Genomic DNA, 138400 nt, shown 5'->3' with positions numbered 1-138400 from the left:
AAAAAAAAACTCTCCACAAGAGTAGAAGAGAAAGAAAATAGTGTTATTACTGAATAAGCATTATGCCCGAATAGGATGTGCATCACAGGCAAGCCATAAAGAAATTGCAAAGATAGGGATGCCTGGGTGGCTCAGTCGTTAAGATTCTGCCTTTGGCTCAGGTCATGATCCCAGGTTCTTGGAATCGAGCCCTGTGTGGGGCTCCTTGCTCGGCGGGGAGCCTGCTTCTCCCTCTCCCACTCCCCCGCTTGTGTTCCCTCTCTCGCTGTCTCTCTCTCTCTGTCAAATAAATAAATAAAATCTTTAAAAAAAAAAAAGAAATTGCAAAGACAGAAATCTCACTTTTTTATATAGCCTGGCAGACACAACCCATTACATGCATGTTCACAACATAATGAGAACTTGCCCTCAAGCAAGACTTGCCAGCACCATCAGTCATACACAGTTCTTAAGTTCACCTGGCAATTGAGGTGGCCATTGTGTTGCTGATTGCCTTTATCCAAAGAAATAATAAGGCTTCTAATATCTCTGTGATGGGTAATTAGTCACAGTCTGGATCCAGATGCCCATGGAGAAGAGGAGATTGAGGTACTATCTTCCTTGATGTTCTCATCTTTGATGTTCAAAGAGATGAGTCCCAGGCCTTAGAGAAAGACGTGACTGCTTATAAAGCTGACAAAAAGCTCATTTAGTTTTATTTTATTTATTTTTTTAAAGATTTTATTTATTTGACAGAGAGAGACACAGCGAGAGAGGGAACACAAGCAGGGGGAGTGGGAGAGGGAGAAGCAGGCTTCCCGCCGAGCAGGGAGCCCGATGCGGGGCTCCATCCCAGGACCCTGGGATCATGACCTGAGCCGAAGGCAGACGCTTAACGACTGAACCACCCAGGCACCCCAAAGCTCATTTAGTTTTAAAAAGATTTCTATATTGTCTGAAAAGGGCAAAGAAAGAATTGGCAGTGATAAGTTTTCTAAAGTAAATGCTCTGAGGAAGAGGAACAGGGAGGGCAAGTCTCCCTTTTTGTACCAAGAAAAATTTAATTTTTCTTTCTTTTTTTTTAAAGATTTTATTTATTTGACAGAGAGAGACAGAACACAAGCAGGGGGCAGTGGGAGGGGGAGAAGCAGGCTCCCCACTGAGCAGGGAGCCCGATGCAGGGCTCGATCCCAGGACCCCGGGGATCATGACCCAAGCCGAAGGAAGGCGCTTAATGACTGAGCCACCCAGGCGCCCTTAATTTTTCTTTCTTAGATTCGTTCTTATCCTCACACTTTAGGGCTATGATCCATGTGGCAAGTGGCTACCAGTTGGATAGCACAAATTTAGACTGTTCCTATCACTGTGGAAAGGTTTTTTGGGCAGCATAACTCTAGAAATTATAGTATGTATCTTTAATTTATCATAGTCTACCTTCAACTATTCTACCACTTCATAGACAATGTACATAAGCTTTGAACTTTCACTTTGTGAATCTTGCTATGTCACTAGATCTCTGACCTTCAACTGTTGCCTCCTGTCCCCCACACCTTCCTCCATACCCCTGTGCATTATTGGTACGAATATTCTGAAACCCATATCAAGTCCATTAGTGAATGGAAATGGACTCATTATTCCACAGATTACAGAACTTCCACCAACCCATGAGCCCAGTAGAGACAATGAGATGAGGAAGGTGTGCCTCTGTTAAAAATCCAGATACACCCCTGGCTGGACATTTTCCATTCCCTCTTTACGTCCACTCTCTACCCTTCTTTTTCACCTTGCTCTGAGACCCAGGAGCTTGTCCTTTCTGGATGCTTCAACAGGCATCCTTGCCCTCTGCCTATGAATTGGGTGTGGTCAGTGGGAAGCATTGGCTGGAGAACGGCCAGAAAGAGAAGCACCTGTCAGGCATCTCTCTCTGTACAGAAACTCCTTTTCTGGGTTCCTGGACCCACTCCCTTCCTTGCTGCTTGAGGCCTGTTGGTGGTGATAGCTCCCTCCTCAATTGTATCAGACTCAGGGTCCTGGACTATGCCTTGAGGTCTTCCCCTCCTGCCTCACTGTGTGTATGTGATCCACTAAACTCCCCACACGTCTGTCTGCTTCCCCCTGAGACAATCAGTGACACAGCAAAATCCCATTGTATTGTCTGCCTGGGCTACCATAACGAAGTCCCACAGCCTGGGGGACTTAAACTACAGACATTTATTTTCTCACAGTTCTGGAGGCTAGGAGTCCAAAATGAAGGTGTCGGCAGGGTCTGTTTTTTCCAAGGCCTCATTCCTTGGCTTGTTGACTGTGGTCTTCTCCCTGTGTTTTCCATATCTATGTCCAAACTTCCCCTTCTTATCCGGACGACAGTCATACTGAATTAGGACGATCCTGATGACCTCTTTTTAACTTCATAACCTCTATAAACACCTTATCTCCAAATATAACCACATCCTGAGTGATTAGTGGTTAGGATTTCAACGTATGAATTTTGAGGGAACACAAGTCAGCCGGTAAGACCTGGTGAACAAACAGGCTTCACTTGAAAAGCTGTACTGTTTTTTCCCACAAAAGGCATGAATTTCTTCATCCCACTCTTTGGTTAATTATTAATAAAAATTGCTTGTCACAGTAATAAAGTTGAAACCTGGGTTGAAAGTAGCCTAAATGAGGAGACTGCAGAGTATCTATTGAGCCTTCAGAGAAATTTCAAAGGTAATCAAAGCAAAAACACATCCGGTTGTCCTAAGCCATGGACCTAAGTATTGTTGACAGCAGCTAACATCCCCAGCTTGGTGGCCCTGGCCACGTGCTTTGCATTGCTTTTCTTTTTTTTTTTAAAGGTTTTTTTTTTTTTAGTTAATTTATTTTTTTAAGATTCTATTCATTTGACAGAGAAAGACACAGTGAGAGAGGGAACACAAGCAGGGGGAGTGGGAGAGGGAGAAGCAGGCTTCCCGCAGAGCAGGGAGCCCGATGCAGGGCTCGATCCCAGGACCCGGGGACCATAACCAGAGCCGAAGGCAGATGCTTAACGACTGAGCCACCCAGGCGCCCCTGCATTGCTTTTCAATTTCCTCAGATATTTGCAGTACATGCCCCACCAATGACTTCAAATGAGCTAAGGGAAGCATAATGATCCTTTCCCTTGGAACTCATTCCCTTGGAACTTGCTTCTGAGTCTTCTATACATAGCACAGTGGCCTTTCCTGGTTTTCTTTTATATTCTAAATTTAAGTAGGTACAAATTATTCTTTTTCTGTCTTTCCTCCTAGTTAAAAAAAATGTGGATACAAAGACCTTAAAATAAAATATATTGATCTGCTTCTTCATTATGATTTCTGTTATCATGTCCATGAGGTAATTCATGGGCAAAATACTTCAGTATCAGGTATGCGATAAACCTGTGTACAAATTAATTCTAATTTATTCCCACTTCACACAAGTGGCATTTGAAGAATCTTAATCAGAAATTGAAATTCTAGGGGTAGTTACTTAGCCCTTCAAATATCATTATTAAAATCTGCCATCAGAGGGTTTGTTAATTAATATAAAGAATAGAAGTGCTTTTTCATTGGTGACATGAGTGGTTTTGCAACTGGGGATTGTTGAGGAATCGGGCACAACCCCCACTGTTCTTCCATGAACGAGGCATGAGAACATGGCAGAGCCGAGTCTAACAGCTTCTGTGAAGCACTTGTGGTCTGGAGCCGCTCATCAGTCCGGTGTCCTTCCCCCTCCTGGAGAATGCTGCCGTCTGACCAAACAACAATGCTGGTCCCTCCTGTCATCTGAACACAACTCCATCCACCTCAAAAGGGACCTTTCATCAACTGCTGGTCAGAAGGGACCAGGGCAGAGAGTGGATGTGCCCTGAGCTACAATATCTGTCTAAATGACTGTGTTTGTGCCTCTCTGCTCATAAATATTTATACATTTTGTGGAATTGGTTTAGCATTTGCTTGCTTTATAATAAACCACTAGTACAGCCCCTATCTATCCCTAACTAGCAGAAATTATCAATATTTTAATTTTTTTAAATTGTCATCGGCTCAACGATCAAAGGGCTTAGGAAAATCAGCAATGAGGCTATTAATTATTTTCCTTGGAAGATGTATTGCCTGGGATCAACCCTTTATTTTGGTCCAATTTTTCCTTTTAAAGTGATAGTTTACCAAAATATTTTGTTGAATTACATGTACTTTTTTGGAAAAAAGCAAAATACAGATGAAAGAAGAAAAAGCAACTGATTTTCTCTAATTGCTTCATGTATCTTATTCTTGCTTCAAATCCCCCTGCCCCCCTAGAAACTGAGATCACTGAAGACAGGAATGGACCCTTTTGATCTTTGTCTCCTCGTGATACACCTAAACAGGACAATTGTGAATTTTGAAAATCCAATGAAGTTTTCAAAATGGATTTCCTAAGCCTGTGTGTGGCGGATGATGTCAGCGTCCCACCTGTCCGTCCTTCATTTAATTTGCAACCTCTAATTGGCTGGATCTCAAACCCAAGTTTTGTTCTCCTTGTAAAGTCTTTTTTTTTTTTAAGATTTTATTTATTTGACACAGAGAGACATAGCGAGAGAGGGAACACAAGCAGAGGGAGCGGGAGAGGGGGGAGCGGGAGAGGGGGGAGCGGGAGAGGGAGAAGCAGGCTTCCCGCGGAGCAGGGAGCCCGATGCGGGGCAGCGAGCCCGATGCGGGGCTCGATCCCAGGACGCCGGAATCATGACCTGAGCCGAAGGCAGACGCTTAACGACTGAGCCACCCAGGCGCACCCTCCTTGTAAAATCTTAATCGGTGGACTCTGAGAAGGGTTTGAGGGGTTTTGGTGTGAAGAGAACTATGAGATTTTAGTGCGTAGCGGGAATTATTTGCAATGGCTCAAAGACTCTTACGTTTCTTCCAGAGTTTCTTTCTACGTGCTGATTGTTGGACTGCCAGAAATTTTACTCCATGTATTGTTTTATTATTCTGCCCTTTTACCCAGGGCCGACGTTAGGATGGAATCCACACATCCCGCCTCCTCTCATGGGCAGCTTCCTCTAGCAGAAAGTTTAGTCTTAACAACCTTCTCGAGCTGAACCCTGCTGGAGATTTGCCACTCCCTACCCCTCCAAGAACAACTGGTGCCGTGGCCCCAGTTTACAGGGCTCTCTCGCAAAGAACAAAAACCGGGTTGAGGAGGGGAAAACAGCCCTTGGGGAAAAACTATGAAGGAACCGAGGAAGTGCACAAAATACGAACTTCAGAGTTCTTCTAAATATACTCCTGCTAGATAAAGTCCATGTTGAGTTGGCTTAGCCCCAAACTATGTATACATTCGCCTAGTAATAATTCACATGGTTTCTCCACCTGGAGGCCCTCTGGATTACAGAAGCAGATGGAATAACAGAAGTACAATTATCCAAGCCTGTGCCCATCCAAAAGCCATTGCCTCACTCACTTTTGGAGTAAATGAGTGTTATATGCTCCGTGACCACGAGATGGCACTATGCACGTAGCAAAGGAAGCAAAGTCAATCCGTGTCAAACCTTAGAAGAAAAAGAATTAAGCAATTTAATAAGTTGTTAAGCAATGCAAACTCACAAAGGCCAATACCTGTCTTTGCTAACTGTGCTCCTCCCAGATTAAATGTATGTTTCAGGATTGCCTGGGAAACTAGGCCCAGGCTTACGGAACCCATAATAGAACCCATATGGCTCCTTTGGTGGTAAAATACAAAATGTCTCCCTGAAGGTCAGTCATGAGCCTTTGATTCTATCAGAAAGGCTGCACTTTCGGCATGCCTGGGTGGGGTGACTAAGTCAGTGGAGCGTCGGACTCTTGGTTTCAGTGCAGGTCATGATCTCAGAATCATGAGATGGAGCCCCTCCTACGGGCTGCTCGCTCAGCAGGGAGTCAGGTATTCTCTCTCCCTCTCCATCTGCCCCTCCACACCCACTCACACATATGGTTGCGTGCTCTCGCTCTCAAATAAATAAGTAAATAAGTCTTTAAAAAAATAATAATAAAGAAAGAAAGGCTGCACTTTGGAGGAAATGATGCTGGCCAATGCATTTACAAATAATACAGTCAGCCTGGTGTGGGTTAATTTTAAGAATAAATGTTGAGATTTGATTAAACAATACTTGTTTTGAGTACTGTTTAGTGGCTTTAAGTTCATCCAAAGATGAGTAAGGCCCAGCCCTTGCCCTCCAAGGGCCCACACAGTAGTGAAGGTGGTAGTTACAAACACCTTCTTCTGCAAATCAAGTCAACCTGCAATAAACAAGCCATCAGAGATAGAGAGAAAATTCCAGAGATTAATTGCTCTGTGAGGTTGGGGTGGGAATATCTAAGAGGCCTCCTTAGAGAGATGGACTTTTCATGAAAAATGAAGATACATAAGCAGGGATCAGCTGGATCAGAGGCTCACCTCACACTAGTGAGGGTGGTTAGTGTCTGGAAAATGACATGTAGTGGGCCCTGCAGAAGATACAGATGAAAAGGCAGGTACAGACCACAGGCAAAGGCTGTAAGACGACCTTAGGCAGTAGAGAGCCACAGAAAATTTCTGAGCAGGACGAATGATCAAAGAGCCCCCAGGCTATAGAGGAAGATAGGCTGCAGATGGGCGAGATCAAAGGAAGAGGGTGGGGAAGTTGATAATTCCGATCCACGTGAATGTTAAATATTAACTTCTTTTTTTTTTCCTGACTTCCATTGAATTTTCTAGGTATTCTCAGTGCCTCTTTCCTTGCATGTTTTCCTTCAAAGATTTATTTATTTATTTGAGAGCAGTGGGGCATAGGAGGGAAGGGGAGGGCAGGAGGAGGGGGAGAGCATTTCAAGCACACTCCCCGCTGAACACAGAGCTGGAGGTGGGGCTGGATGGATCCCATGACCCCGAGGTCATGACCTGATCCGAAACCCAGAGTCCAATGCTTCAACCGACTGAGCCACCCAGGCGCGCCATAAATTTTAAATGTTATGTCAACAAGGTCACAGAACCAACAGAGAAGGAGGATACAGTTACAGCAAAAAAAAAAAAAAAGTTGTACTAAACAAAATTAGAATCTGGCATTTGACAAGAGACTTTTTTTTCTCTCTGATTTGTGATTTTACTTACATAAAAAGTCTTGCAATGTTAAGCAATCAAAGTAACATTGGCCATTTACTTAATGAATCCCTTAACATTTAAAAATAATAAATTTGAAAAAACAAATAAATAAAAATAAAAATAATATATTTGAAATTAGACTGTTCCAGAAAATGGTTGACATATGGTTTTTTCCATGATAGTTTGATTTCACTTTGTCCCCCCTATGAAATTGTAAGCTTTCTGAGCCAAGAACTTAGTCTGTATTTACTCTTATATCCTCAGTATATAATATAACATATATTAAAATATGGCAGATGCTCAGTTATAATTTGCTGTTGAATTGCCCTTAAATTAAACTAAGTAGTATTAAAATTAATTGGATGCTATATTTTGCATTGTTATGTATTTTTCCCAAAATACTATTAAGAAACTTCACACTCACAGCAAACTTGGAAGAATTTTGATGAATACTCATATTCCATCACCTATATTGCACCATTAAACATTTTACTGTTCTTGCTTTATCACATATCTATCCACCTACCTATTTCTCTATCCATCCATCAATCCATCTTATTTTTTATGAATTTCAAATTACATAATGCCATAATTACACTTTGCTCTAAACATGTCATGTCCATATCTTTAACTAGAGCTCAAGATTATGTTAGGGGCCTTTGGAAGGTGATTAGCTTAGGAGGGTGAAGCAGCAGCCCAAATGGACTAAGACAACACACACATACACACACACTCACAAACTGATTAGAGAGAGGGATGCTTGACCCAAGAGTAGTCATTTATAGGGTGCCTAGAAGCCCAAGAGATAGACAAGTTCAAAGATCTGCCCACAACAGAATGATGGTGAATACCTGGTCCAGTTAATTCCTTTCTCCGAGAATTGAAATGGAGACACTAGAAAGGGGCTTTTAGTTAGAGGTGAATGCAGAAGGAAAAAGACACACAAACAAAGAATTCTCTCTTCAGATTTCTTTGAGAGCCCCTAAATTTGTGGTTAAAGAGATACATGGGGATTCTTGCTTTTCCAAGGGATGAGCTTGTCCATCCAGGAGCTTCCCTTGCAAGTGAAGAGAAATAAAATTCCCACACAACCTGGACCATCCTCAGGAAGGGTAGTGTAATCCACTATGTTGTTATTAGTGCAGGATTTAGTCTTAAAAATTAGAAAGATGGCTTAGCAACCTATCTACCCAGTTCACAGTCAAAAGCAAGGATGAAATAGAAATGAAGTTAGGTAATGATTAAAAAGAATATTCTCCCTCTCTTTCTCCAATAATATTTGGCTATAAGTAAAAATCAGAAAGTTAAAATTAGTGTTCTTTCTGAACATGGAGGCAAACAAATTCTCTAGCTTTTTCCCCAACTCTCACATGGCCCTGGTAATGGGAGACGAGGAACATCTGCTACCAGATGCATCCTCTAATAATTCTAACAACCCATCAAAAGGTAATCAGATTCTGCAGCTCGGCTTCTACAATTTTACCTCAAGAGATGATCTTCCAATTATGACAAGATGTATGTATAAGGATGTTCAACACAGTGCTGTTTATCGCATAAAAATTGTAATTTAAAGCGACAGGAGAGAGACGCTCCTAATTTACTTTCAGTAATGCAAGGATACAAGGGAGCCTGGGACAGGTCTTTACCACTCTGCAGCCCTTCCTCACCGCATCTGTCAGCTACAGGAGGCTTAATGGCCCACTTTCCAGACAAGCAACCGAAGGTGGAGCTCCTGGGAGTGCAGCTACTACGGGGCTCACCCGGAAGGTAAAGCTTTCAGATCCACCAGGCCTTTCATTACTCAGTAGTCCTCACTTCGGTCAAAAATGGTAACTGCAGGCAGTCTTTAAGAGGGGAAAATAAATGTGCATTTCACTTTGGACTAATACTACTCCGGAGCCCCACAGAGACACTGACATGTGATAACAGTGGTGGTAATAAGGGGCGCCTGGGTGGCTCAGTCGGTTAAGCGACTGCCTTCGGCTCAGGTCATGATCCCGGGGTCCTGGGATCGAGCCCCACATCGGGCTCCCTGCTCGGCGGGAGGCCTGCTTCCCCCTCTCCCGCTCCCACTGCTTGTGTTCCTGCTCTCGCTGTATGTGTGTCTCTCTCTGTGTCAATTAAATAAATAAAATCTTAAAAAAAAAAAAAAAACAGTGGTGGTAATAAGAATATTAAGCGTTATGTACGGGGCACTTTCAATTGGCGGGCACTAGACTAGCTGAGCATTTCTCCTACTATTGTCTGATTTTTCTCCTCACAGCAATCTTAGAGATACATCATATTATTTTCTCCCATTTTATGGCGGTGGTAAGCTAAGGGTGAGAGTAGGTATGTAATATGGCCCGCTGGATGATCTATCTCGTGCCTTCTCCATCATCAGACATGGAGCTAAAGAAATGATAACAGGCAGGAGAAAAGCCAAGAGCGAGGGGTGCTCAGGGACGCAGAAAACCATATATTGCTTCTTCCGGTCTTTGAGTCTGTTGGGACAGACTCTTTAAAAACAATTCAAAAGCCAAAGACGTAGAAGAGGGTTTTTCCCTTCAAATACCCTAAACTATTTTTCATCACTGCAAACAAAAGCCCAGGGCAGAAATTTCCATTCACCTATGATCTATGATCGCTAATCTCCTTTAGCTAATCACTTAGCAACGGGCAACAAATGGAGGTTGGCAAAGCCAGGCTGATTAGCATTCTTTTTTAGTCAAAAGATCAGAGTTTTTACAAGGTACAGCCAACTGCCCTCAGGCTTACAGGGGTTTTAAAGGTCGGGCAAAGTTGTTATTGCTTTGGTTTGGTATTTTCCTTCAGCGCCAAACAAGTTTTCTTTGTTTGGTTTCTAAAACTCATGTAGATCTTTGAAAGAGACCAGATTCTGGACTGTTGCATGGGGGGGGAGGGGTCTCAGCTCACTCAGTCTCTGAACCCCTGCAGATATCCACACCAGCCCAGCATCCTGAAGATCAGCTGCGAAATGTTCTGAAGACTACAAAAATATTGCCAAGGCTAGCTTTCACGAGTGGAGAAAACAGCAATGATTAGCAATAAGTGAGAAAAACTACTCAAAAAAAAAAAAAAACAGTCTCAGGGCTGAATCAAGCTTGGAAGGTCAGCTAGCTCTATCCTCCCATTCAGGGGTACCTACCGACCTTTGAAAAGAGGGGAGCCACAATAATTCTTTGTTATTCCCATTCACAGCTTCTGTGTCAGAAAGTTCTTCCTTGAGTCTCACTGGAATACCGCATGCTACTGTTCCAAGCTACTCTCTTCTTGTACCCTTCATAACAGAAGCATCTATCTTTCTTCAGATTTCTCTTAATCTTTCATTAACTTCACATGCATCAGGAATTCATGTGAACCCTTCTCTTCTCCAGGTTCAGCTTTTAAATCGCTCACTAGAATGTTTACTGGGCCTGACACTAGACAGACTAAGTCCTGGGCATACAAAGATCATTATGACACATTCCTTGCTGGCAAGGAACTCACAGTCTCGTTGGGTGAAGCAGATATTTAAAGAAATAATGGCAGCAGAGTATGATGTGTGAAGTTCAGGACTTCTCTGTTTTTGAAACTTGGTGTTTTGATGATTGTCCATTCAAAACTACCTTAATTTTCCCATTTCAAAGTGTTAGCTCTATCTTTATCACTAAGTGGCAGGAGGTAGGGGGAAGCAAGAGCAGAATGGACACGCCATCTAGTGGCAAAATGAGGTAAAAAGCAAGAACACTGAACGTTGGCCCTTTGGAGTGGAAGCAAATAATGGATTTCCTGGATTTAAGGTACCATAAATTATAAGATGCACCATTGCTTCGATAAGAGAAAAAAAGGCCAAAAAGTAGGAGATATATATATATCTCCTCTGGATTCTAGAAATCCAAGAGGAAGTGCAGGGCATCTTGAGGAAATACAGTGATGCGTTTTTAACTATTTCACTTTCTAGCAACTGACAGCTAATGACGAGTAACAAATGTGCTTAATGCCAGATTACTGTGCACCATGCACCTGCTGTATACTGAATATTTCACAATCATCCTGCAGAATGGTTATCACTGTCCCCATTTAGCCCCTGAGGAAAGCAAAGCTCAAAGAAAGGATCAATCTTGCACCCTTAGATATGCAGGTTTAAACTCAGGAGGTTGGCTAACAAAATCCATGATTATTTTATTCTCCTGGGCTTCCTTCTGCTTTTCCCCAAATCCTAGGGCTTCCGGGCTGCTCTCCTTGAACCTGCTCCCAAGCACACTCAACAAGGTCAGATTGTACTAAGGAAGGTGACTTCCCCTGAACTCCATTTCTGCCCTGTCATGCTCCCGCTCCCGGGGAACACCCCTGAGCCTGGCAGTTCCTGGCACTGTTCCACCTCGGAAACCTCGACCTCAATTCCCTGCTTTCCCAGGGCACGTCTCCATTCCCACAACATCTTCTCTTCAACCTTCTGGAGACTTCTAGGAACCTTTTCCTCCCTGCTTGTGGCTTCCCCTAACCTTGTATAAGCCTCCAAAATGGTTCTGACCTGGCACCCTGCCTTGCGTGCAGCCTTGCGATGGAATTTAGGAACCCAGGAGTGCCCCAGTGGAGGGATGTGGAGATGCTGGGAGGACAGGTGAGCCGGTGGAGATGTGGGGTCAGGAGATGAGGCCAGAGCGGAAGGCCACCTGGTCAGTGGAGGCAAATGTCAGGGGCCTTGGACTTCAGCAGCAGGTCCCAGCACACTGGCCCGAAGGACCATGTGGAAGTCCCCACATCTCAAGAGAGAGCCGTGCAGGGCATCCGGGGATCACCCAGCCACACCACAGTGGAGCCAGGGGAGTGCGGTCCCACGAGGGGCATGGGCACGTTTCCCCTTACACCCAGGAACACTGCCCCTAGAAAGAAGAGGAGGGAGGGAAATGCCAAACAGTGTAAGTTAACCCAGAAATGATTGCTTTGAACTACAAGAGGCAGAATTTCCTTACTTTGGCAGGTGTAGATCACATCCTACTGCATCTTATCACTGGTAGACATAGGGGTTTTAAACATGGGTTAGAGAAAATAACTGAAGGCTAGCTTTATGTATGTATGAGGAGCCATATCTCTCAGTCAGGTTGTGCTCAGGAGAGGAGAGCTCTCGTGAGTACCATGGGATGAGATTTAGTGTGGGCTTAGACCTGACACAATGCCGGGAGGAGTCTGGAAAGGCAAAATCTGGAAGGGGAAGTGAGAGAATCAGAGAATACTCCTGGTCTAGTCCTCTTGAAGCACTAGCCACGTGAACTAGTCAGAGCTAGCTGCGAAACAGGAAAGCCCGGTGCTGTTCCCTCCCTGAGGCCGATGACAATAGGGTCGCTTTTTGGTGAGGGAGGGGAGGAAGGGAGGGGGCATTAGCCACTGCAGAGCCACAACCATGAGGCTGGCAGCGGGCGGTGGAACTGTGTGTCTGCTGCACCAACAATCAGAAGGAAGAGAGGGAAAGGGGCGCCTGGGTGGCTCAGTCACTTAAGCGGTCGACTCTTGATTTCAGCTCAGGTCATGATCTCAGGGTCCTGAGATCGAGCCCCATGTCGGGCTCTGTGCTCAGCAGGGAGTCTGCTTGAGATTCTCTTCCTCTCCCTTTCCTCTGCCCACCCTCCCTCCTCACGCTCTTACTCCCTGGAAGGAAAGAAGGAAGGAAGGAAGGAAGGAATGGAGGGAAAGAAGAGCCGGACAGTGGAGGAGCCACAAGGACCAGCTGGAATCTGCTGGGCACCACCCATCCTGCTACCACCATATCAGCCTGCAAAGAGCTTCAGAGAAAAATGGCCACCACTCCCTCTGCCTCTCAAATCTCATGCCAGTGTCTCTGTTGGCCACCTCTAAATCTGAACCACAGAGGGATCAGGGGGTACTGGAACACAGAGTTCTTCAAGTAACCAAGCCGGATATAGAACAATCCAGCACATTGCATATAAATTGTGATCCTGCTACAGGATTATTATTAGACACGTGCATACATAGCAGTGCCAAATAAAGTCAGCTGAATTCAGAGAAAGCCATGGGAAAAGTTGAATCTGAGAGTGGGATCTGATCTTAAAATTCACTCCATAGCTTGTATATTTGTCATACGGTAGCTGGCATGTGACAGATTCTTTGATGAGCCATACAGTTTATGACCTACACATTCCATTACTGATACCAACATTTCCCCCCAAACCTTCCTTCTTCCTTAGCGCGGAGTTCTCAATCACAACCTGCCATCTGCAGTTACGTCACCAACAGTAACAGGATATGGGCAATGACAGGCTAGGAAACACCAGCTTCCTGTTTGTCTCACATTTAGCGTTTTCAGGAGTAGTTCTGGTGCGTCCATAACTGTTCTTTCCACCAGGACAAAGACCAATCCAAAAGGGGGGCTGAGATGTGAAACAGCAATGAGGTTGAAGTTTATATTTTCTGAATAAGACCTTAAAGATCCCAGGACATTAAAACGTGAAAAATACCAGACACTGGCTTTATATTCCCCTCCCTTGTAGCCAGGACCAGGGTTTGTGGCCCAATCCTGGCTAACAGGTTCAGAGGGAAAAGTTGAGCAAAGATTTTTCTCCCTGAGAAGCAGAGATGCCCTTGGGCCTCAGGCTGCTTCTGTAGAAAGACATGATGGGGACAGGTATTATGGCTTCCTTGAAAGCCTATGGGGAAAGCCAAGAGAATCACAGAGAAGCTGGACCCACAACTGTGACACCCCTCAAGCACCTGTTGCTCAAGCCACTCTTGCCTAGGTGTTCTGTTACACGCTGACTTACACTTAAGCTCGGTACGATATTCACATTCCCAGTTTTGCAAGGAATTCGCTGCCCCTTCACAGCCCCCTTATCTGAGCAAGCCTACCCAACGGCCACACACAAGAAGCTGGATGGTCTGCACGCGACCTCCTGGATTTCCTCAGGCCCCCTCTCATTCTCCCTGTCAGAGTCCGCCTGCTCCGGGTTGGCTGCTTGACCTTGCCGAAGAGTTGGCTTGTGCTAGCCACCTAGATTTTACATCGATCATCAGGCCTTGGATGTATTAACACAACTTTGACCTTTGTTCTCCTTCAGAATATGACTTCCATCTCCTGTTCAGCTCAGCCTGCACCCTAGATAAGCTCATGCCCGAGGCCTGATACTGCCAGGCTGGGCCCATCCCATGCTGTCCAAACCTGGCCCACTCACTCCTCCTCTGGGCAGAAAACAGATAAATGGGCACACATGGGGTTTTGTCCAGATTATATGTCGTACAGCCTCATGGGAACTGTTCTTGATTTATGGCATACTGTCCCCTATGTGATTCCTTAGAGCTGAATGTCTATACACCATAAAAGGGGGAACTCTGAAAATCAGATACAGTACTAAGAAGAAATCAAGGCCCAGAGAAGGAATAATACCAAACTCTTCAGAGTCCTAGACATTCTTCTATCAATTGTAGTTTTGTATGTGTTTGCATGGAGGTCTTTTGCAGTAATCATTACAGCAGTACTTACACCTGTCAATGGATAATGCAGCCAACAAAATTATTTTTATCCCACTATGTGCTAGAGACTGCCATTATCAACATGGAGAATATAATTGAATTTCCACTGTGGGCACAGGTCAGAATTTTACCGCCATCTTTTTCAAAGATAAACACTAATTCAGTCATTATTTTTAAAAATATTTCTGAGTTATAATTAAGGTATCCAAATGGCCTTGAGTTATGCATAAATATACTTCACCATAAGAAGTAAGCAGGACCTTGGTGCATGAATTGTGTAAATCATCTTTCTTGGTTGGGGATTTCAGTCTTGGCTTCAGCCTGGCATCAAATACATTGCACACCAATCATCCTGACAGCCTCACCTAGGCTCCTGAACTTGGCCTTCATGCATGGTGGCAGCCTGGACGGGTAGGTCTGCCAAGGTGTACAGTTTCACCTCTCTGACCCAGGTATCCACATCCAGCCGCTGTAAGTGTGACCCCATCCCGCAGGCCCACCCCCACACCTTCCAGAGAGCCCTCAGACCCACCCACCACCCCATCTCTGATTGGGTCATTTCCAAGTATGACAAGCCACCCAGGCTTCTCAATGTAGACACATATATGAGTGTATTTTTACACACAGCTTATTCAAATATGTGTGCAGGGCTCTTTCACCAAAGACACTAGAAAAAAATGTCTGCCTCCTTTTATTTCTGCTTTTTTTCAATTCCTTCCCTTATTTCGAATATTAACAACTAAAGAAAGGGGTATTTTGATTTGATCGCCCAAGGAAATCATTTCCAAAAGGCCACAGGAATATATTTTTATTTTCATTTAAAGTTGACTAGATTATTGGAAAGATTGTCAAATCATAATAAAATGAGAAGCCTAACGAAACAAAGTCTGAAACCCAACATATTGCCCTCACCAGCATGGCTGTCCAGGGCAGTTCTTCCGAGCAGGGTTCTTTCTTACGGAGGTGAAGAGAAGTTAAATCTTTGGTGAGAAGAGAAATGTCTCCGTAAAAATAGGAGCAAGTAGAACCCAGGAAGCATGCAAGTCTCAGCTCTTCAGTAAAAGAAAGGGACGACTGAGCCCCCAGGGTGATTGGGAAACGTGACGGTTTCCACAGCCCCATTGCCAAAATAGCAACAAAACATTAAAATTCGGGAATTTATTCCACCTGGTCTACATGTGGAGTATGTCCCTCTACCTACCTACCTCCGGCCACACCCCCCACACTTACACACACACACATACACACACACACACACACACACAAAGTTGCCTCACATTCTTCATTTGCTCCCCATTGTGCTCTGGAGAGCATCAGCTGTTGAGAAATTGTTCTTTCCTGAGCCAACTTTAGGAGAAGGAACAATGAGATTCAAAGTTACTAAGAATCTTGCCTATGCCCAAAGCACCCTGAATGGCCAGCAATGTGTCAGAATCTTCCATGTGAGATTTTTTTTGGGTTAAGACTCCATGGCTGCTGACTGTTTCTGAGTCTAAGTTCCCCTAAATCTAATCAAGCCCGAGGGTCCAAGGGGACATTGTGTGAACCTCGGTCCTGAGAGGTTCCCAAGACCCAGAGTTCTGCCAGTTATATGATACAGATTGTTCCTCTTTCAATAAAGGGGCATGTGCTCAGAGAAATGAGGAATCCTTGTGTGTGAGGAGGGAAGCAAACCAGATTGAAATAAATAAATGTAATTGGAGAAGTTGAGATTATTCTTAAAGCTAGGCTAGTCATTCTAGCTGCCAAATCGAAAACCGTTTCTATTATACAAAAATCTGCAACAACTCGGAAGCAACCAAGATGTCCTTCAGTAGGTGAATGGATAAACAAACTGTAACACATCCAGACAATGGAATATCATTTAGCCATAAATGGAAATGAGCTATCAAGTCACAAAAAGACATGGAGGAACTTGAAATGCCTATTGCTAAGGGAAAGAATGCAATCTGAAAAGGCTACATATAGTATCATTCTGACTGTATGCCATTCTAGAAAAGGCAAAACTATGGAAACAGTAAAGGATCAATGTAGCTAGGGTTGCAGGAGAGAGATGGATGAATAGGAGGAGCATGGAGGATTTTTAGGGCAGTAAATTCTTTCTGTGTGACACTACAATGGTGGATACATGTCATTATACCTTCATCAAAACCACAAAATATACAACACAAAGAACAAACCCTAATGTAAACTATGAGTTTTAGTTAATAATAATGTATCAGTGTTAGCTCATCAATTGTAATAAATGTACCCACTCATGAGTTGTGGGGTGGGGTATTTGAGGGAGTATATGGAAATTCTCTATACTCTCCACTCATTTTTCTATTAACTTGAAACTGCTCTAAAAAAAATAGAGTCTAGGGGTGCCTGGGTAGCTCGGTCGGTTAAGTGGCTGCCTTCGGCTCAGGTCATGATCCCAGAGTCCTGGGATCAAGCCCCGCATCGGGCTCCCTGCTCAGCAGGGAGCCTGCTTCTCCCTTTCCCTCTGCCTGCCGTTCTGCCTACTTGTGCTCTCTATCTCTCTGTCAATTACAAAAAAAAAAAAAAAAAAAAATCTTTAATAAAAAAAATAGAGTCTATCCATTTAAAAAAATTTTTTTTAATTTCTAGATTTTTCTCTGTGGTTGATCCTCTCATAGATTTAATTAGGGACCTTTCCTGAACTCAGAGAACACATAAAAACCTTGATGTAGACCGTCCCATTCAGGTGTTGGAAAGGCATCCTTGAGTAGAAGAAGGTGGAGCCCAGGGAATCTGTTTCATTCACAGCTCTGGTTTCCTCACTGAAGGTTTGTGTGGCCTTGACTGGTAGAGGGCAGGTTAATTGCCCAAATCTTTCTCCACTTGTCATCTGTAAAATGTAGATTAGAAAACAAGACTATTGTAAGGATAAAAGGCACAATGCCTAGCACCCAGCAAGCCTTCCACTGATGCTCCCTGGGTACTACCCTGTGCAAGCTGCTGCACTCTCTGGACCTCAGTTTTTGAATCTGTAAAGTGGGAAGTTGTAAGGGAGATTATTGAGGTACCTTCCAGGCCAGCCATTCTAGGTTTCCATAATGGAGCAGCTAAAGAACAAGGCCTGGCTGAATGAAGGCAACACACTGAAACTAGGTATTATGAGCAACCATTCAAGTGGGGCGGGGGGGAGGAAGGGATAGATATTTACTGAGAGCTGGTTCTTTGTTAAACTGGTACTTTCCACATCTTGCTTCCTCCAATCCTTACCAATCCCCTATTAACTCTCTTTCCCTGAGGAAGAACTGGAAACTTCTGCACTCACCAGAGAAGGTCGTAAGGGCAGGGTTTGAACACAGGGCTGTCTGACCCAAAGCTCATGTTCTTTCCTCTACACCATGCTACCCTTATCTACTTCAGGGAGACCCCAGCTTGTCTTCCACTTGCGGCAAGAAGAGGCATGGAGGTCCTGGGAACGACTTCACAATAACATGTGACTGCCTACCAAGATGTTCTCTGCAAGAACAGAGCATAATGAATCCTGCTCGCGAATAAGAGCAATCCCTAAGGTAAATAGAGATACAAATAACGAGAGTTCACAGCCACAGTGATGCCCCAGCAAGACAGCACTGAATGAGCGTCTGCTCTGTCTTTTCTGAGGAGTGTTTTCTGAGCACCTCTCACTCCCCATTCTCTGCTGATCCAGCGGTTCCAGCCCTAGAGGCAGGAGGAAGCTGGGAGGAGAAGATCAACCTTCCTGAACTCGAATGGTAAGACATGCCTCCTTTTGTACATACATCATTTTCCTCGTAGCCCCCGACCCCGCACTTTCACTCATCTAGTTGGCCCCCTGTGGACTTGAAATTGCAACCCTTACACATTCACATCCAGATTATCCTTCTCAAAGGAAATCAACCATTGTCAAAATCCCCAGATAAACCATTTTTTTATACTGCTTTCGCTGAAAGTTCAAGCTCTAAATTGAAAGAACAAGCAAAGTAAAGTTGATGGCTTTGAATATCAAATCTCAGCCAAGAATCCAACCAAACGTTGTACCAGGGCTCCAAGGATGTCCCCTGCTTCCCAGCTCCCAGCTGCTCCCAACCGCCAAGCCCATTCCTCTTCAGAAAGTCATGGGCCTGTGCAGAAAGCCCCAGAAGGAGCAAGGAAGCCACTTTCGAGCAGGAGCCGCCCCCTCCCGTGAGCCCAGCTCAGAGCAGACTGGCCGCCTCTGAGGTTTGGGTCTTAATCTCTGACCTGGTTCTAAAAGCTGCACCCGGGGGAGGGCGGGGGGAGCATCTAGCACAACTGTGGGGCAAAATCAGGAAATAAGCAGCAAGAGAAAGCCAGAGCGCGTTCAGAGCAACTGTGCCTGAGGGTCCTAAATCCTGCACAGTGAGCCTGGGGACTTTAGACCCCTTCTTCCTAGGATCCCATCTTTTTTTTTTTTTAAGATTTTATTTATTTAGAGAGAAAGAATGAGACAGAGAGCAGGAGAGGGAAGAGGGTCAGAGGGAGAAGCAGACTCCCTGCTGAGCAGGGAGCCCGATGTGGGACTCGATCCCGGGACTCCAGGATCATGACCTGAGCCGAAGGCAGTCGCTTAACCAACTGAGCCACCCAAGCGCCCCTAGAATCCCATCTTGATCGGCCTCCCAGCTAAGGGTGGGGGGCATATTGGGGCTGACTCAGTATAGCCTTTTGTAGAAGAGTGACCCTCCTCATTTTCCGCCAGAATACTAGCAAGCCACAGAACGAGAGACACCAAACTAGCAGGATGGATGAAATGGGGGCATAAGGGAAGAGGGGAGAGCCAGGAGGGAAACGTTGAGAAGGTGAAGATGGGGTCTAGAGAGGCAAGGATTCATGGAAAATCCCCTCTCAGTCCTCGGTCTTTTCTGGATCTTCAGATCTTCTCTTTTACTCCAGCCCCCCACCAAAAAGCTTTCCTCCACAGAGTCTTCTTCAAACCCACAACCCAACATGGGCACCTCTCCTTTTCCCAAACATATTGGGCAATTTTACTGTGAACTCCCAGCCGAGTTCTTTACACCTGCTTCCGGTTTCTAGTGTGTGGACCTGGTTCCTAACACACTTTGCCGGCGAGAGGTTTTAGATGCTTCAGAGCAAGGTTATGTTTGAAACTTCGTCTGCAGCTTCACCACAAGATCTGCATCGTTCACTGAACTCCCTCCACCCGCACTCTGCCCTAGACGGAGGGGGGCGGGCATTAGCAGAAGATACCTCAAGACTTCCCCCCTTAAGACCACCCACTGTGGGCCTCATAGATCGGGCAAAGGACCTGCCAATCCTTGGCACAAACTACTAAAGGTGATTGAAGTTGTTATGTCATCTAGAAATGGGTTACCGTTTGTCACAAAAACACATGCACATTTGATTTATAAAATACAAAGTCTTTTCGAGGCAATGCTGCCTTTTTACTAACCTTTTGTCATAGATTTTTTTTTTTTCTAAATAGAGGTCCAGGTGCAAGAAATTTTTTTACCTCAAAAAAAAAAATTTCTATGTCATATTAGAAAAGTTATGATCACTGAACCACAAGCCAAATGCTGCATTTCTCCCCATTCAGTCGGGCAACATTCTCCTAACTAGAGCCCAGAGTCCAGATTCCCCATTTCTGAGCTCAACCTGCTGCAGAGTCAGTTCCTTTGAATGGATATTTTTGAGTTGCCAAACAGAAGCTTCTGAAATCACAGAAGCTCAAAGCCCAGGACAAAGTTTAAATGCTCTGATGGAACTGTCACCCTTGACCCATTTGCTGGGAGCAGTGTGATCTTAAGCAATACAATTTAACAGCTCTATTTTAGCTTACAATAAACAGCAAGGTGCAGTTCCAATCACTGTCCCTCCACAATGCTGATTATTCAGAGGCCCCTCCTTGCATGGCTGGCAGGAAACCATCAAGCTTCATCGTATTTCCCGCCATTAACAGAAACAGTAGGGCTCCTCTCCTTCCTTGATTCACTCTCTTTATTTCCACAGACCATGGGGAATGATAGCCATTTTTAGTATATGTGCTGCCGAAGTGAGCACAGGGGAATGATAGCCATGCAGCATAGTGAGCCCCACTGAAATAAACAGACACCACTTGAATGCCCTGATACCTACTTACACTTCTACATGTGTCATAACCCAAGAGGCAACTACCAAGATAACTAATATTCCAAGTTCTGATAGGACTTCCATATTTGATGATGACAGGGATGGCATTCGGGACAAAAGTGAAATGGGTCTTAAACTGAGTTGCAATAGAGTGATTCCTACCCAAAAAGCTGGGACCTGGACCTGGAAACAGCCACGGGTTTGCAACTTCCTCTTAGAGTATTCACAACAAACCGAGCCAAAGATTGAATTGCTTAAACAAAAGATAAGGCAAACATGTCAGTCTGCCCATCCACCTCTACCAACTAGGCCAACATTGTGAATTACTGTGTGCCCATAACTCTGCTGCCTCTCAAGAGAAATACTTCTTTGCTTAGCAGCCCTCACAGCCACGGGGGATCTGGACAGAGTTGAGGATGACCCTAGCATAGAGAAGTGGGGAGATACCTGGACGGCTTAAAAAAAGTGGTAGCACCAAAAATTCAAGCTGTCTCCTTTGTACAAGAGCCCCTGCTAAGTTTTTTCATCAATATCCCCTCAGCTGGCATGGCCAACAAAAAGGTTTCAAAAATCAACCAGGAGCAGGCATGTCTCACTTCTTCATATTTGTAACCGTCTTGAAAAATGGGCAGTGAGTTCACAGATGCCATGTGGACAGGCCTTGAGGTCTCCAGGTGGAAGCTAAGTGAGTGAGGGACTCTGGGGGATGGGCATGATGCCAGATGGGGTGGCTTACCTGTCTCAGGAGCCGGTTTCAGCCCCACAGCACCTGCAGAAATGGGGATAAGAGATTGCAGATGCTGGGGGCCGGCTGCAACTGTGTTGTTGGGAAAACTGCTAATCCAACACCACCAGCCACAGCCGACTTATCTTCGTCAGGACTTCGGAGCGGGTCTCAGAACTAAACAGTGGGAAGAAGGCCAACTGCAGTTATACCTGACTCCAATAAAGCTATGGATATATTCATTTTGTTTTTCTATGCAGACATTTGTCCCAACTGAAGAATTATAGTGTTGGCATGAATATGCATTAAAAGAATAGAAGCTGAGCTGTGTTCCAAGGGAATTGTATTGACTATACAGGCAGCTAATGACATGGTTTACTTCTCTAGAAGAATCAGCACTCATTTTCAGAGTGACCTTGTAGTTTAAACTCTTTAAATTGAGAACACAATGAACAAGCTCCTCTGCTGAATTCACAAGTAACTAAAACACAACAGCAAAGCAGCACTAAGCCACTATCTGGGTAATTCTTCTGCCTGCTGAAATGTGGGTTGATCATTGTTCATGCATCAGTCTCCCTAAGCTGCTAATATCTGCAAATAATTCTTTCTATACCGGTGTTAAGACACCCTGACTCAGTAGAACGCATATGTCATAGATTATTTGCTTAACCTCTATCAACACAAAACTTTGGCAAAGAGGTTCTCATTTGCCTCATCGACACCTGGCTAAATGGATTTGTTTCTGAACAAGGTTGGAGGTCATCAAAGACAGCAGGTCACCACCCAGCCTAGCCCTTTTAATGTACCTAGCCAGCCCTGAAGCTTTCCCCTGTTAACTGACACTGTGAGAATTTGTGGTGTTGTCTTTGTGGTGTTCAAAGAGCCATAGAGTACTATGACTCCAATGTGTGATCAACTGACTCAAAAATTTTATCTTATAAATAAAAAAACCCTGAAGTCTGGAAAGATTAAGGGACTTGGCCAAGGTTACCCACCTAGGGGGTGGCAGATCTGTTAAAGAAAGCGGACTCTGGACTCCAAGGCCCAACCTCACTCCTGAACATGAAACTTCAGAATACAGCATAACCACCTGGAGATCTTGTTAGAACAGATGGTTGGGCCCCACCCCCAGAGTTTCCGATTCAGTATGTTTGGGGTGACTCTCTAAAATTTACATTTTAACAAGTTCCCAGGGAATGCTGACACTTTTGGTCTGAGGCCCAACACTTCAGGAAACACTGATCCAGGACGTGTGGTAGGGAAGAAGTTTCTCCTCTGACCCCAAAGACACAAAAGATTTCTCTAACAACTCAGAATAAAGCAGTTTGCTCCCATTTCCAAATCTGTTCTGAGGTAAGTAAAAAGTGAGGTGAAACTGTCTTCTAGAGTGCGTGTTCTAGAAGCAATCCAATCTCAAGGGAGCAGCCTGTCCTGCTGAACCATAGTAAAGAAGTTTTGGATTTGAGTCCATCATCAAAGATGAAGAAATGAATCCTCAGGCAAATACAGAAGCTAGTTAGAGGTCCATGGATGACCTCTGGGTGAAGATGGGCCCAGGCAAGCAGGCAGGGAAACAAAGGTACAGGTCAGGGGATGCAACCAGGAGCACGGGAGCTCAAACTCAGCCTGGCTCCGTCTGGCACGTGCAGCCAAGAACATAGGGAAATGGCAGTTAGATTGTTTGGCCAAGATCAGAAATGGCAAAAGTCAGTTATAGAAGGCAATGCAAGTGTTGATTCACTGAGAGAGAAAGCAAAACCTAGCTGCAGCTGGAAGTGACCTCGTCCGTTTATGGAATCATTTGAGAAGCATTTATTAGGCATTTCCCATGTGCACGTCCCGCACGAGGGACTGCGGATGCAAAGAGTAAGAAGGCATTGCCTCTTCTTTCAAGGCACTGTTGTTTCTGGACAGAGAAACTGAGTACCAAGTCTGACAAATGTCATAAATGTTCAAGAGAGGTAGAAAGCACTTCCCAGGACAGAAGTAAACTTCTGCCTGGGAAAAACCTCTCTTTCAGGCTTTTCTTCCTTTTATCATTGACTGAATGTTAGTTGACCCCAGAGTTCCATTCTCGAACCTCTCATTGTTAATGGCTATCAGTGACCTCCAAATGCTGAAATCCAACCCAAATGCTCATGACTCTGAATCTCCAGCACCAGCCTGATTCCCACCCTCACCAAGCCCCATCTCCCAGGCTATTCCCAACCACCATCTGGACATGGACATCTGGCTCTCAACCCCTAAAACTCAATATGCCCCAAACTAGATTCACTTTCTTTCATATTTCTAGCTGTAATAGTGAAGAATTTGATCATCTAAATAGCCTCCCAAGCTAAAGTACTCCAGTCATCCTTGACTCTTCCTTCCCATTCATTTTTCCATTCTTAATGGCACCAGAATCTCTTATTTCTACCTTCATAACTGTCTTTCATCTGGCTTTTTCTCTCTATGACCATGGCCTTCCCCAGCACTTTGCTAGGTTCCCAAAGCTCCCTCTTCTCTGAAAACTTCTGCCTCAAGCCTCACCCTCCATATAGGGTTGTCTTTCACACACTAAAAAGCCTCTGGGAGCTTTGTTTGCCCCCTCAGGCAGTTAGCAGTCTGCAGGAGAATGGACAAGGAGGGGGTAGAAGGGCACAGGGTGACAGGTCACAGGAACTATCCGGTGCTCAGCTGGTGTTTGAAGAACCACAGCAATAAGTGAAAATGGAGAAGAGCTAAGACTTCGCCATCTCTGAAGGCCACGCAAAGGACACTGGACTTTACTTGGCTGGCCACGGGGAGTGGGAGAAAGCTTTTGAAGAGATTGATGTAATCAGAGGTATGCATTAAGAAGATTAGTTTGGCAGGAGCTTATAGAAAAGCTTCCATGGAAAATGGATGAGCAGTGATGTTGCTGCAGAGCCATCTTAGTAGGGCTCAACTTGAACGGTCTCTTTGCTCTCTGTCTTTAGATATGCAAATGCTCTTGTTCCCTAAGTAAGACCTTCGGTTTACTACACTGTTATTTTTATTCACTGCCCTATGTCTTTTCTGTCAGAGAGACACTCTCTTATCTTCTTGGGTTCTAAAATGGAAAATCATACCCCTCCATCTTCCTCAACACCCTGTCCCTCTGGTATCTTCCTGCTTAACTCTGTCTGTTGAACAGACAGAAGGTCCCTTCCTTCTGAACCAGTGACACCACACCAGCCTGATTACTACTGTAGCATTGTAGGAGGTCAGTTCTCCACTTGAAGCCCAGCTGGCCTTCTCCCTCAAGGGCATTACCTGGGTGGATTTGCCAGTTCATGCGGGCCAACCAACGTCCAAAGTCAACTGTGTAAGCTCGGAAACACTGTTTCATCTAAAATCTCAGAGGTGGGACTTTTGGTGACCAAGTTCACAAATGCTGAACTATAAATAAACATTTCAGTGTAGTGATATTCCATAACAAACACAATGGTCACACAGGTCAGGATGACTAACATGTCTTCTATCTTCATGGGGAGCCTCCAGAGCACTATTCTTTACCCCAGGGTAAGTCCTGTCCATAAAACTACAAATATTCCATCCAAACAGCCAACATTACAATTTCCTTCCACAACTAACCAGTCCGAGGGATGACTGCCATTCTCTTTCTCCACGTATGCCAGTGGACTCCATTAGATTACAGCCAAGCGGTGCTGGACTGGGACTCATTCTGTCTCTTTGCTTGGGTTCTTGACCTCGTTGTGCATAAAATTACATATAGAGGAAGTCAATAACATCGAAATGATACTCGTGACCAATGACCAGTGAGTTTCCACATGGACCTCCTAGTGGCAATGAGCCCCCTGACTTCATGGGGCAGAGTGCTCCAAGCTCACTATAATCGAACATCTTCTGAAGGTGAGCCAACGGGTCCCATCACAGAGGGAGGTATCTAAATCAAATACCTTAAAGTTGCTTATAATTTAGTTACTAAAAAAATATATGTGGGGCGCCCGGGTGGCTCAGTCTGTTAAGTGTCTGCCTTCGGCTCAGGTCATGATCCCAGGGTCCTGGGATCGAGCCCCACATCAGGCTCCCTGCTCCACAGGGAGCCTGCTTCTCCCTCTCCTCCCCACCTGTGCTCTCTCATGCTATCTCTGTCACTATCTCTGTCTCTCTCAAATAAATAAATAAATAATCTTAAAATATATATATATATTTACCCATTTGATGGGAAGCAGCATCATTATAAAGATTTTCAAAAATTATCAGGAAGGTTTACGTTCTTGCTTGTAAGTAAAACTCAAACTTCTCAGGAAAGCACTGAAGAGCTTGCACAATCTAACTCCGAACTGTGTTTTTGGCTCATCTGCTTAGGCTTCTACAATCCATCATCCATACATTAGACACTGCTCTACTCTTCGTTCTCAGTCCATACCTGATACTCTTCCACTTCTGCACTTTGGCTCACTCTGGTTTCCATGGAGCTTAGTCCTAACAGCTCAGTGCTCAGACCAGCTCCCTTTTCCTTCACAAAGTAGGCTCCAGGGGCCCAATAGAATCGATAATAGCAACAACAAATATAACCACACACTTATAACTAGGTTTCAATATGTCATGGCTGAAATTCCCAATCCATGTGTAACAAATGGAGTATACAGAATGCATAGGGATGGTCCCCTCTGCCCTTCGAGTTGCCAGGTAGGGCCTGGGGAGCTGGATTCACTAGGATCATCACCTCCAAATGGAGCAGACTTTTCCATTTACCCTAAGTGCTGTTACAGATCTTATCATTCTTACAGGAGTGGAAAATTGGCAGAAGCACAGCATCAGAATCCTCTCCAGTCCCGACTCCATCAGACTTCAGGCTCTGGAATTCTTCTACCCCTCGTGACCTGCTTGCTCTGTTGTCTCCTTTGCTATTCCATTGTCTCTTTCCTGGTCTTAACCTTTCTGTCTAGCCCTTTAAAACTGATGCTTCCCTCAAATTCTATGCCCAGTCCCTAATCCTGGATTTCAAATTTTCCTCTATTCCATGTACCACAGTATGTATGCCACTAACTTCTCCTTCTGCCCCATCCAGCATCTGCCCCTCAAATGCTTCCTTACTTGTATGGGAAAGAAATCACACACACTGCTCCTTTTCTCTTACCTAGATTATATTTATCTTTGATGGTAAGCTTAAATCTCACTTCTTTTTTTTTTATTTTTTATTGTTATGTTAATCACCATATATTACATAATTTGTTTTGGTGTTTAAATCTCACTTCTTACAGAAGCTTTCCATGAGCCTAAAAGTGACTTCCTCCTTCTCTGAATAAGTACCTACCTCATCAACTGTTTTCCATTGAATGGGAAATATATTTTCTTAATAATTAAATTATAAGCAACTTTGAGGGGGTGCTTGGGTGGTTCAGTCAGTTAAGCATCTGGCTTGAGCTCAAGTGGTGATCTTAGGGTCCTGGGATGGAGTCTCATGTCACATCCAGTTCCTCACTCAGTGGGGAGTCTGTCTCTCTGCCCCTCTCCCCCCAGTACTGTCTCTCTCTCTCTCTCTCCCAAATAAATAACATCTTTAAAAAATTAAAAAATAAAAATAAATTATAAGCAACTTTGAAACATATGAACAAATCTTGATATTTCTCATGGTGATGACTAGCACATGGCACACATTCAGAAGATGCCCAATAGTTGCTTGTTTTTTAATCAGTTGATGAACATAAAATATCCCTATATTACTCATATTTCCAAAATTGAAAGATACATAAAAGTCACCAAAATATGGATCCTGAGCCATGGATCCTGGATGATGGCTCAAAGCTGATTCTAAAGGTGATATGGGTAAAGAGATAAAATCAGTTGAATAAATCTTTATTAATTCTAGCTGGTACAATGGACCCAAACCGCAGGGCAGTCTCTTGGTGAACTGAGCTAAGCTATCAGGAAATCACAAAGACATGTTTGGAGAACAAAGTAGTCTCTTCCATACTATCTTTCCAGCAAGCCAAACCCTGATTCTTGCTTCTCTTTCACAGGATATGGCCACATAGGCCCATCCACGGGGCATGCAACCTCACACCTGTTTTGCTACACCAGCTGCATGAGAGCTGCAGAGAAAAAACAGAGAAACACCAAGAGAACTGCCAGACAGATCAGAGCCTGGAATCTCTCCTGTCTATACCTCTCTCCATCATAAGTAGGGTTGGGTGAACTTTGAGTGGCTCTAGAAACCAAAACTCTAACTTCATCTAATAACTGCCTATGGGTAAAATCCTTAACAAATGTGTGATTGCTGAGGCAGATATGAACTTGGACCCAGGCATGGGTGTCTTGACTTCTAATCATCAGAGCTACTGACATAAGGTAAATTAAAGTCCCCCAGAGAGAGACGGGGTCAGTTCTCGAACTTGGTGTGGGGCTGCGGGTGCTGCTTTCGATGATACAGTCCTGAAATACGGCAGCATGCAGGATAAGAGCTGTATAAGATTCTTATACTGGGGAGTTCCCAACTGTTTTTCCCAACTAGGTTAGGCACTGAGATTCAACCATGAAACTAAAATTACAATTAATAAAAAGTAAAATGTGGTCTAATTCATGTAACCTAGCTAATGTTTGCTTTGACCTGCATGACTGTCCACATGGACAATGAAAGAAGGGAAGATGAAAAGGCTTTTTAGTGGAAAGACATGGCAGGTAAGGTAGACACAAGCAGTTTGAGCACCAGAAAACTATACTCTATGGTGAAGTAAGGAAACTTTTCTAGGCTCGTCAGTAGTTTGGATAAAATGTTTTCAAAAAAATTAGTCAAATTCCTTTGCTGTAATTCCTTGCTTACTCAGCAACCATCTGACTATTAATTAAATTGGTATTATGGTTTTAAAATGAGTCTTTTATGGTTTGTTTACCTTTAATCAAACCCACAGGGCTTATTCACCTTGAAAGGAGCTAACAGAATTGAATTCTCTACCCCGGCAAAGATCCAGGGCGCCGCCCCACGCCCACTCCTTCCCCTGAGACCCAGTCCAAGTACTTGGCCGGCCAACTCTCCACTCTGGCTAATCAGCTTACTTGCAATAATATTAATAAGTATTTCAGGGTCAACAGATTCCTGGCTAGCAGTTCACAGGCACCCTTAGAAACTCAATGAAGAAAAAAAGAGTTAATCTATTGTACTTTAAAAATATTAATAAATAAGTTTGTTCATTATAAGGGAGAGAGCAGAAGAACCTTAAATTAAGAGCAGGCCTGAGTTGTCTATTAACCACTGCGTATTCTATAGTAGGAGGAGGGCTGTTGTCATCAAATTAGTCTATTTTACCTCAATTAAACATCTACGCCACAGTCCCACGGTCAGAATGTGAGGAAAAACCGTATATGGCTAAGAAAAGACACAAATGAAGAATAAATGTCTCAATAATGCACCTTTTGTTTTCTGGCAATGGATCCTTATTGCTGCTAATATTCGCCCTAGAGCACAGTTTCTGCAGCAACCACTTAGCACTCCAGGAATGTGGTGACCTTCGACCTTAACTCATCCCTTTTGGTGGATCTCCTGTAACCACCTTTCTAAAAGAGCTTTCACAAACTCAAACTAACACGGGAAAGGCAAGCCCTCTTATCGTAGGGCGCCTGTGTTTATCCATGTGACCCTCAGTCATCCTCACAGATTGCCTCTCAGGCAGGAAACACTGGATTTTTCTTGTATTTGTCATTGCCACTTGTTCCGACAAGCGCTCCTTTGACTGAAAATGCATTTCCACTCTTCTTCTCTGTTTTCCTTCCTCCTTGCTCTTCTCTCACCTAAGAGGCACTGTAAGCTCCTTCTCCTGAACTCTCTTACGTTTCCTTTAGACCATCTTCCTTTGATGTGTAGGTCTCTGCCAACATTTTTCTTTTTATGTTAAAAATAACCTCCATCTCTGTAAGTTTACCGATGGTTCAACAATCAAATGCAGGCTGCTCCTTGTACTCTGCATGACTCCACTTTCCCTCCACCTCCTTGTCTTGTTCAAATTCGAATTTTATTCATGATTTCCAGATCAATGACAGTTCAGAAGGCAAGCAAGTCCATGTGGCCAAGGACAAGATTGGAGGGCACACTAATGCAGTGAATGACAGAATCGACTATTAAATGGTGTCAATAGGATGGAGTGGAAGATAGAACAGGATGAGATGGTAAGACATAAATATAGGTTCCCATATTTAGGTTAAAAGTTATAAATGATAACCACAATTGGATAGCGCCTCATACCTGCTAGAATGACGGTCATCAAAAAGAAACATAGTGTGAGCCACAATGTGGAGAGAAGAGAACTCTTGTACACTGTTAGTGGGAATGTAAATTGGTTCGGCTACTAGAGGAAATAGTACGGAGGTTTCGCAAAAATTTAAAAATAGAATTACCATATGATCCAGCAATTCCATTTTTGGATACATATCTGAAGGAAATGAAAATCTGATCTCAAAGAGATATCTGCATTTCCATGTTCACTGCCGCATTATTCACAATAGCCAACATATAGACACAACACAGGTGCCAGATGACAAATGAATGGATAAATAAGATTGGTATGTAAATACACGGGATTGTTATTCTGCCAGGAGAAAGAAGGAAATCCTGCCTTTTGTAACAGCATGGATGGACCTTGAGGGCATTATGCTAAGCGAAATAAGCCAGACAGAGAAAGACAAACACTACATTGTATTTCTTATATGTGGAATCTAAATTAAAAAGAAAAGAAAAAAAAAGTCGAACTCAGAAACAGAATGTAGAAAAGTGGTTGCCAGGGCTGGGAGGTGGGGGAAATAAGAGGTTGATAAAGTACAAATTGCAGCTATGAGATGAATAAAGTCTAAGGACCTAATGTAAAACATGGGAACTTGAGTTGATAACAGTGTGCTAAGACAGTAGAACTTAAATGTTCTCACCCCTAAAAAAGATAAAGGGCGCCCGGGTGGCTCAGTCTGTTAGGCATCTGACTTTGGCGCAGGTCATGATCTCGGGGTCCTGGGGTGGAGCCCCTCGTCAAGCCCCGCGTTCAGCTCCACGCTCAGCGGGGAGTCTGCTTCTCCCTCTGCCCCTGCCCCCACTTATGTGCTCACTCTCTCTCTCTCTCTCTCAAATAAATAAATAAAATCTTTTTTAAAAAATGTAAATATGTGAGGGATGGATGTAATAATTAACTAGATGGTGGGAAATCCTTCCACAATGTGTGCATGTATCAAATCACCACAGCGTACACTTTAAATACCTTACAACTTGTCAAGTATATCTCCATAAAGCTGAAAACCAAACAAAATAAAATTTATACATGATAAAAGCATAAGGCAATGGATAATATATGGTGATTTTAGATCATTGTGACGAACAGGTCACAATGGGTAGCGTTATGATGAGGGGGGCAGTCATAGCTACTACGGTACAAATGCTCTCAGGGTTCCCCTTTGGCAGTGGAGCACCTTTGCCAAGGCAAATAAGGGTCTCAATGACCCATGTGTTGGCCTGATCCCATCCGGGTCATGTGTCCCCATCAGAGCATCCCATTTGAAGAGAAACAGTGGCCAGTGGGAGTATGTCAGAGGGGGAAGTTCTGGGTGATACAGGTTCCAGAAACTGTGTCTGAAGAGGAATCATTCAAAGAAGTGAGAATATCTGTTTGGCAAAACAAAAGACAAAAACAAAAACAAAAAAACGAGCTGTGATTCACTATCTAAATGGCTGTTGGAAGACCAGCAATGGCTAACCCAAGTTGCCAAGAGGCCAGGTGGGAACACAGATGAGACAAACAAGGGCATGTGTAAGGAGAGAACTAAGCTTGAGCCCGATAGTGCCACAGGAAGTGTCACCTAGCCTCGGAGCTGGAGGGAGGCCGAGGGAGCGGTGATGTCTGAGAGGGAGAGCCCACTGTCATGTGTGAATGGGCGCCTAAAGCTGCCATCTTTTCTGATTTTTCAAAAGAAGCTAGAAACACAAATTTTTATGCAACACGTCTCAACTTTTAATTTTAGCAACTATTTCAAAATATTTAAAACAACATTGCACAGCCCATCCATACCATGTCTTATGGGCGGCTGACGGCCCAGGATGGCCAGTTCACAGTGTCTGCAGGAGACAGTTCTAGGTTTCAACAGAACGTAGTGCTGAGATACAAGATGGACTTGGGATACGAGAGAATTTTCAAACATGTTCATAGTCAGGAAACAGGCCCTCCATCTAAGTTCTGAGCAACAGGAACAAGTGAAGAGAAAATTGGATGACAATATATAAGAGATGTTAGAGAAAGGGACTTCTCCTTAGCAGAAATGTTGAACCAAATTGTTATAACTATCCTTGACCCCAGAGCAGTGGTTTACAGTTTACAAAGAGCTTTTATATCATCTCATATTAAAAATTACTAGAAAGGTCTTTTGAAGTAAAATATTAGATATTTCCATTTTACAAATGCATAAGCTGAGTATCTGAAGTATTAAATAACTCAGAGAAGGTCATCCTGGAAATGGGGTTGTAGAAGTAGGAATTGGATGATTCAGGTTATCTTTCTCCAAACTCAAAACTCTTTCCAGCACCACTTCGGAGTCAGACTCTAAGGCTCGAAAGATTCCATTTCTAAAAAAAAAAAAAAAAAAAAAAGATTCCATTTCTAGCTGGGCTCAGAAACAGATTTGCTCATCGTTGCTTTCCTGTGATCACCCCACCCTCCCCAGGTCTTTTGCGCATTTCCATATTCCTGAAATGCCTCCCTGTCCTTCCACTATTCCCTGAAAGCCATTGTCCTTCATGATCACTTGTCACCTTCCTTTCAGCTTGAATTCTGTCAGCTATGGGAATGCTCTCCCAGCCCCCGCTGCTCCAAACTGGACCTATCCTTGACATGTATTTGTCCAAAATTGTCTATCTTCTCCATGTCTCTGTAAGGACAAACCCATCCTAATGAATCAATGAACAAAGCCACAAACACATATATGTGCATTCATATACCCGAGTTGATACTTGATCAATGAATCATCGAAGAGTGATAATTTCTGGGTGTGTAAATTGGGAGGAGGAAGAGATTATGCTATCGACCACAACTTCTAGTTCTTACAGTCTTCTCTACTCCCTTCAAGAAATTTGATTGTGATTCTTTTTTTTAAATAAGCTCTAAGCCCAACATAGGGCCCAAACTCACAACCAAAAGATCAAGAGTTGCATGCTTCACCGAGTCAGTCAGGTGCCCTGGATTATGATTCTTGAGATTTAAAAGCCAGCTGGGTAGCCTTGTTTCTACACATCAGTGCAGGAGAAGCAGTAAAAATATCTGGTTCTCTGGGTGCCTGGGTGATGCAGTCGGTGAAGCAACTGACTCTTGGTTTCAGCTCAGGTCATGATCTGAAGGTCGTGAGATCGAGCCCAGTGTAGGGCTCCCTGCTCAGTGGAGAGTCTACTTGAGATTCTCTCTCTCTCTCTCTCTCTCTCCCTTTGCCCCTTCCACTTATGCTGTTCTCGCTCTCTAAAATAAATAAATAGATAAATAAATAAATAAATATTTAAAAAAAAGAATATCTTGTTCTCTGTATTTCAGGCTTTTTAATGCTAGTTTGAAATATATCATTATTTCTTGGGTTGAGATGAACCTAGTCTGGGAAGAACACAAAAACCAGTGGAGAAATTGCTGAGTAAGCAAAGCTTCCAGATGACTTAGTTTGGCTAAAATGTAGGCTTTTTATTTTTATTTTTTTAAAGATTATTTATTTATTTATTTGACAGAGGGAGACAGCGAGAGAGGGAACACAAGCAGGAGGAGTGGGAGAGGGAGAAGCAGGCTTCCTGCCGAGCAGGGAGCCCGATGCGGGCCTCGATCCCAGGACCCCGGGATCATGACCTGAGGCAAAGGCAGACGCCTAACGGCTGAGCCACCCAGGCACCCCTAAAACGTAGGCTTTTTAAAATATAAGCACTGCAAAGGGTTTTTCCTCTTGACTCCTGGACATATAACAAGGGCACTGATGTTTTCTAATGCACTGTATTTAACCCCCTGAGGCCGAACATCATTCCGTGTGAAATAAATTATTACAACTTGCATCTAGCATCTAAAACGAAAGACAAAATGTATAGAAAGTGAAAAAAAAAAAAAACCATGCAGAGAAATCTGTAAGGGAGAGAAAAAAAAAAAATTCCAAGAATGTTGCTGCCTCCCGCCAAGCAGGGAGAAGAATATATGTTTGGTTTTGTGTGTTTTGTTTTGGTGATTTAGCTGGTCAGTGACCTGCTAAGCATAAGAATATTTCATAGAGCTAATGTTCCTATACTCTAATCTCTCTAGGCAAGGTTCATATTTGTGTGAGTTACTTATTCTCTCTTTGTTGACTAAGTCAATAATCAGAATCAGCAGGTTTGGAGTCAGTTGGCAGGGATCAGCAGCATGGCTTGGGAGAAGTGAGTATAAAAGCCCCAAGAGGAGGGCGGCCCCCACACAGGCCCTTGCGTTCTCGGCAGGATGGCTTCTCATCATCTGCTCCTGCTTTGCCTCTCCGGACTGGTACTTGTGTCTGAGGCCGGCCCTGCGGTGAGTGTTTGATTCTGTCAAGTCCTTTTATGCAGACCCTTAGGTCCACTAGATGAAGTAGAAGTGACTTCTTTCAGCTCTGCCCGCCGCCTTTTGTTCCTAGGACAAGGGCACCCCGCATCGACTTTTAAATGTCATTGATTCAAACTTCAAAATGAGTCAAGTTCAGCAGAGCTCACGGAACCGGAGCTGGGACCCTGGGTGCGCCCCGCTATTGCTTTGGTGCACTGGGGGTTACAGGGCCTGGTTCCTCCGCTCAATTTCCTCAGATAGATGGTAGAAATAAAGACGTGATATTCGCGAAGCGACCAATATCACATTTTCAGAAATGCGTCCTTTTAGAAGGTTTATTTCCCTTCTACTAATCAAAATGTCTTTATTGATTAATTTTTGAAAGGCTTGGCAGACAACATTCTAGTCAAATACCAAATTCTTAAGTCCTCTGGAAGAATTGACTAATGCTATTAAATGGGTCATGATATAGTCTGACGTGATTTTACGACTAGTAAGAGGGAATGACTACAGCAACAGCGGACTCAAGTGCTCTCGGAGAGAAACTAACTCTTTGGGCCTGTGGCACATTACGTCTTTTCAGTAATTCCACTCCAGTAGCGAGGCTTCACAAAGCAACTGTTCCCAGAGGGCTTATTTTCTCCCTTAAAACTCATTAGCCCCGTCCCGGTCGATCGCAGCACGTCCGGAGGCAGAAGCCAGCCTGGCTTTGGGAGCAATCGAGTCCGGGCCACACTGAGAAGGGGAGCTCATTCCCTCTCAACGCTTATATTGCTGGAAATGGAATTGGCGTGTACGTCTTGCCTTGTTCCAGATTTCAAACACCATCAAGGATAGATCCTTTCAGGGGCGCCTGGGGGGCTCAGTCGGTAAAGCGTCTGCCTTTGGCTCAGGTCATGATCCCAGGGCCCTGGGATCGAGCCCCACATTGGGCTCCTGGCTCAGGAGGGAACCTGCTTCTCCCTCTCCCTGCTGCTCCCTGTGCTTGTGCTCTCTCTCTCTCAAATAAAGAAAATCTTAAAATAAGAAAAAGAATAGATTCTTTCACTCTTACCAGTTTTGTTGACCTCTCACTGGCCTTCTCTATGCCCAGGGCACTGGCGGATCCAAGTGCCCTCTGATGGTCAAGGTCCTAGACGCCGTCCGAGGCAGCCCTGCTGTCAACGTGGCCGTGAAAGTGTTCAAAAAGGCTGCTGACGAGAGCTGGGAGCCCTTCGCCTCCGGGTAAGCTGCCCAACAAGCCCAGTCCCGGGACCTCAGTCTGGCTGCTCATTCTCCCGCCACTTGTTAGAGAGATTGCCTCATACCATTCACGGAAGAATCTTCGAGTAGATTGAGAATGCAGGTAGGGGTCAAGTAGGCCGTGGGGAGGACGCCCTCCTCTTGCTTTGCTTCACCGGGAGTGCCCAGAAGGGACAGACCATACAGGGAAAAGAAGGAGCAGTGATCCACTGCCTTCTCAGGTCACAGACCACTTTAAGAAGGTAAGGAAAACTATGTTCTCCATGCCCAGATCTCTCTCTCTCACACACACACACACACACACACACACACACACACACACACACACACGTATATACAATTTCAAGAGTATCACAGATTCCCCGGTGCCCTTGCAAAACACTCAGGCTGAGTGTCCTTGGCTTGGAATTTTAGGCAAGATGTACAATTTGTGTTACTTTATTAATGAAAAGAAAGGAATTGAGGGACAGCCCTGACAAGGCACGCGTCTAGTTTATCCAGATCCTCCAGAACCCAGTACTTGTGCCTAACCACTCATGGAACACCCAGTCCGTGCCAGGCTGGAGCCTGGGGCACTCAGTAACAAAAGGACACAGACAAGAAAGATACATAAGCAGAGCACAGCCATGGACCAATCACCCAACACCAGGTGCAGCAGTGATTCTCACCTTCCTCGGGCACTGTACAATTTTCATAGTGTTTACCCACCTCCCTTAGCAAGAATTTCAAAGAAAATGCGCATTAGTAAACCTAAACCAACTCACGGAATGAATGAGCAGCCAAGAAACCCTCAGCACCAAACGATACTGCTAAGTGCTTCTGTCTTCAGGAAAGAAAATTTCTGTGGGTTTTAACTGAATCCCAAGAACCACACTGGGATTCGTCACCCATCGCTGGGAAGACCATTTTCGTTGGTGTGGTTTCAATTGAGTTTTTATTTGTGAATTCATTTATGTTTATCTAAAATGCCAAGCACGATGTGGAAAGTACTTAAGAGAATATTCTCAGCAAGAGATAGAATGAACACCAAACATATTCAGATGTTCATGTGAATCTTTTTTTTTTTAAAGATTTTATTTATTTATTTGAGAGAGAGAGAATGAGAGACAGAGAGCACAAGAGGAAAGAGGGTCAGAGGGAGAAGCAGACTCCCCGCTGAGCAGGAAGCCCGATATGGGACTCGATCCCGGGACTCCAGGATCATGACCTGAGCCGAAAGCAGTCGCTCGACCAACTGAGCCACCCAGGCGCCCGTGAATCTTTTTTTCTTCTGACAAGATAAATTTAAAAAAATGAAATATTTTCTTCCTAGAAAAGAAGAAAGGTGGAAAGGCAATGATCAGAGTTAGTAAAGACAATTTCCATTTTTATCTGTCAGTTTTTGAGGTCTAATGGAAGGCAATTTCTAACACCAGCAATGGAGCTGGTACCTCTATAGAAACAGAAGTTACCTAGTTATTTTTTTTTAAAAGGAGTTGCCTTGTATTTGTTGTTACCAAAGGGTTATGAAAGACATTAAATATATAAATAATTTCAGGTACAGGCTCCTTATTATACTTTGGGATTCCCCCTGTGTGTTCAAGTGATACGGCCTCTGAAAGACACCCTCACACTAGGAGGGAAAGGGGTAAGACCCTGGTGTCATGGGAACCACAGAGTCCAAGAGGCCTTGGCCACTTCCAAGGGGTAGTTACGAACCTTCACCCAAACACCAACCCTGAATTGAAACGACCGTTTTTGAGTTGAAACATACCTATACCTTCTGTTCTCCTAAGAAAAATCTAGAATAAGCTTTTTGAAATCTTTCTGACAAATTTCCTGTCAATTTCAGTTACTAGAATTTCACCTTCCCTTCCTTCTCCTTTTCCTGAATATGTATACTTATATAAATGTATTTCCCCCCACATACACACTGCACATGTGTAGTGTGTGTGTGTGTGTGTGTGTGTGTGTGTGTGGTATCACCTTGCCATGGTATTCATTCCCCTAATGTCTAACTTAACCTGTAACTTTTACTTTCTAGGAAAACCAGTGAATTTGGAGAGCTCCATGGGCTCACAACTGCTGAGAAGTTTGTAGAAGGGGTATACAAGGTAGAATTAGACACCAAGTCGTACTGGAAGTCACTCGGCATTTCCCCGTTCCACGAATATGCAGAGGTGAGAACGTAGAGACACTCGAGTTGCTTTTTAGTATTTTGTTTTGTTGTTGTCGTTGATCCCAGGCAATGCCCAGTCTGCAGTCACACGCCATGGAAATGTCATAAGGAAAGCACCGAACTAGCACAGATTCCCTTTCCTATTTCTACAGCCAGAAAGCTATAGAACTCTGAAAAGCAAAGTTTATTTCTAAGTTTGGTGGAAACTCATTTAGTAACATGACCTGAATTGACATGAGGCTCCTTATTATCTTCTTCAGTTCCCCCTGACTAGGAATGGTTGCTTGCCAAAGAACTGTTAATATGTTGGATGACTAGCAGCCCTCCAGACCCTACCTAGGGTGCCCTGTAATGAAACAGAGATGCACCATTTTACTTCTCTAAAATCTGAAAAAAAAAAAAAAAAACTTCATTCCAAAACACATGGCTCCCAGAGGTCTGGAGAAGTGTTTGGGGCTAATGCATATATAGACAGCGAATTCAAGATAATAATGGCAACATAATAGATAACACCGGTCGGGCATACACCACATGCCAGACTGCTGTCTTTTCTATATTTAACCGATTCAGTCCTCCTCCACAGCCCATTGGAGTTGTTATTATTATCCTCATTTTACAGAGGAAGAACTTGAGGCACCGGGCAGTGAAATAACTCGCCCAATGTCTAGTAAAGGGATGAAGAGAAATAATGACCAACAGGGCCCAGACTGGTCTTAGCCTCAGGGGTGCCTCAGCTTTCTTCCTGTAAGAAGTCAGGCTAAAAACAATAATAATAAAGCCACCTTTGTAACCCTTGGTTCACACTCTAAGTTTTGCTTATGAGGCAGTAGGAACCTCCAAGTGATCCACGGGCCCAATCTCGGTGCCTCCTCCTTCTCCATAAATCCTTAAGTCATTTAAAACAGATGGTTGACATGGAAAGAGAATCCAGAACTCTGGTCAGAGTTAAAGATCAAATAATTGCATCAAAAATAGCTCAGCATTAAAGGGAAGCATCCTCTCTGCTTCAGTTGACATCAGATGGTTCTTTGGGGCGACAGTGTTGCCAGAAAAACCATAGGGGCCTGACTTCTGGGGCTCCCCATCTACCAAGAAGCTTGCCTTTGGCTGCTCCTCCTAAGTGGGGCAGCAAGACAAAGAGCCTAGTTTAGATGGTGCAGGGCTTAGAGGTGCCCACCACAAATCATTTGCGCCTAGACTCTCAGCCTCTACCCTAGAACACAGGATCAGGCCCCTTGGAACCCTTGTCTGCCCTGGGCTCAGCCTAATGAGAAGATTCACGGCCGTAGGGCCCACGATGCGTTGCTACTAGTCATTAGATGTTAGCTTCCTTGTCTGTTCTTAGTGTTAGTGTTCATTCAACCAACATTTGGAAAATAAAAGCTTTCTATGTGTCCAACATTCTGCTAAATGCTAGAAATTCGTAAGCGAAAACACACGCCTGCTCTGGGGGTGGAAGGAGAGGGACTGATGTCAGGCATACTAAGTAGGACCATCAGCCCAGTGGATATGGGAAGTTAGAGAGAGCAGGTAGGCAAGCGCAAGTCCCAGGGCCTCCCCTCGGTGGTTGGTGCTGACGGGTCCAGCCATGAGTCCCTCCCCTGCCAACTTCTTCTGACCAAGACCCCCAGACAAATGCTGTTCTTCCGCATCAGCCACCTCCTCCCTCGCCGGAGACCCAGGTGGCCCTGTTACACTCACCAAGAGAGCTGGGAAATTACCTGTGGAACTAGTCGTCCTCTTCACTTCGTGGGATTTTGAGCACCGATTATGCCATTTACAGTTTTGAGGAAGAATCAAGGGGAGCTGGAGGCCAATGTCAGTATTAGAGGGAAGAAGCTTTTCCTGGGTGATGCCAGACACTTGGCCTTTAAGGAATGCTTTTTCTCCTTCAGAGATTCTTAGGTGATTGTTACCTCCTCTTGCCCTCAATGCTATTTTTATTTTCACTATGGTTCAATCAGATTTTTTTTTCTCCTGTCCCCAAACAACCAAGGCTTCCTTTTGCCATATTAGGAACAAAACACATTTACCCAGGATGTGTCCAAAGCTCAATCCAAGGCCTATATACAAAATAAGTAAAATTAAAAACCTCCTCACCATCCCCCATCTCTCTCCTGAACCAAATTCCTCCTACTTGTCTCACTGGCGCCTAGACTATTACAGGCCCTGAGCCTCAGAAGCTCTACTAAACCTGCCTGAAGTACATGACTAACTGGAACAACACTTTGGTCAACAATTTGTCCAATTAGGAAGCTCAAACGAGCTCCAACCCATGCGTGTATTTCAGAATTCCCACGTGACCTTCCACAGTCTGCTATCGTAACTAGAACCCGACACTGCTTTAATTCCGTATTTCATTGCTTGTTACACATACAAACACATTCTTGTTCTTCGTGTTAGAAAATGCAAAGGAATAGAGGGAGGAAAACCTCTGGGTTTGGAGACAGAAGCCTTAACTTCTAACCTGGCTCTGTCCTGTATAAACTTGGGCCAAACACTAACTCAGAGGTCTGGTTGACTTGCCTGTAAAATGGGAAGAATGTTCCTGCCAGCTCTACAATTCCAGGTCTCTGATGTGTGGTGAGAGTTGCAGTCACTGTTCTTCGGTCTTCAGGCCACCGAATGCGGGTTACTACCTCCCTCCTCCTTTTTCTACCAAGAAAGTCGACAAGAGCATTTAGGCTCTCTGTGATTCCCCTCAGTCAGGCTAGCGCCACCCAGATTTTTAGCATGAATTGGCAAAAACAAACAAAAACGAGAGAGAGACAGAGAGAGACCTGATTATACAGGCTGTAGAAAAGAAATCTTGTTCCAGGGGTTGCACCAGTCTCCCATGGAGTCTTCCCAGCATATTTGGACTTTTGCCTTTTGTTCAATCGGTTCCAGAAAAAGAAACCCTAAGATAAAATGAATTAACTTGGCACTGGACTTCCAGTGGTCTCCCTCTCGGTGACTCACATTTCTAGGCTCTGATAGAAACGGACCCTGTCTGTGCTCTCTCGTAGGTGGTGTTCACAGCAAACGACTCTGGCTTCCGCCACTACACCATCGCGGCCCTGCTCAGCCCCTATTCCTACTCCACCACAGCCCTCGTCAGCAACCCCAAAGAGTGAGGGACCCCGCCTTGGGTGGATCTGAAGGAGAAAGGACAGGATTTTGTGTAACCAGTAGTATTCCATTTTTATTAAAGCAGTGTTTTCACTTTATAAGCTATGCTAGAAACTCGGGCAGAGACAATAAAACATTCCTATTAAAGCACTTCTCATTTCATTTGAACTCGCTTTTTTATTCCCATGTTGTCCTCTCAAAAAAAAAAAAAATTTTTTTTTTTTTTAATTTAAGAGAGAAGCAAAGGAACTCAAAAAAGTCTCTGGCTGAATTCTGGAGGGAAGTCCCAGTTCTCAATGTCTTTCAAGCTAAGCATGTATTCGACATGGTCAGCAGCCATTAAAAAAACACATTCTGAAAAGGAGAAAGCTTTTGTGTCCTCTAACATTCAGTGAATAGCAAAAGACAAATTCTCAGGACCCACTTCTTTATTCTGTGCATTCCCTTTAAGTGCTTCACTGATTTTGAGGGCAGCGCCCAGCTGTACAGGGCCAGACCTGCAGTGACTCATGCTCTCCGATCCGGTTCTGACCAACAGCAGCCCGCAGTCAAGTGACTAGAAGATGTAATCAGAGAACCCTCACACCCCCAATTCACTCAGACTCATCCAAAATTCATGTACCGAGAAACCCTACATGCCAATTGCTATTTTAGGTGCCCTGAACATAAAGAAAGAGATCTAGTGCCCGCATTTCAAGAGCTCACAGACTTTGGAGAAGATGACGATGTCAACGTGATTTCACCGAGGCTCGGGTACAAGGCTCCGCGAGAGGAGGAAAGAGGGTGTAGCAAACAGCCAGGAGAAGTCAGACGAGGACACCGAATAAATTTCACTTCTGGATCTTGGCGGTTTACCAGCCAGGAGAGCGAGGGGTTATTCTAGGTCGAGAGAGCAGAGATTGCAAGGCCCAGACAGAGTGAAACAACGCGGTAAGTGGAGGGAGCAGACGGAGGTTGAGGACGTTGACGGGTAGGTGGTAGTAAGATGCGCGAGGCTGTGCTGTCTTAATAACAATCCCAATCTCCGGGACTCCGCAAAACCACGGTTTATTTCTCACTCACACCAAGTCCGATGAAGGAGTTCTTCGTCTGCTGACCTCCAGGGTGGCTTTCCTCCAAATGGTGACTCAGGGCCCAGGTTTGCTTATCTTGTGGCTTCAAGGGACACGCAGTCGGCTGACTGGAGGAAGAGAGAAAGTATGGTCTTCATCCTCCCATGTTGCAGTGACGCACAGGATTCTCATTGACATTTCCCTGGCCGGAATTTGTCACATGGTCTCACTTAGACACACCGAGCGATCTAGTTCAGTTCCTGGCTGGGAGTCATGTCCCAGAATGACTGCATTCTGGAGAAAAGCACTACTCTGTGTTGGTCAAGAATCATCTCTGCCACAGTAAGGTTAGGACGAGAGGGAAAGGAGACTGGAGCGAAAGCAGGCTTTAGATGCCACCTGCTAGAGCTGCAAATTCATCTTCCAGACAATATGGATCCAAGCTGGGAAACTTGGCACCAGGTGTACCCCATGTGGCTGGGGCAGAGATAGTTACTTCTGGGGCACAATCTCCAACCAGGGTTCCCCAGGACAACCTGGGTCTGACCCAAGGTTTAGGCCTAAACATACCTAAGCAGCCATTCCGTTTTCTGTCAAATTCAAATCTAAAATCTTGCCGTGCTCTAGCTGGCTGGGTAGAAGGAGGAAGAAATTTGAAGAAAGTGGAGTGTAGGCTTGGACTTTTTAACATGGATTCATTAAGCTTTGCCCCAAATCCATGTGGTAAAATCAATGCCCCTAATTCTGTTAACGAGATTAGCAAATCCTTTTTCTATGTATATTAGGCTAATCCACATCAAATTGCCATTTTTATAGATTAAATGGTCAAATATTGGGGCGCCTGGGTGGCTCAGTTGGTTAAGCGACTGCCTTCAGCTCAGGTCATGATCCTGGAGTCCCTGGATCGAGTCCCGCATCGGTCTCCCTTCTCGGCTGGGAGTCTGCTTCTCCCTCTGACCCTCTTCCCTCTCGCGCTCTCTATCTCTCATTCTCTCTCTCAAATAAATAAATAAAATCTTTAAAAAAAATAAAAAAATAAATGGTCAAATATTAGCAATTTTATAAGATTCAATCTAATACTTAAAGTGATTGTATTGGTCACTGACCTGCCTGTTATTTAATAAAATGCTACATTTCAATTTGGCCGCTGTTAAATAGCTATGGATTTTTATAGCCCAAGCAGATTGAAAATATGAATCTGTCATATATATATCTCTGAATTGAATTTAACTTTTTAATGTTCCTGCCTCATTTCTTCTTGGCATCAACAAATTGAATCTTGCCCAATGAAATCAACTCAATTTGACTTCCAGTTTAACGTTCAGCCTTCTCCTTCCTTTCTGAATGTTATCTATCTTCTGGAAGCTATGTAGCATCTTGGCACAAAGTGGAGTGTGTTGTCTGGTCCCTGAGAGTCCTCTGTCCCAGCTGCATCCACTGAAATGATACTTTCTTCCTTTGCTCTTTGTTATGTGTTAGTATCTTTCACGGCCACAGTTATGGGTTGAATTGTGCCCCCTTAAAAAGATATGTTGAAGTCCTAACACCCAGTACCTGTGAATGTGACCTTATTTGGAAATAGAGTACAGAGGCAGAGAATGGAGTCACAACCAGCCGTAAGCCAAGGACACCAAGGATTGATAGCCATTGACAGAAGTCTTCTCCCCTACAGGTTTCAGAAGGAGTGTGTCAAGTTGACACCTTGATTTCGGACTTCTGACCTCCAGAACTGTGAGACAACAAATTCCTGTTATTTTAAGCCACTCGCTTTACAACCCTGGGAAACTAATATAGCCTCCTATGTAGGGTATTCTTCCAAATTTTATCCTGGGTTTGTAATCAGTGAACTATGTCATTCTGAAAGTCAAAATCTATACTTAATATTTCTTTAGATTTCTTTTTTTGTTTAGTGATGCTGAACATATTGTCTTGTGCTTATTGGCCATTCAAACCTCTTGCGAACTGCATGTCCACATCGTTTACCATATTATGCAGGGGGTCTGTTTAGTCAGTATTGATTTATAAAAGCACACTATATTTGAAAGACATTACAAGCTGTATTTGAAAAGTAGTGTGACACACAGAGGAATAGTTATCTAAGTTGTAGAAAACCACATGAGCTGAGATACCTTGTTGGAAGTTGGTGTGATAATTGCAAAGAGGAGGGTGGGAACTGGGTCGTCACAAGCAGAGAGATGAAAAATCGTGGGGGATCATTGGGTGGGTAAGTTCAAGTTATAGAATCACTGAATGCTAGGTTTTAGAAGTCTTTTCGGGACAAGAAAGCTGAGCTACAGAAGGTTAAGTAAGTTGCCCAAAACCATGCAGAGAGCTTTGGAAAGCCCTGCAAGGCAGAGAGGGAGATTTGTCACAGGAGTCCATGGGTTCCTGATTAATTCCGACCGTGAGGAGCTGCTCATCCAAACTCTTGAAATAGCAGAGAATGCTAATAAGAAAATTCTGCCAAAATCCACAAAAGCAACAATATGTGCTTCTAACATATCAACCTTGGTGGACTCCCATCAGCCCTACTCTCTTTCCCATAAAATTACCCAAGAGATTAGAGTATCTTAATTAATTCCACTCATGGCCTTTCCCACTCACCAGAAACACACGCATCTCTCACTTCCCTAAAACCAGAAGGATCTTCATCATGTTGTATCAATTTCCCAATAACCTCAGAAATAAGGATGTGGCCAAAGATTCCACCCTAGGATGGATAAAGTAGAGGAGGTGCACCATGGTGATTAACTTTATGTGTCAACTCGGTTAGGCTACGGTACCCAGTTTTTGGTCAAACACCATTCTAGATGTTGCTGTGAAGGTATTTTTTGACATGATTAACATTTTTTCCCCCTCCAGCTTCATTGGGATATAATTGACATATAACATCGTATAAGTTTAAATGTAAAACATAAGGATTGATAAACATAGGTCCTGCGAAAAGATTACCACCAGGAGGTTAGTTAACACATTCCTCACTTCACATGGTGATCTCTTGTGTGCACGTGTGTGGTGAGAACTTTTAAGATGTACTCTCTTAACGACTTTCAAGTATATGATACAGTATTATTAACTCTAGTTACCATGCTGTACATTACACCCCCAGAACTTACTCATCTCATAATGGGAAGTTTGTACCCTTTGACCACCTTAGACGTGATTAACATTTAACTCAGTGGATTCTGAGCAAAGCAGATAGTCCTCCATAATGTGGGTGGGCCTCATCCAATCAGTTGATGGTCTTAAAAAAAAGGCCCCTAGAGGAAGAAGGAATTCTGCCTGCAGACTGCCTTTAGACTCAAGATGGCAACATTAACTCTTCCCTGGACCTCTAGCCTGCTGGCCTGCCTTGCAAATTTCAGACTTGCCAGCTCCCACAATCACATGAGCCAATTCCTTAAAGTGAATCATTTTCTCTCTAGATATATATGTATATTTAAATATAAATATAATGGAATTTTATATTAAATATAAGTGTGTTATAAGTCGATGTGTGTGAATGGGTGGAGGGTAAATGTAAACAACAGTGTCATTTAAAGGCAAGATATTCATTCTCATAAAATGTCCCCGCCCTTTTTAAAAATAGAAAAAAATACTGCTATGCTCTCCACATAAAGCATATTCAGATGAACATAGTTTGAATGAGACATTTATGTGCAACAATCTATTTCAAGATTAGCTCTGTTTAAAGACTTCCCTGGGCCGTGTATCATACCTTCAGGGAACCAGAGATTACCATTAAAATCAAAGAGACGTCCTGAGCCTTTGAAGCCAGACTTCACAGGTAAAAATTATTAATCTGGTCACATATAGACGAACTGATTAGTACATTTCCACCCACCATTTAACCTTTCTGGTGTTTCAGGATGCTACACTGCTAAAGCCAGGAGACTCATCTCTAGGGTAAAACCAGCCACTTGGCACTTTGAGTAGCATAGGAGAAAAGGCATACTTTTCCAGTGGTTTCCAGTATAAACCAAGAAGAGAAACGGAATATTCACTGCGCTCCCTCAACACGTTTGTGTCTCTCGGCATCCTCTTCTCCTCGGGGCTCAGGGCCATGCTCTGCATCACGAGGACGTGGTTGGGGATTGATGCAGCCTGAGGACAAGAAGGGAAGGATCAGAGAAGAGATAACGAATGAATGGGGTCATATAACTTCCCACAGTGGGAAGGCGAAAGCTGTGGACATGAGCCCAGTGAGGTTAGTATCGCTGGAGAACAAAGACCAGAGCAGGGAGGCCAGCCTGATGGACAGCAGCCAGCGTGCGAGGCTCCTTCTGTGCCACCCCAAGTGATCTTCAGTGCAAACAAGCATAGAGGACTTGTTCCTCTCATCCCAATGCAGGGTGTGAAGCACAGAAGTGGCATGATTAAATTGGAATGCCAGATTATTGTTTCTCATTTAAGAAAAAAAAATCTATGCCCTACTGTGTGTGTGTGTTTTATTCCAGTATAGTTAACATGAAGTGTTACATGAGATTCAGGTGTACAACACAGTGATTCAACACTTCCGTAACTGAGCTCAGTGCTCCTCACGGTAAGTGTACTCTTCATCTCCGTCCCGTTTCACCCATCCCCCGCCCCCCTCCCCTCTGCTAACCATCTGCTTGTTCTCCATAGTTAAGAGTCTGTTTGGTTTTTTTGTAAAGATTTTATTTATTTATGAAAGAGAGAGAAAGCACGAGCTGCGGGGGAGATGCCGAGGGAGAGGGAGAAGCACCGCTGAGCAGGGAGTCCGATGCTGGGGCTTGACCCCAGGACACTGAGATCATGACCTGAGCCATCCGGGCATCTAAGAGTCTATTTTTTAATTTGTCTCTTTTTTTGTTTTTGTTTCTTAAATTCCACATATGATTAAAATCATACGGTATTTGTCTTTCTCTGACTCACTTATTTCACTTAGGATTATCACCTCTAGGTCCATCTATGTTGTTGCAAATGGCAAGATTTCATTCTTCTTTATGGCTGAATAATATTCCATTTGTGACTTTTGTGTGTGTGTGTGTACCATTTTTTCTTTATCTATTCATCTATCAGTGGACAATAATTTGACTATTGTAAATAAAGCTGCAATAAACATAGGGGTGTATATATCTTTTCAAATTAGTGTTTCATATTCGTTGGGTAAATACCCAGTAATGGACTTGCTGAATCATGTGGTAATTCTATTTGTAATTTTTCGAGGAACCTCCATACTGTTTTCCACAGTGGCTGCACCAGTTTGCATTCCCATCTACAGGGCATGAGGGTTCCTTTTTGTCCACCCCCTCGCCAACACTTGTTGGTTTCTTGTGTTTTTGATTTCAGTCAGTGTGACAAGTATGAGGTGATATCTCATTGTGGTTTTGATTTGCATTTCCCTGAGGATGAGTGATGTTGAGCATCTTTTCATGGGTCTCTTTGCCATCTGGATGTCTTCTTTGGAGAAATGTCTGTTCATGTCTTCTGCCCATTTTTTAATTACATTAGTTGGGGTTTTTTGAGTTGTATAAGTTCTTTCTATATTTTAGATAATAACCCTTTATCAGATATGTCATTTGTAAATATCTTCTCCCATTCTATAGGTTGTCTTTTAGTTTTGTTGATTGTTTCCTCTGCTATGCAGAAACTTTTTATTTTGATGTAGTCTCAATAGTTTATTTTTGCTTTTGTTTTCCTTGCCTCAGGAGACATACCTAGAAAAACGTCGCTATGTATGCCCTGTTGTTTTAACTTCTCATTTTGAATTAATTTTCACCTCAGAGAAGTTGGAAAAACAGTATATAGAGCTCCTTACCCAAATTCTAATGCTAACGTCATACATGATCATAGTACAATTATCAAAACTGGGAAAACAACATTGATATAAGGCTTGCTAGTGGCATCCAATCTGTAAGTTTCTCAGTCTTTCCTTGCTGTATTAGATTCCTGGAGCTGCTGTAAAGTACCATAAACCAGGTGGCTTAAAACAACAGAAATTTATTGTCTCATAGTTCTGGGGCTGAGAAGTCCAAAATCAAGACATTGGCAGGGCCCCGTGCCTTCTGAAATCTGAAGGATAGGATCCTTCCTTGCCTCCCCTCTAGCTTCTGGTGACTTGCTGGTAATCTCTGGGGTCCTTGGCTTACAGTGGTGTGTCTCCAGTCTCTGCCTCCTGCCCAAATCCACCAGGAGCACTTTGATGTAGTTGAACCCCTTGTGTTTATTACTCCTTCCAGCCAGAGAGAACACGCACCATGGGGAACCATAGAGTGTCTCACTGAGAGTGTTGGAAAGAACTATTATAGGATTGGGGCTTTAATTGGATGAGTTGAGAAAGAGTCTAAGGAAGTAGGACTTCATCGAGATTGGACGCTGTCTGAAAGTGAGGGCAGTTCTATGGGTGTCACAGAGGTTTATCTGTAGGGAGGGCAGACCAGAGAAGAGAAAGAACTGTAATTGGTAATAAAGCAGAAGCAGTGACTCCTTTCAATAGAGGTGAGGTTTGGTGCTTTGTGGGTTTCACAGTGATTTTGGTTTTTGTCTTCGTCATGGTCTCAGAGCAACCTTGATGATGTTGATGCTCTGTGATACTATCATGTCCAACGGACCACTGCCCTATGGTGAGCACCAAACTAGCTTGGGATAACACTGAGGCCAGTTCCCCCATGCGTGAGCTGCTTCCCCACCGCCCCCCTTTACCTCCATGTCTATAGAGGTATTTAGAATAGAAAATCAGCAGGTAGCAATGCTGGCTTCATTGTGGGAATGGGGAGAATTAGAGGAGCCTGTGACGTCTCGGGCACCCATCAATGGCTAGCAGATTGAGTGGATGAGCCAGCAACTGAGCTCAGGAATATGGGCAGAAGAGCAGATTCGTAGGCAGAAATGGTGAGTTCAATTTCAACCATGCTGAGCCTGAAGTAACCAAGCCACTTTTTAATCTCATACCTTGGGAGTTGGCATTGTGGGCACACATATAGGCAGAAAACAAAAATCGCCAATATTAAAATAACTCCAGAAACATTCAGATAGCACCTGTCCAACAGGGACATTTAGAGTATTTATGCCTTAAACTACATTTTGTCTGCAGAGAGAGTGCTTCCTAGGAATTCTGTACCTCATCCAAACCCTCATCTTTTTTAAATTTTATTTTATTATGTTATGTTAATCACCATACATTACATCATTAGTTTTTGATGTAGCGTTCCATGATTCATTGTTTGTGCATAACACCCAGTGCTCCATGCAGAACGTGCCCTCCTTAATACCCATCACCCAGCTAACCCATTCCCCCACCCCCCTCCCCTCTAGAACCCACAGTCTGTTTAAAACCCTCAGTTTTTACAGCCATTCCTTCCTTCTACTTCCCAGTTTGTAGAACACACCCCTCCCTTAGCCCCATTCCTTCTTATTGCCTCTCAAAATGGAAATAAGCTCCCAATCAATTCCATTTCCCAGCTTCCCATTCACTGTGGGTTAGAGCGGCCCCAGTTAATTTAAAGCCAAGGCAGATGGCAATTCATCTTTGGCAATCAATGCAAATGCTGAAGGTCTGTTCTGGAACTGCCTGCAGCTAGCAGGGGAAGAGGGGCTCCATGTAGCCTGCTTACATAAACGCGGGACATGCAGCACTTCCCTCCAGGCTCAGCAGTCATCCACCTGCTGGCCCTGCCATTAAGGTCACTCCCCAGGAGGCCAGAGGCTGTGCAACCGGGTGTCAAGACTGCTGTGGAAAGCAGGGGTGGGCTGAGGGAGAGAACCCTGAGGCTGGCCTCAGAGCCCCAGGCAGCTTCTAGATGACCCGCGCTGAGCTGAATGAACACTGCTCCACAGCCTTCCCTGGCAAAGTGTTTTCGGAAAAGACATTGGAACATATTTTGAAGTATCTGCTGAGCAGGGTCCAGCACATAGTCAGTGCTCAGTAAATATTTGCTGCAGGATAAGTGAACGGCTTGACTCTGAGCAGACAAACAGTTCTCCTGTGAGCCCCTACAAGGTCTTGGGGTTTTACCCGGATGTTTTTTCCTCTCATATGGACATGTGAGAAATGGCACCATGACCTATCAATCTACAAGAAACGGACCAGTTTGTTGGGAAACACTGAAAGACTACCAGATCCTGGTTCAAAACCTGAGTGCCAAGATTCTGCCTCCTTGAACTGATTTCAAGAACTTAGTCACTGGGAACGTTTAAAAATAGAAAACAATCTATTTAAAATGTTCTTCTGCCTAGGGTCCGGGCCAAAAGAACAAAAGGGTCCCTTCATTCAAATTATAACTAAAGACTCTTATTGAGTGGGTTTTGCTTCAGCATCCTGAAAGGCAGAGACCCACAGCCGTTCCAGGCCAGCCCACAGAGAGGCATCATGGGGTGGGAGCCCTGCATCGTGGGGGGTCAGGGCCCGACGCAGAGCTCGCGCTCATGAGCCTGAGATCAGGACCTGAGCCGAAATCAAGAGTCAGGATCCTGCATAAGAATTTGGCATCTTGTCAGGAGTAAAGGCCCTTCCTGCTTAGGGCAAATACACAGGAAAGTCCATGAAAGATCTATAATGAATATTCCAACATCCATTCCATCCATTCTGCTTCCTTTGAAGAGCAATGGAAATGCTCCTGGAGAAAGGAGTGGGTGCAAGGAGTTTATCTGTCTAAATCAGTCTCATCATCTTTGCCCCCATGTTTAGTTTAGGGGTGCTCGGGGACCTAACATAGTCTGATCAGAGGGAAACCTGGGACTTCTCTTTCACGGTGAGATAAGAATGTGACGTCTCCCCTGGAAGAGCCCGGGAGGTGCTGGTAGGCGTCCTATGAGGGGTGATCTTCAGGAGGGAGCCAGTTCCAGAAAGGCAGAAAGCACAGCTGAAGCATTTAATATTTCTTGAATTTTCACTGGCATTAACCAATACTTTATTTTTTAATTGCGTTTGAATCAGGGTTTTTTAAATCAATTTTTCTTTATTTATAAAAATAGCTTTTTAAAAATTATATATACTTTTTAAAAAGTTTTTTTAAATAAACTTTGAATTTTAGAACAATTTTGGATTTACTGATTTATTTATTTTGCTACTTGTGACCAAGAATGTCTCAAGGGGCGCCTGGGTGGCTCAGTCAGTTAAGTATCTGCCTTTGGCTCAGGTCATGATCTCAGGGCCCTGGGATCGAGCCCCATGTATAGCTCCCTGCTCAGTGGGGAGTCTGCTTCTCCCTCTCCCTCTGTCCTTCTCCCGCTCATGCTCTCTCTCTCTCAAATAAATAAAATCTTTTTTTTAAAAAGAATGTCTCAAATGATACAGCTGTAGAAATACCCATTGTCTCTTGGTAAGAGAAAAACATGTACCAAAAAAATCAGTAATGGTTCCAAAATAGGCTTTCTCATACATATTATTAAGTTGAAAGATTCAATCCCATGATTTGAGAAAAAAGTTAGCAGAGTTTTTTCAAAGATAATTATTTTATTATACTTTATGAAAAGAATTTAATGTTCAAGAAACTAAAATTATAGCAACACATAGTTGTACCACAATAGAATGTTCTTATTAATAGAATGCTATAAACATATTTATATAAAATTGCAATCAATGTAAAATTTTCTTTTTTTTTAAGATTTTATTTATTTATTGGACAGAGAGATAGAGAGCACAAGTAGGCAGAATGGCAGGCAGAGGGAGAGGGAGAAGCAAGCTCTCTGCTGAGCAGGGAGCTAGACATGGGGCTTGATCCCAGGACCCCAGGATCATGACCTGAGCTGAAGCCAGCTGCTTAACCAACTGAGCCACCCAGGTGCCCCATTTTATTTTCATGCTTTAATTATGTTATCATGAACAATTTCTCATATTTCCATATAATCTTTATAATTTTTATTTTTGAAAAATTTACACCACCTTCAAAATGTAATATACTTAGTCTCAATTTTGAGGACTTGTAGTTAGTGCTACAATGAACATCTTTATGAAGCATACAGCTTTTTGCTTCTGTTGAATTGAGTGACCTAACATTTTCTAGAAGTATCTAACTCTTAGATGACGTGGAGCCTTGGGCATCAAACTGCCTGGGAAGTAGTCTTGGCTTCACCATTACAAGCTGTTTGATCTTGAACAGATTATATCAGCTTTTTATGCCTTGGTTTTTTTCATTTGTAAAACGGGAATAACCACAGCACCACTTCCAAAGAGTTATTTTAAAGACCAATTGTCATAATACATGTGAAAAGGTTTAAAACAATCCACAGAACATATTAAGTTCTCAAGAACTATGATATATTATTTGGAGTAATATTGGAGTACGAACATATTAATGTAAAAAATTCTATAACACTGAAGCCTTACCATTTCTCATTAGAAATATTTTACCACTTTAGCAGATAGATCATTATGTCTCATGATTGCTTGAATTTTTATTTTTTGACTACAAAGGATGAACATTTTCTTGTATTTATTTTTTTTTAAAGACTTGTTTATTTATTTTAAAGAGAGAGAGCACAAGCAGGAGGGGCAGAGGGAGAAGGTCAGAGAATGTCAAGCATATTCCACACCCACCTCGAAGCCCAACACTGGGCTCAATCTCATGACCCTGAGATCGTGTCCTGAGCCGAAATCAAGAGTCAGACACTTACCCGACTCCACCACCCAGGCACCCCTATATTTATTTTATTTTTAATGTGTATTACCTATTCCATTTAATAAGCCATTTTTTAAAAATATGTCTAATAGTCTGAAAGGTCTGACTCATTGATTCATTTTAGGCATGTGTATTAGTGTATTAATGTATTGTCGCTGGAACAAATTACCAGAAATTCAGTGGCTTAAAACAATCCAGATTTATTCTCTTACAGTTCCAGAAGCCAGAAGTCTAAAATCAAGGTGTTGGCAGAGCTGTGTTCCTTCTGGATGCTTGGCCTCAAAGAGTGGTTCTCCTTGCCTTTTTAAGCTTCTAGAGACCACTTGCATCCTTGGCTCATGGCCCTTTCTTACAAGGAGCCTTGTGATTATACTGGGTCACTCAGATAATCCAGGATAATTTCTCCATCTCAAGATCCTAAATTTAATCACATCTGCAAAGTTCCTTGCACAGATTCTGGGAACTAGCACGTGGATATCTTTGGGGGGTAGGTGGGGTGCATTATTCAATCTATGACAACCCACATGTATTGGTTCTTACACACACACACACACACACACACACACACACGTGTGTGTGTGTGTGTGTGTGCTGAGCACCTGTGCTGGGTGCTGGAGCCAGACGGATGAAATAAGACACCAAGTCTGTTTTCAGGGAACTCATGTTATTACCAGTGGAGATGGGCATGAAAGAACTGAGAGAAAGAGAAAGAGGGGAGGAAGGAGGGAGGGAGGGAGGAAGGAAAGTAGAGAGAGGGAAAGAAAGTCAGCACTGCAGTAAAAAGACTGAAATGCTATGGCAGCCTAACAGAAAAACTTGCCCGGATTCCTGGGGGCCCAGAGGCGTCACAGAAGAGGGGACAACTGAGCTTGTCCTTAGAAACCAAGTAGGAGGCACCAAACAAATAAGGGAAAAGCCATTCCTGGGGAGGAGACTGAACTGCAGAGGGACAGAGATGTGTGAGAACATTAAACAGTCCGACAAAGGCAAGCAACTTGGTTTCATTCAAGGCAGGCTATTTCATACCAAGTAGCAGAGGACAGATGGCCTATGCTAAGACGTTAAAGAACCTGTGGGTAAAGGGGAAGCTGTTGTCAAGGTAAAAACAGGCAACGAACTGATCTGATCAGTGCTTCAATCCGTCCGCGGCTGGGACAGACTGAATGACGGGAACCTTACAATGGCCTGGTAGAGGAGTGGTAAATTCCATTTATCTTTCTTTTTGTTTTAATGGGCACCTAATACAATAACTAGAAAGGAAAAGAAATGAACTGGATAATGTTAAAGTCCCTTCCTGACCTAAAGTTCTGTGGCATCACAATCCCTATTCAATTGGTTCTCCCCGTGGGACTGGTAATTACAATACTTTAGCTACTAGGTATAGAGTAAAAAAAAACTACCCTTACTCCCAGGACTTACAAAAGAAGTTTTTAGATAAGTAGCTACTAAAAAGTGTTATTAAAAAATTACTCAATTATTTCACCCGATGTATACTCCAAAGCCTTTGGATAGATTTTATTTCCTTACAAAAGCACACTATAAAAGCAATACCATATTCCTTATAACCTAAAAGCATCAAAACCCTTCAGACCACAGACTCAGAAAAACAATGTTTGTTGTTCTTTTTTTTCTTAATTTTAATAAATTGTTGGACTTTAAAGTTGATTTCTAGAGTCATGAATTAATTTCTACAAAGGTTTTCATAAGGCATATAAATTTCTGGGGTTTGTAAAATTTCTCATCCACTTCTTATTCCACGTCTTTAGACCCTCCAATTTCCTTTAACCACTTCCATGTTCTGATATATCTCGGAAGAGCAGCACTTAACTTTTGCTCTTCTGCCACTGAATCTCTTTCCTGTGACTTCTCAACAGATCCCTACTTTGACTCCTTCAGGGTGGTTGTGAGGACCAGTAATGAGGTATGACCTGAGACAGGCTTAGAAAGTACCTGGGCATCATAAACATGTAGTGCGTGAAATATCTACATGATCTTTGTGGAAACTGAGCACATTATCCTATGAAATAGTCAAAAACTTGTCAAGATAATGGTCTTTAATTAAATAGTCTATCATAATGGAGCACCTGGGTGGCTCAGTTGGTTGAGTGCATGACTGTTGATTTGGCTCAGGTCATGATCTGAGAATCGTGGGATCGAGCTCTGTGTTGTTGGGCTCCACGCTCAGCGCAGTCTTCTTGGGATTCTCCCTCTCCCTCTCCTCTGCCCCTCCTCCTGCTCACGGACATGCTTTCTCTCTCTTTTTAAAGATTTTATTTATTTGACAGAGAGAGACACAGCGAGAGAGGGCACACAAGCAGGGGGAGTGGCAGAGGGAGAAGCAGGCCTCCCACGGAGCAGGGAGCCCGATGCGGGGCTGGAGGACCTGGGATCAGGACCTGAGCCGAAGGCAGCCACTCAACAACTGAGCCACCCAGGCGCCCCTCTCTCTCTCTTTAAAATAAATAATCTGTCATAAGTCTCCAGCATCTTTCTTCAGAAATAATAATAATTTATGGCCCAAAAGGAGAGAGGGAGGGCCATGGGCTAAGGCACCCCCACAGGTTCTACCTGAGCCTGTTCTGGCCTCAAGCAGTGGTTCCCAAACTTCAGTACCCATCAGCTTGGACCAAGGTCTACATCGGTGTGAAAAGTCCCGTGAGTACATCAACAGCAAGGTCCCATTGATGACTTAGGATTTACCGCCATGGTTTTCAATCCCAACTGCATTTTTGAGTCACTTGGGAATATTTTGAAGCATTCCCATACCCAGGCTCCAACCCAGACCAATTAAATCAATTCTCTGGAGGTGGTGCCCAAGTGTGATTACAGTTTAAAAAACTCCCCAATCAACTCTAATGTCAGTCAGCTTTGAGACCCACCAGCTGAGAGTATCGTCCATGTAAACAGTTCCCAAACCGTGGGAAATCCCTGCCTCAGCTTCCCAGGACTCCCGAGAAAAGGACCGATGGGGGCCAGATATCTGGGTGATTGTTCCAGAATATCCATAGCTCCTGAAATCCAACTCAAACCAAAGCTGTACTTGAAAGATTCTACATTCTGTTGTCTTGGGGAAAGTTGTTTGGAAAAAAACCAAACAAACTGAATCCATGCTCTAAGGGCCGTAACTGAAAAAAGTGTCACTTAGCACGTATTTATTGAACTCCCATGAGGAGTGCCAGGTAAAGATGAAAAAGAAATGGTTCTTTGTCTTCAAAGACATCTCACTCCAGTGGGGCTATTTTTATGTAGGTTTGAATACCCTTGATTATGAAAAGCTTGTCACTCTGATGAAGGTAATCAAACTTGATTTTAATGAGGTCAAAACCCTTTCTAAAAGATAAATGAAGTGTCTCAACAAGGGGTTCATTTAAGAAACACAAACTCAGCCCAGCTATCTTGAATGACGAGGGATTTATTTAAGGATTCATATGTATCTCGTGGAGCACAAATGGAACGGACACAGCTGGGCCTCACCAGGGACCGGGTCTGGAAAGCCAACAGGAACTAAAGTAAGTACCTTTTTATCTATTTTTGAGGTGCATGATTCCCAACATAGGTCTTCTTCCTTCTTGATGCAGACCAGCTTCTCTGCTCACCTAAGGAAATTTGGACTCAGTCCCCATCCCCAAATTAACTGCCTCAGTCCCTGTGTCCCTTCACATTTCTGAGAATCTGGTTGGCCTGGTTTGTGTATTATTGTGCTTTCTCTGGGCAAGGCTCTATCCACCCTTTGTCCAGTGAGCAGTGGCGAGCAAAGCTAGAGGGGGTGAGGAACTCCCCTCTTGAGGAGGTGGTTGAGGCGGTTTTCTGGGCAAGGACCATGAGCGGGGCTGCTAAACCCGCTGATATGGCCACAGAGGAGAAGTTATCATATTTGTCGCATTAACAATACAAACTAAACTGTCTACAAAAAAGAAAAATGCACGGTAAAAATGGGAAGAATAAAAGTTAAGCCTATAAAACATGCAAACACTGTATCAGCGACACTTACATAATGCAGCCATGATCAAACAAGAATTGTTTTCTTTATACTTGCTAAAGTTAATCATTAGCTAATGAAGAACAAACTCACTAGACAACATTTGCTCTGCTTTGCCCCAATACAGTTTTTTAAAAGATTTTATTTATTTGACAGAGAGAGAGAGAGAGAGAGCACAAGCGGGGGAGCGGCAGGGAGAGGGAAAAGCAGAATCCCTGCGGAGCAGGGAGTCTGATGTGGGGCTCGATCCCAGGACCCTGGGACCATGACCTGAGCCGAGGGCAGATGCTTAACGACTGAGCCACCCAGGCGCCCCTGCCCCAATACATTAAATTTGTTTCTGTTGAAAATCGATTTTAGGGTTTGCTGTAAATTCATTTTTTTATTTTGCAAAAATATTGACACAATGCCGGTTCCTAACTATATAAAATCACACTGGAAGAATCAGTCTCACTGTCAACCCCGTGGCCTTCACCCCACTGTTCCCCTCCCCTACACAGACCACCATTTTTGTTAGCCTGCCAGTGACTCTTTCGTAAAAGAGAAGCAAGCACACACATATATTTTTAGCTCCCCTTCTTTCATTCACAAAAGGCAGCATTTTATATAGTGTGTGAACCTTATTTTTCCCCCCCACAGGACACTATCGGGCTGGAAACCAGTACAATCAGAACATAGAATTTAGGCCCCCTCTTTTCTGGCTGCAAAGTGCTTCAGTGTGTGGGTGACTAACTGCTTAGCTTCCATCTTTTGCTATTCTAAATAACACCTCCACGAATAAACTTGTACACGTTATTTCACATCTGTAGAGATGTATCTTTAGAATAGATGCCTAAAAAAAGCTTTCTGGGACAAAGGGTAAAGGCTTTAGTAATTTTGCTGGATATTGCTGAATTCCCCTCCACAGGGGTTGTGACAGTTTGCATCCGATGTATGAGAGCACTTGGCTCGCCACAGCCTCACCAATCGTGTTGGTGAGAACTTCTGGATTTTTGCCAATCGGATAGGTCAGAACTGGTACTTCCACGTAATTTTCATTTGCATCTCTCTTACTGTGAGTGGAGTCGATCATCTTTCATATAGGGCACTTTACCTCTCTGGTAATAAAATTCTTAACTTTGAGGTCATCGGAGATTCACATGTAGTTGTAAGAAATGACGCAGAAAGATCCCTGGACCCTTTCCCCATCCTGCATGCAGTCATAATGCCATGTCACAGCTACCATAGTGACCCACACTCAAGATACAGAACCGTTCCTGACCTTTCTTTGTAGGGGACATTGCTAGGAGTTGGACAAGATGGGGTGAATGCATTCCACTGACTTCCCCCACTAATTACCAAACAACAACAAAACCCCACCAGAAGACTGAAAGGTGGAGTAAAGAAGGCAAACTCCCAGGGGACACGGGGGCTTGACGAGAAAAAACCCAGGTGTGAGTTCTGGGAGTTTTGTTTTGTTTTGTTTTGTTTTTTCTTGCTCCCTCAGTATCCCAGCCTGGGTGCTAGATAGGTCTGCAGCCCAAAAATGCTGATAGCAGCCCCCCCACGCCTCTCCCCCGCCAAGCAAAGCCTGTTCTCTGTAGCCCAAGAGCCTAGAAGAGCACAGGCCATCAGGCAGACACCTTTCCAACATACCCGTCTATTCTCCAGAAAGCACTCCAGAAAAGCCAGGGCCATCTCCACCTAAACTGGCAATCATGTCCCCTCCACTCCCCACCTCCCCCTTCTCCATGGTAGAGGTGAGGCTCTCCCTCACAGAGCCTGTGGATGCAACTCTTTGGGAACTACCCCCTTCTATATGACCTGTCCAAGACTTTCTCCCTTTTCCTACTGGGTTTCCAAGAAGGTTGTAAAATTCTTTAGAGGCAAAAGGGTGGCCTCCGTGAGAAGCCCTTGGCAAGCATTTCCCTTGTTTGGCTGTGGCCTACATAGGGGAAGGAACTGCCTTATTCGCTCTCATGTCCTCAGCACAGCACAGTGCCTGACATAATAGCAGGTGCTTAGTAACTGCCCAGACGTACTGGGGTTGGAGAGACCAGAAACAAGGCTGCCAGAAGTTGCCAAGCAGGTTAAAAGACTGGTTAATTACTCTATGCAAAATGACATTTATACAAGGTCAAGGGATAAGAGAATAATGAAGGGGAAGTCTGGTTACCATGGTGACCCTGTTCTGCCTGAACAAAAGCATTCACAGGATTTCATAAGGACTCCAGGGAAACAAATCGCTGCCATGATTTTTTCCTGATTCTAACAACAGTGGTGGTGGAAGAGAAGAAAGAAGGAAAAACAGGTGAAGAAAGGGAGGAGGAGGGATAACTGTGTAAAATAAAGCCCTTAGAAATCAACTAAATGCATTTTTAAAAAGTGCCTCAGATAGAAATTATGTTCCACAGGTAAATTAACACCTTCTCTCTGGTATGAAGTCAAACAGGTGTTTCTAGCATCTACTCTCATTCTTTCTTTAACACAGTATAGTGTCTTGTGACATTTATTTTATGGGAAGGATGACTTTCACTTTCCAGGTTTTTTTTTTAATTTAATAAAAATTTTAGCAGTGAATTCTTCACTATTCTATTTCTTTTATACACTAATCTATAATTTTTTAAAAAGATTTATTCTCTACCTCAAATTAATATACTATGTTAAGTAAAATTAAAAAAATAAAGATTTATTATTTGAGAGAGAAAGAGTTGGGGGGGGAGAGGCAGAGGCAGAGGCAGAGAATGTCAAGTGGACTCCCCGCTGAGCTGGAGCCCAATGATGTGGAACTTATCTCATGACCCGGAGATCATGACCTGAGCCAAAATCAAGAGTCTGACACTTAACCAACTGAGCTCCCCAGGCACCCCTACATTAATTTTCTAAAGCTTAGTACTTTTAAATTTTAAAAATGTGTTGAGTAAAAAGATGGGCCTGGCTCCCTATTCATAGGTAGGTCGAAATGCATCTTGATGATGGCACTTAATAGTCCTAATTAAGGCACTGATCCTGCTGAACACAGCTCTGAGTAGGTAGGACATATGGAGTAATAGCGTAATTTAGAATGCTATGGAGCGTTCTGCCCTAACAGATGGCCAACAGTGTTGCCCTGACGGGATGGTCATTCACTGAGCGCTGTGCAGGATGCCAGGTATACAACAAAACCAAACGGCACTGACCACTGCCCTCAAAGACCTAACAGTCTTTGAGAGAAAAAGAAAACGCATAAACAAATTTAATAGCATAAGACACGCTTTAATAGTGCAGTACCGTAGGGCAGGAATGCAAGAGAGGGAGTGGCAAATTTTACTTAGGTCAGCCAGAGACAGCTTCCAGAGTAGCTTGAGTCTTTTTTTTTTTTTTAAGCAGGCTCCAAACCCAGCATGGAGCCCAAAGTGGGGCTTGAACTCACGGCTCTGAGATCAACACCCAAGCCAAAATCAAGAGTTGGACACCCAACCGAGCCACCCAGGTGCCCCAAGAGCTTGAGTCTTTAAGAGATAGGTAGGAGACCCTCTGGTGGATGAGGGTAGAAAAGGTCAATGGGAGTAGTTCACGGGCAACTGGAGAATGAAAGAGGGTGTGAGAGGGATGGGCAGGGAGGTGTTGGTCCTGCTGAGGCCAGCAGAAGCCAGATCATTCAGGCCCTGCTCTGAGCAGCAGAAATATTTGGATCTTTTTCTAGAAGTAGGCAATGGGGAGCCACTGAAAGATTTAAAGCACGGTAGTATTTCAAAAGACAGAATTTCGTGGGTCAAGATGGAAGACAGATTCAAAACAGAAGGCATACCTTTGCAGTAAGACAAGACCAGGAGGATCCATGCAGTTGTTGTAGACACAAAACACCCTACAGACTGAAGAGGGGCTTCAGAGGTGGAGATAACACGTTGATTGTACGGAGGAGAAAGGCGAGGGTGACTCACAGATTTGGCCTTGAGTTCCTAAGTGGATGGTAAAACAAGAGGAAGACCAGGTTTTGAAGATGGATATGATAAATTCAGCTTAGGACATACTGAGTTTTGAGTTTCTGTGGACAAGCAGGTCGAGATGATCCCTAAGGTGATAATGTGGGTCAGGAGCTAAGAATTCTCAGCTGGACATTTGGCTTGAGAGCCTCCTGCTTATACTTAGGGACACCACGAGGTTAAAGTTCTGTGAGTATATCTCCTGCTATATGTGGCTGTTTACATTTATCTAAGAGTTTAAAAAATCCAGTTCCTGGCTCATGCCAGCCACATTTCAAGTGCCCAACAGCCACATGTGGCTAGAGGCTACCACACTGGACAGCACGGTCCCAGAACATTTCCATCATTCTAAAACATTCCACCGGACAGTGTTAGCCAGTGGTCCTAGAAACTGAGTTACTGATCAGAGAGAAGAGAAGGGAGAAAGAATGGAAAGCAGAGGAGGAAGGGTCTTCCAAGGAAACTGGGAAGAAATAGGTGAAAAAGCCAAGCCCAAAAGCCAAGGTAGGATAAAAAAAGCAGTAGAGGCCCACATGGCATTTAATTTTTTCAGTCACAATACTGAGAGAAGCTACACGTTACTGAATGCCTTCCATAAGCAAAGTATCGTAACAGGTGCTTCCCACACTGTCTACCTAAAATCACACAAACCTCTGAGCAAACGGAGCCTGATTCCCACTTGCTACATTTCTCCTCATGACTATTACTGCTAAAATTTAATTTTGCACCTCTGCCAGTTTTACTAATTGTTTACATGCACTATCATGTATAGACAGGGTAATCACTAACTTCATTTCCTAATGGAATCAAAGAATGCAATATTATCTTTAAAATATGATCCAAGATAACCTGCATGAAAGAAAAGCTTGTTACTCTTGAGCTGAAAACTGACTTAATTATAAGCAAAGTTTTTGCTCAGCATGTCAGACACTGGGCTCAGTTCTCTGTTAGGATTAGCTTATTTAAGTTCTTCAGCAATCCTCAGGTAGTTCCTATCATCCTCAACTGTAAGATCAGGAAACTGAAGACCACGGGGGTTTAAAATTTTGCTAAAATGTCACAGTGAACAATGGGGGATCTCTGAATTCAAACTCAGGTCAGTCTGATTCCAGAGTCTTTGCTTATAACCACTGCCTTCCACACAGTCCTATTAAAAGTTAACTGTAAATCCTCAAGATTCATTGTAGACAATGATCTCAAGTATCCTTCTGATGCATAGGGTATACAGCTAAGAAACATTCTGTGCCTTGGGAAAAGCTTCTCCTATAAAGATGCTCTATTGGCCTAATACTGACTTAGTAAAATATAAAACCAGTGTTTGCAGAGGACACAATTGAGCACATTTCATAGTACATAGGTTTTTCAGTTGTTTCCATGTCTGTTTTACTCACAGAAGACAGTAAATTCCACTAGTGTAGGTAATGTCTGATACTTCTCGGAGATCAAAGACTTCAACTGATGGAGTTAGGAGGATGAAATTAGCAACAGAATTCAGGTCCACCAAAATATGTTATAGGAATGTGTTGAGAAAGATACAAGTTTTATTTTTACAACCTATATATTTTTCTTTTAATTGTAGTATAATTTTGAGTGATATAGCACTATGTTCTCTGAAGGACCTTAAATTAAGAGCAATACAGTACATGCTCCTCAAGAATAGCCTTCTCTAAATAAAACAATTTGGGTCCAGAATATCTCCACAACCTTAAATCCATGTGTTTAAGACAGGACAAAAAAAAAAAAAAAATACATATATAAGATTAAACTGAGTTGGCATGTTTCATCAGAGGACACATTAGTACCATAGGTAGGAAACTGAGCCAGACTAAGCCAACTCAATTTTACGGCTCTGCATGATTTAAATGACTAAGTGATTATGATTTCACGACTGGCTTTGTGACATACAGTGTCAATATCCTGGTAGCTCATACTATGCATAAAAATTAATAATAATTCATTACACAAATACTTTGACAAAATTCAAGATCTCACATTCCAGGCCCAGATACAAATCTAGTCCCTAGATATTACCTGCCTTAAAGATCTTCAATACTACTTGATATTTAGAAAACAAGAAGGGGATTGACCACCAACACACCAGCTTAGTTTACTCAAGTTTGTAGGCAGAAGAAATGTTAAAAACGACTCCCGGGGCGCGTGGGTGCCTCAGTTGTTAAGCATCTGCCTTCGGCTCAGGTCATGATCCCAGGGTCTTGGGATCGAGCCCCGCATCGGGCTCCCTGCTCTGCGGGAAGCCTGCCTCTCCCTCTCCCACTCCCCCTGCTTGTGTTCCCTCTCTCACTCTCTCTGTCAAATAAATAAATAAATCTTAAAACAAACAAACAAACAAAAACGACTCCTTAAATATTCTTCTTGATACAGTAGTTTACTAACTGTACTGATGAAAAATATTTAAATATTACTGTGTCTTTTCTGAGTTAAAAACTATGAGATCACTAAATGTATTTAAACTGTTGCAAAGGCAGATGCAGGGTGGCTTTATGCTTCTGTTGCCATTCTCCTGCGACCAAGGTATTCATGAACAGTTTGCCTCAAAATTAGGAAAACGAACACAACAAAAAACCCAGGTAACCCCCAAAAAGTTCCTGAGCAAAAATAATTAGTGTCACACAGAGTCTTTAGAACATTATATTTCATAAAAGACAATGATAAAAAAGTACAAACATTTCCATGAGGAGCAAAAAAAAAAAAATGAGTACAAGAAATTATTAGCATTTATTTCAGTGCATTTATGTAGAAGCCTTTCGAAAGATCTAATAAATAAAATAATCTTAAGTACACTTCCTCTTTCTGATAAACAGTATGGCCATTTTAGATCTCTCAATTGGCATACTTGTAAATACAAGGCAACAAATCTAGAGTACTAATATTTGTCTGAAAAGTACACAGAGAAATATAACAGATACAAGCAGAGGCCAAATAAAATGACACAAAATCTGCTTTCACTTGTAGGAAGCCTCCAAAAGAAGGACAATATCGTATTGGTTGTTTTTCCATTTTGCTTTAAAATGGATATCAATATTTTGGTTGGAAAAGGAGTCTAAGCAAGTTTTTAACACATAATTATGTATTTGCATAATACTGTAAATAAGCTTTCTGATCGAACAGGTTTTCACAAAATGTGAGCAAATTTAAATGCAGATTTTAAAAAACTACTCATGTGTACACTTTTCCCTCTCTTTTCTACAAACAGGCCCATTAATCATTACTTCTTTCTCGAGGTGAAAGGCACGACGTAACTTTCCCAGTTAGTGCCATAGGGACCTCACAATAGCTCCATGTCCACATATATGTGTTTCTTGACTTTGAAACTAAGAAATACAACAGATAAGTTATCAGAGGATGTCTTTATAATTTTAGAAAGGTTTCAACTTGCTTGATTTGATTTGTTCAGAAATAAAATACTTTTTCTGTTGGCATACCTCGCATTGCACTTGATACAGAATAGGCAATCAATACATGTTCCCTAAGAAATCTACCAAACATAATGATAAAAAGAATTTCCATTTGCAATGTATTTGTTAATTTTTATGGAACAGATTTATTTTCATAAAATGAAGATAAATGAGCAAAACTATCACTCTTCTGGAAACATATAAGTCATTCTTCTATAGGCAAAAAATCGATTCTAGGTATGCACTTAAAAAGCAAAACAAAACCAAAAAAAGGGGGGAAAGCAAAAAACAAACTAATGAGATGATTTTCACAGGATGACATATCATATTCAAAATTGAAGAGAGCAAAATAACATTGCTCACTCATAAAACAAAAATGGCTATTAGACTTAATCTAAGAAAATAAGGCAGATTCTAGTAGAACTGAGTTCTCCTGAAACTGTTAAAATGTGTATCAAAATGAGGATTCCAAATGTGGGCAGCTCCACATTAAAAAGCAAAAAATACGTTTTACGAGTAAGACTCAGAAACAGCCCTAATTTTCCCCACAGTTAAAATATGTTAAGTATTAAAAAAATATTTAAGTATTATTGGGTTAATTACGCTCTTACGCCCCTACTGTCTTGTTAGTGATCACAAATGTTAACATTCCCAACCAACTTTCATTTCACCAAATTAAAAAAACTGCATTGGCTATGAGACCAAAATGAACAGATATACACATTCAGAACAAATCTCTTACTTTTCAGAAGGTTTGATTTTTTTGTGATTTTGAGTACCACCAAAAAAATGGAAGATAAATATTTTGGAAATATTGCTAGAGAAATAAATATGGAAAATTCTGTATGCTATCATAAGGGAGAGTGATCAGTTTTTTCAAAGTATAAGAATTTCAATTACATTATGATTTTGTTTGTGGTCATCTGTACTACTAATATTGCCATAAAAGATGATACTTCAAAATTAAACTTAAACCTGAGATAAATAACCATATTTCTGTTTTAGATGAACAAACCATGAGGCAAATATTATCCCAACATCCCTCACAGATAGATTTCTATTGTTCTTCATTGTTTTTGAAGATTCACTTCAATAATTTTTTGTTTTAAATTTGTGAAAATATTAAGATATTTTCCAGAATCTTTGGTTAACTATAGTTGATAATTTTCAAAGTAAGGATATTGTTTGGTTTTGCCATGAAAACTTCATCCAAATTTAAGATCAAGTAATATATTGGATGTCAGGTAGTGAGACCTGTTCTCAGAGAAGTGTCCTAGAACATCAATGCATTTAAATAACTGATTATATATTTTAATATAATTCTATTAAATCATTTCAGTGAGGCAATTTTAAAAATATCAGAAATGTAATTTCTTAAATGTGGAAAAAAAAATAGTTCTAATAAACCTGGCCAACATTAAAGGTTCCCTTCAAAAACCTGAAATTCTATGAGTCTGAGAATTAAACTTAAAATTTGTTTTTATCTACTAAGCATTTATCTTCATAAAAATAGAACATTTAATTTCTTATCTAATATTATAATTCATTTGTATATTGTAAGTACTACTGGGTTTTCCATAGCTCATTCTTTTAAAAAAATTGTTTTGATTTTTTTTTTAAATGAAAATTGTTTTTTGGCTCTTCTGAACTAGAAATAATGAAAGTGCTGTTCACTATAAATTAAAAAAAAAAATAGAGTGTACAAACACACACAACCTCAGGAAGATTTTTTGAGGCACAAAATTCCTGACAATTACACCAAAGATACATGAAAGACAGTTAATTAATATAAAGAGGTCCTTTATATCATGTTATGTCACAACGTTTAAGATTCTCTTGGTAATACTCATGCAATGTGCATAAACAATATGGTTGTGATTTAGCAAAATCTGATGGGATTGCAAGCAAGGAAAAAAACAGGTAATCCTGGTAGGAAGGAAAGTGGTCTAAGTCCTTTCTTCTTACCCTGTAAAACCCTACGAAAGCGATGACTTCTTCCACACAAAAGGCTGAAAGTCTAAAGCTCAAAACTAGTATATAACAGTTTACTGTAGGAGTTGGCTGTCAATTATTGACAGTTCCTTCATTTCACACAAGGGTTAACCTTTGTTTAGTGACATAAATTTGCATTGTTTTCTTCCATGCAAATAAAAAATGTCTATAAAAGTCCGATAAAGGCATAACCAATTACATGCAAAACTGCAACACATCTTCTTTTTCAACAATTTGAACACGTTAATTTACATCACATATATACAAAACAGAATTTGTTTAAACAGAAATAAAGCATTCTCTTGAATTAAATTATATATTTTAGTATAAAAATTTTCTCTTTGTAGGGAGCGCTCTTAACTTCCATATTTCAGCAAGGGCATCGGGTGTCTGCAGGGCTCGCCGTGGGGGTGTGTCTCACAGAAGAGGATGGGTGATGGTCTCTAACCTCACACTGTAAACAAGGGCTGCTGGCTCTTCTCACGTAGCAGGGCACCATGACACATCCATTCCCTGACCTCCAGTAAGAGCAGACTCCCAGTTGATGATCCAGCACTGCAGTCTATTTTGCCATGAGAGCTACTTCTTTTAGTAGTCTTCAATTGGAGCTAACTCTGGCATGAGGTTTACAGAGATATTTGTATACAACCTATCAACCAGTATTTTTGGCGTATATATTAAATTGTTCAACCCATCAATGTACTGACGTTCTTTTGAGTATCTTAGTAATTTATACCTATGGTGTTAGAGAAAAAAATGAAAAACAGCAACACGTTCAAAAAGAAAAACTGACAACAAATATGCTCAAGGTTGTTCTTATTTAAAGCATTTAAAGTTTTTTCAATTTTTACTTTTCATAACATAATTAAAAATCTTTTAAACCATTATCTAAATTAGCATTTTTACTAGTCTTAAAATGCCTCCTGAAAAAATTATTTTGTGCACTTACAACTTAGACATCCTTAAGAAATAAAATGTTTTATGAAATAATATATCTTACGTTAAGGAAACACTTTTTATGTGAATAGCTAACCGGGCTCTTTAATATAACATCAATACATATGTATAGCTCTTTGAAACAAGCACAAAAATATTTTACTTCTATAAAGAAAAATAAGATCAACAGAAAAGTCCCTGCAGAAGATTTTTTGGGGGCTGCAATGTTTTTTTTAACAAATCTTTCATACATCAAGTAATTCTGAAACCTTGTTATCTGAAGGTGATAGTAAACTTACCGTCCTAAAAACTGGACTTCACCTCGATGGTGATGAGGAATAGACTTGTATTTTCCCAAGTCTCCCTCTGGTCTTGTTACATTATATCCAGCATAGTGAACTCTACAATACATAGAAATAAAAATATAAAGAAATAAACTGTGACTAAAAATTGATTACATGAGTTCAACTTGAAATGCAAAAGAATGCTATCATTAGAAAGAGGTCAAGAATTTCAGAAGGCACTCTTAATGAAGAAAGGCAGAAACACAAAGTAGGATTTAGAAACCTCAAAAATTTTCCATCCCAAAAAATCTTTTCTTGGAATAGCAAAGTGCAATCTAACTAATAGAACGGAAATTTATACAAATTCTATTATTAAGCAATTTATACCTCAACATACCTGTTCCAAAGGTCATCATCTTCTCCTCCCCATCCCCAGAAGGCATTAGGAAAACCATTGATCTTTCTAAATTGTTCCACTGTCAGTCCACTTACACCACCAAAAAACTCTTTATATGGAAGACTAAAAGGAAAGCAGAAGACAGCATTCTAAAAATGAAATCAAAACAGTTTGCCATCTGAAATCAAGTTTTCAGTCTTAATGTGCGCTTTGCAAAATATATTCTTATTTTCCATAGAAACAATTGTTCTGATTGAATCATTTTCTGGGAAATGTGAAGTACACCAAAAAAGAAAACATTTTCACAGTCTAGCAAAACTTCTAAATGTGTTAGGTAAAACACAAAGTAAAACACTTGTGGTAAATGAAATTTAATATTCAGTATTGTTACTTTGTAAGACTCACAACCCAGTGTTCAAAAATTGATAAGACTTCCACATCAAAGTAAACTTGATTAAATACACCAATAGTTGTCAATGCAATGTTAGATGCTGTTAAGCTAATAAAGTGTTCTAAATTGATTGAATTATAAATGTAATTTATTATGTACACCAGGATAAATATAAATTAGTAAATACAGCTCTAGCATTTAATTTTGAAATGACTAGCTGCCTGTTCCTGTAATAATCATACCTGTTTGGTATGATACCATAATACTCATGGATGTTTACAAATATATTATTTTTGATGTACTAATATTTAAATAAATGACTTTTTGATTGAGATATAATAAACTTACAACACTGTATTTACTTTAGGTGTACAACATAATGATTTCACACCAGTATATATTGCAAAATGATTACAATAATCTAGTTAATATCCATCACCACACACAGTTACAAAAGTCTTCGTTTTCTTGTGATGAGAGCTTTTAAGACCTATTCTCTTAGCAACTTTCAAATATATAGTGGAGTATCATTAACTCTAGTCACCATGCTGTACATTACATCCCCAGGGCTTATTTATCTTACAAGTGAACTGTGTACCTTTGAACCCCCTTCAGCCACCCTCCCCACCCCCACCCACCACTTTTGGCAACCACCAATCTGTCTTCTGCATCTATGAGCTTGTTTGTTTGTTTTAGATTCTACGTATAAGTGAGATCATACAGTATTTGTCTCTCTTTGAGAAATGACTACTACACTTTCAAATCTGGATTTATTTTCCTTACCTTTCCCTAACTCATACTCCAAGGAATTTGTCAAACTAAGTTGTTCCTTTAGATATAGATTGGTTTTCTGATCTCAAGATAGCATCCCTAGACTTAGTTCTGAATAAATTCCTGTGCCCCCAAACGTGCTAATGGGAAGCGGCAAGCCAGGGCTCCTACAGAGGCCAAGTCAATGTGGGAGGCCAACAGGGAAAACATGACCATGCACAGCATCCAGAAACCAAGCTAAGGGAATCCTGGCCAGGACGAGAGCAGAGCTGCCTCAGAGAAGGGGAGAGAGCAGATCTCACTGTTTTTGTGGGAGGACTCTCCTCTCACTCCCTGTAGGGAAGAAGTGCTGGGTGTCAGCTGAGGTCCGGTGTGATCACAGAAGACGGGAGAAGCAGCTCCTGCATGGAACTCACTGGGTGCACAAGAAAGCGATCTTGGCCCCACTGGCCAAAGGCACCCAAAGACAATCACAGTGTCCCAGGAGCTGCACAAGGCTTACATTTGGGAAGTAAGGATTCTAGTTATGGCACCAGTTGGGGTTCAGTAGGGCTGATAAGCATTCATGGCACTGTTGGGTTTCCCATGCCAGTTAGATTATTCTTCCCTAGGCTAGTGGTTTGGGAGAAACCTGAGATTAGTAGATAGGAAGATGTGTATATGTGTGTGTGTGTGTGTTTTCATTAACGTGTATAAATTGGCAAGCACATTAATTCCACTTATTGTTTTGCTTAAGTGCAAACAATCGATTGCACTATATCCAGAATGAAGACAGAGTAGGTAAAAGGAAAGCATAACAAATAAACTAAAGAAGAGAAAACAGAAGCTCAACAAAAAATCCAGTAGGATTTCTCTCACACTGACCCAGGGGAGGGAGTCACCTATCTGGGGACCAGAGCTTTCTGGTCTGCAGCCACCATAGTGTGGGTGCCATTATGGGGCAGCGATGCTCCATCAGGCTTCACCCATGGCCCAAAGTCTACCCACTACCAGCCCTACTCCTTGATCTGCTGACATTCTCCCTCAGCTACATTCTGATTTCTACTCAAACTTCCAAGATACCCTACTAACTCTGGGATCAGTCTAGGTAGACAGAAGTTATCATATACAGTAATACTTAATGTTTTTAAGTAAGAGAAATTAATTTCGAATTCTTAGTTTATATGACCTATATGATGCTTTTTAGTGAAAATCAGTTACTCTGAATCTAATTTAACTAAAACTGAGTTTCCAAGAACCAGGACTAAAACCCACATTCTGAACTTGGATGATCTTCCCCAAGCCCACGGTAACACTGGACTTGGGAGTTCAGATACTGTAATAATTAAGAAAAGGTTTTCTCATTATAATGACCAGCAAAAAAAAAGAAGAAGAAGAAGAAGAAGAAGAAGAAGAAGAAGAAGCACTCCTTTCCTGTTCTAGTGCTGATTCACCTGGTCATGTCCTTGAGACTTTTGGCCTCCCCCTACTCTGTAGGTCGGGCAGCAGACAAAACTGTGACGTAGGTAACATCTCCCCTGCTCCAGGCTGTTCCGTCTTCTCTCCACTTCCAATAGCCAATGAGAACTGTGATGACATGCATGCTTCAATGTCAACTTAAGTTACCGTTAGAGCTCCAATGACTGTTTATGTTTCGAGGTATGTGCAGTCAGAGAGCAAGAAAGATCTGCCTCTTATTATTAAAGGCAAGACAAGAACCTATAACTTAGAAAGAAGACACACTGCAGAGAAAGGGCCTCCTTCACACTAAAACAAGTCACTGGAGAAGGAGAAGCAGAAGGGAGCTGCCACAGGGCACCTGGGTGGCTCAGTCGTTAAGCGTCTGCCTTCGGCACAGGTCATGATCCCAGGGTCCTGGGATCGAGCCCCGCATGGGGCTCCCTGCTCAGCCAAGAACCTGCTTCTCCCTCTCCACTCATGCTCCCTGCTCATGCTCTCTGTTGCTATCTCTGTCTCTCTCAAATGAATAAATAAAATCTTAAAAAAAAAAAAAAAGAAGGGAGCCACCATGTGCTACGTGCACCTATGCAGGGCAGGCCCAGTGTGTGTGATCTCCTACAGCCCTAGGGACGGACTCTATTACTCCGATGGACGAACAAGAAAACCAACACGCAGAGACAGAAGGAACTAACCAAGTCCTATCACTGGTAAGTTGTGGAACCAGAAAGTTAAGTCTACATTTGCTTGACACGGAACCCAGGTTCTCTTTCCCATCAACCCACATGCAAACCTCTGCATGAGGAAGCACCTAGATGGCGGACAAGTGACTCTATATCCTGGCTCCCTGTGAGGACCAAGTGGAGTGAAAGATACTCTTAGGCTTTTAGGCCCTCTCAGATCCGGCCACATTAAGAGAGCTACCACTTCAACAACATGATTTTGTAAGTATACTGTCTGCTATCAGGAGGAATGCATATTACTCACATATACATGTATTTATCCAGCTTTGCTGCAAAATGACGTGGCATTTCTCCACAACCATAATAGTTACGGTCATTTTCGGGTAGATGATCCACATCATGGAAGATGACGCAGTCCCAGACACTGTCTTTCATGGCCTCTTTGAAGCCCACATTGAAGAGCATTGCACGGTTAAAAGGCTGTGTGCCAGTCTTCACAAAGGAAAACAGAAATGTAGTCAGGCTTTGTCATCTGACTTTTCTCTACGGTTTTCTAAACTTGTTGAAGCATGGTCAAATAATAATAGTAAATACATCCAAATCAACTAGATAACATAAAAAAACATACATCATGATCTTCAAATATACTGTTTAGATTTACTTACTCCATTCTTTTGTACTTTGGTTACATATAAGAAAACACTGTTATCTAGTGTATTCATAGAACGTTTCTGTTTTACTTCAAATACATCTGAATACAGATCATTTATGACCGGGAGAAAAAAATAAAACCATTAAAAATAATATAGGTTGTATTTTTTAGTGAAGCTTTCCCTATGTGTCAAGGCTAAGAGAAGCATGAAGTTCACTGGGACTGAACAAGCGGTAGGGCCTCCGCTTACGGAACACGGCCAGCGAGAGCAAACTCTACTGTTAATGCTTACAATAAAAACATTTTTAGAGACAAAAACAAGTGGAACTTATTACACAAAACCCACTTCCTTTATTACAACCATTTTCCTCTATTATTAAGAAAAATCTAGTAAAGTGCCCAGGCAACAAACACTTCCTATTTTTATTATCCTTGCTTATGATACAGACCAAGAGCACTTTAAAGGACAAGAAGATGGGAACTTATTACACAGAACCCAACTTCCTATGGAATGTCCACTTCCCTTTATTTATGAGGGAAATTATATGAAGGTGCACTGGCAATTAAATCGCTTCATTCTATATCTGAAGGAAATTAAAGAACAATTACCCACGCCTTGGCAGTATTTCTCAAAATCATTTCCAAACTAGACAACAAAACAGGACGATGACAGAAGCAAATGAGATACACAACACAGTCATCACCAGAGGGCTGCCTCAGGATTGAGAAATGACTAATTTTTAGTCCCGAGTCCTGCACTAACTTGAGGTAACAGAAATCACTTTACTTTTTACAGCTTCCTTCTTCACCAATGAAAAAGAATAAAAAAGAAAGGGAGTTAAATTATAGTGTCATGTGTCATACTGGCACATCAACATCAGTGTGAACAAACTCCTTCCCTTTAAGGTTTTAAAAATCGTTTTTTATTAAATGTGGACATAATATTTTATGGCTTATAATCAAAATAGTAAGTTCCATGTTTAACCCATCTTCATCTTCCCAAAGCAGAGCATCTCACCTCCTCTAGTAGTTTATTCCAGTACTTCTCTCCATATTGCAAGGTATTGAGAGTTGACATTTCCTGGTTTCATTAACATTAGACATTGTCTACTGACTTCGTACCAGTGACTTCGTCACTGAGGATTCCCACCACCACACTCACTGCCCCCCCATCCATTTTCCCAATATAGTTATACCATAATTTTTGGCTAAACCAATAGTATTTACATCATTAGGACTGTATAAATATTTCTTGAGTACAGGGGCGCCTGAGTGGCTCAGTTGGTTGGGCGTCTGCCTTCGGCTCGGGTCATCATCTCAGGGTCCTGGGATCGAGCCCCACATCGGGTTCTCCGCACCAATAGGGTGTCTGCTTCTCCCTCTCACTCTCCCTTTCTGTTCTCCCTCTCTCTCCCTCTCAAATAATAAAATCTTTAAAATATATATATTTTTCTTGAGTGCCAAGTGAATTATAATTCTGTTTTCTTTTTCAAGCTGGGATTAATAACCAGCTTCCGTTTTCTTAGTTTTCTAACTGTTATTATTCTGTATAAAAGCCCCAATAGATATACCTTCTTATTAATAATTGATGTAACTCAAACACATCGCATCATTTATCAATTCTTTTTCCACCCCCCCAAGCCCAATCCTAAGTCCCACTGCCCCGGATTCTTGCTCCAGTCTGGACTGGTCTGACTGTGGGCACCTCTCATCCTAGGACTTCTTCGTTCCCTAGCATCACCCCTGTCCCTGACTTGGCTTTCTCCCATTTGCTGAGGCATGTCCTTCAGCAACTTCCTAAGTAAGGGTCCATGGAAAAAAATATATGTATATTTTTAGTCAATGAATGCTGGAAAAATGCAATCAGTCTACCCTCATACCTGATGGACATTTTGGCTGGGTAAATATTTCTAGATTAAAAATCACTTTCCCCTAGAATTAATTTATTTTATTTTATTTACTTATTTGTCAGAGAGAGAGTACATAAGCAGGGGGGTGGCAGACAGAGGCAGAGAGAAAAGTAGGCTCCCTGCTGAGCAAGGAGCCCAAGGTGGGACTCGACCCCAGGACCCTGGGATAATGACCTGAGCTGAAGGCAGACACTTAAGCGACTGAGCCACCCAGGCGCCCCTCCCCTAGAATTATAAAGGCATGGCTCCACAATCTTCTAGCTATCAGCATTACTAAGAAGGTTCCTATGATCCTGATATATAATCACTGGAAATTCTTCCTACAGAACCTTCTTGATACCTTCTCAATTTGTATTCTAAAATTTCAAAATAACATGCTTCACAGTGGATCTATATTTTATTCATGTATACATGTGAGTTCCTTCTATCTGAAGACATGTCTTTCCTTCTGGTAAATTTCCTTGTATTATTTCTTTGGTCATTTCTCCCCCCCATCCCTCCTCAGTTTTTTTCTGCTCTACTTTTCCAGAACTCGGAGTAGCCAAGTCTACTGCTAACTATGAGCAGGGAATTGTGACAGCACCGCACAGAAGCCTTCTCTCTGCTCCGGGACGTCAGGGCCTCAGCTGGAGGATCCGCCCCCAAGGGTGCTCGCTCACACAGCCAGCAAGATGATGCTGCCAAGCTGGTTTCCCCTCCACAGGGCTGCCTGAATGTCCTCATGACCTGGGAGCTGGCTTCCCTGACAGCAAGGGATCCAAGAGACCAAGGCAGAAGCAGCAAGGTCTTTCATGACCTGCCCTCAAAGTCACATGCTGTTGTTCTTCCAGTTTGGTTGCCCCTGCAAGTCAGCCCATATTCGTTGCAGGAAGAGACCACACAGGGGCCTGGTTACACAGTGGCAAAAATCCTTGCAGGCCATCTTGGAAGTGATTACCCCCGTGACACACTGGTACTGACTGATCTTAATTTCTTATGTTTTGGTTTTATTTTAGGAGTTATTTTCTTAAGTTTATCTTCCAGCCATTCTATTCAAAGTTTTGTTTTAGTTAGGGCATTTTCTTTTACAATAACATCCTTATTCTGACCACTCTTCCTTTATGATGTCCTATTTTTGCAGATTCATTATCTTTACTCTCTGTGGATACTGATTATCTCATCTCTCCTCACCAGAACAAGGGGCCTTGCCTTGTTGTGTTCACTGCTGTATCCCCAATGTTGAAAGAAGGAAAGGGCTTTACAGAGGTGATAAAGCAATGAGCTGGCCTCTTCCTTTGGAAATTTCTAAATATTAGATTAGGCATCTTTTCCCTGGGGCTAATCTGTTTCTCTAACAAAGACACTATTCATGCCCTGCCTCAGTTGGAGGGGCTGGGGGGATTCATACCTAACTGTTGGCTTCAAAAAACCAGACAGAGAAAAGGTCCGAGGGTCCCTAGGGTCAGTGTGCAAACTTACTTAACCTCTCTGTTCTGAGGCCCTCCAGCTGAGCTGGACCAGCACAGACAGGACTTTCTCTGGTGTGGTTTCTCCAGAGGATAAACTTAAACTTTCATTTTTTACAAGACACAATGGAGTAATCACCTGGCAACATAAGCAAAGATGAGGAACTGGGAATTTGTTTTGTAATCAAACTTTTAAACAATCCTGTTACTTTAGCCCGGGAATTCAGTCCATCTGTGACATCTTTCAACTGCTAGGATCCACAGGACTTTGTCCAGCAAACTGACACAATGTTTGTCACAGTTACCCTCAACGAGCACATGGGTTTGAACACCCTCTGCTCTATGAAGGGACCCATTAGTGCCCCATCTGCTTCCTGGCTTCCAGAAATGTGCTGAACTCCCTCAACGACCATCTCTTTGTCCTTCTGGTTAAAAAACTTTTTTTTTTTAAGTTTTTTCTTTCACTCTCGTTTTTAGGAGTTTGAAAAGGAGAAGTGGTAAATATGTGTACAATCTTCTATATTTAACTAGGAGTTCCAAGCCTTTCTTCAATTGCTTAGCACTTCTGGGCACCAGTCCAGCAGAAAAATCACTCTCCTATTTCATATGTGGTAAAAACGTTACTACCTCAAAACCACCCACTATTAAATACATGGGCCTGAATTAGTATTGATCAAGGCTGAGATTTAGACTTAAGAGGTTTGTAAAATATGGATCTTAGTTGCTTTGTAAAGGTTCCTTCATCACATACACAAAATAATTCAGTGTTGCTGGACTCTCAGAAGAATATGCCCTCAAAAACACAAACACAGTGCCCTCTTCCATAGCTCAGTTGGTAGAGCGGAGGACTGTAAAAACAGACGCAGACAGCTGACCTCCCAACACATGAGGAGACTGAAGTTTCAAAAAAGGAGGCTAGCAGTTGGTAACTCTGACTTAGAGGTTTTTTAACTATGGCTACATGAAAGAGGCTAAAAATTTTGATTTATTATCAGGTAAAAAAAAATCGATTTTCATAGTATAGGTTGTTATATTAAAAGGTACATATGCATTGTATGTATCATTGTGCAGGAACAAATTACCTTAAAAGGGTGATCTATATACAGAGAAGTATATGTTGTAATAAATACCGAGTATTTCCAGGGGGAAAAATAGAGGCAAAAAGCTAAGAGCCGATCTAGAATAAGCCACAAAGGAACTGGGAAAACATATCATATATAATAATCTTAGGAACAAAATTTGAGTATGTTCCACAAAAAAAAAACAAAAACACAGAAGCATCTAATGATACAAGCCTGGTCACTTTCTGTATACTGATAAGTAAGGAAATCCATTTTTAGTCAGGTTTAGTGTGAGTAAAAAGAAGGAATATCAGGATAAAATGAGGTTATCAATGTCAAAACCAAAAGTACCCAAATTACAATATATTTGAAACACAAACAAAATGCACCATTTTAGAAATGCTACCTAAAAATCACTGATAAAATTCAGCAAGTACCCTAGTGCTTGGGAGGTGGGGTAGTGGAAAGATGAGGAAAGAAATCCAAGATGATACTTTAAGTATAAAACTAGGTAATGACAGAAGTGGAAAAAACCAAAAGTATGGTAAATATCCTCAAAGGTCTCAAGTAAGACTGAATGAAATTGTATATATGGAATACTGAGACATGAATAATAATTATAGAGAAAAAATCAGCTGATAATATAAAGAATAATTCAAAAATAATGCTTCATTTTAGTAGGTAAGACATGATGATTAAAAATTACAGGAGCACATCAACTGATAAATGGATTAACAAAATGTGGTATATGTAACATGCCCAATCCCAAATGAGAATTTGCCCAAATATAAAACCAAAGATTCACCTTAAGCTAAACATTTTTAATCCCACCATATCTAAGAGTTTATTAAGTTCCAGTATACTCAGTTACCATTTTGAAAAATATTCTCACCTAGAGACGCCTGGGTGGTTCAGTCAGTTAAGCGTCCAACTCTTGATTTCGGCCCAGGTCATGATCTCATGGTCGTGAGATCGAGCTCCACATCAGGCTCTGTGCTGAGCATGGAGCCCACATGAGATTCTCTCTCTCTCCCTCGATCTCTGCCCCTCCCCCCCACTCATGCACATGCTCTCTCGCTCTAAAAAAGATAAAATTAAAAAAAAATTTTTTAAATTAAAAAGAAAAATATTCTCACCTGTTCAATGACATAAAAGGCAAATTCTAGCCTCTGCTTCTGGAGCATTGGAATCAGATGCAAGAAAAAAATTGGAAGATGTTCATGGCGATTACGGAAAGGAATGAGAACTGCCACCTTTAAAAACAAAATAGTCACATATGTAAATAAATAGAGCAGCAAGCCCTAGAGGTAAAGATAAAAACTGATCCTTAAAAATTTCTGAAGGTTTAAGGGTGCCTGGGTGGCTCAGTTGTTGAACGTCTGCCTTCGGCTCAGGTCATGATCCCAGGGTCCTGGGTTCGAGCCCCGCATCGGGCTCCCTGCTCCGCGGGAAGCCTGCTTCTCCCTCTCCCACTCCCCCTGCTTGTGTTCCCTCTCTTGCTGTGTCTCTGTCAAATAAATAAATAAAATCTTTAAAAAAAAATTTTCTGAAGGTTTTCTAAAAGTCCTACCTTTATGGATTTTTCTCACCAGAGATCAACAGTGAGAAAACACAGACATGGCCCTTCCCTTTGTGCCACTTAGGGTCTTGTGAACCTGGGGAGGTATATGTGGGCTCTGAGGGCCACTCCTTAGATTATGGTCTTTATTCTAGCAATACCATGGGAGATCTTGGAAAGATTCATTCAGAGTGATAAAATCCCATTTGGGGATGGGCAAAGACTACCATGGAGAGTAGAGTGGAGAAACCCCAAAACAGATTCAAGGAGCTGGTTAGGACATTAACGCAATTAGTCAAGAGGCAATGGTAGTTAGAACTGAGGGGAGGGTGGAGAAGAAGAGAGGTACATGATTTTTTTTTTTAAGATTTTATTTATTTATTTGAGAGAGAGAGAATGGGAGAGAGAGCACGAGAGGGGGGAGGGTCAGAGGGAGAAGCAGACTCCCCGCCAAGCAGGGAGCCCGATGCGGGACTCGATCCCGGGACTCCAGGATCATGACCTGAGCCGAAGGCAGTCGCCCAACCAACTGAGCCACCCAGGCGCCCGGACATGAATTTTTGAAACATTTAAGAAGTAAATTAACAGCACTGGTTTGTGGATTGGATAGAAATCAGGGGAAGGGATGTGTCAAGAGTAACTTCTAGGTCTTAAAGTAGATCATAAATAATAAATTCATGGTTTTTCAACTGAATTTAAAAGAGATTCCAATTGAATATCTATTATCCTACATGTGGCTTATCTGCCCTAGAGTTATATTTGAGAAATATAAGGGCTATATCATAGAAGTTTCATAATTATATTAACATCTTTCATTTAATCAAAATGCACAATTAAATTTTTGATATATGTTTATTTCAGTGGTAGGATAATACTGAGTTTAAAATGAAATTGATAATAAAATTACATTAAAATGTTAAGCTTAACAAAAAAAGTACTGTAAGCATCAGCAAAAAGAGAAATTTATCCTTTATAAACAGCCAAAGAAATGTGTTTCTTACATAATCTAAACAAAAGAAAAAACACATATATGGACATTAAATGGTTTCTCAGTAAATCAATATTTCTTCTAATAGGAAAAAAAATGTATTGGGACTCTGAAAACCAAGATTAAAACACATCTATATAAAATGTGTTCATATAAATTAAGAATAAATGAATATTATCAGTCACCACATATTCAAATCCTCTATTTCCTGGATCCAAACTTTGTCATACAAGCTAAGTTGCCCTACAATTTAGATTTTGCCCTTTAAAAAGATGAAATGTTTTCTAAACATGACTTTTCTTAGCAATTTCTGAGCTAAGCTGGGTTTATTGTAATTGTGAGTTTTCTAATACAAGTTGAAATTAAATGTTTTATACAGATTATAAATCCCCAAATCACTGGATTTTCAAAGAACAGTCAAAATATACTTAAATTACAATGTCAATGTGTCACTCTATATTCCAATTTTAAAATACAGTCAACCTGGTCATAACAGAAAATCTTGTAGGAACATTAAATCTGGGACTTCCTGAAATTTCACTTAATCAAATAATTTTTACCAGTGAATAAGTGCAAATAATTGAAAGGACGTAGGTTTAGGACCTAATCCTCTTTGTAAAATCAGGACATGACATTAGATATAGTCAACAGAAAACAGTAGCATTTACTTGTGTATTTTACATTACCGGGATCATAAATGAGAGAAATTTTTCAGTTATTAAAATAGTTTTATTTTAAAAACCCCACAAAAGATAGTTTAGCAAAACTGAGAATGTCTAATCTAGAAACGCCACCCCTAATTTTCCCTTAAATGCTGATGAGGTAGCAGGAAGGCACAAGGGCCTCTACGACACTGTTCTCCTCACGTTCACGCTGTTTCATATTCAGTCTGTTGGTAGGAACTCAGAGGCTCTGGTGCCTCTGCCAGCCCCACTCTGGATCCCATTCCCGTCTGACTCTCCCATAAGGCACCTCTTGAACTGAGAGGCTCCCAGAGCAAAGCTACCCCACATCTAAGAGCCGCTTCCACCCTCCCAGTGACTGGGGACCTGCTGGTGGGAGTCAGTGTCCACTGCTGATGCAGCCATACTATCCCCAAATCAATACCACTCCCAAACCCATTAGGGACCCCTAGGTTCACTCTTAGGAGAGCAAACTGCTACAAAAAGTCAAAGGAGAGAAGGGAGTCAGATGGCGAGAACAGACTCCTACCACCGGCCTTATCTGAAGCGAACAGCGTGCTAACTTCTGCAGGAATAAGCATCAAGCTTGCCCTTCCTCATTTTGAATTTGGCCACAAGTTAGCCACCTAGGACATAATGTAAATGGGCCATAAAAGCAGTTAAGGAGAATTATAGATATTTAGGAAAGAAGCTATTAAACGGCTGCTGAGTCCATATTAATTAAATACAATTACGGTGAGTGATGAGTTGAACATATAAGAATAAACAAAGACAAAGTCATAGTCCCTAATTCAGTCATTTGTTCAGTGAAGCATTTAAAATATCAAGAGCTGGTTTTCTTTCTTAATCTTATAAAGAAACTGAGAATATTAGAAAAGAAATTACCAGTGTCTTGGCAAATTCAAAATAAACTAAACTGTTGTCTTAATAGCAAATAAATGTCCATATTTTAATGAGACGGCTATCAAATATTTTGACTATGCCTAAAGCAAAGTTTTTATTAAAATAAAGCTAAACAGTATTGTAAAAATTCATTTGGCATGTCCCTTCTTGTGGCTGTGGAATGACATTCTTAACAGTTTACAATTTATCATCTATAAAATGAAGATCTCAGTGTTCTGCAATAATCTATTTCGAGGGTTAATAACCTCTATTTCAGGACATTTCTTATGTGTACCCTAATTTGCTGTTTGAGCCACTCTCTTGTTGATGCACTTCCAGGGGAGACACACAACATCTGGTCATTATCTTCTGCAAAATAACACTTCATCTTCATGAATCTCTCCTCACCACCTCCTATTCAAGCAAAATTATCCCATTCAGTTTGAACTCACTTTAAACCACTAATCTTACTGAATTTATGCACCTATTTTTCTCACTTGCTTATTTTCTCTTATACTCACCATGAGGAGATGAGCAAGAAAAGTGTTTACTACATACATTTTCCCCACCAAGTATTTGTCCTACTTTCAAACTTCAAGCACACCAGCAGCTCCGGTGTCCCTAAGCGACCCGACGTCACACTTTGCCTCCAGCCAGGGCGCACTGGTCTCTGCCACTGCCAAGGACGTACACAGCAGAAACCGCTGTGCTCTCATTCGCCTGCAGGGTTTCCAGCTCCCTCTTCCTCAGCCACCCCATTTCCAGTGTCTACGGAAGCTTCTCAAACAGGAGGCACTTGATAAAAAAGGCAGGTTCTTGTCCCTTCCCACCAATAGCATCGGAATGTCTGAGCACTACGTTCAAGAATCGTCATTTTTACCAAACACCCTGGGTGGTTCTGCACAGGTGGCTAAGACTCATCTCTGAGCCATCGCGGATGAGAAACAGAACCCCCCCCCCACCTCTGAGCAGACACGCGCCACGGGTGGCTGCCTGGTTCTTTAAGCCTTTAGGTTTTAGACAGAAGAGGTTCAGACCCTCCCCACCCCAACCCCCAGAATGGAAAGGCAATGTCACAGGTGAACACTTCACTTTTACTGGTAGGAAAAGCATCACTATCTTCCCCTTCCAACCCCCCTTTCCAACCTCCATAAGGCCTCCAAGGTGGGCTGAATTTTCCACTTGAACCTCCAGTTTGAAAAATACCTGAGAATTGCTGAAATCACTAGATTTAGAAGATCTCAATTCCAATTAATTGGCCATCAATGAACTCAGTGGTATTTTTTTTTTAAAGAAAAAGAACCTCAAATAATAAGAATCAAGTGGGTAGCACATGTTTAACATAACATGTTTCTCTCCCTCTCACTCAGCTCTGTTCCAAGACTGGAATGGGACATTAGGAGAATGTAAACAGGTTGGGGGCAGGGGGAGGAGGGGAAGAGTCCTTGCTTAATGAGTTAAATATGGCAAGTTCAAGTCACCTCTGAATGATGTCCAAATTTCCTCTCCTACCTTTAGCTGCATAGCTCAGAACTAGAAACTGTATTCTGAGAAGGGCTTGTGTCAAGTTGCAATAAGAGCAGCATTACCATATGGTTCCTAAATAAAATAAGCTTATTTTTAGATCCTTGAATTAGCTTTCTCCTGGGAACTCCACTTCCAATACTGTTACTTAGTCATTCACATGCAGTTTACGGTCTACTAAAATCTTTAAACAGGAACTACTTCTGTGTGTGATATACCTTTCTCCCAGGAAATGAGAATAAAACAAACCATAAAACTTAAAATCCAGTGTCTGATATAGACCAATTAAGAAAGAACAAGAATACTTAATTTTTTCAATCCCGAATTATTTCATATTACCACACCGTGCGCACCTGAGCAGTATACTGTACCCCACGTAAATACTTCTGAGGGCCAGGCTCCAACGCTACCCCACAGCTGTTGTGATTGATTATGCTTTTATTCTCCCATTAGCATTCAATATACACACTCATCACCCAAGTAAGAAAAATCATTTATTTGCCTAGGACATTTTTTAAAGGTAGAACTGTGTAAATTAGGCCCTATTTTATCTACAAGTGTGAGAAAAATCAATCATGAAATATGAAGATTCACTTATTAATAGAATCAGACCAGACAACTGTAAAATAAATGTATTTGCCAAAATTTGTACTGGAATCCATTTAAGCAGCCTTACAACTTGTTTGAGGCAAAAAAAACCACATTTATTTAATAATTTGTCACAAGGCATTTATTTACCTCATAACCTCAGTTAAACAAAACTGGGTTTAGTGCTTACTTTAGACAAGATAATATCTCTGCGTTAGGAATGCAGATACAAATAACACACTCCCCCAAACACAAAGAGTTCAAGGCCAATTAAGTCAGAGGGCTTTTATCTAAATTCTTCTCAGCAGTGATTTCTGTGTAGGAAAAGACAAATATTTTAGAAAAATACTAATACTGAAGAGAGGAATTGAAAACTCTTCCCAAATTAAGGCTATATCACAATCCTTGAGGATAGAACGTTTGATTTAATCGTATGTACTTTTCACTTGAATTATGTGAATGCTACTTCCTACTCAAACATAACCACCTTACAGGAATATGCACTCACTAGCCAATTTCACAGTACTGTGAGCAACTCTGATTTAAATCATGGTTTTCAATTTATTTTAAGCAGCAGAGGCAGACCCATTCCATTCTAGTTTTTCAAACAAAACATTAATTAAAACTCTGACATGTGTCAAAAAGATAAAAAGCTAGTGCTCTGCCTTCTGAAACAGAGGAGAAGGACCCAAAGTTTTCCTTTTTGTGTCCCACAGGGAACTCTGAGCCACCTCTTTTAAGATTCTGGGGCTTTGAGGAAAGCCAATGTGAGCCCCACCTGGAAATCATGGTTCCAGGACTTGGTGGGGCTAGGCCGGCGGGTGACAGTAATCATTAGGGATAGCAGCACGAGACAGAGAAAGAGGGAAACAGGAAAACAGGGGGAAAAAAATCTGTTTTCCAAGCCAATCTCAAATGAGGTTATTTATTAGCAGGATCTCCAAGAGACAGCACATGAACGCATATTTTGTAAACACATAGGTATGCTTAAAGTCTTCACAAGTAACACTATTAAATCATACTTGAACTGTGAATACCTACACATTAAACACAAAACTTCTGAGGTCTTACATTTTCAAGAGACAAATACATTTCACTGTATATTCTGAATCAAGCACACTTTTCCTCACTCAGACGCATAGTAACAATTACATTACTTATGAAAAAATTTACCTCACCTTCCATCTGGGTTTACAGTCTTTAGGCCTCCAGTGACCTCCTGGCTCAATATCTAAATCCTTGGAGAAGAGTTGATGAATTTCATCAAAACTGATTTCACTTACATTGACATTGAGGAATCCCCCTAGAAGGTCAAACACGTGAAGAACTGTTTTAATATGAAGCAAGACAAACAGCAGTCAGTAGGGTGATGGCATAACTTAGTTGCCAGGACAGTACAGTTTATTCCTCTTATCACCACATAATTGTTAGTATCACCCCCTTTTGGTTGTAGTCTGGATGATACATTATACCATCACTCCACTCTCTTTGGTAAATCAGCCAAAGTAAATCAAATTGTTGAAATCTTTTGCTCTGAGTACTACAGTGAATATTTTACTATTCTTTGGGAAATGTTTGCATGTCATTACAAATTAGCTTATTATTGTAATTTTACAACTTATTCAAGTCTTTTAAAACTACTCTTAATTTCAACATAATCAACATAGGCAGCATGAGAGCACAGTACATAAGAGTTAATTAAGCAGTTAGATTGGCAGGGAGCCGCCGAATCCTACGTTCTGTGCACTAGGGACATGACTGAACTTCTCTGTGCCTCAGCCTCCTTCTCTGTAAAAGCAAATGGTGATACCTGCCTCCCAGTGTGGTTACATCCACTAGATAAAATAGCACATGTGAAGGATCAAGCACAGTGCCAGCCACAAAGGTATGCACTCAACAGACCTTAGCTATTATTACTCTCCTCTACTTCACTCACATTTCTTGAGAGAATTTGCAAACACAACTCAATAAATTTATATTTTTAGCACCTACCCAGTATCCCCTTGATATGCAAAACTAGAAAACTATAGGCTTTTAAGATATTCCTGGTCTACTAGGCATTCGCTCTCTGAATTAACAAATATATTCCTGGAGGTGTTTTTACTAGTAGCTTCTCTGTTGTATACCACTGAAATAGGAATGACTCTTGGATGGAAAGGCATTCCCATTCACTCAATCAAAAACAGAACTAAGAAGTTACAGAACTAAGTTCTGTCTTACTCTTCATCTCATGAAATACGTACCAAGAAATGAGGTTTCCCACTTCAAGTCCTCTGAGCCTGATTGTGGCCCTGATTCCACATATAAAATCCTCAGCTCCTCTTGGAGAGAGCCTTTTCCCTTCCTCCTGTTGTTCTATATTCTAAGGCTTCACAGCTGCCTCTCCTTCCATCCCTCCCTTCTTCCCAAGTAGGCCGGAATACCACCAGCTTCCACTAAGCACTGAGGCATGCCAGAGAGAAGTATTTCAAAATACAAATGTCTACATTTCAAAGGGTAAGCTGGGAAAAAATGTGCAATCTTCTCATGTCTGCCAGTTCTCCTGACAATGTCTGTGGTCTTTTACAACCAAATACCCAACCTTTCTTATGACAAGATTCACCTAAAGGAAAGAGTAACCTATGAACTTGCAGAGAAAGGGCAGGTCACGACGTGAGACTGATCAGCCTAAGTACGGACTCCGCTGACAAAAACAGAATCTACCACTGTAATCAAATAAAATTCACACAAATAAATCTGATGAACTTAATGGTATGTGTGATTGCTAAAATGATAGTCATTAGGCTAAATTATAGGCAGTTTACAGAAGTCACCGAAGCTGGGATTTTTCATGCACCATGACACCGATTTCTTTGCCTATTTTCCAGCTTGACAGGACCTGGTCCAGCGGCAATCATCACGGTCAGCAGCTCTCTCCAGTCTCATTTAGGTTAGCTCTCATCTCAAACACGCATGCACTGGCAAATTAGGCAAGCCTTCTATCTCTCTCCTCGCTGGGGAGGGCGTCCAGTGGCCGCCACTTTCTCTAATGCTCGAGGCACCCAGAGTTCACTTCCCTTCCAACTGCCCCACCACGCACATTCCTCAGAGTCCCTCAGCAGCCTTCCCATGTGGCTTTTTTTTTTTTTTTTTAATTGCTCTTTCCTCTGAAATCCCAATCTCTTACTGGCTGAAGGCCAAAGACGACCCAGTGGCATGACATTGTCATGCCAGGGGTCACAGCAACATTACTTTTGGGGGGGGAGGGGACAGGTCTCCAAGACAGGACTGTCACACTGGGAACACTGAAAGTATGATCAGAGAGAGAAGAAAAAGAAACATGAATTTAGTGGGGTGGGGCGGAGTGTGATGGCACAAACAACTCTGTTTTTCGGAGTTGCTACCAAGGCATTTCAAAGTATGATAATCCTACTCACACCTACCCAGAGTCCCAACATTTAGACAAGGACGTGACTTAGGATTCCTGCCATAAGTTCCTGCTTTGCTTTTCCCATGGCACCTTTTTAAATAATCACTTACAGTTAAGGCCACAACAAAGTGAAGCGACCTCTGTCCCAGCCACCCTGTAAGTGACAGGTGCCGGCTCCCCTGCTCTGTCTCCTGCTCACTCCGCCTGGAACACGGGACTGCCCTTCCTCCAGCTCACTGCACCCCTTGCTTCTGGGATCTGTAAGTAATTACATCTTGTGACTCGACTTCCTTTGTGGGGCTGTACTGAAACTAACTTCAGTCAAAACTACCCCATGGGTTTGGGTTTCACTTCCCCAAAGTGGGAGCTCGAATGCCAAGGGAGCTATCTGCCAACCCCATGTGGCAGCAAGTCACAATCTGGGTAACTGGCAATGAGGACGAGACTGTGGGTGCAGTGCGTATCCCCATACAAGGCCCCGGAGCTGCAAATGGCTTACTAACTTCCTCTCCCAGACCACTCATCTCCCTGGAAGGAGCCCCCGCTTGCTGGCAGTCTGTGGCACTGCCGTGTACCGCGGCGGCCAGGTATTGCCGCAAATCCCCACCCTGAATTGTCGCTGCTGTAGAAGTCAGACTCCCCTGCAAAACCGACCCCCAGCAGGCCCCACCTGAGGTAGGTGTATTTCCCATGAGTCTCCAAACAAGTCCCTGCTGTGTGTCAGGTCTGGAGGTAACTGGCAATACTGGTATGCGAAGTCCCAGCACTGGGCCAAGGTGAGTTAATACCCACGAACACCAGGGCTCTGCCTCCTTCCTCCAGGCAGGGACAGGGGACGCGGGCTATCAGATCCTAGGAGCAAGGGGAGTTCCCTCAGGTTAGTGCCACAAGGGGAGGCTGGCTGCTGGGCCTACGGCGTTCATGGTCGGGACTGGGGTGTGGAGCCTGGAAAGCCAGCCCCGACACACAACAGAGGCAGCGCTGCATGGGGCGTCGTGCCACACCTCCCACACTGCCTCATTCCTGGCTGCTATGGCCAACGGACCCCCAGCCCCATGGGGTATCAGGAGCCCACTTGTGGCGTGGTACAGCAAAACGAATTCTCACTAAGGGCGGGCCCCTGAACACATGGCAGCAGCTCATCCCCAGTTCCCAGAGGAGGCTGGAAAAACTACCAGACACTTGCAGGACCCCTGCTCAAATGGCTTGTGGGGCATATCATATGCCTCATCGCGGCTGCTCCCTTCTTGAGGTTTGGGACACACCAGCTAATGTCGCACTGGTGGAGGTGAACCCCGACCACTTGGAGGGTCGGTCGGGATAACCTAGAACAGGGGTAGCAGCATATGAGTCAGGGAAGAGGCAACCTCCGTCCCAGGTGCTCCCTATTACTATCCTTCCAACCAGAACGTCCAACCACCAGTGTGAAAAGAAAGAGACAAGTAACTATACAGGGTAGAAATGCCAAGGTTTTCTAGAAAAATCTGCCCATGGGGAGGGGGAGAAGGATGCTAATTGGCTCTTACAGGTCTTTGGAACCGGCTCCGAGCTGTTGATTTCAGCAGTTGAGATGTCTGACCTGGCCAGATTGGCCAAAGACCCCAAAATTCACAATTTGTACAAAAAACAAAACAAACCACCCAAGGTACTGAAGTCCTATTTTATTAGAAACACCCTAGAGAAGACTCCGGACTTGTCACCACAGCGACAGCACTCCCAAATGAATTGGGCTACCAAGGCAGGAGATGAAGACAAAAAAGGGAAGAGATTCTCAGGAAAAGACCTCCCCCACAAGCCTCCAGAGTCCACAGGGATAAGGAGAAAGCAGCTCTGCCTCTCCTAGCTTGGGTTTCTTCTTAAAGCTCCCCTCCGTGCCTCAATTATAAGGCTGTATTGTTATAATTCACTGCAGCATAATAGGCATTAGACCACATCAATGCTGTAGCTAGACATGAAAAAGATAATTTTCCCGAAGGCCAAATCTTGTTCGCCAATAAAGGCAAACGGCCCCTCTGCCCCTTCAGCTAGGAACCCAACAGAGGGCCCTAGGAGTTATAAAGGCTTCCAAGCCTCTTACTCTCCCTTGAGGAGTGGCTCCTCAACTAAGCTCCCTCCCACATACGATGACCAGCAGGCCCCTCTGTATGGGCAACTCTGGAGATCAGGGGTCTCTACTTTTGAGACAACTCAAATACAAGTCAGAAGCCTTTGCTCAGGTGCTGTGAGCTCTTCAAAAGACTGCCAACCCACCATGAGGGCAAACGCCATCACCACTTAGAATGTCCCAGCCCTGGTGGCAGGATCTGGGGTCCCATACTCTGACCTCTAAGAGTGGAAGCTGCTAAGGCCACTGCCCGAGGGACCCAGCAGTTCCCCAGAGCTTGTCTCTCTTCTGGGGGACAATCACCCATATATTTCTCTAATTATCCACTAGGACACACGTAATAGTCCTCCATTCAAGCCTTCCAACAGTCTTCATATTTTTATACAATAGGCAGAAACTGGAGCTCATTTTGGGGGCCAATATAATTGCTAGGCATGTTACCAGGCTCAACAAAGGCTGTTTCCTGAGTTAGTGGCCTACCAAGCTCATTTACCGACCCTGTCCCCATTTGACCAGCAGAAGGGCCCGCCCCCATGCACCCCTATGGCTTTGCCTGGCCCCTCTCTATGCTGCTCAAGTGCTCTCATGCAGGACATTTTGCAGCACACTACGTGATACTTGGCAGGAGCCCCCCCAGTTCCCTTTGCAATCTTCCATGTGCCCAAGCACCAACACCACATGGATGAGTATGATCTCCACCTTGTCCCAAGGAGAACAACCCCCACGGTCTTGGGCCTTAAGACCCAACCATCCAGGAGGAACCTCCAACTTATCTTGGCTTCCCTGATTAAGCAGTTCATGTCCACTGTGGGTACAGTGCGCTGGGGCCGTCACACATACATAGCTCTCTCTATGTGCACTTCTTCACTCAACCTCCAATGCATTTGCCTCCATGCCAGCCCCCAGAGTCCTGTCTAGTCATACCAATGTACTTTAGTCTTACAAATCACTGAACACAACACCCCGTAACCATCTCTCTGCTCCCTCACGTCAAAACCATGTAGAATCCAGCCCCTGAGCTGAGGTCTGCTGCTATCCCTCACTGGAACTGGGCTAGGTGCCACTGCACGGGGCACACAACAAATTAGTAAAGACAAATACCAACCTGTCAGCTGCCCTGCCGAACACATGGGGCTGTGACACCAAAGACTAGCCCTGATACAACAACATGATTCTCTAGCACAGACAGTTCAGATAACGGATAACCATTCCATTTTAGGTTACCTACTGACCAGGGAAGGAGCTGTATGTGCTGGAAAGGGCCCCACCTGCTACAAGTATATTAATAATTCTGGAAAACTTCAGACAAATTTACAAAAGATGGCCCAACAGGTACAAGTATTCCATAATCTCATCCAAGTGTTTCATCAAATACCTACTTTAACCTTATCCAGAGGCTTTGGTTTATTTTCTTGGTTGGACCCCAACAAATGGTGAGGGCGGTCACAGACAGCATCTCAAATTGTTCTTTGTCTATTGATATTGTTGACTGGATTTTTGCTTTGCTCAAGTATTTCATGCACTGGGTGACCAAAACCCTGCCAGTGGTTAATATCGTCACTGTCCAGATAGTGCCTATGATTTTCCCTAAAGATTAATGCCTAGGCATCACAGGGTCAATTGTGATGAGAAAAACAACTATTGTTCTTCTGAAAAAACAACTCTGTTTTTCTGAATTGTTTCCTAGGCATTTCAAAGTATGATAACCCTGCTCACACCCAGAATCTGGACACTTAGATAAGGACATGAGTTTAGGATTTCCGCCATAAATTCCTGCTTTGCTTTTGCCAGGGCACTTTTTAAAATAACCACTTAGAATGAAGCCCACAAAAAAGTGAAGCAACCTCTGCCCCAACCACCCTGTAAGTGACAGGTGCCGGCTCCCCTGCTCTGTCTCCTGCTCACTCCGCCTGGAACACAGGACTGCCCTTCCCCCAGCTCACTGCACCCCCGTGCTTCTGGGATCTGTAAGTAATCACATCTTGTGACTCGACTGCCTTTGTGGGCTGTACTAAAACTGTAACTTCAGTCAAAACAACCCCATGGGTTTGGGTTTCACCTTCCCAAAGTGGGAGCTCAGATGCTGAGGGAGTTACCTGCCAATCCCATGTGGGTGGCTTGTGCCTCCTCATTCAGCAGGTCATAATCTGCATATTCTTAAAACACCAGCTCCCCCTTCTCAACACATAGTACTGGGGCAAAGACCCCAGGCACAGGAAGTGAAGAGAAAGGGGCATATTACAGAGAATGGCCAGGAAGAGGCACTGAGCAGATGAGCTACTGGTGATGTGGTTTCCAAACAAACCTCAGGAGAGAAAACCTCTCAAGGTGAGTCTGTGGTCAGGGAGGACAGGGGGTCCTCCCCCCACTGCACCCACTGAAGCTACTTTCACCTCCTCTACATACTGGATGTCCCCTTCAGGTCCCACTCAAAGAAGAATTCCAGTGCTTTGAAACCAGGAGAGGACACATCTCTCTTTCCTTGTAGAGAAGTAAGCAATCAGCCAGGCTAGCCCCCTTTATTTCATTTGCTGAGATTTCAAGGGCAACTGGGGAGGAAGGACCCACTGAGCTCCACAGAGAACCCCCAATCTTCACACCACACCTGTGCTAATCAGAGCTCTTCCAATGAGAACGTGTGCTCGTTCCCCAATTAGAAATTAAAAGCTCAAAAAATAAATATATTTGCTGATTTCAATGTATCTAGTAGTGCCATCAAATCTTGATTTTCACCGTTCGGAAGGCGGAACTGAGATTAGAAAGAAAAAAGCAGGGCCTCACCTGGGGTCAAGTGGAAGAATGAAAGTCAAGTGTAAGCAGTCCATTAGTCCTGGCAACAAAGCCTGCATGCCAAACTCTTTATGTGCGAGAAAAACTTAGTTGCATCATTGGTTATACTCGACATTCACTACAACCTCTTAATGCTGAATTAGCAAAACATGCAATAATGCCACACAGTTTGGAAACCTAAATGGGCCTGGGGACCGTTAGGTATGTGCAGGCCCAAACCACGGGCAATTGGTAGTGTGCACTGTAAGGTATTGCATGACATTACTTAGGATATTACTTTTTCTATTAAAATATAATTCTTAAAAGAATAGTCAATACATATGGATTACCCATATTTACATTTTTTCTTACATTTCAAGTAAAATTTAAGGCATATATTATCTCTAGCCAGAGAGTTGTTTTCCCTATAAATCAACAGCTTTCCATGACTACTTCACTCGGCTTAGGGTCTATTATCTATTTTTTGGTATCTAAAGCCTAATTCTGGATACCCTGGCTTTTTATCACCACTTCACCCTCAGGGTTTCAAATGGCACAGCCCAACGATCTGATGACAGTGTTGAGAAAGACCTGAATTTCCTGAAGAAATATCCCATAGGATGACTCCAAAGTCAAAAAATGACTTTTATGGCAAGAGAGCACATTCTCTCCCCGACCCTCTGGGCTGCACAGCTCGAGGCTATTTGGTTACATCAGTCATCTTGTCCCTAGTCACCCCACTGCCCCCTTTGGAGCCAACACTAGAAACCCCCTGGGCCTGCAGGCAAGGGCCCGGGCGGCGCGGACGACGAGGGCCCAGTGAGGTGCCAAGGGAAGGTCACGGTCAAGTACGACCGCAAGGAGCTACGGAATTGCCTCAACCTAGAGGAGTGGATCCTGGAGCAGCTCACTCGCCTCTACGACTGCCAGGAAGAGGAGATCCCAGAGTTGGAGATTGATGTGGACGAACTCCTGGACATGGAGAGTGATGATACCCAGGCTGCCAGGGTCAAGGAGCTGCTGGTTGACTGTTACAAACCCACTGAGGCCTTCATCTCTGGCCTGCTGGACAAGATCCGGGGCATGCAGAAGTTGAGCACACCTCAGAAGAAGTAAGGGTCCTGGACCCAGGTGAACGGTAGCTCCCACAGGACAATCGCTGCCTCCCGACCTCGTAGCAACAGCAATACCGGAGGGCCCTGCAGCCAGGCCTGGTGCCGTAAGCCGGGCTCCCCGTGCCCCTGGCCCAGGGGCCTCTTCCCTGCCCCTTCAGTTTTCCATTTTTGGGGTTTTTTATTGTTATTAAACTGATGGGACTTTTTGTGTTTTTATATTGACTCTGTGGCACGGCCCTTTAATAAAGCTAGGATATGCCTTTGGCGCCAAAAAAAAAAAAAAAAAAAAAAAAATTCCCTATTCCCAATGGGGAATTACTTAGGCTTCTCAACTTCCGGAATTTTTTTATTTATTTAGAGAGAGCATGCAAGCAGGCGAGGGGCAGAGGGGGAAGGAGAGATTCTCAAGCAGACTCCTCACTGAGCATGGAGCCCGAGGCAGGGCTCAATCTCACAACCCTGAGATCACGACCTAAAACCAAGTGTCAGACACTTAACGCTGCCCAGGCACCCCCAAATCTAAGTATTCTTTTTTTTTAAAGATTTTATTTATTTACATATATATTTTTTAATATTTTATTTATTTATTCATGAGAGACAGAGGGAGAGACAGAGGGAGAGAGGGAGAGAGGGAGAGAGAGAGAGAGAGAGAGAAGCAGAGGGAGAAGCAGGCTCCCAAGGAGCAGGGAGCCCGATGCGGGACTCAATCCCAGGACCCTGGGATCATGACCTGAGCCGACGGCAGACGCTTAACCATCTGAGCCACCCAGGCGCCCCCAAATCTAAGTATTCTAAACACAGGGTGGTTTTTAGCCGTGCATGACCAATGCCTGGACACCAGACGGATGAATGAACGAACGAATGGATGAACGAATGGGTAGGAGGGGCAAAGCTGGCCGTGTCCAAATTCTGTCTCACCTCTCTTTCTTCTGCTTCCTTTCTACCTGTGTCCCCACCCGCTGGCTCCATCAGGTGCTAAAATGCGCCTATAAGACATTTGTGCAAAAGGTGTCCCACATGTAGATGGCCCAAAATAACAGCCCCGAGCCAGCCCAAGTTCTCATCCCCTAAACCTGCCCCAACACAGTTGTTAACACCCGATTTCCTCCCTTGCTTATGGTTTTCTCCCGCTTGATTCTGAATGATTAACTGAAACCTGCAGGTAACAGTCTGCTTTTTGTCCCCACCTTTGCCTTCTAACCCACCCAGTGAGCCTTTGTTCCAGCCCTGAAGGTCTCACAGCCTTTATCACACTCTTCCAAATGGTTTTTCTAGTCCCTAACTGTTGAGAAGCTGACAACCACCTCTAGTGTCACCATCCACAACTATTACTTATTTCCTCAACTCTGACACATGCACTCATTTATGTTTTAGCATCCTGACATAGGGACATACCCCACAATGTGTGCATTTAATGTACTGCTTCTTCCTTGTTCCCAAAAAGCCATCATAAAATTAATGGTGTGTCTTATCAAGAAAATACGGCATGTCAAAAAAAAGGAAGAAAGAAAGAAAAGAAAATATGGTATGTCATATACTCCTCTTATGATGGCAAATGTGTTTTCTGGAACCATTTCATTACCAAGAAATTTCCATATGTGGCACCTCAGTGGTTTTTCTAGAATACCACCCCACTCCTCAAATGAACAAGCGTTCTTCCTTTCAAACTGTGTTAAGTGCTCACTTTCCTAGGTCTACAGTCTTGGAGCCAGGGATAAAAGAAGGTATTCCGCAGACTTATACCTACACTTTACAAAAAAATGTTTACTTCCTTCTTTCATAAATTCACCCCCTTTGAAGTTTATGATTTTTAATCATACCACCTTTTTTTTTTTAAGATTTTATTTATTTGACAGAGACACAGCGAGAGAGGGAACACAACAGGGGGAGTGGGAGAGGGAGAAGCAGGCTTCCCGCCGAGCAGGGAGCCCGATGCGGGGCTCGATCCCAGGACCCTGAGATCACGACCTGAACCGAAGGCAGACGCTTAACCGTCTGAGCCACTCAGGCGCCCCAATCATACCACCTTCTAATATCCAGCCTTGTTTACTGACAGGGAGGCACTCTCTCCTCCCGGTCCATCATCCTTACAAACCCAGATCTGTATTCACCCCCTAAGCATCACTGTCACCTAGAATGATGGGCAGTGTCAGAGTTGAAAGCCAGTCAGCTCTGGCTTCAAGTTCTCTCTGCTCTATCCTCACCTTTCCCCCACCTATCTGGCCTCTAATCAAGCAATTTGGTGGTATGGCTAAGAATCAGCAGGCATGGCTGTTTAGAATGAAAGTTACTGGCCCCATTCTCAAAGCTGCTGTATCAGTAGACACCCCTGGATCATGTTTGCAGCCACCCAGCTCTATGGGAACACGTTTCAAGTGCTTGAACTGCTCACCACGAAGTCCTGCCTTCCACAGGAAGAAGCTAGAATCTACTCTCCCATCCTCTCTAGCAGACAGGAGCAGTCACAGGACCACCTGCACCAGCAGGAGTATTTAAATCAGAAGAGAACACCAGGAGGACGTGGGCACTTTACAAAACTACCTTTTGGTAAAAGCAGTGGCAGAAGCTTCCAGCTTTAGGGGCACCTCTGGTCTCCAGACCTGAGCACCGTGGTGGAAACTGTGACCTCTGCTGAGTGAAAGAGATGCCTCACAGGAGTCTGGGCCTCATCGTGGCTGCTCAGCCTCTAACCCTAACTCTGGGCCACCCAGGTTTTTTGAAGACTGCCCGATATCTCTTCACAGATTCCCTTTCCCCTTACATCAAGCCTAATTGTATTCTGGGGTTTGCAGCCAGGAAACCTGACCTTCTCTATGGATCTGGGGTTTGGCCTAGAGGCTGACGTTTTTTAACCAGTATCCCAAGCTGATTCTGGTATAGATGATCCCCGGACCACACTTAGAGAAACACAGCTCCATGAGCCCTACCCAATCACAGCCCCTTGTAAGAGGCTGAATGTTTGTGTCCTCTAAAATTCCTACCCTCGAAATCCTAACCCTCAATATGATGGTACTAGGAGGTAGGGCCTTTGGAAGGTGATTAGGTCATGAGGACAAAGCCTTCATAAATAGGATCAGAAGCTTTAGAAAAGAGATTCCAGAGAGACCCCTCGCCCTTTCCACCACGTGGGGACACAGTCAGAAGATGGCCATCTGTGAACCAAGAATCAGGCCCTTCAGCAGACACTGCATCTGCTACAGCACTTTAATCTTTACACTTCTGGCCTCCATGACTATGAGATACGTACTGTTTAAGCCATCCAGTCTATGGTATTTTTGTTTTAGCAGCCCAAATGGACTAAGCCACACCTGTTCACTCACAAATACTCTTACTTCTCCTCCCTTCCTGACACCTGATCAATAACTGTCCATGCTTGAATCCTCTACCCAATAAATACCACTAAAGAAAATCACATAAGCACATACACTAATGTCATCATAAGTGATAGTTACCTAATACATTGCCTTGAACACAGTAATCCCTCAACAAAAACAAGTGTCACAATATTTGTGCATTTTGACCCCCCAGGGTGGGGGGGTGCTTTCTTGGCTAACCAGTTAGTCACCTTTAACTTGTGATTAGCTGACTCCACTCTTCATTCCCTACAACTTTTTATTTATTTTTAAGATTGTATTTATTTTTGACAGAGAGAGAGTGTACAAGCAGGGGAAGAAGCAGGCAGAGGGAGAGGGAGAAGCAGGTTCCCCGCTGAGCAGGGAGCCCGATGTGGGACTCGACCCCAGGACCCTGGGATCATGACCCGAGCTGAAGGCAGACGCTCAACCATCTGAGCCACCCAGGCGCCCCTACAACAACTTTTTAAATATCTACTTCTCCCTTTCATGCTGCTCAGTCCTTCTTGGTCAACCTCTCATATGTATGTGGCCTCCCACCTCATTAGGACACAGAAGCAACAGGCTCGAACCCCCTTAGCTTTCTCCACCTCATCTCCAAATGAAGTGTACTCTTGCCTCAGGGGAGAGGCGGTTCCTACTTTCCAAGGCTAATTCCTCGACCTCAGCATATTTCTGTTTCCTGTACGTGTCTCCACAATCTGGCTCCGTGGATACTTCCCTCCTGCTCCCTTATACTTCCCATCTCGTCTCTCTGTAATGCCTAAAACTCGCTCAAGTCCCCATCTTCCCAAGGAGTTCCTCCCTTGCCCTCACCTCCTCCAGATACCTCACCCCCTTCTGCTTCCTTTTCCCACCGAACTTTTTTTTTAAACCGACTAGTTTTTATACACCTTTGAGTCACTTCTCCAGACAGTACCTGTTGCCTCCTACCCTACCTTATCCTACTCTACTGAGACTGTGCTTGCTGTGGCCCGCACTTTCTTCATGCCAAATTCTATGGCTCTTCACAGGTCTTCCTTCCACCTGCTTTGAGGTATGTCACAAGACAGAACACCCCCTCCTGGAAACTCTCTTCTCGTTAGCCTCTGGGACACTGTTCTCTGACTCCTCTCTGCCCGACTGTTTCCCTTCTTCTACAGACGGATGCCCCCATCCCCCCAGCAAGTGCAGGTGTTCTCCAGGGACCCACTCTCAGCATTCTGTCTCACTTCCTCTATTTCCAGCCTGGATCTCTCTGATGAAATTCAGACCCCACATCAACTCTCCTGAGCTCTAAAAAGAACAGGCCCAACACTAACTTCCTCATTAACTTCCCCATTCTCCAAATATGATGTTTATCCTGCATTACTTGTTTCAGTGACAGGTGCCAAGCCAGAAACCTGCTCATGAACCCTGATCCCTTAGTTGGTCACCATATCCGGCCAATGGCACTCCTGGAGCCTCTCCTTGGTGCTCCGTCCTCCCTCCAATGCCACGGTTTCGGCACATGCTCTTGTCACTTCTCTTGGCCTCCTCAGAAAGCTCCTCACTGGGCTTTCAGATTCTAGTATTTCCCCACTCTCAGCCACTTTTCAACTTCTCATCAGAATAATCTTTCTGAATACCATCTTAGTCACATTATTCATCTGCTTAAAGCAGTGGTTTTTGTTTTTGTTTTAGCCTTCTTTGCCCCCAACTCTTTGAAAACTGTGCACCCTCACCCTCCAGATATGCACAGAGGCCACAAATCAACCCTTGGCATATAGGCTCAGGGGCTCTGCTCCCTCTGAGGCCTATCTCATGGATGCCCAGGGATTCACGGAACCCACACGGCCCTCAAGGCCCCTCACCTCCCTGTCCAGCCTCACTTCCCACACACCCCACCAAGCACCTACCCTGGTCACAGCAGACCACCCTCTGGTCTTAAAACACAGAACCCTTCGTGCTCTGACACCTACCTCAGCTGCCTACTGAACGATCTCGCAAGACCCAATTACAACACCCCTCTCAATGACATCTCCCTTCTCCTTCTAGAATGAACCACTGATTCCTTCCATCACACAATAAACCATTCATAGCAATGAGCACACTGCCTTTCTCTGAGCATGTTACCTGCGCTGGCTGGTAGACACAGGATCATAGTTAGCTTTGCTTCTCCTCTGCCTGTCCCTGGGAACAACCCAGGGCCACTACATGTGGTTTACTCCAAAATGGCTCCCATCTCTCGTTTAACAAAAACACATGCATGATGCTTTGTCACATTAAGCAGTCTTTGAGCTTCTCTTTAAGTGTATTTATTTACCTTCTCCCTCTTTGCTGATTTTCATTTGAATTATTTAAACTCATCTCAAAAAGTCCTTATAGCTTTTGTTATGTTCCTAAGTCTAGCAACTATTGCAATTATCAGGTTTAAACCCTAAAGAGAACTATGCCACAAACAGTAAGGACAGAATACATGAAAGTTGCCGCAAATGTATTCTATTTGAATTAAGAATTAAAAGATAGGAAAACTCTAAGTAAGTCTACCTTTATACTGCCAAGTATACAAATGACATTTTCTGGCTCTACTTTACACAGAAAAATCAAAACATCCACGCTAAGCACTTACTATTTTTAACCTCTAGATAAAGTGAAATTTCTACTTTACTTTGTTAGCATACAGTCTCACATAAATTTTAAAAAAGCTGAAAGTGGGTTAAGCCCTCTGGAGAATCTACAAATACTAACACTGACAAAGAAGTCATTCATATTGTATAAATAATGCACATTAAAATAGATTTTAGAGTGTAATTGATTGAATGTAAAATATTGCTGAAATCCATAAAATCAATTTTATCTGAATTCCAATTGGGAAAGTTCCAACTTTATGGCAATCCAGTGCTACTAGTGCCATTGTTACACTAGAGAAAAATTTTTAAAAAAAGTTATAGCTAGATAATCAAACACCAATTCTAAGCCTTAACTTCACTTCTGGTGAATATAGGAAAATTAAGTATCATTCATACTTGGACAGTTTTCATCGAAGGAGATCTTCTTCCTACACAGACTTCCTTTAACTATTATTTAGGAAAGTATTGTATTCAATTATTTTGTATGATATTATAATAAGATTTTACACTAGGTATTTTAGTACGCTGTTCTCTATTATGGATGGGAAATAATCCTATTAAAAATAAATTAGGGATGCAGAGCTAAGTATAGAACCCCTTAACTCCACCCATTTCTCCTAGGTTTCTCATTTCCTTGATCATTACAAAGTCTGGTTCCCTCAAGGCAGTGAGAAAGAAAGGGAATATCACACTAATGTCTGTCAAGCTTCAAGCTTGTATCCTTGCAACACTGTGAAGTTGATATTATAATCCCATATTTTACAGATAGGTAAAGTGAGGCTCTACTTTGCAGAGGTCACACGACTAAGTGAAGGGGCTCTCCAGGATGGAAGAAGTCTCATTACATTGGCTGTACCCACAACCCCTTTCTAAGCAGTTATTGGTATGTGGTCAGTCTTCTAATTGGACACGGGGTTGGTGCCAGACCCAAAGCCGGGAGCCCATGAGGAGGCCTTCTGTGACAATGTGACAAGCTGGCTCGCCAAACCAGCATGGTTCTCTCTGGTGAAGAACGCAAGACTGATGGAAGCAGTGACAAGGAAGAGTGGAAGCAGTGACAAGGAAGAGTAGCCCCAGGACATTCAGAGAAAAGGCAGCGCCCAGCAGCCCTGACACGACCTCACTAGGACTAGCACTACTGGGACAGGAGCAATTACGAGTTATGGGCCTGGAGGAGGACAGGCCTGGAGGAGGACAGGGCAAGTAGGAAGGCCTGGCAGGCAGATGCTTTTAAACAGAGTTTAATTAGTACCCATAAAGCAGTAATTACGAAAATGGCAACTACACCAAGAACAGAAAGATTTCCTAAAACTATAAATCCTTGAATATGGAAATTATGAAAATGAAATTATTGTAACCAATATTTCAACAGAATGTTACTTAGTGGTTTCAGTCCTGCACAGACAAAAACATTCATTTTTAGAAAACCAAGGCTACAATAACAAAGTAATGACATACACAGCCACAAAAATCACAGCTTCCTTCTCTACTATAAGACAGCAAAGAGACAGCAAGATTAGAAGCCACTGAGAACTTTTTTTAAATACCCATGCCCCGTCAGGTTAATAAAATCACTTAGGGGGTGGGACCAAGAATTATAAAAGTTGCCCACGTTCAGTAGAGCCAGGATCTATTCTAGATCAGCAGGTCTCAAAGTGTGGCCTAAGGGTGACTAGCACCTAGGAACTCGTTAGAAATGAAGATTCTCAGACTCTCCTCGAGATCTACAGAGTCTGAAACTCCGACAATGGAGCATAACAATCTGTATTTTAAAAGACTACCCAGCTGATTCTGATGTACCCCAAAATTTGAGAACCATGGACTTGAATGACAATGAAAGGTGACTCTTTTTGATTATAGCTATAGAATGTCAACAACTTACCAACAATAAACTGAAAAAAAATCCTACAAGTGACAGGTGAAGGCTAATTTCCTCAATAAAGAATATTCGTGTAAAGACATGAAAAACACATTCAGATACTACTTTAGAACCCAAGGGTAAACAAGCAATTCACAAGGATGTTAATTTAAATTTTAATTATATAAAAATTAACATGCAAGCTTATATAGAAAGCGTGTGCTTAAAATTAGGGGAGGGAATATACAAAGGACAAAATGCCAGAATGCAAGCCCTGCAGCTTCAAAGCAGTTACAGCGGGCTTTTCAATGAGGACGCATTGTCTTCATAATTTTGAAAAAAATACACATTTAAAATTCACTATCTTGATCTCTATCCCATATTATACACAAAAGTTAAATACAGGGATGCCTGGGTGGCTCAGTCGGGTAAGCATCTGCCTTCGGCTCAGGTCATGATCTCAAGGTCCTGGGATGGAGCCCCATGTTGGAAAAGCCTGCTTTTCCCTCTCCCTCTGCTGCTCCCCCTGCTGATGCTCCCTGCTGATGCTTCTCCCTCTCCCTCTGCCCCACTCGTGCATGCTCTCTCTCTAGTGCTCATTCTCTCTCAAATAAATAAAAAAAATCTTTAAAAAAATGGTAAAATTGTTAGAAGGAAATAAGAGTATTTGTATGGACTTTAAGTAATAAGGAAAGCTTTCTTAAGACCAAAAAGCAAAAACTTTAAATAACATCACTGATACACTTGGAAACACTATAACCTTAAACTTCTATAAAAGATTCCATAAACAAAATGAAAAGACAAGCCAGGGACTTTGAAAAGCTGTTACACCACATACAGCAGACAATAGGTCACTGTTGGAATATATGTAAAGAACTTCCATCAATTAATATGAAAACCTAATTAACTAAGATGGAACTGATAAAGCACACGACTGAGTCACAGGAGAGAAAATGCAAAACTACTCACAAACACATCAAAAGTTACTGGAGGAGTGCCTGGCTGGTTCAGTCGGTTAAGTGTCTGACTCTTGATTTTGGCTCAGGTCCTGATCTCAGGGTCATGAGATGGAGCCCCTGCGTAGCATCTGGCTCAGCGCTCAGTGGGGAGTCTGCTGGAGATTCTCTCTCCCTCTCCCTCTACCCCTCCCCCTACTTGTGCTCTGCTCACTCTCTCTCTAAAATAAATAAATCTTAAAAAAAAAAAAAAAAAGCTATTTGAACCCACTAGTAATAAGAAAGGTGAAAATTCAAACAACGAGATATCACTTTTTATCTAACAGATTAGAAAAAATATTTTTATCAGATTAGCAAAAATTTTAAAGTCCATCCACATCAACATGGTACATTCAAAGCTTTGCTGTTGGGGATATAAACTGGTCCAGCTGCTTTGGTGCTAAACCAAGCCAGCCTATATAGCAACTCCAGTTCTAAGTCTGAACCCCCAAACACATATGCACCACATGCAGAGAACCCTGTACCCCGCTGCTCCCTATAACAGTACTTTGTGGTAGCAAAAGAGTTGAAATAACCTAAATTTCCATCAGTAGAGAAAAAGGTAATTGAAATGTGGTACATTTATTCAAAGATGTACTATACAGTAGCTAAAAAAAATAAATAGATCCGTGTATCAAAAAGCAAGCAACTTATAAAAAGAATTATAATTTTAAGACCATTTATATAAATTCTTAAAACCTTTGCAGCATTAAAATTTTCTATCTAACCATCTATTTATGTAAAAAATAATTTTAAAATAACCTGTAAGAATACATATCAAACTCACAACAGAGGTTACACGCTACGTAACATGAACATTAGCACCCACAGTAATGATCTGAGCGTGGTGTGCTCAAACCATGTGGTTTTTATTATTTTATTATAACACAAGCAAAGAGTTAAGTCAAAATTAAATGACACTTACGCATATAAGGCAGTTTCTCTGGGCAGGGTAGATATGGTGAATATGTGAAGTTTTCCGGAAGATATGTTGTTGTTTGAACAAGATAATCACTTGAATTATTGCCTTCAGGATAATCTTGGAGAGAGAGGAAAGAAGTTACAACCAAAAAACTGCCTTTTGCTTTGCTCCTAGTATGAAATATGTCACTATCACTGTCAGAAGACCTACAATATGCAATCTACAGAGGTACTTAAAAGCAATTATCTATAAAGAACCAGAAAAAAGCAAACGCAGCTGCAGAGGCTACTCTCCCATTCACCCTTCACTGCTACTGGAAAGGACCTCTCAGCATGATTTCCCAAGGGAACTCGGGGACAAGTCTAGAGAGCAGCCTGGACTCATTTATGCACACATACAGAGCAGGCTCATCTGCAACCCTATGAGGACACCTGCTCCCATCCCTCCCCCCAGCTGAGCAAGATCAAAAGGGACTAGGAAAGTACACCAGGGAATCTCCTCCACTATCAATGGCCAAGGGTATCCTGGGTGACCACAGAGCTACAGCACAATGTTTCTAGTAAGCACCAGGTTGAGGGGTGGGAGTAATGTTTTCTCACCACCCTACACTTAAGAACGAGATTTACCCACTCAACTTCCGTAACGCAGTCCGTTTTAAATCTTTAAGTTCCCAACTCATAGGCTGCAGTCCCTGGGGAGCCCTGAGCTGTGTATTACATTAGGTCCGTCATCTTTAGATACTGCAAGTTTTACGGCATGGAGGGCACTGGTTAGAGCGCCACAATCAAATGTGGAGTTCAAATCCTTGCTCCGACATGTACGAGCTTTGTGGCACAGGGCAAGACGATGTAGTTTCTCTTCTCTGCTTACCGCATATAGCCATTTTCAGATTTCCATAAGAGAAATGCACAAATTGCTTAGAACAATCCCGGGCCCATATACCTATTCAATGGCTGGAGCTCTGAGCGACTGGTTCAGAGCGGTGCACATGACTTAACCCAGGACATTCAGAACCTTAGAAATTTTGAACTTGGAACCAAAAAGCTCATGTTTCAGCCCTTTCTGGAACAAGGTTCTGAGATGCAAGTCTGAGAACCATGACCAGCCAGTTTCCTCTATGTCAGAGGAAGCCAAAGAGAATGAGACCAACGTGCAGTAAGAGACAAGACATGGAAACAGCTGATTAAACGAGTGTCTGTGTCCTGGATCATAAACCACGTACCCACAGGAAATGAAGCTCTAGCAGACACTTTAGGAAAATGCAAAGGCATCCTTTCAACCTCGGTAATCTGCTCTGTTGATGGAGTTATTCCTATCTGAACTGGTCTGCAGGCAGAGATAAGAAAGAGAACAGGCATATGACTTGAAAGAGAGGCCTGTCTGCCAGTGACCAGCAAGCGAAAGGCGAAAGGTAAAAATCACACACCTTACTACACTGTAAAAGCTAAACCCTCTCCCTAGGGAAAGATGGTAGAATCCTGGCAATTGAATATGAAGTATATGAGAAGAGTCAAAGAACACTAAACACTGACCCTGCAAACCTTCTGCCTGACATAGATATTCACTATCATCAAAATGGACTTGACAGGGGGTGCAGCCTGGGCTCTAGGGCGGCACTTCCAAGCGAAGGCACACCTGCTGGAAGGGACCCTGCAGAGGCTGCTATGCAGATGGTAAGGGGTTCTGGTACCAATGAGGAGACAGAAGCTGGAGGAGAAGGTCCAATTCCAAAGGACTGCATGGAAATCCCAGTTATGAATTTGGCAGGGCATGGGGAAGGTTTTAAGATAAGTGTATTTATTGCCAGGAAACCCCAAGATGATAAGGAGGGCCAAATGATGTATAACCGCTAAGGCCTATTCCAGGAAATGGGAAAGTGGGAAAGCCCCAGGGACAGAATTCTCCCAAGAGCTCTCTCCAGAGCAGCCCTAGAAAGCACTTCACAGGAAAATCCTCCAAGCCAAAGGGGTGGGGGCGTTCAGTGGGCAGTAATTGTTTTGTAAGCCCAGGGACACACCAAGAGCATAGAGACCCCTCTAGTAGTCCATACTCTGTATGGCCCCCATATACATCTGAAAGATTTAAAGATACTGAACATAAAATAAGTGTAAGTCCATTAAAGTTCTGATTCTTTCCTTAAGATGCTTTTTAAAAATATATCTAGATATAAATCAAATTTCAAGTTATATTCAAAAAATTTTTCTGCATTTATGGGGACTCCTACTATATTAGGTAGACAGTATAGTCCATGCATTTGTAGGCTCTAAAAACAGAAGATAAATAAGGTTGTCCCTGGCCTTTATGTATTCTGAAGGTTCATTTTCTTATAATCCTGAGGCAGATAAATATTAACATTCTCAAAATTCTCAAGTATTTCTTAATGTCATGTAGATAACTTTAGATAAGAGTATTTTCTTATTTCACATAATTTATTATTTCTTGTAATAAATGTTTGGGCCCCTTCTCTTAGGCATATGCTATGATTCTACAAATCTACATCCAACTCACAGAAATTGTAAGCTCTCTAGATATTTCTGCAAAACAAACTGTTAAGAGAAGTTCCCCCTGGGGAGGCTGGTGGCAGCAGAAGACCTAGAGGACTGTTTCACTTTTTATTTTAGTGCTAGAATGACTGAGTCTTTTACAAGAGAACCCATGTATCACTTTGATCAGTTTTTAAAGGACTAAATTAAAAAAAAAAAAAAAACTCAAAGACATGGAATAACAGTCTATTCACTTCCTTTAAATACAAAGTTTTGGACCTAAATGTGTTATTCTTGGCTAAATCATTACAAATAATCATAAGAATCAACTCACTGCCAGACTTACAGAAAAGTCTCTGCATTCCTTGGGTACTGTGTCCAGTGGTGCTTATGTCATCCCAGTGTATTATGTGTAAGTCTATTCATTCACCCCTGCCACTAGTCTGAATATCTCTTTTTTTAAATCAAATTGCCTTTGATTTCCAGTATCTAACAAAGTATCTACAACATGGTAAAAACTTACTGTAAATGAACACTTCACAACTGATCATTCAGCCAAAAATAATTTAAGCTTTTGGAGACTACACTATAATAAACCCACAAAATCATTATTCCCACAAAAGTGCTTGGGTCCATCAAGTATAACCACTGCTTTCAAAACCAGGAGTTTTAAAAGGTTATGCATGATAGATGCATTTGAGACAGATCTGCCACAACTGCTTTAAAATGTAGACATTATTTCATCTAATGAATGGATGGATGAAAACAGAATGAGTTCTGGGCCCCCAGAACTTCTTCCTCTTTTCTAGAGCCACACCTGAAGAAAAGAGAAACACAGAATGAAAACTGCTGGACAGGTCCCCTCCTCAGCTCTCACTGGAACTTATATCACTTATAGGAAAAGGAGAATTGCACCAAATTGGACTCTCAAGGGCTTTGTTCTTCCTGCAAAGGGCAGCTTAAAGCAGGTACAGAAACTCAGTGAGAATTCTACTCTGTTTACCCCTGGCTTGCTGTGTCAGTCTGGCAGTGTCTGAGGATTCGGACCACACAGCCATCAAATGAGGAAGTGTGCTCGGCTATTTCTAACCAACCTACCAGTTCTAACACTGCATGACCCTTATCATCTGCTTCGGTAATTATTCACTGATTACATCTTGTTTCCTTAATTTGACTAACTCCATAGCTACAAGGCAAAGCATCATTTGATTATAAGAGTATGTGATTTCTTTGCAAAAATATTATATGTAGTATCTATTTACACTTGGTGCTTCAGAAAGTCAGGTACAAGATTAAAAACCCCTTTTTGAAATCAAATGTACTTAGAAATATCACAACCTATTGCCATCAAGTGTTAAATTTTAAATGAGCCAGTACATGTTAATCAAGTCTCCCCTAGAGTTCAATTAGCTCTTAGTACCTTATCGGCCATTATCTCCTTGTTGACAGATTATACCTATATAAGTCTGTGCAGAAATAAACTGCATTATAAGTAACTATGTATGCTTCCAACTCTCTCAAAGCCTTGAGATCCTCATACAAAGGGAGGATGTTCTTCTTAATGCTGTGTCTCCAAGTATCTAGGTAAGAGTACTGACTACCTAAATTGTTCAATATACATGAACACAGCAGAGTCTCACAGTTGCCTACTCAAACTCCATTTTCCCTTTCTCCTTAGGTAACAGAATCCCAATTTCATTCAAAGCACCAGTGTACCTAGCTCAAAGACTGTAATTTACAGTCCCTACAACAAAGTCCTGGCCAATGTAATGGAAGCAGAAATACCATGTGAAACTTCTGGGAAGTCTCCTTAAAAGGGTCCCTCTGTTCTTCTTCTCTCTTCCTTTCCTCCTCCTTACTAACCCAAGTACAAATAGAAAGACTGGAGCCCCACAACAACTTTCGAAGACTATAAAACTCCATGACAGAGCAGAAGATGGAAGGTGTGTGGAGACTTTCTCCACCACGGCCCCAGACATCCAACTTGCGGCCCTCTTCTACATTAGCACATAGAGTCTCATGGGCTTAAGCTGCTGCAGCCAGGACTCTCTTACAACCAAACCTAATTCCTAGCTGATGGACTATCTCCTGAGAACAGTTTTACCACCAGTAAAGGAACCATGAGAAAAGTTTTCAAAGGTTCATAAAAGTAAGCCAACTCTAATCAAAGTAGGTAGTGGTTGTTTGGTCAGTACTGAAACTATGAGTTGGTAAGGGGAAAAGAGAATTTCCCTTTTTCTTGTCTTCCAGTTGTGGGGTATAGGTCGGGGGGAGAGTTTGTCTTGACCCAGTAATCAATTCTCCTAATCAAGCTCAACTGAGTTCCCACATAAAACTTATTCATGCCCCAGGAAAGGAACTCAATTATGCACAGATGTCCCGCACTCCCTTATACGAATACAGTAATCTAAGGATGCTGAGTATTTCTGTTCAGTTGAGTGAACTTTTAATGAACACTTTCACAATCAACTTATTCAACCAGGACAAGTCCTGAAGAAGCTTTTATAATGTTTAAACTGCTCCTAACATCGACCTACTATTCCAAAGACCAATTAAAGCAGAAGACCAATTAATGAAATTTTTACAATACTATTAAAATATCAGGTACAATGAAATTCTTTCTAAAGGAAATTTTTTTCAACTTAAAGGGAGAAAACAAGAGTGTTTTGATTTGTGGCATCATAAAACAAATCAGGCAAATGACCAGAATGGATTTTGCAGAAGCATGTGCGAAATTAAATTAAGAATCAATTTGATACAGTCGTGAATTTTTAGAAGGGTAAACTATTACTTACCTTAACATACATTTTAAGAAAGAATATCTATGGTTGGCAGATAGGGGCTTCCCATTAGTAGTGTGTGTGTGTGCGTGTGTGTGTCTGTGTGTGTATCTGTCATTTATAGTGGCACAATGGCGAAATGCTGACAGGAATGAAATCTTTAACTGTTTAAAATGAGAATAGAGAGGATGCAAGAAGTGACAACCAGTTACTGAAACCTTTAAGTAACATCTAATAACACTTCAGGAGACACTGCAGAAACACTGCCCCATGGGAAGCTGAGCATTCTTAAATGGTAGTTCAATCTATCTGCATCAATTCTGCCTTCATTCAATCACTACTTTGGCCTATTACTTGGTTTTAACCTCACGTGATTCTGATGGACACTATACGTCCAGATAATATTTTTAAAAGACAAGAGCAGCTACGGATTTCCACTTTTATATAATTTCTCCTTAAGCCCCCTAAAAAGGCCATAAAATTAAGAATCTTCTATAATTAAAAACAGTAAGTATTTCCTAAACATAGTTGGAAAAACATTTTAGGAGTTAGAATGGGCATAAAGAGAGATGGCAGAATGACTAATATGGATAAATTTTTCTCTTTGTGGTTGATTTTTCTTAACTATGACAGGGGAATTGAAAAAAGCACAAGCTGCTTTTTGTATTTTATGTTTGCAGGAATTAACTTTAAAATAAAGAATTAACTTAAGTATCTTTGGACAAAACACCCATCACCTCGGTGAGAACACCTTTACATATCCTAAAACATGGAAAGCCCTGGCTCAAGCAGTAAAGGAATGTCCCAGGACGCTCAGGAGGGGATACCTTTATCTTTAACAGGAAGGCGTCTTAGAGGCAGACCCAGGGCCTGAGAGACGGGGGCTTACTTTTGCCTACAAAGGTAAAGAGTAGAAACAAAGGACGCTTAAGAAGCAAGCAATCTTACCTGTGCCATTGAGGGTAGTGTTTTTATTTGTGTAGAGCCTGATCATATGCCCTATTGTTTTCACATTTTCTCTCAACATTATTCCTCGAGCTTGTACCATGAAGAGATATGTGTTGGCTACAAAGAAAAGAGAAAATATCATAACTCAGTAAGCTTTTCTTTAATTTAATAAAATAATATTCAGACTGGGTAACTGCCCAATAAACCCAAACTGACTCAATTAGCATGTCCAAAGGGAAAACAAAAATATAAAATGACTATTTCCCATTATCAAAAACTTATAAAAACAGGGGTGCCTGGCAAGCTCAGGCAGAAGAGCATGCAACTCTTGATCTTGGGATTGCAAGTTTCAGCCTCATGTTGGGTGCAGAGAGTTCCTAAAAAAAATAAAATCTAAAAAAAAAAAGAAACCAAAAAAACAAACTTGTAAAACTTTTTTAAAACAATAAAAATGAAAAATTCAAGTAGTAAAATCCATCAAATAGAATGAGACTAAATGAATATAATGAATTCCTTTATCCATAAGTGATTTTCTACCATAAAATATACTTACAAATTTCAAAAAGGCATTTTATTGCAAATATACAATCATATAGTATACTTTCTCTAATTCTATATTAACTCCCTCAAATCCAAAACTCCACAAGGGCAAGGATTCCTTATCTAATAGTAAATATATCATAAATCACCCTAATATCTAGTATAAATATGAATCTTGCAATGATCTTGTAAATTCTCAGTGTGTTTGGGGAAGGAGAGTTAGGGGGCAGAATGACCTAGAATCACTATCTATTTTGGTAATTTCTCTCCACTGAGTTAATTACTTAGAAGTTTTACACTCCCTTTCAGTCACAAATCCACCTACCAGGATTGTAAAAGCAGACAAAATCAAAATCAATGTGTATTTTCAAGTTGGTACATTTAATTCTTTGTGCTAAGTGCTTCAAAACTAGGCCCCTAATTTCTTGCTTTGGGAGAAACTGGTAAATTGCCAAAGATGACAAACATCTCTGCCTCTTGAGATGCTAGGACTCCTCAAAGCAGCTCAGAAGTAATCAAAAGATCCTTTCTTTCTCGGTCCTGATTCTGTGAGCACAATGCATAACTCTGGACAGCTTGCTGAATCTCAGTTTCCTCACCTAAAAAGTCGGTATTGCATTAGATGTTCTCTAAAGGCCTTTCTACTCTCAATTCTCCAAGAATACAGCCAAAAAATCATAAACTCCACTCATTCAAGAGGAGGAAGATCATTTTCATGGCAAAACCAAAAAACTGCAAGTCTCAGTTAATGACTTTCAATTTTAAAATAAGCTGCCCCTGAACACTGTAATGACACTCTCAAAAAATGAATGTTAAATTAAAAAATCTCAAATGCCAACTAATTTTCTGGGCCCTGCTCTACTTCCTTGAGATGCTACAGAGAGATAAGCAAAATGTGATGTTTACTACCACCTTTCCCATTTTTTAAAAGATTTTATTTCCTTATTTAAGGGAGAGTGAAAGAGAGAGAGAGAGTGAGAGTGCACAGCCACGAGTTGGGGGAGGAGCAGAGGGAGAGGGAGAAGCAGGCCCCCCGCTGAGCAGAAAACCTGATGAGGGGCTCCATCCCCAGAACCCCAAGATTATAACCTGAGCTGAAGGCAGATGCTTAACTGCTTAACCGCTTAACTGACTGAGCCACTCAGGCACCCCTCTCCTTTGCCATTTTTATGTAAATTTTAACTTACTCAAAGTACAAAAGACAGAATAAATAAAACTAATACAGAAGCAGAGTACAGTAACACTTCCCCTTTTACAGTCAATCCGTAACAGAGAAAACAACAGAAATCCAAGCTTCAAATAAGTTTTAACCTCAATCATTTTTAAGAGCATGTCTACATCCTCTCTAGAAAGCAGTCCTATAATTAGATATAACTTGTTTAGGTTTAAATTTATCACACCAATGGGGCTACAAATAAATACAAGCTTTTATTACATTTTTGTTCTTGAGTGGACTTTTAAGAGAAAGAAGAAAAGAGACAAAGTGAAAAATGAAAACAAAAAGAACAGCCAACCCAAAATGTAGGAAAACATTCAGTAAAAGCCAACTAAGATTAGCAAAAGCCAAGATATAAAATTCAACTGAAATGATGCAGGGAAAACCATCAAATAGAAAACTAATGCCTACTGGTTTACAACACCTTGGATCATTGAATCCTAAAGTTATATATGAAATTTGTTCTCAGTGATCTATTATCTTGTAACATTTTTTTCTGCACCAAACCGTAGAGAGGACCTATCATGGGGCAGCAGAACGAAGCAGCTGGAAACAATACTGGTCCAAGCAAGGATCTGCTAGGTAAGAATATCAGTGCACTTCCATGTGTCCTGGAAACGGAATTTTTAACACACCTACTCATATAAAGAATATTGTCTGACATCGTGAAGCCAAGTCAGATTTAAGCAGCAAAGAAAAGATCTGGTATAGAAAAGAATCATCAAAGTCAAATTATCCTAAAAACTTCCAAAACATGTAACAAACCTGTTACAGGAAAAAAAAAATGACTGATGGCAACTGTCACAATGGTGAACCATTTACCAAAAGAATGCATTTACTATTCATTAGATGGATGGAGATAAAATTAAGGAATGCAAGACACCAAGCTCTCCAAAATGAGAATCTATTAGTTTATTTTAAATCATTTACAGCTAATTGAGTTACATTCCTTAGGTTAATGGTCCTCATGGGTTTAATCCCTAAAGATCAAAACCCATTAGGGAATGAAGCTGTTTTGTTTAAATAAAGTCCTTGTTAACAGGAAGAATGCAATGTGTCCAAGTATTGCAAGGCACACTAACCTAGCATGAGAATGGTTCCAACTGTCTGATTTCTAAACACCCTAAACTGTTAACCCACACTCAAATAACTGTATGACCGCTAATTACCATTAATATAAAATGTAACGTCTTATTGGCAAGCCAGCAAGTTAGAGGAAATCTTTGTCTAAAATTTCTATTCCAAGTAAAAGAAATTGCATTTCAGAAAACAGGGAAATCTTTCTCAGCTTTGCCCTTTGGTACTGAGACAACGCAGAAATACACTAAAAACTACCACTGCTTAATTAAAATCATGCCCTGTTCTCTAATCTAGTTAATTTGCTATACGCCCCTGCTTTGTGAGACATAAATTTAACTTATTTACCTAGGTCTGCTTTTGGGCGGTGGGGGATACCTACAACTTATAAAAAAAAAAAAAAAAAAACACCTCAAAAATCAAGTTTACAACAGCTTCTAGGCATCCTACCCTGGGTTTGTGAGGTAAGCGATTTATGAACTTGCCTTGTTCTCCGCTTAAGAAAACTAAGGAATGCACTTGCTAGTACTGTGTCTCCCCATCCCTTTCCACATCCAGCTTTGTTCAGTGAAAAAAGTATCCCAGCAAGGAGAATGTGACAGTCTGCACTGATCTAGAAAGCTTTCCTGAGCTTCAAAGGCCTCGGACACAACATGCCCCTGGTCCCAATACTATGAGACACTGCCGCAGGTCTGTTAACAAAAAGTAATCCAGTGAGGAGATTTTGAGAGGGAGATTATGTTGGATAGGTACATTGGAAGTGCAGGACTGGAGCTACGAAAGAAGGGCAAGAAATACAATTTGGGGTGACATCCATATAAGAGTGGGAACTATGGTGGTGAATTACCATAAGGAAAAATTATCCAGGAAAGGTGTAAGAAAGTGAAGTTCAAATACATGAAAAGAGACCACAAAGAGGGTCACAAAGATAAAAGGCCCCAAGATGAATTAGTCTGAGCTTGAACACAGTGAAGAAGAGGAAGTCGTCAACCATATCAAACACCACGGAGGCTACAAAGGCTAAAAAATAAGAGCTTAAAAAAATAAACCACTAATATTTGGTGCATACTCTTTGCCAGGCATCCTTAGAAGAGCTTTACATATACTAACCTAATTAATCCTTACAAGCAACCCTATAATGGTAGGTACTAATATTATTCCCATTTTACAGATAAAGAAATTGGAACATGGAGTTAAGTAGCTTGCTCAAGGTCACATAGTTATTAGCTGGTGGTGGAGCCAGAATTCAAACGCCCCAGCGGTCTAGATTTTTACGACCATACAATGTAGCCTCTTAAAAATACTGTTAGGAGATGACTGTCAATCTTTAAAAGAAGAGTTTTTGGAAAGCAATGGAAACAAAAGGCAAGTAGGAAAGAGTAAAGTGGATAGTGACAAAGTAAAAGCAATTTTAAGAGAAGTGAGAGCAAGGTCAAGGAAGTTTTTTTTTAGACAGGAGAAATCTGAGCATGACTGTGGCCTAAGAAGAGGGAAGAAAGGGTAAATTTAAACTTAAGGCACTGGAAGAAATAGGAGGAAGGATGGAAAAGAACACTTCCAACAAGGGGACAGCATAAGCAGAGGCTCTGGGGTGCACGGGTGCACAGCACATCCAGGAGTAAACAATCTGACTTGAGTAGAGTTTGGCAGCAGTGAAAAATAATTTGTAAAGGTCTAAGTGGATGGATGGTGTGAAAGAACAGGAGAAAAGAGGGGAGAGGACTTGAGGTCATTGTGAAGATGAGAGGCAATGTCAACAATAGTGAGAAAGTGCCAGAAGGATAAGGTTAGAAAGACTATAGTCTGGAGAGATGCAAGGGAGAGCGGATCACAACTACGAGGACCTGACGTGGCCACACAAGGGAGGATGGAAGACAAGGACCAGACTGCCTGACAGCCACCAACAGGAACATCCGTGGAGGACGAAGTGGGGCGGGAAAGTCCTGAACTGAGCACAGGCCTACCTAAGAGACACTGCAGTTCTGCTGCAGACCACCACAAGAAAGCACATATTGCAGTAAGTCAAGTCAAATAAATGTTTTAATTTCCCAGTGCATATAAAAGTTTACGCTATAGTCTATCAGGTGTGCAACAGCATTATGTCTTCAAAAGCAATGTACATACCTTAATTTAAAAATACTTTATTGCCAAAAAAATTTTAATCATGACCTGAGCTTTCGGCAAGTAATAATCTTTTTGCTGATGGAAGGTCTTGCCTCTTGATGGGAGTGTTGGTGGCTGTTGACCAATCAGGGTGGTGATTGCTGATGGTGGGGTGGCTGTGGCAATTTCTTAAAATAAGACAACAATGAAGTTTGCCACATCGAATGAGTCTTCCTTTCATCAATGATTTCTCGGCAGCATGCTAATGCTGTTTGTAGCATTTTATCCACAGTAGAGCGTCTTTCAAAACTGGAGTCAATCCTCTCAAACCCTGCCACTGCTTTATCAACTAAGCTTATGAAATCCTTTATTGTCATTTCAACAATCTTCACAGCATCTGCACCAGGAGTGGAAGCCATCTCAAGAAACCATGTTCTTTACTCATCCATAAGAAGCAGCTCATCTGTTCGAATTTTCTCAGGAGATCGACAGCAATTCAGTCACATCTTCAGGCTCCACTTCTAATTCTAGTTCTCTTGTTCTTTCCACGACATCTGCAGTGACTTCCTCCACGAAGTCTTGAATCCCTCAAAGTCATCCATGAGGGCTGGAATCAACTTCTTCCAAACTCTTGGTAATGCTGATATTTGGACCTCTTCCCATCGTAAATGCTCTTAATGGGATCTAGAAGGGGGAATCCTTTCCAGAAAGTTTTCAATTTACCTTGCCCAGATCCATCAGAGGAATTATTACTATGTATGGCAGGTAAAGCTTTATGAAATGTATTCTTAAATAAGACTTGAAAGTCAAAATGACTCCTTGACCCATGAGCTCCAGAATGGATGTGGTTTTAGCAGGCATGAAAATACCAACCTCATTGTATATCTCCATCAGAGCTCTTGAGTGACAAGGTACATTGTCAATGAGCTGTAATATCTTGTAAGAAACCTTTTTTTCTAAGCAGTAGGTCTCAACAGTAGGCTTAAAATATTCAGTAAACCATGTTGTAAACAAACGTGCTCTCACTGAGGCTTTGTTGTTCTATTTCTAGAGTAGATTTAGCATAATTCTTCAGGGTCCTAAGAATTGGGGAATGGCAAATGAGCAATGGCTCCAACTTAAAGTCACCAGCTACATTAGCCCTACCTAACAAGAGAGTCCACCTGTCTTTTGAAGCTTTGAAACCAGGCACTGACTCCTCTTCTCTAGCTATAAAAGTCCTAGATGGCATCTTCTTCCAACAGAAAACTATTTTGTCTACATTGGAAATCTGTTGTTTAGTGTAGCCACCTTCATTAATTAACTAGACCTTCTGGATCACTTGTTACAGCTTCTACATCAGAACTTGCTGCTTCCACCTTGCTCTGTCATGTTCTTTCTTTAAACCTCATGAACCATCCTCTGCTAGCTTCAGACTTTTCTCCTGCAGGTTCCTTACCTCTCTCAGCCTTCATGGAATTGAAGAGATTTAGGGCCTTCAGCCAGGGCCGGATTAGGCTCTGGCTTCAGGGAATATTGTGGCTGGTTGGATCTTCTAACCAAACCACTAAAACATTTTCCACCTCAGCAATAAGATTTTTTCACTTTCTTCACTGGAATAGCACTTTTAATTTCCTTCCAGAACCATTCCTGTAGGGGCACCTGGGTGGCTCAGTCGGTTAAGCGTCTGCCTTCGGCTCAGGTCATGATTCCAGGGTCCTAGGATCGAGCCCCAGATAGGTCTCCCTGCTCAGCAGTGAGTCTGCTTGTCCCTTTCCCTCTGCTCCTGCTCTGTGTCTTTCTCTCCCTCAAATAAATAAAATGTTAAAAAAAAAAAAAAAAGACCATTCCTCTGCATTCACATCTTGCAAGACGCCCAGCCTTTTGCCTATCTCGGCTTTCACATCCCTTCCTCATTAAGCATAATCACTTCTAGCTTTTGATTTAAAGTGAGAGACATGTGACACTTCCTTTCAGGTGACCAGTTAGAGGCCACTGTAGGATTATTAATTAGCCTAATTTCAATATTGTTGTGTCTCAGGGAATATAGGGAGGCCCAAGGAGAGGGAGATTGATGGGGAATGGCCGGTCAGCGAAGCAGTCAGAACACACACTTTTATCGATTAAGTTTGCTGTCTTATAGGAGCACAGTTCATGACACCCAAAACAATTACAATAGTAACATCAAAGCACACAGATGACCATAACAAATATAATAATAATGAAAAGGTTTGAAGTATTACAACAATTATCAAATGTGACAGAGACGTGAAGTGAGCAGATATTGTTGGAAAAATGGCAGTAATAGGCTTGCTTAATAGAAGATTGCCACAAAACTTCAATTTATAAAAAATTCATTATCGGCAAAGCACAATAAAGTGAAGCATAATAAAATGAGATATGCCTGTACTAACTGCCAAAATCATGCCAGGATGCAGAATGTTGGTGGGCAGAGGCTTCTAAAGAGAAGGGAGGGGCCCCTGGGTGGCTCAGTCAGTTAAGCGTCGGACTCTTGGTTTCAGCTCAAGTCATGATCTCAGGGTCATGAGATCGAGTCCCTGTATTGGACAGGTGCCTGTTAGCATTTCTTGCCTTCCTGGGCTCATGGTCACATCACTTCAGTCTCTGCCTCCATCTGTACATTGCTCCGTGCACAGCACAGAGTCCACTTGAGATTCTTTCCCTCTCCTTCCCCCTCCGCCCCTCCCTGAATGTGTGTACGCATGTGTGTGTGCATGCGCTAACAAATAAATAAAATCTTTTTTTAAAAAAATAAAGAGAAGGGAAATAAATTAACATTTATTGAGTACCTACATTGGTCTTGTATAAATATATGTAAATATACATACATATAATTATATTTAATTCTTAAACCACCTGGATGTAGCAGGTTGAATGGGCCCACCCCCCAAAAATATGTGAATCCTAATTCTCAGAAGCTGTGAAAACATTATCTTATTTGGAAAAGGAGTCTTTGCAGATGTAATTAAGGATCCTGAAATGAGGAGATCATCCCGGATTATCTAGGTGGGCTCTAAATCCAATGACAAATGCTCAGATAAGAAAAAGGCAAGGGATATTTTACACACACACACACACACACACACACACACACACACACACACACACACGCAAAGGAAAGCAATCTAAAGTGGAGGCAGAGACTGGAGTGATGTGACCACAAGCCTAGAAAGGCAAGGAATGCCAAAGCACCTGAAGCTGGAAACAGCAAGGAAGGATCCCCCTCGAGAGCCTCCAGAGGGAGCAAAGTCCTGACAACACCTGATTTCAGACTTTGGCCTCCAGAACTACGAGATAATAAATGCCTATTGTTTTAGGCCACTCCGTGTTTGGTAATGTGTATGGCAGTCATGGGCAACTAGTACACCACCACATGGTGTGGGTATAATTTTTCCCCATTTGAAAGATCAGAAAACAAACTCAGAAGTGAGTTGCATAGATAGAATTTAGAAATACTCGGATTCAAGGACAGGCCCGAATGTCTGAGGGGCAGCAATGTGGAAGAAGCAATAGTTGAAAGTCATAGAGGAGAGGGAGGGGCAAAAAAAAGAAAGAGAGAGAGAGAAATCTTCACTGTAAAAAGTAATGAGGTAGTGAGAAAGGAGGGATAAGCCAGATCTCAACTGGTGAGAGCAGGAGGAAATCAGGAGGAGCACTAAAAGGTTACAGGACAGAAAGCAGTCTCCCATATTAGCTACAGAACATATAAAGAAATAATGTGGAAAAAAAGCAAAATACCACTTATACATGCCCCTGGATATTACCATAGATATCTGAATCTCATATCTCTGAATCTCTCAAACTCACAATAATCTTCTACGAATCTGTTTCAGATGCCTAAAGGTTTTCTTCTACTCACATCTAGCCCTTGTTCAACTAATTCCCAGAAATGACTCATCCAAGATGGTAAAGCTAAACGTATTATCTCTGGTAATAATGCTGTAAACCCCAGGATTAGGCCAGACTATATATGAAATATTGTTCATACTTTGCCTAGGACCAAAGTACTGCTTGGGTTAAAAACAAAAAAATAACAAATGTCTAGGCTGTGCCAGGCTGTAAAACAAACGATTCACTTTATGTCAAAGTACCACTGAAGCAGAGTATCTGACCATGGTGACAATTAATTCAAAGCCAGGTATGGGCTTAAGGCAATCTGAAGTGCAAATAAATACCAACCTATAATAACCTCCCCCCCATCTTTCAAGTGAGTCATGGGCTGACTGATGAATAAAGAGAATGAAAGAATTCTGCCTTCAGAATCCCATTTTATCAAGGAATAATGAATTCCACGATTATATACAGTATAGATCTATTTCAGATCTTAGCCAAGAGCTACAGCTTTGCTGATGTAGACACTAAAAATTAACAAGAAATTCTTTACAACTGGTGCTTTCACCATTTCCACTCTGCAGTTTAGCAGTTTTAAGTTATTTCTGGGAGATTATTTGTGTTTGAATACTGATCAAAATTAAATATTTTTAAATAAAATTGGACTTTTCCAACAGTCTTATTAAAGACGTTCAAGGTGGAGACATGTGTTTGTTCAACAGGTATTTACTGAATGCCTACCGTTTGCTGAGCAGTACCAGAAACTAAGGTGTCCGGGGTGTTCCTCTGTAAAAACCAAAATCCTGAAGAAGCACAAACTGCCTAAAATGTCAGAAGTACTTTCGAAACAATCAGATTGTCAGTTCAGGCTAGTTTACACTTAGCTGATAATTCTAAAAAGAGACCCCGAAACTGCCAATATGAAAACACTATCTTAACACAAGATACCGATCTGCTCTGTCATGTGTTAGTTCACTCTTATTCCCTTAAAATAAACACCTGTTTCTTTAAAGCAAGACAGGAGCTTAAAGAGTTAAGCATTACACCCCACACGGTAGAAAAGTAAAATTAGGAGGAAATGAGGGAATTGAGGAAGAAGAATACAGGCAACTAAATAGATTTTTTTAAAGCCAGTCAGTAAGGAAACTTACTTAATGAAATTACAGACTAAAAGATTAAACCATAAATAAACATACCCAGAAAACATTACAAAATTGTTGAAAATTAATGATTTCAGAGTACATAAGGTGAATGTGAAATGAATCTCTACCCTCTTAAGAATTCTATCACGAGAAAAAAAGTGGTATATGAACTACATGTTTTACAATCATTCCCAATTTCCTTGTGTTTCACAATTAAAATACCTTTTGAAATTTCAACTTATTTATTTTATGAAGGGAAAATGACTCTCAAATAAGCAGGAGAGAAGGGGACACTGTGGGAAATGAATTTCAAAGATTTCCAAAGCTAGTGGGTGCCTGGGTGGCTCAGTCAGTTGAGCGTTGGACTCTTTTGGCTCCAGTCGTGATCTCAGGGTTGTGAGATCGATGGGCTCCGTGCAGAGTCGGCTTGAGACTTTCTCTCCCTTTCTCTCCTTCTCCCTCTGCCCTCCCGCCCTGTGGGCACGAGCTCGCTCTCTCTCTCAAACAAATAAAATTTTTAAAAAAGACTTCCAAAGCCAGAGCATATTTTCAAATCAATAAACAAGGCACCTTATAATTCTCTGCCTTAGGTCTCTTGATTCAAATAAAAATAAAGTCCAATTTCTCTTCCTCTGAGTCAAACTGGAAATTGCAGAAGTCATAATTTCTGAGCTATTAACTTAATTATCAGGAAGGCAATATATATATAATGGTTTCAGTAAAATCACATTAACACCAGCAAGCCTAAAAATATTTAAAAATAAAACAAGACGGGGTGCCTGGGTAGCTCAGTCGTTAAGCATCTGCCTTCGGCTCAGGTCATGATCCTGGGGTGCTGGGATCGAGCCCCGCATCGGGCTCCCTGCTCGGAGGGGAAGCCTGCCTGCTTCTCCTTCTCCAACTCCCCCTGCTTGTGTTCCCTCTCTCACTGTGTCTCTCTCTGTCAAATAAACAAATAATCTTTAAAAATAATAATAATAATAAGACATATTTCAATCAAGATGACAGTTTACGGTAACAAATCTCATATATCCACCTACCTATTAACAATATTACAAAGGGACTTTCCTAGCCAAATGCTATAGGAAATGTTTTTAAATTGTTGGCTAAGATGCAGGGCTATATGCTTTAATCACTTTTACTGATCTTATTAAGTAAATTACAATGTGTCTTTCTAATAATTAGAAACACTAACAAGTTTTTTTTTTTAGATTATTTATTTATTTATTTATTTGAGAGAGAGAGAATGAGAGATAGAGAGCATGAGAGGGAAGAGGGTCAGAGGGAGAAGCGATGTGGGACTCGATCCCAGGACTCTGGGATCATGACCTGAGCCGAAGGCAGTTGCTTAACCATCTGAGCCACCCAAGCGCCCCTAAACACTAACAAGTTTCTGATCAACCTCTAACTCAATCACAGAGTCACTGCACACTCACAAAGAAACACGTGGTCCTGGTTGTCTTAAAGGATGTTTTGTCCATTCTGTCCGTTTCTATTCTGGAGGAAAAAAATTCTTCACCATGACAGCCATCTCTAGCTCCAGTAAAACATGATGCTACAAACAAGTCAATCTGGTTTTTAAAAAGGTTACATCTATGAAAGAGCAAATGATCTAAGATGATTAATTTCCAAAAAGAAACCTATCTAGCACTTGATTTTTTTTAACCCACCAGTTGGGGTATTTGTCAGAAATAAAGTTCCCAGGGTCCAGAATTACCTAGGATGTGTATTAAAAATGAACCAAAATCAGAATTAGCATCTCTGGTAATAAAACCTAGGAAATAAGTTTATTTATGCAAACCACCTTAAGTAAGGCTTAAGCTCATTTATCTTTGAAAAACACTGCTTGTAGTAATTCTTTAAACATAACATTTGTAACAAGCAAAAAAAGTAGAATCTTCCTTTTATATTAGTTTAACTTATATTAAATAAACCCTCTTTACACAGCTTTCTAATTTGTGCACAGTTCATTCAGACATAGCAGAATCTATATTTACCTCCTATTATGATGGTATCACACAATGATTTGGTGGAGCCAAAGACTTTTACTAACTCGAGTAATTAATCATGAAAACAAAGATGAAAGCAAAAAGCCATATTTATTATGCCTCTGGAGAAAAAAAAGTTAATTATAAATTTCAGATTTAAAATTATTAAGTATGTTTTCCTAAACATTTTGCTATGCCACATAGCCAAAAATATAACTGCTGACGAACACCCTTGAAGCTAGCTTTCCTATTTTAACTGAGGAGCGTTTTTGCTGGAGCTTTAAACCAAACTTTGCCAAGTTCTGGTATGACCAAAAACAAGTATGCTCACGAAACATAACAAATCAAGGTGGCCCGACACAGGATTCACATACCAGAGAAAAACAAAATTGGGGTGTTACCTGAAATTCTCTAGTAAATCCAAGACACCAAGTAAAAATATCTAATACTAACTGGAGTAAACTCTTAGTTTTGCAAAGGCATGTTAATGGCATTGTAAGTACTTTCAACCTTGAACTGGCCTGATCTTCAACTCAAATCACATTACCTGTATAGTATTGTCTTTGTTGTTATTCTGACAAAAGGCAGAAATGGAAAGAAGCAGTCTTTTAAATACTAAATTACCGCGTCCTCCAGAAATTAAAAAGAAAAAAGAAAAGAAAAACAATCAGAGGGAAAAGAGGGTGGAAAAGGATGGCAGCGATGGCAGGGGCAGGCTGCTCTGGTTAACCCGGCGGACTGCCGTCGGGGGCAGTGCTAACGAGCCAGCGCGGTCTAAGGCAGCAGGAAAACTGACCAGAAGGAGAATACTGTAAATGCAGAAATCAATGCTCTTGGGAACTCTCAAACGTGACCCACGAAAACCAAGCTCTAGATAAATTACTGCAATGCACCTTTCCACTGTCTCACTGCAGCCTCCCCACCCACCTCCCCACTTACCGAGGTTAAGACAAACATGAAACGCAGGCTTGAAAGGGAAAGGGAGTCACAAAAGGCAGTGTGGGTGGGGGTGGGAGAGACAGGTGGAGGAGCAGGTCTGCCCCTAGGCTGGGTGAGCAAGGGTGCTGCAGAGCTGAACACAGCCTCACTGAGTTTAAGAGGCCATCAGATGTCTATCCAGTCTCCTGAGCACCTTCTCCAGCGCTAACAGGTTGTCATCTACCCTTGGCCTGATGAGGCACCTATGAGGCTCTTATTTCATTGTTTATAGCTTAGTTAGAAGGGTTTGATTTCTTAAAATCTGCCTCTTTGTAACTACCCTCACTGCTACCTGACGCTATCCAAAGAAAGGTGCATCTCTCTCTTCTACGTGTTCCTTTAACCTAAAGAGCAGAGAGCTCATGTTTCCCCCAAATCATCTTCCAGGGCAACAATGACCAGGGCCTTCAGCTCCAGCACAGTGGAAGAGTCAGCTACCCCAAGGTGTACATTTCAGCTCTTCCCCAAAATTGTCTACTTCAGCTCTTCCAACAACAACATGTGAGACTGGGGCAAATGACAATCTTTGGGAAGCTGTCTTGCCTTCTCTCTCTTTACAACAAGGCTATTATTCCATGAGCATGGGGTTTGGGGTTGTGGCAGGGACAACTCTATGAAGCTCCAACAGTGGACAAAGCAGCGGACTACATTTGGAATGTTTCTCCTGGGACTTCTTTGCTTTGGCTCCAGAGACACCACGGCCTCTGTGTCCAGGGTTCCTGTGGCCCCGAGCCCCGGAACAGAGGATCAAACCTCGAGGCTCTGGTGGGGAGACCAGCGGCCACAGTTCTGACTACCAGAGCTGAAGGTCTACAAACCCAAGTGCCTGATAAGCTTTGTAGTACATTCTGTGATAAACAGGCTGGCCACGGGATGGGTTAGGAAATAATCCACCCTATATAACAGTGTCTCAACAGAAAAACCCATTCCATTCCCAGCTAAATTCCAACTAGTATTTGGAATACCTACCACACCTACCATACAGAGACTACAAACCTAGATTAAGGGTTTCTCTTTTAAAAGTATCCACAGACATGGTTATTTTTGCCTTTCATAAACATTAAAAGGCAGTATGATAAACACTGCTACAGAATACATATATCACTTTTCATATTCTGCCATGTTGTTTTTTTTTAAAGATATTTTTTACTTATTCATTTGAGAAAGAGAGCACAAGCAGGAGGGAGAGGCAGAGGGAGCAGACTCCCTGCCGAGTCAGGAGCCCGAAGTGGGGCTTGATCCCAGGACCTGGAGATCACGACCTGAGCCGAAGGCAGATGCTTAACCATCGGAGCCACCCAGGCGCCCCTCTGCCATGTTGTTTAATAGACCTCAAATTTATTCATGAAAGGATAACATGAAGAATAGTATTTAGCATTGTCAGATTTCAATGAATCAATTTTCCCTCCAAAAATACCGCATTTCCCACAAGTCCACAGGATTTAGATTCACTTATACTGAACCAATATAGCTTGCGTTACATATGGTGCTTAAGAATGGCAATCTGACTAGGGTCAGAAGTCTCTAAGAATACCTCCCATTCCCTTGAATGTAGACTAGACTGAGAGACTCTTTTCTAAGAAAACAGGGCAGGGATGCCGGGGTGGCGCAGTCGGTAAAGTGTCTGCTTTCTAGCTCAGGTCATGATCCTGGGGTCCTGAGATCGAGGCCCGCGTCAGGCTGCCTGCTCGGCGGAGAGTGTGTTTCTCCCTCTTCCTCTGCCCCTCACCCTTGCTCGTGCTCTTTCTTGCTCTACTCTCTCTCTCAAATAAATAAAATCTTAAAAAAAAAAAAAAAGAAAAGATGGCAAAAGTGATGGGGTCATGAGCTGCCCTATGGAGAGGCCCATGTGGCAAGAAGGGAGGGAGGCCTCCAACTAACAACCTGCAAAGAACTGAGACCCTCAGTCCAACAACCCTCAAGGAACTGAATCCTGCCCAAATCCACATGGGTGAACCACAACCCTGATCAACACTCAAGTGTATGAGGAGTGTATCAACACTCAAGTCTATCAATACTCTGTAACCTAGTGAGAGACCTTGAACCAGAGGCATGCAGCCAAACCATGTCCAGATTCCTGGCCCACCACATCTATGAGATAATAATATATTTGTTCTTTTAAACCCCTACATTTGGGGTAATTCACAAAGTTACAGATAACTAATATACTGACCAATCCAATTTTCTCCAGTTTCTAATTCCCAACCCGTCCCTCCATATTCTCCCAAGGTATCTAACATATAACATCGCAATGGTATTGATGAGTCAGGTGGTAAGAGAACAAAGGAGCTGCCATACCAAGAGAAGTGATTTAATCAGAAACATTCAGCCACTCAACAATTCTTTACTCTGTGGACCAAGGCAGAAACCAAATCTTTTTTTTTTTTTAGATTTTTTTTTTTAATTTATTTATTTGAGAGAGAGAAATGAGATAGAATGAGCATGAGAGGGAAGAGGGTCAGAGGGAAAAGCAGACTACCCGCTGAGCAGGGAGCCCGATGCGGGACTCGATCCCGGGACTCCAGGATCATGACCTGAGCCGAAGGCAGTTGCCCAACGAACCGAGCCACCCAGGCGCCCCAGAAACCAAATCTCTTAACTTAGGTTAGGAAATAGTTCACTCTATACTAAGATTTGGTCAAATAAACTGAGCCCCTCACTCTCAACAGATAACTCAGATACCTACCTAATCAAGTATGAATTCCCTCAATCTCCTCCTCCATATTCATCTAATTTTATCTACCGCAAACATCTTTTTTTTTAAAGATTTTATTTATTTATTTGACACTGAGAGACACAGCAAAAGAGGGAACACAAGCAGGGGGAGAGGGAGAAGCAGGCTTCCCGCCAAGCAGGGAGCCCGATGTGGGGCTGGATCCCAGGACCCTGGGACCATGACCCAAGCCAAAGGCAGACGCTTAACGACTGAGCCACCCAGGCACCCTGCTACCACAAACATCTTCATGTCCTCTTCTCCCATCTCCAAAATCAATGTACCTATATACTTGATTCCACTCTCTCTACCTGCTCTGATTCTAATCTTGTTCCCTTTAATCCATTCATACCAGTACCACCTAAATATTTCTGAAATGAAAATCTGATCGCATCACTCTCCTACTTAAAATTTAAGCTCAATGGTTTGACATTGTCCTCGGGCTAATATCCAAGTTCTCACACCCAGTTCACAAGGATCACTATTACTAGACCCATATTCATCTCTCTGGCTTCAGCCCACACTCCCCTCTGCACTCTATGCTTTAGCCCCTACGTTTGTTTGTTTGTTTAATTTTCCATTTCTCCCTCACCTCTTAACCTTCAAATCTTCCATTCCTGCATAAAATATTTTTCCCTCAAGCCTTTTAATTACCTAATTTAAGCTTCTGGCCTCAGCTTCATCTTCATCTTCTCCATAATACCGAAACCGGTTTAGTGCCACCCCACAACCCGTGTAGCAAATGGTATTTCACTCTACTCTAGAGTATTATTCTTCAGTTGTGAGGATTTCTCACTGTCCATATGATCTATGAAGACAGGGACCATGTGAATCCTGTTCGATGCTGAACCACAGTGCTTTCTGCAGACAAACATTTGCTGTATGAAAAAATAAATGAAGTCTTCCTAGATAGATCACATGTCGTAATCTGTTCCCTTTCTCAAATCTTCAAACCCTGTCCTCAGGCCTTAAACCTTTCTGTAAGCTCAGGTCTTCCCATCTTGTAAGGCTCCTTAGATCCTGCTTAGCCCTACTTCCCACTAAATAAGGCACTTTCAAGTGACCTTTGATATACTACCCAACTCAAGGCTATCTGACCAGTCAAAACAAAAATTGCTCTTGGAGTAGCTGTCATGGACCTCCTACTTACCAAACTGGTAATTCTCCTTCCAAGCATTAACCCATGTCAACACTTGTCTTGCTAATCATCATTTTTCTTTCATTCATTCATTCACAAAGGCCTCACTTCACTCATATCTCTCTTTCCCTTCATTTTCCTGTTCCTATCTCTCCACTTGCCCTAAACTGTTAGATTGCATCCATGGCTACCTTCTCTTCAACTTCCACAAGCTCTCCTTGAGTGGCCACCCAAAATTCCCATGGTGTCAACCATAATGACTTCCTATTTGGGACTGGTAAATGAAAAGGGTAACAGAGTCTCCTGGGAAACTTTTCAAAGTATACTTGGGGCTCCTCTATACTTTGATTTAACCCCTATCATCCCACGTTAAGAGTGACTCAGTGAGTCACTTCTGCTTGCAGAGTTAGTTTTATCAGTCAGGTGTGTTGGGAGAGAAATAAGTAAGGACCATTCACCTACCTGCTGAAAACAGCCAAATCTCTCTCCTGTCAGACATTTCTCCTGGGCTCCAAGTCCTTATGTCCATCTTCCTACCTACTGACAAATTCTTCCTGGATATCCCACAGGCATCCTAACTCAATTTCTCTAAAGCCAAAATAGTTCCCTCCAAGCACATGCCTTTCTCTATTCCCTACGACCAGCCACCTGGTTGTCTAAGCTAGAATACAAGCATCATCTTATAGCTTCTCCCATTCCTTCAATGTCACTACTCCGATCCGCTCAACTCTGCCCAGATCCAACTATGACCTTAATCAGGTTCTAATCTTCTGAGCTACTGAAATAACTTCCTACCTGGTCTCCTTGCCACTGGTTCTGCCCTCTATCACCATGCTCCATGTTAAAAGAAATGCTGTAAAACAAAGGGTTGCATCATTCCCCTTTTCAAAACTTCTGATGTTTCCTACTACTCCCAGGACAAAAATCTGAGCATCGGATGAGTGACCAGCAAAGGAAGGCCCAGAGGAAAGAAACCCACATCAAAAGAACCCCTGAAAGGAGCCATGTAGGTCAGAGAACTTGGTGAGGAAAAAAACCAAGGACCTTTGAAACACAAAGCAAACTGTAACAGCTCAAAAAGAACACAACCAGGCTTACCCAGCCAGGGCCAGGAGGCTGAAGGGCTATGATAAGAAAGCTGCAGGGCAACTTGTCACCTTCTGAGCTAGCCAAGAGAAACCCAGGCAAAATGTCAGGGAACTCTCAGCAAGGACCTAACTAAGCCACCCTCTCCCCTAACACCTACCCTTGCACATACCCACACACCCTGACCACCCATTAGCTACACTAGTACCAGCAGAGCACAAACCGCCTAGAGGCCCAAATAACAAAGCACTTGCCAGGTTATTCCTTAAAGGGCCCATAGGAATCCAGACCAAAGTGCCCCAACCAGATTCCACATCTACTCAAAGAATAAAACGGTCTGTCAGCACATCTAGGAAAGGTCAAAACCTCTGGTGAGTCACATAGATGTGAAACCCCACTCCCAATGGAGTTATGCAATCTTCTCCACAATACTAACCCGTTGATCATAGGCACATCAACTTTTTTCTTAATCGTAGACAGCTTTGATAAACCTTTGTGAGTTAAGACCAGCTTCTGCCAGGAATTTCAGGGACCTCAGCACCAAAACACTAGGCTGGGCAGGGGAGTCCCAAGACTTTTTCTCAACCTGGCTGATCTGCCACCCCACACCCTAAGTGGTAGCCAGAGGGAAATACTCCTATTTTCTAAGTACCATGCTGGTCATGCTGTCCCATTGCTTAGTCCAGATAAATCTTCATCCTCAATGGCCCGCTCCCTCTGGAAATCCTTAACCAGCCCTCACTCCACAACGCAGGCGTTCCAAGGACTGGCTATAGCTCTTTCCTCGTGCTCCTCCCATTGTAGCATGAAGGAAGTATCTGTGTCTTAGTCATCTATCTTCAATGTCTAGCCTACCTGTGATACTCCACTTGTGTTTGCTGAATGAACTCATAAGTCATAAGTTCATCTTCTCCTACGATGCCTTAGAAGGAAAATGTAATTATATTGTGTTGGAAGTAGCACTGAAACTAAACACTAAATGGAATTCCACTCTCAATCCAGCCATGTCTAGACCTTGGCGGGGGAACTGCACTCATTTTTTGCAATCATGCACAAAGGTGAAAGAGAACGAGAAACAACTAATGGCTCCTGACTCTACCAGGTAGGCTAGGGAAAAATCCACCTTCCTGGGGGAGTGGGTGTCTGCAGATCAGTTTTCCTTGTTATTAAAGTTCCTAATATAAAGACTATCCCTGCGTTTCCTACATGAATTAGAAATTTCAAGGAAAATGTTTCAAATTACTCTTAAAATAATTCTTAAAATAAGCTTTGAGTTCGATGGGGCTCATTGTAGAGTAACACCCAAATAGACAAAAAACTGTGGAACATGAGAAAACATTGAAAACTAAACAGACTATGCCATTTACAACTGTGTGGTACTACCTGCTCAGAGGGAAGAGAGAGGGGGAGAGAGAAACACAGGTGAAGAAGGCTAAGGAAGAGGGACTAAAAGTGAGAAAAGGACTGCTTGGGGGAAGGTGCATGACAAAAATAGGTCTCTGGACAGAAAATGTAGGAAAACAAAATTAATGTCTACACAACAGGTTGATGTGGATGGAATAATATGGACTTTTTAACAGAAGACATTTGAAACATTTATTTAGAATAAATAAAAAGTGCTCTTACACCACGTATATTTTAGTCACAAGTTTTGCCCCAAGATGGAAACATGAATTCTTTCAAGAAGTTTCTCTGTACATCTAATGTAGATTAGTTATAAGAATTTAGTTTGGGGTATATCTCATTAAGAAGAAATCTGTAATGAAAAGGGAAGTGTACATAAAGCATTTCTGTAGCATACCAACGTACTATGGTTATCCTAAAAATCAACTTGTGCACTGATTTTGCATTATGAGCGGCACTAGCCATATTTTTCATAAACTATCACTTTTACTTTAAAGAACTGACAAACTTGGTTATTTGAACTCCTGTATTTGATCTACATTTTCCCAAAAATGAACAAAGTGAGCCAGGCACTTCAAAAAAAAAAAAAAAACTGACAGTATTTGTTGCCAATGATAAAATTTGAGCTTTCAGGCAAACGTGATTTTTGGAAAACTGCTTCCCAATAAAAGAGAAATAAGGGGAATTTTTTTTCCTGCTAAATAATACTGGCTTTGGGAAATAGATACAGCTTAACAAACTGATAGCACTTTATAAGTTTTGGTTTTCATTCTCCTTACTGGCTTTAATCATTTTTTTTAAGTTATAAATTTTAAGACCCACAAAAACAGTAGCTTAAACCGTGTCAACCTAATTGCCATAAGAAAATTGCCAAATTTTTATGACATATCAGTGATTATTCTATGGCAAACACTAAACTTATACATAAGTGAGAAAAATGTATTAGTATTTCGTATCAACTGAATTTTAAGAATCTACAGTTAATATATCGAGGCACCAAGGAAAAAAAAGGAGGACTACCAAGTAACAGAATTCTGATTTCCTTTGGTTAACTTTTTGAGTAACACAACTTCAACAAGTTACCCAAAATACCAAGAGGGTAAAAACACTGTTACCTAACTGCAAAAATCCTTTTTCTGCAAAACCTTTCAAAGTTGAATGTCTGATTAACTAACGTCACCCAAAGATTTCCAACCTTTAAAGAGCTACCTGACAAAGTAAAAACGGCTGTAGAATGAAGAGTTAATTTGTAAGACTGCCCAAATCGCAGAGGACTTTAAGAAAAGCCAGCCAAATAATTTGGCTAACTACTCTCAAGTCCACTGAACTACCACTGTCATTTCTACTACAGGCTCCCAGGGCTTTTTATTTTGCCTAAAGAAAAATCCGCATTAAAGGAAAATAGTATCTTAAAATATTCATACTTGCTTGAACTTTAACATCAAACTCCTATTTTGGAATACATCAAGGTTTCAACAATTTATGTCTTCTCAAGCATCATTATCTTAGTTTATACTTCTTACTTGAATCCAAAAATTTGATCAAGAAAAAGTCACATAGTAATTCTGTTCTAGGAAATGCAACAGTTTCCACGAGGTTTGCATCTTCCTTCTCCTCTGCAATTCATTACGATAATCTATTATCACACAAGACAATGCCCTGATACTAATTCCATCTCAAAATTCTGCACATGTTTTCACTGTATAAGAGGCCATACATTTTTGGCTGACCCAGGGAGAAATGGTTGGCTCAAAAGACTACTAGTGTCTAAAAAGAAGTAACAGGAGATACACACTATTACTAAGGGAACATTAAACTTACACTTTACAGTAAATATGTTAACATTAAATATATACCATAAATATTTAACATTAAACACATAATAACCAGGCAAAACTCAGAAAAAGTTTTGGAGATGCGACGTGTTTTAATATCCATACGAAGTTCTTATTTTTTATTCATTAGAATGCCAGAGTGGCACCTTTTCAACCAAAGGGGACTGAGTAATTAGAATATCAAATAAGCCAATTCAAGTAGATTATTTAAAAAGTATATCTGGCCCAAAATATGATAAATAGGTTAAAATGTTAAACTACAAACTATCCTGTGTAACTGTCATTTTAGTCATTATCTCAGAAATCATCCTAACAGGTAGCAGAGTCTACCTATCCTTGAAAAGCAGACTGAAGAACGGAGCATTGTTTTCACAAGAAAACTCATCGCCTAAAAATTCCTGAAGTGTGGCACAAATGTTCACTGACCCCATTCTAAAAAAGTGACCTAGAACACAAGAATACATACATTCTTGAACTCAGTCACATTCCCTGGTGTTGGTTTCTCCTTCATATTTTTAAACCAGTTATTATATCTGAGGGTGTTTGAATAAAACTACGACTAAGCATCGAGTTTAGGCTTAAAGACGTGATATTAAATGAATAAAGCTGTCATGAATACTCAAGAAAGCGACCAGGGCATCCGGGGTCACCACACCTAATTTTGCTACGTCCCTTTAATGCAGTCTTTGAAGTTATTTAAACCGGCACAAACGAAACTCACGTACCAAAGCCATGCCCCGAGCAGTTTATCTGACACGTCTGAAATAACATTTTAAATAAAATGCTTTCTGCGGGGCCCCTGTTTATGCACCTTCCGAATCCCCTAAGGAAGACCCTGCATTTCCTTCGGTGTGGCCGTGGGAAGGGAGGGTGTGTCTCGGTGCTTACCGATGCCCGGAGCCACATAGACGAAGTAGAGGCAGGACGAGGAGAGCGAGAAGAAGAAGATGAAGGCGAGGAGGGAGCGATTGGAGACCCGCATCATCCGCTTGAGCACAGACATCTTCCTCTTCCCGGCCAGCAGCTCAGGCTGCGCTCTCAGGCCGGACTTGGGGGCACCATCCAGGCCCTAAACTTCCATGAATGTGCTAAGAACCCCGAGACTGCAATGGGGTCCGCGCGGGGAGGACCTAGGGGAGAGGGCCAGAGCGGGAAGGAGGAATGGGGAGGGAGCGGACGGAATGAATGGGAGGCCGGAGAGCCGGGGGAGGGGAGGCGCGGGAGGCAAAGAGGAAGGGGTGGAGGAGGGAAAAGGGAGGCAAGGCGCGGGGGGTGGGGGGGACCGGGGACCGCAGGACCTGAGGAGGCCCTGGAAGGGCAAGGACGCGCCTTTTATCCGCCCGGCAGCGGCGGGAGGAGGGGCTGCAGGTGGGGAGAGGCGCGGGCTGCGCGCCGCGGCGCCCCTGCGGAGAGGGGCAGCAAACTGCAGCACGCCCGGGCTTCCCCGCGTCCGCCGGGGTCCTGGACGCGAAGCCCCCGCGCTCAGGAGGCGGCCCGCCCGCGCTCGGCAGGCCTGCGCCGCCGCCTCGTCCGGGCCGCGGCGTCTCGTGCCTGCGCGGGGCTAGCGTGGGCGCCGGGGCCGCAGTCGGCGCGCGCGACGCGCGGGGGCCCGCGGGGGCCCTGGGGGCCGAGGAGCTGAGCGCTCGCGGGCGCGCAGCCTCCTCCTCATGCCGCGCCGGGCCCCGGCGCCCCGCGGCGGCCGCGGGAGCAGAGCGCAGGCGAGGGCGGCGTCCCGGCTAGCGGCGAGCGCGCCCCGACTCCGGCTCCTGCCACGGCCAGCTGCCCGCCCGGCCGCAAGGGCGGCAACCGCAGCAACATTACCGCCGCCGGCCCAGGGTGAGGCGCCCCCGCCGGCGCCGCCCCCACTCCGCCCCCGGACACCAAGCGTTGAGCAGCCGGGCGACTCGCGCTGCGGGCAGAGCCGAGGAGTCCAAAGAACAGGAGGCCCGCCGCCGTCGGAGCCGCGTCTGGGTCGCAGAAGGGGGCGGGCCTGAAAGGGCGGGGGAGCCGCGGAAAACCGGGACGGGCGGGCGCGCCCGGAGACCCCTGCGGGGCTCCGCGCCTGTGCTCGAAACTGCAGGCGGCGCTGCCCGGGCACCGGAGAAAACCTGGAGGCCCCCACCCGCCCTCTCCCCTCCCTTCGCCCCAAACACCGCGCCTCCTGATTGGCCGGCGCCGCACCGCGCCGAGCAACCTGCCCCCTCCTTCCCCCCCACCTCCTCGCGCCTCGACCTGGGCCGCGGCCGCTTCCTGCGTCACCGCCGTCCCCGCCAGCCCCGGGACCCCAGCGCCAGTCGCGCTGCTCGGAGCCGAGGCACGGGTTTTGAGCCCCGGGTACGCACTCCCTCCTAGGGATCGATAAAGAAGGATGATGTACCTGGAGGGAAAAGGGTATCTCGAGGAGGGAACTTCAATGGTGTAATTTCCTCCCAAAATACACGCTCCGGGAACAAGATTTTTTTTTTCGTCCCAGATTAATGAAACCTTCCAACCTTCCATCCCGTACTTCTTACAGAAACATACTGCCAGGATGTGTTATGGATCTACATATATCCCTTATAATGGGACTCGCCTTCTCATCTGAAGGTGAGCCCTGGGTAGTCCTACAGTAGCTCTATCCATTCAGGCGGGGCGGAAAAGACTTCTTTGCAGCCAATTGGCCGTTCAGTACTGCAGCACCAACCAGCTTCAATAGGCAAATTGTTTTAATTCCCCTCCTAGGCCTTGGTCTCCCCTTTGTTCAAAAACTGCTTCTTCCTGCTAGCTGAATAAATTAGTCCGGAGCCTTAGTTTAGCTATCTCACAGTTTGCCAACGTGTGTGTGAAGGTGGTTCAACTAATCATGTAGGAAGTGGCTGGATGCCCCCTACCGCCATTATTTGCTCAGTATTTCCAGATGCAGCGGTGTTGACCCATCACTGATTGCCAGCAAATCTGGCACTTTCTTAGCAAGATACCCCTACCTTGGATCGTCTCTTAAATACTACTATGTTACATGGAGGATGAAACACCTGGATTTATAATTCACTAAGGTCTTTTACTAAGTGTGAAATTCACGGCAAGCTACTACCCTCTGCAAGCCTCTCTCCGTGGCCCTCAAATGATGGGTGTGAGACCACCTTGCAAGGCTGTGTGTGGGGTTAAATGGGGTAACTGTGTAAAATGCCAAGCACTATCTCTGGCACATAAGAGATTTCCTCATATCCCATTAGACAGTTGACTGAATGGAATTGCCAAGTTCAAATTCATTTTTTAATATTTAGTTTTTTTGGAATTCCCTGGCTGATTGGATATTTAATGTGAAAGGAAATGACACTATTCTGTAACATTTTTAGATACTTAAGGGGAATGTGAAATACAAACGGAGCAATATTAAATGAAAATAAACCACACTTTAAAAAAAAAAAAACCTATACAAAAGAAAGAAATCCATGAATGGTCCAGAAGCAAAGAGTTTCCCTCTCAGACCCTGCTGACTTTTCATCTCTCTATTCCATGAGTTCAGCCATCATGCTGGTTTAGCAATGGCCAGGTCTCAGGCAAGGTTGGCTTTTTATAAGGAAAGTTTACTATGTAACTAAGAGGGAAGTATTAACATCGTAGAAATTGATTATTAATCTTATTGTAAGAAATCTGACATCTGTGTATAGATGTGCCTGGCTGGCATAGACAACTGCCATGGTTACTCTTTCAAGTTCACCACAGTACTTGTTAAAACTAATTGGTTGCTAACAGAGTAAATCTTAAAAGGTCACATCACAAGAAAAAAAATTGTAACTATGCATGGTGATAGAGGGTAACCAGATTTATTGTGGTCATCATTTCATAGCATATACAAATATTGAATCATGCTGTACCCCTGAAACTAATGTAAGATTATATATCAACTCTACCTCAATAAAGAATCAATTATGGAAAAAAATTTCAAATTAAAAAAAAAAAGAAAAAGGAAAAGACTGGTTGGCTCTCCCCTGGAGTACAGCAGTGTACCAGAAAACCAGCTCAGTTGGTACACCCATTAGCACTCATCACTAGTCACAGAGGCAGCCAAGCCTCTGGTGCCAGGGAGCCTGAGGTTGAATCCCAATCACTCTCTGATCAAGTGACCTCAAAGATAATCATACTACCTATTAAGGTTGTTGTAAGGGTTAAATTAAATGAGTTAATGCCTCTAAAGAGTTTGGGGGAGCCTGGTACCTAGTAAGCACAATTCAAATATTTGCTAATTTTTTTTAATCTCTCTTTTAGATCACACTCTGCCAACAGTAAGGGTGATGCTGGTCTTTTTCTGTTTAAAAACCAAATTTCCTACTGAGTCACCCATGATGTTTCTGGCCGTCTGAAGGATACCTCACGGTCTCAGCCAAAGATTTTGTAAAGCCAAAATCCATGAATACTCAGAGCTCAAGGAACGCTAACCAAATCTTTCCAAGCCAGATTATCAACTGATACTTCCTCAGGAGCCAGGTAAAGTCCATAGCAGAGGAATGGCCTTGCAGAAAGTTTCATTTTATAACATCAAAGTTTAGTTTTATAATATCAACAAGACTTTAAACTTATAATAATAAGACAAAACATACAATAGTAAGACACAAGTGCATCTCATTTAATTGCTGTGTTCTATATTTATTACTATCATGTGTTCCTTTTACTGTTTTCTGTCTATGAGAGCCCCCATGCTCTTAAATGTTGTGGTATCAAACTGAGTAAGTTAAGTTTTAACTAATGGTTTTCTATTTATATTAATCAGAAATATATTACTGAGATTGTGATTACAACAAAAAAGAAAAATGTACTTGTTTGATGAGGTGGATGACATTTTACTTGGTCCGTGCTGAGTGAGGATAAACAATATCCATGAAGTGTTTTGGATTTGCTCACAACCTTGGTAGTATAAAAATCAGTAAGTTTTTTTTCCCTATAAATTGGGGGGAGGGAAGGAATGAAAGAAAGCACATTAAACCTCACTTTTATGATCAGTTAGGGTTCAGACCTCCATATTACAATCACTGATTAAGTATAGTAATTTTATATATTTAAACACAGGGTCTCAGCACCTGAGATTCAGTTAAAGAAAATTGTTGGGTTGATGAATTCTACTTAGACAGGTGAATTTTTTTTTACTTACATAATTGAAATGTAGATTGTATAAGAGTTAGACATTGGCATGAGCTATAAAATGGAATAAATATTCCAAAATATTGTGGCACAGAAACTTTTTTTTTCTTTGAGCCCAACAAGGGGCTTGGATTCACCTCCTTGATATCAAGACCTGAGCTAATATCAAGCTAATATCAAGATGCTTAACTGACTGAGCCACCCAGGTACCCCCAGAAACTTCCCTTAAATAAAGCCCGTTTCCCACTGATTTCCATAATAAATATAGTCAGAGTTCTGCCGAGAAAAAAACATTAGTCCCTATATCTTATTTAGGTTATAATAAAGAAACTTTAAAATAAATGTCTTACATTTGAGAGCAAACAATCACTTTAAAGCCAGACTTTAATAATCCTATATATATGAGATAATACAATCTTTATAATAATACTTTATTGTGGTTAAAATTTAAAAAGAAAACCACTGGAGTGATAAGAATCCCTACTTCAGCAGTTGCCCCAATTTCATACCCCTCTCAGATTGCATAGCCCTTGCATCTGAAATCCAAAATCATTCTTTCTCATCATAAGAATGCATTATAGCATATTCAAACCACCTTCCCATCATTTTCACAAAATCCCTTTGGCATACATTTAGCAAGTATTATTATGTCACTTGCGATGAGGAAACTACAGCTCAGTCAGGTACAATGTGTGGCCTGAGTTCACATGGTAATGAGGTAGCAGCAGAGCCGGGAGGAGAGCTGAGATGTTAGCAGCCTTCCCGTGTCCCTTCCACAAACCACACCAGCTCCCGTCTTCACAGGGATTGCTTTGCCTATCAGGGCAAATGTTTTATTTAGTGTACTTTTCAAAGTTTTCTAGAAATAAATAGGTGCTCTCCATTTCTCAAACTATCTTTACTGATTTTGTCTCCGACATCTGTGTCGCGAGGTATGTTGATTGTACTACCTGGTACATAAAGTTAAGGCCCCTCTGTCTGGCTCAAGCAACTGATAAGTCACAATGAAAAATTAATTTTTCATTATCCCTTCTTTTTCTCAGCATAGTGTTGATTTATTCAACAGATGGCTAGTTTTGCCTTAAAGAGACTCTGAGCTGCCAGGCCATGCCCCTGACTTAGCCCCCAGGCTAAGTATAGATGGAGAAAATCCTCTGCCCATGGCAGATGGAATTAGATTCTGTCGGGAAAACCAGACATTAGAGGTTGGGGAACGACAATGAAAAGCCAAGACAGAAGATTGAAAGAGCAGCTGAGTCACATACAAGGTAGCGCCTGGTGCCTTCCATGGAAAGGGATGTGATTTCAGCACCCATCAGAGTAGTTGTAGGAGGCTTCCTCTTCCTGCCTGAGGCTTCCATCTCCCAGGTCCCATACAGACCCCTGAAAGCTGAGGGAAATCCAAGTATCAGCACGCATATAAGCCAGATGCATAGGACATGTGGGCCTTGTACATACCAGCTGAGCAACCCAGCCCTTGAGAGAGTCCTTAAACCTGGCTACTGAACAGACAAAACAATAGCCACATCCCCAGAGCTGCCTTGAATTCTAAACAGCAGTTAGTCCTGAGTAACTCTCAGAGATACCTTTCTTACTGACACACATATCCATGTTAAAAAGAAGGAAAAAAGAAAACCACTCCTATTACTTGACACAGTTCAAAAGATTCTGCTTTTTGTAGTCAAAATAGCCCATCCTCAGCCATTTAATTTTTAAAAAATCATTTCCTGAACATTACTCTATTTTGATGATATACAGTAGCAGCTCAGAACCTTGTATAAAAACAAGGCAATAAATAATTATTGAATGAATAAATCAACACACTTTTAACTTTTTACATAATTACATATATTCTTCTGGGTAGCGTGACAAGGAGTACAAGTTGGTTCACCTTAACTTACCCAGAGCATTTTATCAAAAGAGCCATCTTCATAGGTGAATGAATCATAAAAGTAGAAGATAAAATGAATAGATAAAAGCTAGTGTACTATTAAAGTGTTCTTCTATCGTATCAAGAATCTTATACCTGTGGCAGCCAAAAGCAATAAAAAAAATAGAATTTAAAATACAGAATAACCTTTAATGAAGGACATTAGTAGGTAATTTTCTATCCATTTTTTTTATCCTGTTTAATATCACAAGGCTCAGAGGATTTTCTCCATCTATGCTTTTAGTGACTAAATCACCCTGGGGGGGGGGCAGGAAACTAGTTTTAGAGTTTAAATGGCTAAATATTGAAGTGAGAAAGAAAATTCAGGTAAATTTGATAAAGGATTTCAGTGCTTCTGTGTCTGAAAAGGGAATTTTGGAACGTTGACATCCTGACTTAAACTAAAATTCACAAGTTCATAGTCACCGGAAGGATTTAAGTCACTGTAATAAGGGATGTAAAAGCATAAATTTAAATATGTCAGAGTTAACCAAAAGAAAGATGGAAGCCAGTCTTTTCAGCCTAAAAAGTACAAATAATACCAATTCACCATGACCAATAAGAAATGTCCCAGAAATGCAAGAACCTAGCAACATTAGGCAAATTATTAACATAATCCAACATATTAGGCCAAAGAAAAAAAATTAGTATCTTATTTTCAAGTAGGTGATTGTATAAATATACTACAATTTAATTACCTTTCCTGTTATTTATTAATGAAAATTGCTTTTCAATTTGATCCAGTTACAAATAAAGCTAGTATAATGCACACATTATAAACAAAATTTTGTGCATTTCTATTGGCTATATACCTACTAGTCAAAATTCTTGGCTTCATGATATGGATATGCTCAGATTTCAGAAATAATATAACGGCAACCAATTCTCCAAAATGGTTTTACCAGCTTACACTCCCACCAGTAGTGTTTGAGGGTTCAAGTTCCTTATGTTTTCACCAACACTTGGTGTAATCAACCCTATTAATATTAGCATTTCAGGTTGAATATAGTGGTGTCTCATTTTGGTTTTAATTTTCACTTTCCTAAGGACTAACAACAAGATCGAGCAATTTTTCAAAACGTATTGGCATACAATATCTCCTATAGAGGCTAGAAAAGCATTTGATACAATCAAGCAATTTCTGATGTTAAAACTTCTCATAAAATAGAGATAAGAGGATATGGTTGTTTTTTTGCTTTTGTTTTTTTTAAGTAGGCTCCTTGCCCACTGTGGAGTCCAATATGAGTCTTAAACTCAGGACCCCAAGAGCTGAAATCAATTGGACATTTAACCAACTGAGCCACCCAAGTGCCCCTGTTCTTGTTTTTTAAAGACCAGGAGGCATTCTTATGATTAATGTAGAATCATCCTCATTCAAATCATGAATAAGACATGGACAGGCAAGAATTAGGCAATGCACTTGGATGAGACTATGAAGAGGTAAAAATAGTGAAAATAAAGTGAGAAAAATTATTGCTATTTATAGGTTTGCGACCACCAAACAAAGCATTAACTGGAAAACCTGTTAGATCTAATAGGGAAGATCAATAAAGAGCCAATGAACACAATATACACGCACTTAACCAGTTTAGCCTGGAGATACAGTCCTAGGAATCAGAGCTCTAACTGAACTTAGTTATATGAGGTCCTCTAGTTCCTATGGGGAAGTATTTTAAGTATCATACTGAAGCAATTTCTCAATCCTCTCAGCTTTTAGCAATGTTTAAGATATCCTTCAAAATGTTAAAAAAGACTTCTACCAATCTCCTAATTTTCTTTATTCTCTGCTTCCTCAAGCATTTCCTTGAAAGCATCACAAGTGACCAGAAAATCTGTCTTCTAACTTAGCTTCTTACCCTCCTTGTTCCTTTGTAGTAGGTAAAGAAAGCACTGTGGCACCATAACTTTGGAAATCGATTTATGTCAAAATTATTTACCAGAACTCAAAATGCAGGAGAAGCTAGAGCAGAGAAAACAATGTACATTGTAGAACCACTCCTCTCAGGATGACTGGGATATCACTCATTGGTTACATTTGGTAGCAGTGTAGTCCCTTAGTACCTCATGGGTTAAACATATGATGGCACTCAGAGCATAACCCTATTAACATGGCACCCAGAGAAAAACCCTATTAACAGGGTAATATGATAGATTATTAAATATATAAATGTATTGCTGTACACATAGCATATTCTATCTTTGAAAATATAAAGACAAATAGCAAGTGGGAAATGTAATGTACCTTATTATATTACAAAATGGGAAAAATTCAATCAACTTATCCCACACAAATATTAACCTATGAGTTAACCACAGCCCAACTTGCTGGGGCATTATCAGAGCCTAATTGACCTAGGGGAAAGGAAATTCCCAACTCCAGTCAGCTCTAGCCTTCCATGTGGGAGAAGAGAAATACCCACATCCAGCCTAAGATCTCAGTTGATCTACCAAGTTCCCAACTTGATCTATAGATTCAGTGCAATCCCAGTCAAAATCCCAGCAGGTTATTTTATGGATATTGGCAAACTGATTCTAAACTTTATATGAAGAGGTAAAAGACCCAGAAGAGCCAACACAATGTTAAAGGAGAAGAAGAAAGTTGGAAAGCCCACACTACCCAACTTCAAGACTTACCATAAGTAAGACAGTTTGATATTAGCAAAAGAATAGATAACTGGATCAGTGGAACAGAATAAAGAGCTCAGAAATAGACTCACATAGATATGGTCAACTGATATTTGACAAAGGAGAAAAGGCAATAAAATGGAGCAAAGATGGTCTTTAACAAATGGTGCTGGAACAAGTGGACATACACATGCAAAAAAAAAAAAAGTAGACACAGACCTTATACTCTTCACAAAAATTAACTCAAAAGGGATGAGACCTAAATGTAAAAGGCAATGTAAAAGGCAAAACTATAAAACTCCTACAAAATAACATAGAAAACCTAGATGCCCTGGGGGATGACTTCTTAGAACACTAAGGGCATGATCCATGAAAGAAATAATGGATAAACTGTATTTCATCAAAATCTAAAAACTTCTTCACTGCGAAAGGCAATATCAAGAGAGTGAGAAGACAAGCCACAGCCTGGGAGAAAATATTTGCAAAAGATACATCTGATAAAGGACTGTTATCCAAAATATACAAAGAACTCCTGAAACTCAATAATATGAAAACAGAAAACTCAATTAAAAAATGTACTGAAGAACTTAGCAGACACCTCTCCAAAGAAGATATACAAATAGCAAATAAAGATATACAAAATGCTCCACGGCATATGTCATTAGGGAAATGCAAATTAAAACAAGATACCACACACCTATCAAAATGGCCAAAATCCAGGGGCACCTGGGTGGCTTAGTCGGTTGAGCATCAACTCTTGATTTTAACTCAGGTCGAGCCCTGTGTCTGACTCTGCACTGGGAGTGGAGTCTGCTTAA

The 138400-nt window shown here is 42.2% G+C and overlaps 2 protein-coding genes across 5 annotated transcripts; one reads left to right on the top strand and one right to left on the bottom strand.

The window, feature by feature from the left end:
• The first annotated feature begins 33783 nt into the window (after positions 1-33783).
• On the top strand, positions 33784-40380 carry TTR (transthyretin). Its single transcript, XM_028098141.2, has 4 exons — positions 33784-33852; positions 34958-35088; positions 37130-37265; positions 40273-40380. Exons 1-4 carry the CDS (start codon positions 33784-33786, stop codon positions 40378-40380), a joined length of 444 nt encoding a protein of 147 aa, XP_027953942.1.
• A 5002-nt stretch (positions 40381-45382) lies between these two features.
• On the bottom strand, positions 45383-129432 carry B4GALT6 (beta-1,4-galactosyltransferase 6). 4 transcript variants are annotated; one of them, XR_003608285.2, is made up of 10 exons: positions 128798-129432; positions 106859-106975; positions 100651-100764; positions 82710-82834; positions 76445-76561; positions 70545-70732; positions 66959-67081; positions 66577-66678; positions 59759-59909; positions 45383-45531 (listed from the first exon to the last, which is right to left on the bottom strand). XR_003608285.2 is itself a non-coding variant. In XM_028098139.2 (9 exons), the coding sequence occupies exons 1-9, from the start codon at positions 128910-128912 to the stop codon at positions 45501-45503; spliced, it is 1032 nt and encodes a 343-aa protein (XP_027953940.1). In that variant the 5' UTR covers positions 128913-129432; the 3' UTR covers positions 45383-45500. The 4 variants fall into 4 exon arrangements, 3 of the variants coding, with proteins under 3 accessions (XP_027953940.1, XP_027953939.1, XP_087875416.1); XM_028098139.2 differs by lacking the exon at positions 59759-59909; XM_028098138.2 differs by lacking the exons at positions 45383-45531; positions 59759-59909 and adding an exon at positions 62570-66077.
• Between the last annotated feature and the right edge of the window lie 8968 nt (positions 129433-138400).

The sequence above is a fragment of the Eumetopias jubatus genome, unplaced genomic scaffold (genome assembly GCF_037043125.1).
Source record: "Eumetopias jubatus isolate StellerSeaLion01/CBP00866 unplaced genomic scaffold, mEumJub1_p1.0 scaffold_16, whole genome shotgun sequence".
Lineage (NCBI taxonomy): Eukaryota > Metazoa > Chordata > Mammalia > Carnivora > Otariidae > Eumetopias > Eumetopias jubatus.
This window is presented reverse-complemented; position numbering and strand designations above follow the sequence as displayed.

Coding starts and splice junctions, on each gene's coding strand:
- TTR (XM_028098141.2), top strand. CDS start 33,784: ATGGCTTCTCATCATCTGCTCCTGCTTTGCCTCTCCGGACTGGTACTT. Junction 35,089..37,129: donor TGGGAGCCCTTCGCCTCCGG/GTAAGCTGCCCA, acceptor TTTACTTTCTAG/GAAAACCAGTGAATTTGGAG. Junction 37,266..40,272: donor CGTTCCACGAATATGCAGAG/GTGAGAACGTAG, acceptor GCTCTCTCGTAG/GTGGTGTTCACAGCAAACGA.
- B4GALT6 (XM_028098138.2), bottom strand. CDS start 128,912: ATGTCTGTGCTCAAGCGGATGATGCGGGTCTCCAATCGCTCCCTCCTC. Junction 76,562..82,709: donor ACTGTAAACCCAGATGGAAG/GTGAGGTAAATT, acceptor TTGTTTTTAAAG/GTGGCAGTTCTCATTCCTTT. Junction 67,082..70,544: donor CTGGATAAATACATGTATAT/GTGAGTAATATG, acceptor CTTTCCTTTTAG/TCTTCCATATAAAGAGTTTT.